The 115472-nt window shown below is 49.4% G+C and overlaps 5 protein-coding genes, 1 long non-coding RNA gene and 1 pseudogene across 25 annotated transcripts; 2 read left to right on the forward strand and 5 right to left on the reverse strand.

The window, feature by feature from the left end:
- Positions 1-48499: 48499 nt before the first annotated feature.
- Positions 48500-51485, reverse strand: ZBTB9 (zinc finger and BTB domain containing 9). The gene is made up of 2 exons (XM_033864415.2): positions 51228-51485; positions 48500-50989 (listed from the first exon to the last, which is right to left on the reverse strand). Exon 2 carries the CDS (start codon positions 50981-50983, stop codon positions 49574-49576), a length of 1410 nt encoding a protein of 469 aa, XP_033720306.1. The 5' UTR covers positions 50984-50989; positions 51228-51485; the 3' UTR covers positions 48500-49573.
- Positions 51486-51638: 153 nt separating this feature from the next.
- Positions 51639-65002, forward strand: LOC117313876 (uncharacterized). The gene is made up of 5 exons (XR_004528452.2): positions 51639-51800; positions 55405-55508; positions 60893-61080; positions 61350-63063; positions 64765-65002. It is a non-coding gene; the product is annotated as an uncharacterized lncRNA (long non-coding RNA).
- LOC101336919 (GTP-binding nuclear protein Ran-like) lies at positions 51979-53002 on the reverse strand (annotated as a pseudogene).
- SYNGAP1 (synaptic Ras GTPase activating protein 1) lies at positions 53303-85033 on the reverse strand. 11 transcript variants are annotated; one of them, XR_012334509.1, is made up of 21 exons: positions 82818-84075; positions 82093-82246; positions 81375-81496; positions 79158-79263; positions 72789-72880; positions 72227-72348; positions 69747-69900; positions 69423-69521; positions 67409-68035; positions 67137-67281; positions 66775-66919; positions 64998-65234; positions 64666-64867; positions 64273-64451; positions 63579-63620; positions 62105-63179; positions 61498-61671; positions 60152-60363; positions 58928-59018; positions 57984-58063; positions 55099-55230 (listed from the first exon to the last, which is right to left on the reverse strand). XR_012334509.1 is itself a non-coding variant. In XM_073810847.1 (20 exons), the coding sequence occupies exons 1-20, from the start codon at positions 82875-82877 to the stop codon at positions 55084-55086; spliced, it is 4185 nt and encodes a 1394-aa protein (XP_073666948.1). In that variant the 5' UTR covers positions 82878-84075; the 3' UTR covers positions 53303-55083. The 11 variants fall into 11 exon arrangements, 7 of the variants coding, with proteins under 7 accessions (XP_073666948.1, XP_033720310.1, XP_073666952.1 ...); XR_012334507.1 differs by having other exon boundaries at positions 55138-55230; positions 55883-58660; XR_012334508.1 differs by having other exon boundaries at positions 55162-55230; positions 57984-58660.
- A 1955-nt stretch (positions 85034-86988) lies between these two features.
- CUTA (cutA divalent cation tolerance homolog) lies at positions 86989-88611 on the forward strand. 3 transcript variants are annotated; one of them, XM_033864432.2, is made up of 6 exons: positions 86989-87115; positions 87517-87725; positions 87885-87944; positions 88054-88099; positions 88223-88272; positions 88390-88611. In XM_033864432.2, the coding sequence occupies exons 2-6, from the start codon at positions 87544-87546 to the stop codon at positions 88514-88516; spliced, it is 465 nt and encodes a 154-aa protein (XP_033720323.1). In that variant the 5' UTR covers positions 86989-87115; positions 87517-87543; the 3' UTR covers positions 88517-88611. The 3 variants fall into 3 exon arrangements, with proteins under 3 accessions (XP_033720323.1, XP_073666956.1, XP_033720321.1); XM_073810855.1 differs by having other exon boundaries at positions 87111-87250; XM_033864430.2 differs by lacking the exon at positions 86989-87115 and adding an exon at positions 87122-87335.
- A 96-nt stretch (positions 88612-88707) lies between these two features.
- PHF1 (PHD finger protein 1) lies at positions 88708-94246 on the reverse strand. Of its 7 annotated transcripts, XM_033864425.2 has the most exons (15): positions 93670-94008; positions 92763-92941; positions 92590-92671; positions 92394-92489; positions 91855-91955; positions 91611-91759; positions 91332-91427; positions 91062-91130; positions 90794-90917; positions 90616-90683; positions 90344-90448; positions 90047-90236; positions 89868-89962; positions 89515-89595; positions 88708-89347 (listed from the first exon to the last, which is right to left on the reverse strand). In XM_033864425.2, the coding sequence occupies exons 2-15, from the start codon at positions 92919-92921 to the stop codon at positions 89059-89061; spliced, it is 1704 nt and encodes a 567-aa protein (XP_033720316.1). In that variant the 5' UTR covers positions 92922-92941; positions 93670-94008; the 3' UTR covers positions 88708-89058. The 7 variants fall into 7 exon arrangements, 5 of the variants coding, with proteins under 5 accessions (XP_033720316.1, XP_033720318.1, XP_073666954.1 ...); XM_033864427.2 differs by lacking the exons at positions 91611-91759; positions 93670-94008 and adding an exon at positions 94040-94246 and having other exon boundaries at positions 92763-92845; XM_073810853.1 differs by lacking the exon at positions 91611-91759 and having other exon boundaries at positions 93670-94010.
- An 879-nt stretch (positions 94247-95125) lies between these two features.
- KIFC1 (kinesin family member C1) lies at positions 95126-109693 on the reverse strand. 2 transcript variants are annotated; one of them, XM_033864424.2, is made up of 11 exons: positions 109529-109693; positions 103210-103347; positions 102975-103068; positions 102395-102448; positions 102232-102282; positions 101623-102023; positions 100169-100948; positions 99075-99365; positions 98900-98973; positions 98697-98772; positions 95126-95254 (listed from the first exon to the last, which is right to left on the reverse strand). In XM_033864424.2, exons 1-11 carry the CDS (start codon positions 109538-109540, stop codon positions 95210-95212), a joined length of 2016 nt encoding a protein of 671 aa, XP_033720315.1. In that variant the 5' UTR covers positions 109541-109693; the 3' UTR covers positions 95126-95209. The 2 variants fall into 2 exon arrangements, with proteins under 2 accessions (XP_033720315.1, XP_033720314.1); XM_033864423.2 differs by having other exon boundaries at positions 103210-103350.
- Between the last annotated feature and the right edge of the window lie 5779 nt (positions 109694-115472).

Here is a 115472-nt window from a genome sequence, read left to right on the forward strand (position 1 = left end):
AAAAATTAAAAAAAAAAAGCAGTCAATCATCTCAAAACCCAACTGTGGGGCTTCCCTGGTGGTTCAGTGGTTTGGAATCTGCCTGTCAATGCAAGGGACACGGGAAGATCCCATATGTTGCAGAGCAACTAAGCCTGTGCGCCATAACTACTGAGCCTGAGCTCTAGAGCCCGCAAGCCACAACTACTGAGCCCACGTGCCACAACTACTGAAGCCTGCGCGCCTAGAGCCCGTGTTCTGCAACAAGAGAAGCCACGACAATGAGAAGCCCGCGCACCGCAATGAAGAGTAGCCCCTGCTCACCGCAACTAGAGAAAGCCCGCGCACAGCAACAAAGACCCAACACAGCCCAAAAATTAATTAATTAATTAATTTTTTAAAAACACAACCCAACTGTGGACAGTGGAGGGATCACAGTAAGGAGAGGTGTGCCTCCCTGGAGAAAGACGTTTTTCTTCCCTTTTACAAAACTGCTTCCCAAATATGCACACGCACCCCTGCCTTGCATTTGGAAAAAGAAGAGACTCTGGAACTTCTCAACATTTATCTGAGTTTTGGGGAAAGGTTGTGACACGAGGAAAGGAGAAAGGAAGAAATGAATATGTGTTGAGGTATTATGCTTATGACAGACATCTAAATTTGGCAGTACAGCTAAGATAGAAATTATTATGCCCGTTTTATGGACGAAGCAAAAAAAGTATAGGTAAAAGAAAAAAGTATACTAAAGAAGGAGAACATGATAGTATCAAGTAATAGTTGCATCATTCACTCTAAAGTATTCATTTTTTCCTTGCATAGATAAATAATATAAAGTAGAAAATATACTTTATTAGTTTTCTTTAAATCTAAGTTTACAGTTAGAAGGTAATTATCTGACCTTTCTCTAGTTGTAGGGGTAAATCAGGAAGATGGTTGTAGAATTGTGGCAAGAAAAATATGAACAGAAAGTATTTTATTCTATCACCTTGGGAAGAAAAATAGAAATGACTAAATAAAAACAACCCATAATGTTACTTCATTTATGCAATGGTTAGGGAAAAGATTTTGGAAGGTTGAGATAGTCTCTGTGTGTTTTTGTTTTTGTTTTTTTCCGTACGCGGGCCTCTCACTGTTGTGGCCTCTCCCGTTGCGGAGCACAGGCTCCGGACGCGCAGGCTCAGCGGCCATGGCTCATGGGCCCAGCCGCTCCGCGGCATGTGGGATCTTCCCAGACCGGGGCACGAACCCATGTCCCCTGCATCGGCAGGCGGACTCTCAACCACTGCGCCACCAGGGAGGCCCATAATTATCTATTTTAAATATAGCAATATGTACATGTCAATCCCAAACTTGCAGTCTATCCCCCCCCACCCTAATCTTGTGATTTCAAACTGAATTGTGTAATTTATTCTAGACTTGTGATTTGAAGCTTGAAAAGTATAAGATAATTTGATTACATTTGTAAATGGTATGGATATCTTGAAGACAACTTGATATGCCACATTTAGAAGCTTGAATTATTAGGTTTAGGAGAGTTATTTACATGCTTAAGATTTTTTTCTTGTTTGACTTGTAAATCTGTCTATGAGGCATTTGAAGTGCTTGAAAAAAAGCAAGTATATTAAATTTGTAAATGTAGTTTAAATATTTAAGAGAATTTAATTAACTAACTTTGTAAATGGCATGAGTAATGTTCAAGCAAATCTAATATGTCAAACCCAAGGGCTAACTGAACATTAATCAAGGAACAAGTTATTGCTCTTATTTTTATACAAAAAATACAAGATTTCTAAACAGAACATTAAAGTTAAGTAAGTTAAACTTAAGAAAATTTGTTTGTAAATTTAAAATTTTAATTGACAATTAAACATAAACAACTGCAAATAGTCCTTTCTCCTCTCAGATGTGTCCCTAGGATACATGCCTCCTTGGCAGCCGACTACCTTCATCTCACAGTGTTGTCCTTCCCCGATCTCTGACAGCCCTCGTTACTGGGAACTCTTTCACTGGGCCCTGTTTTTTATGGTTATTTAACTTTTATAAGAATGCACGGGGCCTTCCCTGGTGGTGCAGTGGTTAGGAATCCGCCGGCTAATGCAGGGGACACGGGTTCGATCTCTGGTCTGGGAAGATCCCATGTGCCGCGGAGCAACTAAGCCCGCGCGCCACAACTACTGAGCCCGTGTGCCACTACTGAAGCCCGCGGCCTAGAGCCTGTGCTCCGCAACAAGAGAAGCCACCGCAATGAGAAGCCCCCGCACGGCAAAGAAGAGTAGCCCCCCGCTCGCCGCAACAAGAAAGAAAAAAAAAAAAGCCCGTGCGCATCAACGAAGACCCAACGCAGCCAACAATACATTTTTTTTAATTTAAAAAAAAAAAAAAGAATTTTGAGAGTAGACTCACGTGAAGGGTTTAGCAAGTACCTGGCATGGAGTAAACCCTCAATGTTGGCTGTCCCTCCCAGCCCCATCATCTCTGTATTCCACAGCATCCACAAGCCTCAAGAAATACTCATTGAATATCCTTTCTCTTGATCCAGTATTTTCTAGGACTTTGGCTTTAAAAAAAATCTAAATAAAAAAAGCACTTTATGGTCAAAAATGCTCATGTGTGACAAAATTTCAAAGAGCTAAATATTAGGACAGTTTATTTCAACAGTAGGGAAATTGTTGAGCAATTTTATTTGTAATTTTATACACCACCTTGTTTCAAAAAAGGATTTAAGATGGTTTACAGAGGCCTAAACCAAAGAACAAGATAAAATACGTTTAAAACAAACAAGAAATATAAGGCAAAGGGATGGAAAACAATGATAGCAAAGTGGGAGGGGGCCAAGAGTAGGGTTAGCAATACAAAAAAATACACATGCTAAAGTCATATATCCTTGACCGGAAAGATTTGCTATAAGCTTTCTAGCAGCCAACACCACTCAAATTCAAAACTCGAAGGGTCCATAGGCCAAAAACTAACAAATTGCTCTCAAAAGTTAAACTCCTCTGGAAAGCGAGATCATATGAAGGTCCTCCTTTGATTAGAGTGGGGCTGTGTAATGAACCAGCACCATCCTCAAGAGCTGTTTGGAGAGAAAACACAAGGACGGGCTTCAGCACTTCCCAGAGGATAGGCAAAGACACAACTCCGCGCCTCCATTCTAAGGAAGGCCGGTATTCCCAGGCACAATCCAGGTGATTTGACATCGAATGAGTAAATAAAGGATGATAATCCAGTTAATGGACTATTACAATGCGCACCACAGTACAGAGGTGGGGAGAGGAGTGCTTCCGTGAAAGAATTAAGTGGAAAAACTGGAGATGACAAAAACACAAAAATATCAAACTATGTGTAGAAAATCATCAGAGTAAAATTCACTAAAATGTTAACTCGTTATTTCCGTATATTAGGAGTACCATTGCTTTTTTTTTCCTATTTATTATTAATTTTTAGATGTCCAATGGGAAATACAGTGGGTAAAAGTATCTTGAAAGATGACTCACATAAAATCTGAAGAGTGATTAGGCTAAGCCTCGAAGCAGCGTCGCCGCGCATCCTAATCCCGGGTCGCATGTTTACGGTAAAAGCCCTGTCCCGGGGTACCCAGGCGTCCCAGGGAGCCGCCCACAGAGACGCAGGGTCCTCCGCACAGCCTAGAGAGGACCGGAAGTCGGCTGGGGGCGGGGTCTGTGGCTCCTTCAGACTCCAGGTCCGCTGGTGGCTCGTCGCTTTGCCGCTAGAAGGGGTTCGGTCGAAATCGTGCTGTGGAGGGCAGACTAGCTGCACTGTATCCACCTGTGTTCCCCGTGACCTCAACTTGCCATGCCACCAGCGCCCGAGGTGACAGTGGGTGCAGGTCCTAAGCCCCTGGCGGGGGTCGACGCCGGCCGTGCATCGCCCCCTGCTTGCGGTCGTCGGAGCTCTGCCCCCGTCGGTGCCCCCCGACCGCCTTTTCTCAGGCCCGTCTATCCCCCACGTCTCTTGGCGAAGCAGGTGATAGGATGACCCCGGGCCATAGTGGACAAACCTTCAGTTCCAAGAGCCGGTGACCTTGGAGGATGTGGACGTGGGCTTTAGATACGAAGAGTTGGAAGCGCCTGGACCCTCCTCGGAAGGCTTTCTACGCGGACGGAATGCTAAAGAATTATGGAACCGTTATCGCACTGAGTAAGGGCTTTCCCGCGACCCACAGTCGGTCTGACTGGAAGGCTTAACTGCACTTTGTTTCTAACTGGGTCTTCCTCTGCACTCCCCGTCTCGTGTGTTGTGAAACGTTTCAGGGACTGGAGAGCTTCCCGAATTTGTCCAAGTAGACCTGTGAGTTCAAGTTTCTTTTTGTTTTTTGGCCGCATATGTACGTAACTTGCGGGATCTTAGTTTCCCGACCAGGGATCGAACCTGTGCCTAAACTCTGTAAGCGCTGAGTCCTAACCCCAGGATCGCCAGGGAAGTCCCCTGAGGTCAAGTTTCTAATTTCTTTGTTTGTATTTGGTTTTGTTTATGGGTTTTTTAGTATTTGTTTTTTTAGTCAGTATTTCTTTATTTTTTCTTTGCATTATTTATTTTTGATGTGGACCATTTTTAACATCTTTATTGAATTTGTTACAATATTGCTTTTTTTATGTTTTGATTTTTTGGCCACGAGGCATGTGGGATCTTAGCTCCCCAACCAGGGATCGAACCCTGAGGGTTCTGCATTGGAAGGCGAAGTCTTAACCACTGGACCACCAGGGAAGTCCCTGCATTATTTATTTTTATGTCAGGCAAAAGGCTTGGAATTTGCCTGTGTCCCTCATTGGTATGGCACTCTTCTGGTGGGTGTGCTGCTGGGTGGAGCCGTGCAGTTCCTGATCCCCCCACCCCCACCCCCCACCCCTCTCATGGACAGAGAGAGAGCCTAGAGGTGCTCCTGGGCCCCGAGGAAAGATATTTCTACTCGTGGACTCATGTTGCCCTATTCTTATCTGTTAAAAGTGGGCAGTTTTTCAGCATTCTCAGTTACTGCCTTTCTCATACCTGGAGTTCTCTATAAGCAGGATCCCAGGCCTGGGACCAACTGGTAGGTTTCTAGGGTGGCTGCCCACTGCTATTGCCTTTCATGTCATCCCAGACACACAAAAAAGATGTGCTCACCAGGACCACACTGCTTTCCAGGCCTCAGAATATTCTGACCCCAGAGACAGCGTATTTCTCCGACTTCCCCAAATATAAGAAATGAGCCTTGGGAATTCCCTGGCGGTCCACTGGTTAGGACTCAGTGCTTCCACTGCAGGAGGCAAGGGATCCCTGGTCCGGGAACTAAGAAACTAAGATCCTGCATGCCACATGGTGCAGCCAAAAAAAAAAGAAAAAAGAAATGAGTCCTTAGTTCCTTTTGTCACTGTAATCATGTAACAGAATGATTTAATTAGATTAAACTGGGGGGACATTAAGGTGGAGGACTCCTTTGCCAGCCCCTCATACTTTGTAGAAAAGGAGTCCCTGGGCTTCCCTGGTGGCACAGTGGTTAAGAATCTGCCTGCCAATGCAGGGGACACAGGTTCGAGCCCTGGTCCAGGAAGATCCCACATGCCACGGAGCAGCTAAGCCTGTGTGCCACAACTACTGAGCCTGCACTCTAGAGCCCGTGAGCCACAACTACTGAAGCCCGCGTGCCTAGAGCCCCTGCTCGGCAACAAGAGAAGCCACTGCAATGAGAAGCCTGCGCACCGCAACGATGAGTAGTCCCCGTAGTACCCGCTCACCGCAACTAGAGAAAGCCCGCGCATAGCAACAAAGACCCAACACAGCCAAAAAGAAAAAAAAGAAAAGGGGTCCCCTACCCCAAGTGCTGGAAAAAGTAAAGAATGGATAGAGTTGAACTCTGTCCTTGATATGAAAGTGGGGTGAAAAGAGATTCCCAGGATAGTATCTAAAAAGGAAAACCGGAAATACAGTGGACCCTTGAACAATATGGGTTTGAACAGGTCCACTTACAAACCGATTCTTTCCCTAAATATGTCCTGCAGTACTCTCTATCCTTAGTTGGTTGAATACACAGATGCGGAACCATGGGTATGGCAGCCCCACTGTAAAGTTATAGGTGGATTTTTGACAACTCAGAGGATTGGCACCCCTAACCCCATGTTCAAGGGTCAACCGTATAGATGAGGCTTTACCTGCCCATTGTGAGGCTTTACCTGCCCATTGTCTGTATTTCCGTAGTGACCAGCAGAAAACCTTTATCTTAGAAGCTTTTTTAGGTGAGAGTGGACTGCAAGAAAGCAGAAACCTGGGAATTCTTCAGCTAGTCCTGGGGAGAAAGGAAAGAAGGAAGGAAATGAGTATCTAGAGCCTGAGGGAAGGAGCCAAGGGGCAGGGACAAAGAGGAGGACAGCTTAACTGGGGCCCCCAGCAGAGTTGCCCTGATACCCTGATTTCTTGAAATGCTGACCCTTTTCCTTGCCCATAAATAGGATTTGCAGTTTATAAACCTGAGGTGCTAAGCCATTTGGAAAAAGGGGAGACCTGTGTATCTGGGCTGGACAAAGAACCAGAGTCAGATGGGTGAGTGCTGGAAGGCCTTGGGGCCACCGACCTGCCCTGCCTTCAACTTGTACTGATAATTACTCATAAGTAATTCCAAAGGCTTGTGAGTTCCATTGTTAAGAATATAGGCTCTTCCTGGTTGATTTTACTGTTGCCAGTGATTATCCAGCCTTTTTCTCTCTGGTCTCGTTCTGGTTCAAGGTTCCTGTGAAGGAAGGCTCAAGATGGTTATCTTTCCACCTTCATCAGGGCCCAATGGACTTAGGATTTCTAAATGAGCAGAGTGTAGCATTTACAGTTTTTATGTGCTCTATTTTTTTTTAAATACATTTATTTTTTGGCTGCGTTGGGTCTTCCTTGCTGTGCACGGGCTTTCTCTAGTTGCAACGAGTGGGGGCTACTCTTTGTTGTGGTGCACGGGCTTCCCATTGCGGTGGCTTCTCTTTGCTCTGGAGCACAGGCTCCAGGCACGCGGGCTGCAGTAGTTGTGGCACGTGGGCTCAGTAGTTGTGGCTCGTGGGCTCTAGAGCGCAGGCTCAGTAGTTGTGGCACACAGGCTTAGTTGCTCCGCAGCATATGGGATCTTCCCAGACCAGGGCTTGAACCTGTGTCCCCTGCATTGGCAGGCGGATTCTTAACCACTGCGCCACCAGGGAAGTCCCATGTGCTCTACTTAGAATTTGCATCTTCATCTTCCTTTGGAAATGGAAGCAGAGTAGAGAACGGGACTTGGATCTAGAACCCCCGAATTCTCAGAACCTTCATGTTCAAATAAGCACCACTCTGAATCCAGTGGCCCCTGTTCTGACATTGGACTGAGAAAAGGTGTCTGGGTGATGGTGCTGAGACCTCCAACCCTCCTCCTCACCTGTGTCCTCTTGGTGAAGCCATAGGTAATTCTCATCCAGGGGAATGGGAAGAGGACTGGAAAGTTCTCTCAACAGGAATGGCTCTTTTGTCCTTTGAAGATGAAGACCTTCCCTGGCTGCTTGGAGGACCAAGAGCCCACACCTGTTCTAGGCTCTCCTGGTTGCTGAGGAATCGGGCCCTGGCCTTAGTGCAGGACTGATGCGCCCCCGACGATCGAGACAGCTTGGTCCTGCCTCTCCACAGGTTTTCTAAAGGCGAAAGGATGACTTCAACCACCAGACATTTAAACAGTTGGAGCTTTATTGCTGATAAGGTTAACCTAAACATTAAACTTAAACTGATTAGACTTCTGTTTAAAAAGTAAATCCAATAAAGTCATTGTTTTTATTCATTTTTGCCTCCATGGTCTTATGAGTAGAAGAGGTTGCTAATATATTTAAATAGTGCTACTAGGACTACAAATTATTAAGTAACCAATCAGAATTAGAGACTTTAAAAGTTAAAGGTCACTTTCCCAAGATGTAGTAACAATCTCTGAAGTCCAGGAGTCTTGAAAGACTCCTTAACAATAGTCTTAGGACTTCCCTGGTGGTGCAGTAGTTAAGAATCCGCCTGCCAATTCAGGGGACACGGGTTCGAGCCCTGGTCCTGGAAGATCCCACATGCCGCGGAGCAACTAAGCCCGTACACCACAACTACTGAAGCCCATGCACCTGGAGCCCATGCTCTGCAACAAGAGAAGCCACCGCGATGAGAAGCCCACGCACCACAAGGAAGAGTAGCCCCCGGTCTTCGCTAGAGAAAGTCCATGCGCAGCAACAAAGACCCAACGCAGCCAAAAATAATAAATAAATTTATTTTTTTAAAAAAGGAAAAGGGCTGAATAAGATAATTATCGAACAGAACATGGGGACGTAATGGAATGCCATTTTCCATCTGTCACATCTGGAGGATTCTTGTTAAGTAGAACACACATCAAATTTAAGTCTCAGCTGATCCCAGCCATTCACGTCTTTAGGCCTGCAATCATAACCTCTTCTGTCACTGATGCACCAGTGGCTTTTGAGCCAGTGGCTGACCCATAACCCCTGGTGTCTAGTGAGGAAAGGGGAGCAGAGGGTGGCTGGTGGGATGGCCCCTGACCCTGCTGAGTCCATGTATAGCTTCTGCTCAGATCCTCCTCCCCTTCCCAGGCTGGTATGTTTTCAGGAATCTCAGGAGGGACCAGGGGGCTAAGAGTCAGAGATCAGCTCATCTCTGCTGCCTTTTGTTTCGTCCAGGATGTCCAGAGAGGAAGACCCCAAACTCTTGTGTAGTCAGCCCTTGAAATAGGTCTTCTGAATTATTTGCTTAGGACACAGTCATTTTGATCTCAGATGGCCTCAGCCTGCAGCGGCTTGAAGCAGGATTTCAGTTCCCAGCCAGAGACTGAAGTCAGGCCACGGCAGTGAGAGCGCTGAATCCTACTCACTAAACTAGTGACCAGTGACAAGGCTCTGGCCCTTCGGCTTTGCAGAAATGAATTCCCACAAAGACGGAAAGTAGTGAAACAAGTAAAGTGTTTATTCGGAGGAAAAAGAGTGCGTGTGGATCGACACACAGGTGGGCTCAGAGAGTCACGCCCTCGTAGTAGTTTGAATCACTTATATGGGGCATTTCTTCCGGATTTCCTTTGGCCATTCATCTTGCTTTGCCTGGTTCTGAGTCCGTATTTGATTTATCTAAGGGTCCTCCCATGTGTGCGCACACGCCTCTTAGCCAAGGTGGATTCCAGTGAAGAGGCCTATGGGTAGCTTGACATCACCTACTATGCGGTGGCGCCCCCTCCCTTTTTGACCTTCAAGGAGCCTTTCTGTGCATGTGTAGTCAGGAAGGTCTCCTTGACCTTGAGAATGAGAAATATGTGCCCAGCCCTGGGCAGGGCTTAGCCCCTCCTCCTCTTCATCTTGGAGTATCTGTCCATAGGGTCAGACTCCAGCTGTTCAGCCTGGGGCCCATTTACCTCCTGCCTCAGTTTGAAGAGATTTCTTCCTGCCACATAAATAGATAATTTTCAGGTGAAGAGCTGGAATTTACCCTAGACCTTAGGGACAACTTCCATTTTAGTAGGTGGCCGTATGTCCCAATTTGCTTGAGGCAATTCCAGTTAAGACTCAATGGCCTGGTGCGATTATTAATAGCATTCTCTTTCACTGTCTGAAGTAAGAAGTATTCCCATTGCAAAAATAAATCATACAGTCCGTAGAATTCTAGGACAGATCACATTTCTCCAGTATCAGTTCCTACTCTAAATTCCCTCCCCAGTCATTCTTTCTGACTGGAACCAGTCAGACTAACTTGCTTCCTGGTCCCCTGAACGTGCAACCCAGGAATCCTTTTTCCCCACAGGTTGGTCATGCAATTGGTTTCTGTTGTTGCTGTGGCCACTGATGTTATGTGAGGATGAAAACTGTTCATTTGCTGTCTGCTTTAACAACAGCTCACTCAAAGGCTGAAAAATATTTGAAACCCAGTTGTAAACACCCTGAAGAAACTGGAGCATTGACTGGCGTGTCCTGTGCAAAAACCTGTAAAGTTCAGACCACTTTAAATTGTTCTTTTTTGTGAATAATGCACAAATTAGGGCAGCTCCAGGGTAGGTGTGGGCTATTAGGCCAGTGCAGGGTTTTAAAATAAGTTGAATTATAACACAACATTGTAAATCAATTATATCTGAATTTAAAAATTAAATAAATAAGTTGAATTGAAGTACTTCTGGGGAGTCCCCCCTCTCCAGGGAGCCATAGCCCCTAACCCTTTTGTCCAATTCCAGCTGCTTCTCTCATGTTTACCTTTCCTACCTGGTGCCAGTTTTGCCAGTTCAAAACTCACAAGACTTGTGAGTTTGTGAACTCAGCTCTAAGTTTCCTTTTCTGTCTTTGTTACCTGTTGTTCACATTGGAACAGGAGGGAAAAGCTGGCCTCTCAGCCTGGCTTGGCAAGTGGGGTCACCACAGGTGAGATAAACCTGGCCCCTTAGGCTCACACCCGTGTTTGCAAAACTATGCTATTTTCATTTCCATGCTAATAGCTGACCTTCACTGAGCAACTCCCACCTGCCTGGGCCTGTTCTGAGGGTTTACCTGTCTTGGTAACCTTAAGGGGGAGGTGCTTTTATCCCTATTTTATAGGTGAAGAAACTGGTACAGAGAGGTTGATTAACTTGCCTAAGGTAATCTGAGTGATAATTTTTTAAAAACTCATGGCTTCTCATTTTCCAATTATAGTAGCAATTATTGTTCATGACAGAAAATGTGGAAAATACAGAAAAATAGAGACGTAAATTTACAAAATTACAAAATAACACAAATCATCTCCAATTGCACCCTGAGACATAATCCCATGTTTAGTAAGGTTCTGCCAGTTTTTTTTTCCCTGAGTATATATATTTTTAAACATAGCTGGAATCATTTAGTACATCTGTTTTATAACCTGATTTTTAAAATGTCCTCAATTGTGAACATTTTCCCATGGCAGTATCTGCTCTTTTACGTCATGTTTTTTAATGCCTGCATCGTCTTCTACATATGTTCTATAATGAATTTTGTTCTTAACTGATTCCCTATTGTTGGACATTTATGTAACTTCCAAGCTGTTATAGTTAACCAGCATGCAGATTTACAACAAGAAATATATCTGGCAAGCCAACAAGACTATTTCTGCAAGTTGGTCACACATCTTTTCCCTCTAAGAAAGTATGTGGAAAATCAAACTATATCACAGAATTCAAAAAAGGGGCTTTGATCTTAATAAGTGGGGTCCGCAAGCTAGGTGGTAGCCTGTTAAAACCTGTTTGGATAAGAATGTCTGCACTGCAGTCTTCCAAGTTACATCAAAGACCACACATGTCAGGGTCTCCTTATCCACACCTATACTGACCAGTACATGGGTTTTTCTTCCTGCCACATAAGTAGATCGTTTTCAGGTGAAGAGCTGGCATTTACCCTAGGATTCTGCATTTCTAACAAAGTATCACACTTCAAAGGCTTTACAGAGCTTTCTGCAAGCTCTGTCCAGTGACTCCTGTTTCCATTTCATTGGCCAGAACTGTATCCTGGAACCAGCTCTGGTGCAGAAAAGGCTGGGAGACATGGTCTTTTTAGCTGAGCACTTTGTCACCCTGAATACAATGTGTCTCTGTTAGTAGGAAAGAAGAGAATGGTGTTAGTAGGTGACTCTGATCACATTGGAAACTTTTTAAAAAATCTGTCCCATTAATAGTTACAGTTCATTTTTGGTAGAAGTGTGATTTCCACAGCCTACCCTGTATAGAAATATTTTCCCAAGGATGTTTTCTGTGAAACCAGAATAACTGTAATATTATGAAGTGATGGACCTTGTCATTCTTCCTGGCTACAAATTCTCTCTCCTATAGTTTCCCATTCTGGTTTGTGAAATAAGTGGGTTTTGGGAAGGGCTGGGATGAGCTCAGAGACACCAGCTCTCCTGCATGCCTTTGCTTATAAAGTACTCACCTTTTGCATTCAGTCTGTGTGCTGTTTTAACTCCAGATACAAAGATCTAATATCCTGTAGATCTATCACTATGTCAAAATAAAGAGCTAAAAAATCTTCAAATGTGGGCTTCCCTGGTGGTGCAGTGGTTGAGAGTCCGCCTGCCGATGCAGGGGACATGGGTTCGTGACCCGGTCCAGGAAGATCCCACGTGCCGCGGAGCGGCTGGGCCCGTGAGCCATGGCCCCTGAGCCTGCGCGTCCGGAGCCTATGCTCCACAACGGAAGAGGCCACAACAGTGAGAGGCCTGCGTACCGCAAAAAAAAAAAAAAAAAAAAAAAAAAAATTCCAAGATCCTGATCCAACTGTATGAAATATTTTTGAGATATTCTGGGTCATCAAGATCTAGCAGGTGAAACAAGAATGGCAGAATGTTTATGGCTGCAGTTTACTCTTTCTACTTTCGTGAATCTTAAAATTTTTCCAGGCAAAAAACTTTCTAAGAAAGTTGTTTTTTTTTTTTTTTTTTTTGCGGTACGCGGGCCTCTCACTGTTGTGGCCTCTCCCGCTGCGGAGCACAGGCTCCGGACGCGCAGGCTCAGCGGCCATGGCTCACAGGACCAGCCGCTCCGCGGCATGTGAGATCTTCCCGGACCGGGGCACGAACTCGTGTCCCCTGCATTGGCAGGCGGACTCTCAACCACTGTGCCACCAGGGAAGCCCTCTAAGAAAGTTTTTAAAAATTGAAAGACATCCAGAACATATAAAGTACTCCTACAATTCAACAACAGTAAAAAAACTCCATTAAAAAATGGGCAAAGGACTTGAATAGACATTTCTCTAAAAGAAGTTACGCAAATAACTAATAAGCACATGAAAAGAAGCTCAACATCACTAATCATTAGGGGAATGCAAATCAAAACCACAATGAGATACCGCTTAACATCCATTAGGATGGCTAGTTATGAAAAAAACAGAAAATAACAAGTGTTGGTGAGGCTATGGAGAAATTGGAACCTTGTGCATTGCTGGTGCAGCTGCTATGAAAAATGTTATGGCAGTTCCTCTAAAAAATTAAAGATAGAACTACCATATGATCCAGCAATTCCACTTCTTGGTATATACCCAAAAGAACTGAAAACTTCAGTAGATATTTACACACCCATATTCATAGCAGCATTATTCACAATGGCCAAAAGGGGGAAGCAACCCAGATATTCAGTGGATGACTGTATAAACAGTGTGGTATATATCGATATATGTATATTGTGATATATAGATATAGATATATAGATATCACATTGTGGGTGTGTGTATATATATATATACACTGTGAGTGTATATATATATATATATATATACTCTATATATATATACACACACAATGGAATGTTACTTGGGCTTAAAATGAAGGAAAGTCTGCCACATGCTACAACATGGATGAACTCTGAGGACATTATGCTCATGAAATAAGACAATCACAAAAGGACAAATCCTGTTTGATTCCACTTATATGAGGTACCTAGAGGAATCAAGTTCTTAGAGACAGAAAGTAGAACGGTGGTTGCCAGGGCCTAGGAGGAAAGAGGGATGAGGAGTTAAGTTTAATGAGTATGGAGTTTCAGTTTGGGAAGATGAAGCAAGTTCTACAAGAGATAGATGGTGGTGATGGTTCCCTAGCAGACTGCATGTACCTAACGCCATGGAACTGTACACTTAAAAATTATTAAAGTGATATATTTTATGTTACACACATTTTGCCACAACCTTTTTAAAAAGAGTGATTGCTGGTTGGGTTCAGCCATGAGAAAGTCTTGTTTGGGATTGTTCTTTTGGCCTGGATGCGTTGGAGCAAAGCCATAGCCAATTACAGCCCTCATGTAACATGAGTGACAAATCAATCTCTGCTATTGTTTAAAAAATGAATACACTTTATGTTTATATTTTACCATAATAAAAATTTTTGAAAGAAAACTTTTTTTGATTATGAAAGTAATACAGGTTCTTTATGTTAAAAAAATGTGGAAAGCGAATACGTCTCTCAATTCTTTCCTTCAAGAGTTTAGAATAGATTTGTCCAGATTTTATGTATGAATATATGTTTTAAAAAGGATCAAGCTGAACTTTGTTCCACTTACAGCAACTTCCTGCATCATGAAGACATCTCCAAGTCTTTCTATATAGATCTACTTTACAGTGCGTGGTATTTCACTATGTACAATAGATATGCCGTATCTTTTTGGCCAATGGAGATTTATCATTTATGATACTTTTGTTCACTTGTTTAGCAGCCCAAGTTAAGATGGTTAGGGTGGACTACCCTGGTGGTCCAGTGGTTAAGATGCCACGCTCTCAATGCAGGGAGGCAATCCCTGGTCAGGCAACTAGATTCCCACATGTCTCAACTAAAGATCCCGTGTGCCGCAACTAAGACCCAGTGCAGCCAAAAAAAAAAAAAAAAAGGTTAGGGTACGTATGGGTAGATTTTAAAATTCTTAAAGTGAAGCCTAGATGGCTTACTCTCCCACTTGAGAGAGGTGGGATGCATTATTACCCTTAGAGTCTGGTTTCTGAAGTGGATTTGGATGCAGGTTCAGAACTGCAGGGCTGTGCACACTCCTCCCTTTGTAAATATTCCTGCCATGTGTGTGTGGTCCCTCCCTGGTCATGGGAGTTGGTCAGGGCACAAAGCAGGGGGACTGCCTGTTTTTTTTTTTTTTTTGGTCCAAATTCAAACTTTTGCTCTAGCTTCTGCCAGTTGTGACCCCAAAGTATCCACCCTCTGGTCATGGCCACTCCAGCCCTAGCACTTGGGTCTGGTAAGCCTGCTTCCGTTTGCTTCTTTCCCAAGACCTTGCCTTGCCACTCAAACAAGGTTTGCATTCCTTCCTGTGGTATAATAAATATATTTGGTATTTGTCCCCATTTCCTGGCACAGAGTTCCCAAAACCCCTGGAATTCCCTGAATGATAGCAGTGTCTTTTGTTAGCCGTAAGGAGCCCCTTTTGAGCACACTGGAGTTTATGCTAATGAGGTGGCTTAGGGTGGGGCCCTAGATGGCCTCAGGATGGGGCTGGACACCAGAAAGACCAAGTGATTGGAGGACTGGAACTTTCAGTCCCACCTTCTAGCCTCTGGGAAGGGGGTGGTGCTGGATTTTAGCCTCTATTAAAAAACTCTTGGACAATGAGATTTGATGAGCTCTTTGGGGCTGGTGAACAAGAAAGCACCCAGGGCTTCCCTGGTGGCACAGTGGTTAAGAATCCGCCTGCCAATGCAGGGGACACAGGTTCACGCCCTGGTCTAGGAAGACCCCCACGTGCCGCGGAGCAACTAAGCCCGTGTGCCACAACTACTGAGCCTGTACTCTAGAGCCTGCGAGCCACAACTACTGAGCCTGCGTGCCACAACTATTGAAGCCCATGCACCTAGAGCCCATGTTCTGCAACAAGAGAAGCCACTGCAATGAGAAACCCGTCGAAGAGTAGCCCCCGCTCGCCGCAACTAGAGAAAGCCCGAGGAACAAAGACCCAAGGCAGCCAAAAATAAATAAATAAATAAATTAAAACAAAAAAAAAAGAATGTGCCCACGTGCCAGGAGGGTGGCACAGCCTAGGTCCACACAGGGCAGAAGCGCTCTTCATCTGGCTGTTTACTCGTATCCTTTAATATCCTTTGTCATAAACTGGCCGGAGTGAGTACACTTTCCTGAGTTCTGAGAGAACCACTCTAGCAAATTAACCCAACCTGAGAGGGGGTCGTGGGAACCTCTGGTTTAAAGCTTGTCAGTCAGACAACCAGATGACAGACAACCTGGACTTGAGATTGTTGTCAGAAGTGGGGGCGGTCTTCTGGGACCGAGGCCTTGACCTGTGGGGTCCGACGCTCCAGGTAGAGAGTGTCTGAAATGAAGTAAATTGTGGGGTGAGAACTGCTTGGTGTAGGAACATCCTACTCCACCCAATCCTCCCCCCCCACGCCCCCTCCCCCACATGCACTTGGTGACTAGAAGTATTGAGAGTAGAGGAGGAAAGTAGAATTTTCCTCTTGCACTTCCTTTGCTCAGACATTTGCTGACCACACAGACATGACCACGCCCTTCCCAGCTGCAGAGTTTCCCTAGACTTGACCCCCGGCCTCTTGTTGGAGAGCTCTTCTTGCTCGTCAGACATAAACACAAGACTCAAAGCCTCCCCCTTACCCTGCTGAATCTGTCCGTGCCCCTCAGGGATTATTCTCCTGATGAGGTAGAAATCACGTGCTTCAGGATCACCTTTGAGGATGAGTGAGGCTGTGACCATACCCTTCACCCATGGGGACAGGCGCTGACCCCTCCGAGAGGAATCTCCATTAGGATGTGATGGGGAATTTGGGGAATGTGATCTGACTCAGTTCATTCCTTGCTAACCAAGTCATTGCTGCCACCCATGTGTTAGTGATGTGGTCTGAAGGTTTCCATTTAGTTAGTTTTAGTTTCTGACTCCTTGCAAACTGTATGGTCCCTTTTGATGAAAAATTGGCTATTTCTGCTTCTCCTTAATATTCAGTTCTCATGTTTTCCTCATTGGAAATGGGCAGCTTTCCTGTGCTCTGAGTCTACCCCCACCTCCCTGGCACCTGGGTCATCTGCCTGTGTATTGAAGGCCCTGCCTGTGGGAGTTTTACTTCTGTCCTGAGATGGTCGTCCTGCCTGTCTGTGCTTCCCAGCAAGCTCTCCAGTTGTGTCTCCAGCCATATCTGGTTCCCACTGACAGGGCTAAGGCTGGTTTTGGTCTATTCTCTCCCCTTTCCTGTTTTTGGTGCTATGAACAGAATTTCACTTTTCCAACCTAATCTGATCATCCTCCTGGAACAAGGGAAGCATCCTGGGTACCACAACTGCAGGCAGATGAGGACAGAAGACTCACTCACAGGTGATGGGGGGAAGTCCACTAGCGCCCCCCCCCCACCCCCGCCTTGTTACACAGCTCCTTCCCTTGTGCCATTTATAATGTTGAAGAATCCGAGGTGGAGTGCTGATTCAGATGAGTCCTCGTCTTCGCTTGGTCCCTAAGCCACTACGTGAGAATCTGATGGACACCCCGACATTAACACCTCGCCATGCATTCCCCTCATCTGGGTGAGCCGCCTGCACAGAGGGGACAGTGGCCCAACGCCTGGTCAGTCTGTGTGTGGTGAAGACGCCAAAGACCTTCGGCCCTCAGCCGTTCCCCTTTACCTGCTGCTTTGTTTTCTCACCCCTTTCCGGCTGGGGCCCTACATCCCTGTTTCTTCCCCAGTGTTTTGTCCTGTCTTCTGTTCCCTCCCTTTTATTCTCCACGTAGCACCAGTACACTCTTTGTCTGCTGGCTCTTGGAAGTTTCTGTTTTGGTCCCCTTCCCGGTCCTTACTGTTCAGGGTTGTGGAGATAAGTGCTGGATGCTGTCATTCTCTCTTTGTTGCACTTGATTATTCTGTTCTTCTCAGGTTAATTTTTTTCCCCCCCTCAGGTTAATTTTTGCTCAGGATGCAGATCAAGTCATGTGTTATTTGTCAGATGGTGAGAGCAGAACCAGGAATCAACTCTATAAGGCAGGGCCTTTCTGAGGACATGAAGTATGGAGGGAAGGCACTGTGAGGACTCCCAAAGGCTAGGCTCCAGAGATCTAATTTTGTAGAATCTCGTGGATCCCAAGAAACCACAAAAGGTCTTAGAAGAAAGGATCCTGCAGGTATAGTGCGTGCAGTAGGGATCCACCAGGAAGTCACAACTTGCTGCCTGGCAGAGAATCCTCACTGGAGAAAGGTTTGCTCTCACCTGTTCCTGCAGCCCGGAGGACTTCCACTGGCAAAGAATCTCGTAGATGTAAAGTGTGTGAGAAAGCGCTGAGAAACAGACACATGTTCTCATACATAAGGGCGCTCACGCCAGAGGGAAACCCCACACTCGCAGCGAGTATGGGGAATTCTTCGAGTCTAGTGCTGTGACCATCCCCTGTGGAGAGAAGGCCCAACAGCGTGAGCAACGTGGCAGAATCATAGCCCTAGTCCCCAGCTTACACCACGCGGGGAGAAGTCTGAGTGCCGAGGGTGTGAAGAAAGGATCAGAATCACCGCTCAAGCTCATCAGTGCTTCATGATAGAGAAAGCTCCATGGGCGTCACAAGCATGGAAGAACTTTCTGAGATGTGAGGCCCTTTCTTCCCATCAATGAGCATACAGAATGGGAAGGAATACATCTGTAAGGAGTGCAGAGAGGCCTTTTCTCAGGAGGCCACTGTTACTGTCTGTTTGTTTTTTTAAAGATTTTTTTGAGTGGACCATTTTTAAAGTCTTTATCGAATGTGTTACAATATTGCTTCTGTTTTATGTTGTTTTTTTTGGCAGTGAGGCATGTGGAATCTTAGCTCCCCGACCAGGGATCAAACCTGCACCGCCTGCATTGGAAGGCGAAGTCTTAACCACTGGACCGCCAGGGAAGTCCCCAGGAGGCCACTGTTATTGTTGGTCAAACAGTCCACACTAGAGAGAAGCTGTATAGAACGTAAAGAATACAGGAGAGATTTCAGAGACGGGTCACACTTCATTACACACCAGAGTTCACATCCCAGGTGGGCCATGTACACACCACAAGTGTGGAAGAGCTGTCGTGTATATCACACTAACCTCTGTTCACTGCAGAGTTCACACCGGAGAGAAGCCCCATGGGTACAAAAGCTCCCAACACTTGGTTCTTCTGAGTAGTCACTCTGGGGAAAGCCTTGCACGTGTGGCGAGTGCAGAAAAGCCTTCAGGCATCGGCCCCATGTCACGGTCCATCAGCGTATTTATTCTGTGAAGAAGGCTTAAGAACGGTGTGGAAAAGCCTTCAGCCAAAAGTGGACTCTCAGGGTCCGTCAAGGAGTCCACCCATGGACTTCCCTGGTGGTGCAGTGGTTAAGAATCCTCCTGCCAATGCAGGGGACACAGGTTCAATCCCTGGTCTGGGAAGATCCCACATGCCGCAGAGCAACTAAGCCCGTGTGCCACAACTACTGAGCCCATGCACCGCAACTACTGAAGGCCATGCACCCTAGAGCCCATGCTCCGCAACAAGAGAAGCCACTGCAATGAGAAGCCTGAGCACCACAATGAAGAGTAGCCCCCGCGAGCCACAACTAGAGAAAGCCCATGCGCAGCAACGAAGACCCAACGCAGCCAAACTTCTTCAACCTGGTGGGGGTTTCAGTATCTGTAAGACAGCTCACAGGATATGGCTCAGAATATTATCTGTAGCCCTTAAGAAGGCACTAAAAGTCCTTGACTATGCTTAATGACTAAACTATTATTATTTGGTCTCCTTTGACAGTTTTCCTTTGTTTCTGCATTGTCTCACTTCTCTGATTAAACTTATTCTTTGGCAAAAGTTTTTCCACGAACAAAAGGCAAGCTGAGGACATGGGGGGCATAGACCATAGGGTCCGGTTCCGTTTCAAGAGCGGAACTCGGAATGGGACACTGGGTTTGTCCAAGGGTGGTGTATTAGTCCCCTGGGGCCACCATGACAAATGACAACCAGCTGGTGGCTTGAAACAACAGGAATTTATCCTCACAATTCTGGAGGCCAGATGTCTAACACCATAGTACCAGCAGGGCTGGGCTCCTTCCAAGGGCTCTAGGGGATCACTCTTTGCCTCCTCCAGCACCTGGAGGCTCCAGATGTTCCTTGGTTTGTGGCTGGAGCACTCCATTCTCTGCCTCCTTCTTCACAAGGCCCTCTATTCTGTCTGTATCTCTCCTTATGTGTCTCTCAGGACACTCACCATTGGATTTAGGGATCGCCCAATAATCCAGGACGATCTCAAGATTCTTAATTACATCTGCAAACACCTTTTTTTCTAAATCAGTTAACTTTCATAGGTTCCTGGGGTTGGGATGTGGACATATCTTTTGCGAGGCACCAATCAACCCACTCACTACAGGTTTAGTCGGTGGAGGGACGGTAAGGAAGCATGTGAGCCCGTTCTGGAGAGAACGGGGGCAGAGGGAGTGCAGACGGCAAGCATGTGTAGAGCTAGAGGGTAAGACTGAGTCACACTTGCCTGATGAAAGCAAGGATCCTGTTATACCCAACTCTCCGTGTCGGATGCAGCGCCCCCACACACACGTTCTCAGGAGGAGGAGATGGAGGAGGTGGGGAAGGAGTTGTATCACAGCATTCCTGTTACACAGCCATGGCCTTTCTGGAATCAGCCACTGCGGTGGGCGTCAGGTCTCTAGATGCCTGGAAGCAACACAAGCAACTGGGGGTTGAGGGGACAGCATTGCCAAAGCAGGTGGGCAGGAGCTAGAAGAGAACACATTTATAATGGCCCGAGCTCCTGTGGGCACCTCTGGAAGCCCTGAAGGTTACGCTGAAGGCTTTCAGAGACCGGGCTACCTTTGGTACTGAGGCAGCCATCCATAAAATAAATTGCATGTCCTCCTGCAGCCATGAGAGACTTGTCCTCACAGACCAAATCCAATCCCCCAGCTTCCAGGAGAAAGAAGCGGTCTACATGCAGGACACCTACATTACGCTTGGCATTAAGGCCAGTGCCCAGATCTCCAATGAATGGCAAAAGTCCGCCCCAGCTCTTTCCCACAGGATTGCTTAGACAGGGACACAAATAGTGGTGTGCTCTGGGGAATGGTAGGGTGAGGCAATCTCAGCCTTGAACAAAAGAGAAGGGGCATTGGCCAGAGTAGGCCAGATTTTGATGTGCAGACAAAAGATGGTGATGCCAGGATGAAATGACTCACTGGAAAGGGATAGCACCTGGAGGAAGATGGCTTGGGGGGCAGGATGTATTTCAGGTTAGTTGAAACATAACTTTTTCAAAAAGGTTTTCCAAGGCACCCTAAAGAAGTTGGGTGCCCTATTCTTTCAACTCACTTGTTCAGGGTCATCAGCTTACAAAGTTAGCTCCACAATGGCAGGGACTAGCTAGCATCCTGTCTAATGCAGCTGATGGAATGAACTGGAGGAGAAGGGGAGGGAGAAATAATCAGCTGTCTCCTGCATCTTCGTTCTGAGCAGTTGCTAGGTGATGTCTAGGAGGACCACTGCTGCTTGCTACCTGCAGGAGCTGTTCCCTGAGCTCTGCCCCCTGCACAGCACTGGGTGGGGGAGGGGTGCAGAGGGAGGGTGCCTGGCCCTTTCCTGGACTCACTGAGGCTGGACTGCATGCAACCCTCCCTCCATAGGTTTGCCTCGCTGGCCTCTATCGTCACCCCAGCAATTGCTCATCACCTCCCAGCTCTTCCCCTTCTCTGTCCTCATCCCCAGACTGAGGAATGCCAAATCGAAGTGTTTCGAAGTGTTGAGTCACCCCCCCCCCAAACCTCGTTTTCCTTTCTGCCTCTTTCAGCCAACCCTAGCTGAAGAAACGCTGCGGGGGCTGGCAGTGTCACCCCCAACACCAGCAGGAGCCCCGTATCTCCTGCCATCCTCCCATTGTCAGATGTACTTCAAACCATACGATGGAAGCAAACATTTCTGCTTGTTTTACATACACTTCTCACTGTGGATAAGATGGGCCGGACACGCAACTGTAATGTTTTCAGGGTTAGGGCTCTGCTCAACTGATCTTCCCATAACATCAATTTCTTTTTTTTTTTTAACATCAATTTCTTTTGGAATTGAATTTGACACACAAAGTCCACATGGTTTGTAAAGCACAGGTTTAAAAAAATTTATAACCTATTTTTGGCTAAAGGAGGGTTGTAGAAAAATAGTTTCTATATAATCAAATAGTCATTTTTAAAAATTAAAGGGACTCCCCTGGTGGCACAGTGGTTAAGAATCCGCTTGCCAATGCAGGGGACACAGGTTCAATCCCTGGTCCAGGAAGATCCCGCATGCTGCGGAGCAACTAAGCCCGTGCGCCACAACTACTGAGACTGTGCGCTAGAGCCCACGAGCCACAACTACTGAGCCCACCTGCCACAACTACTGAAGCCCGCACGCCTAGAGCCCATGCTCTGCAACAAGAGAAGCCACCGCAATGAGAAGCCCGCACTGCAACGAGGAGTAGCCCCTGCTTGCTGCAAGTAGAGAAAGCTCGCGCACAGTAACAAAGACCCAACACAGCCAAAAATTAATTAATTTAAAAAAAAAAGATTATAGGCTAGTTCTAATAGGATTGCTGAAAAGGGTGTATAACCTTGGAACATTTGAGAAGTATCCATTTCATTGCCTACTTATGTACCAATTGTGAAGTTTTTTCTAAGTGATGTTTCTTTGCTAGTTGTGGAGAGAGGGGAACGTCCCACAGTCACTTAGGGACCTGTCTCCACAAGTGGAGTGGACTTCTTTATAACCCAGGGTTTTGCTGGTGCGATGCTGCATTCAGCACGGCCTCAAAGTGATGTCCCAGTATCCTGCTACCCTCTCGACACATGGCACCAAATATGTAATCTGAAAATAAAAACGAGGATGGTTCCTGTTTTATAGACAATTTAAGAGGAAAACCCTTGAAATGGGAAGTCTTTTTTAAAATCAAACTTTGCTTCATCCCTCAAATTGCCTTGATCCTATTCTGTTCCTTACTTTATAAACTCATTACATATTTGGTTTTAAATTTTATTATTAAGATAGGTTAATTTACCCTGTTAGAACCTTCTTAGAGTTTCTCCCCACCACACCTGCTGCTTGATACAGAATTTTTTGAGGGGTGGCATTAAAGGCATAGGACTAGACGGAGCTTTTTGAAAGCAGGGACCAATACTTGATCATTTCCGTATCCTCAGCACTTGACGTGAAGGCCTGACGGAATGAGGATTGAATTGAGCCAGGCCTGCCGTGCTTTCACGTGGCCATAAAGCAGCCAACCAGGTGCCTGCTCCTGGGAGGAGGTGGGCTCCGCAGTCTACCCGTCCCGCCCCTTGGACCCGGGCCCAGAGACGGGGTTACCAGCTGGGCGGCCCCCCAGACTCAGGCGGGCAGATGGCCCCAGCACCCTCGGCCCGAGAACGGCGGGGGCGACGCCAGAATGAGGCGGGGCGATGGGTGAGCGCGCCTCGACCCCCGGCCAAGGAGCCGGGGTGCAAGGAAGAGGAGAATCACCTCGAACCCGGGATGTGAGAAAGCTTACAAGGCTGGGAGGACAGGCAGGGAAAAGGTTTCCTTCCCTCAGAGGGAAAGGAAGGAGAGAGCCTGCTTTTGAAAACAAAACCCTCATCCCCACCCCCACCCAGGTAACCAGATGGGCCCGGGAGGCCGATCTTCGACGGCAGAGGGTGGTATGGGGCCAGCAGATCCGCGCACAAACTGCACACGGCGCCGGCCTCGAGCCGCGGGAGAAGCAGGTTTATGAGCCCTGAAACCCTCTGAGATGAGAGAGGTAATATCTATAAAATCCAGGATTGCTAGAAAGCCACAGACTTTCTTCTCCAAACTGCCGAAAATAAAAAGTTGGAAGTGAAATTAATAGCGCTGGGGATGAGAGAGGAACGAGGCCATGCACGTGTATCTTTAAAGCATCTTCTGGACACATTACATTCCGGGTGCTGACCTAAGCAATTTGCACTTCTTATGTCATTTAATCCTCACAACAACCCAAGGAGATAGGGGTTACAATCTTGTTTAATCAATGAGAAAATTCTCTTAGGTTAACTTGCCCAAAGTCACATCGCTGACTCAACAGGACCAGTTTAATAACTATGCCAGTAACTTTCAAACTTTTTGGATCCACAGTAAGGGATGTATTTTAGATCCAGAGCACATACATATAATATATAACTGAAAGGAAAATTTCATAAAATGTGTACCCTTCTTTCTTTTCTATGCATTCCGTTTTATTTAAAAGGAAATGCTGGTCCCGACCCGCTTAATGCATTTCATAATTCACTAAAGGGACAGCCCCCCACCCCCACCCCCCAGCTGGAGAAACACTGTGTTACTACCTCCCAGCAGCAGAGGGGCTGGAGTGGACCCTGAAGAGGGCTTTGCCAGGCTCCCTTGAATTGCTGGCCTGAAGGGTAAATACCCTCCTCAGATAAACAGTGAGGATGTGAGGACTGTAAGGTCGTCTTGAATCTCCTGGCCCTGATGAATTACATTCCAGCAGAATGAGGGAACTTGCCTTGGAGACCTTTGAGGAAGTGCCACGGAGGAAATTGGCAGTGGATTAGGAACAAATAATAATCAGTTATAAAGGGGCACTGCATGCATTCACAAGGAACAGGTCTCTGTCCTGGTGGGAATACTTCTACTAGTACTGTATACACCTGAACTTCAGCAAAGCGTTGGACTAATTTCCTAACAGCATCATGGAGAACTTGGGAAATGTAGGATGGTTTTTGGTTAAATAAATTTACTCCCAGTTGGCTGCCTATCCCAAACAGGGCTCAAAGGAGATAGTCCATGAGGGAGTTCTTTCTAAAAACAAAAGCAGTGAACAAGTGTTTTAGAATTTATATCATTTTTTTAATGGTTTTATTTTATTTTATTTTTGGCCGCATGGCATGTGAGATCTTTGTTCCCTAACCACGGATCGAACCGCACCCTCTGCATTGGAAACGCAGAGTCTTAACCACTGGGCCACCAGGGAAGTCCCTATATAATATTTAATTGCATCTGTCTCCTCCACTAGAATGTGAACCCTCTGAGGGTGGAGAACTTACTTCATTTGCCACTTCTGTACTCCCAGCGCTTAGCCCAGGCTCAGGCATTTAAATGCTCCTCAGTCACTCTTGGTGGAATGTGATCATTAATTGGTCAATATCTGCCTGAAAGAGACCTGCAGGGACATGGTCCAGGGCTCTGGCCTAAGTCCCCTCATGTTCCACATTCTTACCAGTTACTTGGACATGGGAATGGATGACATATTTATCAAAGTTTCAGGTGGCACAAAACTGGGACAGCCAAAGCACCGGATGACAGAATCAGGCTCCAAAAATAACCTAGCAGCCTGGAATGGTGGGCTGAATCAGGATGAAAAATAATAGAGATCTGTATTCTGCCTGAAGGTCTAAAACTTAACTTCATAAGCGCAGGATGAGGGGGTATCTGGTTTAACAGGAACACATGTGAGGGATTGGGGTTTTTATGGGAAGCTAACAAATGAAGCAGCAATGTGGTGAGGTCGCCGACGCTGCAGACTTAGCCTGTGAAAATGCAAGCTTGAGGCAGCGCCCCTCTACTTGGTGCAGGTCAAAGGAGGCTGGGAGAACTGGCTCTGTCTGAACAACAGTCATGAAGGATGATAATGACACATTGCAAGCCTTCTAGAGGAGGAGAGTACAGTAAATTTGCCCACACCAAAATCCAGGATTTCTGTTAATAAAGGACACCATCAAGGTACTGACAGGATAGAGAGCAGACTAGGAAAAGATATTACATTAAACGAGCAAGGAATTAATACCTACAGTGTTTAAGGAACACGTGCAAATCAACAAGAGAAAGGCAGGAGGCCGTGAGAAAAGAGGGCATTTCACAGAAAAGGAAACTTGAACTGCTTCCAGTGTCAGAAGAGATACTGGGATTCACAACTAATCAAAGAAATGCAGATGAAAACAACAGGACTTCTCTTTCAGGTAATAGCAGGGTAGCTCTCTCCAGCCACCCTCCTGCTGAAAACAACTAAGTAAGCTGGATAAAATGTTGAAAACATCCTCTGTAAAGAACTGACAAGATGGGACAGCATCACTCTGTAGGTCACCAGAACCAAAGAGGGAGGAGCCCAGAGGCTGCTCTCCCGCTAAGGAAGGACCTTTGCCCACTAGGGGAGGGTTGAACTTTCCTTTTGATGGAAGGACCTTTGCCCACTAGGGGAGGGTTGAACTTTCCTTTTGATGGAAGGACCTTTGCCCACTAGGGGAGGGTTGAACTTTCCTTTTGATGGCATCTAGAGATGAATGGGTCTCCATCACAGCCCAGGACCTGCCCTGGTGGGAAGTCAAACAGGAGACGCCTTCCCCCCAATAAGCCAGGATGAGGGTAAACTAGAAGTGGACCAACCTGCCAGAATGACAGCCTGGTTCTGTTTGCCTGGGTTACCCAGGGTATCCCAAGACTTGACTCTGGGTAGCTCAGTACCAACAATGTACCCAGGCTCCTGGAAGAAGCAAAACAAATTCTCTATGGAGGAAATTACCTTCATCCTCGCCCTCAAATTATCCCTACAAATGATTTTTCAAATAGAATGACCAGCATATAGTCAAAGATAACCTTGGGGCACAAGGAAATTAGGCTCCAGCCCACTGCCCTAGAAGCCCAATTTCTGTGGCTGCTAGACTCCAAATCTGACACCTGGTGGCAAGGGTGGCACAGAGTACGTGGCCATCAGCAGCTGTGTGTCCAGCACCCAGGGACTGTGTGAGGGGGTGACAGTGTGGGTGCATGTGTATGCCTCCAGAGTGCTGGAAAGTTCTTTCCCTGACAGAGCTGGTCAGGTTTTCTGATAATCTTCTAATTTTTCCAAAAATATGCTTGAAGAGGGCCACTTTTTCTAATTTGCTTAAAGGTGTCCTATGGCCTAGGGGCAGCCCCATGTAAAGACTTTAGATATTGAAACTATCTGATACAGACTATAAAATAACGAGGTATATGATCTTAAAGAAATAGGTTGAATATATCTGCAGGAAACAGGAAACTAGAAAAAGTAATATGGCAGGTTTGAAAAAGAACCAAATTGAACTTCTAGAAATGATAAATGCAGTAAGTGATGAGAAACTCATGTCAGTGAGATAACCACTCTACCAATCAGAGAGAGAAAAGTTAGAAGGAGGGAAGTACTCAACATTGGGCAGGATTCAGGGAGCTGGGAATCTTGGGCAATGCTTGCGGGTAGGTATAGAGTACTACCTTCTAGAGAGGCACCTATAGTGCTTTTGTGCAGTGGCGTGTGTACCCCCTGTCACCTAACAGTCCTGACCTTAGGGTCAGAGCTCAGAGAAACCCTTGCACAGGCCCGTGCAGAGACAATTATGAGGGCCGCCATCCCAGCCTCGCACGGGCTGCAAGCAGCTGGGATGACGGGCCTCATGCAGCTGGCAGTGGCTTTATTAAGGCAGATGTGGAAAGAAGGTTTTCATTTGGGATAATTCACTCTGTAGCCTGTGGAAATTGAAAAAGGAAGAAGGTTTATCTTTAAGAGGCTCTAACTCAATAGGAAGCCAAGGTGATTTTTTTAGTTGAGACGATTACAAAATTCAGTTTTAAAATATTTTATTTGTATTGCTGTCATAGTATTAAAATCATCTAATTTGTTTTGTTAAAGTCAGTACACATTTGTCATAGAAGAAATAATCCAGATTATATAGCATGGCTGTTTTAGAAAAATAAAATAGTTTTATAATGTCAGTATTTTTTTGTAATGGTGGTTGGTCTTCTCACAGAGTCTGGTAAAAATAAACAGCCAAAATGCAAATCTGACCATTAGTTGGAGAGAGTTAATCTCCCAGTGACTTCAGTTATTTGCATCATCTATTTTTGCTAAGTACATTAACAAAATCATCTTTCCATTTTCTGTGGATACATTTGCAAAGTTGATTAACTTCATTTAGTTAATTATTTAACAGCATTATACTTTTTAAAGTCTGTATAATAAAATGTAACCTACAGCCAAATCTGGGATATGAAGATTATATATTAAATTTATATCAAATGACAAGTATCAACTTTTGGTGGACTGTTGATTAAATCAAGAGACCCAGACCTGTACCTTAAATAAACTCATACCATATATTTTAAATAGTGAATTGAGTCTACCTTATCAAAATCAGATTCCCTAACCCCAAATGCTGGGTGCAATTTATGTTGACAATATTTAAAACAGTTGGTAATTCCTGAACATCCCTGGCTCTTCCCTGGAAGATGACCCTCAGAAGAGCTTGACAGGCAGGAGGGGTGGGCCCAGAACCTAATGTTCCTAGTGGGCCCATCCCATCAGCCTGTCTGGGCCTGGGTAGCAAACACTGAAACTGATTGCTACCAATTGGCTTTAATGCTTCCCGGTTTATTAATGTAAAATTGTCTATGTTGAGGCTACATCTGCAAATTCCTTATTAAGGAATTAAATTTACACTTGTTTGCTTTGTTGGATTTGGAATGCTCAGCTCAGATACATTTTTATTCGATTCTGGGAGCTCTAGGGGTTTCTCATAAGTAAGCTAATTGCCTTTTTTGTACATAAACAAAATCCCAAATTGGAAAAATGAAAACTAAAATTTCTCTGCTTAAAATGCAATTCTTTCATAGTTTTATGCATTCTTTTTCCCTTTTCATTAATTATTTAACACATTTTTATGATCCATGGGGGTAACTGGCCTGAATTAAAATTGAAACTGGGAAAAAATACATATGAAGTCCAAATGATAATTCTTTTTTTCTAATAATAGTTTTGAGGGATAATGGAGTGAATTTGCAAGAGCATGAACTTTACAATCATCCAGACCTGGGTTTTAACTAGGGTTCCCCAATTAGCTATAAATTAATGACCTTGTTGCAGTTTCTGCTCCATAAAATAGGACTATCGCCTTCCTTGCAGTTGTTATGAAGGTTAAAGATAATATGAGTAAAGTGCTTGGCACATGGAAGAAGTTTTTGATATTATTCCCTTGTGTGATTCTTGCCAGGGTTTGATGGCTTAAGCATGTCACTCTGGTGGGTTTTTTGTTTTGTTTGTTTATTTTTACACGGCATGACCTGGTGGATCATTCTGGCCCTTTTATGTATTCTTTTCAATGTGATTTTATTCTCACCTCGTCTTGAGACACACCATCATATGAGTTAATTTATCTGATCTTCACAATAGCCTATGAAGGTCTGTCTCAAGGTCATCAACATGAGCTCACAATCCAAAATCAGAAAACCTACAAGGAAATAATCCACAATGAATGAGAGTTTGCCTACATAACAAACAGCAGAATTAGACCCTCAAGCACTTCAGACAATGGAATTACAAGATTCAAGCTATAAGTATGATTAAAAATGATTAGTCATAAAACACAGAATCATGCTTCCCTGGTGGCACAGTGGTTAAGAATCCACCTGCCAATGCAGGGGACACGGGTTCGAGCCCTGGTCCGGGAAGATCCCACATGCCGTGGAGCAACTAAGCCTGCGAGCTACAGCTACTGAGCCCACACACCACAGGTACTGAAGCCCATGCACCTAGAGCCTGTGCTCCGCAACAAGCCACCGCAATGAGAAGCCCACGCACCGCAACAAAGAGTAGCCCCTGCTCACCACAACTAGAGAAAGCCCGCATGCAGCAATGAAGACCCAGTGCAGCCAAAAATAAAATAAATTTAAAATAAATTAAAAAGAAACAGAAACAAAGAATCAAAAGCATGAAATAAACAGAATGCTATAAAAAAGATTAGCCAGGTATCAATGATTACAAATGACGAATATAAACTCAATGGATTGGTTAAACAGAAGATTAGAAGTAGCTGAAGTTAGAATTGGGCATTGAAAGATAAATCTGACAAAAGTATCTAAAATGTAGACCAGAAAGATAATGAGATGAAAAATGTGTAAAAGAGAGGAAGAGGCATGGTGGATAGAATGAAATGTTCTAACAAATGCCTGAAAAAATTTTGAGCAGGAGAGAATAGAGAGAATGAGGGGGAGTGGAGAAAAAGGCTCATTTATTTACAGATTCATTCAACAACTATTTATAAGCACCTAATGTATGTCAGGCACTATTTTAGGCTCTTAAAACAGATAATGACATGATGAGAACAGATCATGGTTGATCATCATCCAGAACTGATTTTGGACAAGAATTCTCAGTGTCAGGAAATGAGTCCCAAGAGACACTAAATCCTCACCCAGATACATCAGAAAGAAACTGAAGAACTCAGACTGGGGGAATATTTGAAAAGAAAGCAGAAAGAAAACATATGTTTTCCACAAAGCAGCGAAGCCCAGACAAATAGCAAATTTCTCAACAGCAACTACAGAAACCAAAAGACAGTGCACTACTATCTTCATAGGTCTTGGAGGAAATATCTGGCAACTTAGACCATTAGACTAAGCTAAACCATCATTCGACAATGAAGGTGACTTGAACAAACCCCCAGTATACAGTCTACTCCTGTTCAGGTTTACCTAAATTCTTATTGATTTTTTAGACAGTTGGAGAAATATGAATATAGACTTAGTATTAGATGGTGTAAGGAATTATTGTGTTATTAGTGATAGTGATATTGTGGTTAAGTAAGAAATGTCCTTATTTTCATAAGATGAATGAATACTCAAGAATTTAGGGGCAAAATGTCATGATGTGTGTAATAACTTTTAAAAAACCACAATGAGATATTATTTCACATAATGATATTGGCAAAAGTAAAAAAAAAAAAAAATCTGAAAATACCAAGCATTGGGAAAAAGAAATATCTAGCTGCTGCTGGTGGAGGTGTAAATGGGCAAACTGGAGAGTAATTTGGTATCAAGTAATTTGGAAAAGCTGAAGATGAAATTGCCTCCTACCCAGCAGTACTACTCTTTAGATTTATATCCTAGAAAAATTCTCCTACCCGTGCAGAGGCATATTCTATGTGGTCCCAACTCATGCTAGTTAGAAGGGTTTTTATTTATTTATATATTTAGGCTCTGCTGGGTCTTAGTTGCAGCACTTGGGATCTTCATTGTGGCATGTTTTTTCAGTTGCAGCATGCGGACTTCTTAGTTTGGTATGCATGTGGGATCTAGTTCCCCGACCAGGGATAGAACCCGGGCCCCCTGCATTGAGAGTGCCGAGTCTTACCCACTGGACCACCAGGGAAGTCCCTAGTTAGAAGTTAAATGTATATGTCCACCATCTTCAGCATGCGTTTTTCCAACACTCTTCCCACTCTCTTTTTCATTGTATCCTCACTGTAATCTATCAATAGAAGTTCTGTCTAGAAAAAATCTGAAGCAAACTATTAACAAAGGACACAATTTTAGCATATAACTTTGTACAAGAATACTTATATAACAAGTGGATCAGTAAGATATTACTGTCTTCTGATATGAATATTGCATCACCTGTGATGTGATCTAGCCAATAAAGTTTGATTTAAATCTAATCAAGCCTTTGGATCTAACTTGCAGTTTAAAGGAAATCTAGAGGAAAGAGAAACATGCTAAACACCACTACATGGAAGCAATCAGACCAGAACAGAAGGTGGGCTATTTCACAGGAAAACCAGCCTTGTCTATTCAGCTAATCGGTGTCATGAAAAAAACGACTGTTCAAAATTAGAAGGGGCTTAAGGGACACAATAAAGAAACTAATGCAGGGACTTCCCTGGTGGCACAGTGGTTAAGAATCCATGTGCCAATGCAGGGGACGCAGGTTTGACCGCTGGTCCGGGAAGATCCCACATGCTGTGGAGCAACTAAGCCCGTGCGCCCCAACTACTGAGCCTGCACTCTAGAGCCTGCGAGCCACAACTACTGAGCCCACGTGCCACAACTACTGAAGCCCATGTGCCTAGAGTCCATGTTCAGCAACAAAGAGAAGCCACCGCAATGAGAAGCCCGCGCACCACAACAAAGAGTATCGCCCGCGCACCACAACAAAGAGTATCCCCCGCTCACCGCAACTAGAGAAAGATCGCACGCAGCAACGAAGACCCAACGCAGCCAAAAATAAACAAATTTACTAAAAATAAATAAATTTATTAAAAATAAATAAACAAACAAATAATAAAGAGACACAGTCGGACTTCCCTGGTGGTCCAGTGGCTAAGACTCCATGCCCCAATGCAGGGGGCCTGGGTTCAATCCCTGGTCAGGGAACTACATCCCACATGCTGCAACTAACAGTTCACATGCCAAAACTAAAGACCCCACATGCTGCAACTAAAGATCCCGTATGCAACAAAGATCTATGCAACAAAGATCTATTCAACAAAGATCCCGCACATGGCAACGAACACCCCGCATGCCGCAACTAAGACCTGGCACAGCCAAATAAATAAATAAATAAACATTAAAAAAAGAGAGACACACACACACACACAGAAACGTTGAAAATAAATTGACAAAAATTAACCAAAAGAAAAGCATTATTAGAAATGAAGGGGAGGGGCTTCCCTGGTGGCGCAGTGGTTGGGAGTCCGCCTGCCAATGCGGGGGACGCGGGTTCGATCCCTGGTCCGGGAGGATCCCACATGCCGCTGAGCGGCTGAGCCCGTGCGCCACAGCTACTGAGCCCACGTGCCACAACTACTGAGGCCCACGCGCCTAGAGCCCGTGCTCTGCAGCGAGAGGCGCCACCGCGATGAGAGGCCCGTGCACATTGCAACGAGGGGTGGCCCCCGCTCGCTGCAGCTGGAGGGAGCCTGCGTGCAGCGGCGAAGACCCAGCGCAGCCAATAAATAAATAAATAATTAATTTAAAAAAAAAAGAAATGAAGGGGAATCTCTACATAATCACAGATGATAAAATTCATAAGGAGGAATTAATAATTCTTAATTTGTATGCACAAAATCATAGTCTATAGATATAAAAAGCAAAAACTGACAGAATTATAAGGAGACGTTTATAATTTCTAACGACAATGGGAGATTTTTAACATATCTCTCAGAAATTTCTAGATCAAGCAAAGTAAGAAATATATTAGCACACCATAGATTAGCAAACTTGCATACAATTATAGAATTTACATTCCTATCAAGTACACATGGGACATTTACAAAAACGGCAAAAATTCACTATGTATTAGGACACAAAATAAGTCTTAACAAATTGCAAGGTTATTATCATATAAGACCATATGCTTAGACCACAAAGCAACTAAGCTAGAAACCTATTTTTTTAAAGATATTTTTAAAGCTCCATATTTTTATAAATTTGAAATACAGACACACAATTTCTAGATGAGTCACAGGTCCAGTAAAAGATACTACAGTAAAGAGATTATATATGCAGTAATTTATATATGCAGATTATATATGCAGATTATATATGCAGATTATATATACAGATTATATATATTTAAAGAGATTATATATGCAGATTATATATACAGTAAAGAGATTATTATATATATGGTTAACCACCAGATTAAGTTTATGATCGTCCACAATGATTTTTCTAAGATCCACCTGACTTTTGTAGAGGCCAAACTGTGAATTAAGTGGGGAGGGTTAAGAATCACGACCCCTGCATTTCCCCCAGGGATGCAGTATTGCTTCTGGTTCACTATCTTGGTAAGGGATGGAAGTTCCAGAGACTTCCACTTAGCCCTCCCTACCACAGTTGACCCCATAATGATCCCATAGGGCAGAGGCAATGTGGGGATTCATCCAGCTGCCAAATATATCTAATCCAATTATACTTCCAGTAACCAGGGAAATAACCACAGGTCTGGATATTTCTTTTTCCCCAGTGTACAGTCATCTAGTAAATGGCTATAGGTCCCTTCGGGAAATGCTTGGAGGAAGATTAAGGTGTTTATTTGTGGCAGCAGTGCAAGGTCCTTCCTCAAGGGAACCTGGCCTTTTCAAAAGGCTCTGGGTCTGTGAACTGACTTAAGCCTCGGACTGGGCTAGAGGGCATCATTCTCCACTATGGTGACTCAAGTTAAGTTTTTGGGCTACCAGACCTAGAGTTTTTCCTGTTATATAGATCAAGCAATATTCTAGTAGGCTGATTATCTATTTTGTTCCTAGGGACACCATGATCAATTAGGTATCACTAAAGATCTTTGCAGACCAGAATGTTCTGATTACTGAAATACCTGTGATGCCCTTTACAGGTGATGGTTTAGTGCTTACACTTGGCCTCTGCTACAATGGAATATCATCATCTTCATTGAAATCAGGCATCTCCTACATGCATAACTGGCCTACAATGGACAGCAACCACAGAACTTTTCAAGGGTGTAGGTGATCCCCCCACTAATACAGGCATACCTCGGAAATATCGCAGGTTTGGTTCCAGACCACCTCAAAAAAGCGGCTACTGCAATAAAGCAAGTTACACAAACTTTTCGTTTTTCCAGTGCATATAAAAGTTACGTTTACAGGGACTTCCCTGGTCGTCCAGTTTGACTTCACACTCCCAGTGCAGGGGGCATGGGTTTTTTTTTGTTGTTGTTGTTGTTTTTGAGGCAAGGAATACGACTTTATTCAGAAAGCCAGCAGACCAAGAAGATGGCAGACTACAGTCTCGAAATAACCATCTTCGAGGGCACGGGTTTGATCCCTGGTTGGGGAACTAAGGGGCTGCCGCAGGGTGTGGCCAAAAAAAAAAAAAAAAGGAAAAAAAAGTTATGTTTACACTATACTATATAGTCTTTTTTTTTTAACTATATAGTTGATGTTCACTATTACATGTCTTGGGCATACAACATAGTGATTCACAATTTCTTTTAAAAATATTTTATTTATTTATTTACTTATTTGGCTGCTGCCGGGTCTTAGTTGTGGCAGGTGGGATCTTTGTTGCGGGATCCAGGATCTTTTTGTTTTTAGTTGTGGAATGCGGGATCTAGTTCCCTGACCAGGGATGGAACCCGGGCCCCCTGCATTGGGAGCATGGAGTCTTAACCGCTGGACCACCAGGGAAGTCCCTGATTCCCAATTTTTAAAGGTTATATTCCGCTTACAGTTATTATAAAATATTGGCTATATTCCTTGTGTTGTACTATGTATCTTTGTAGCTTATTTATTTTATAAATAGTACTTTGTACCTCTTAATCCCCTACCCCTATCTTGACCCTACCCCCTTCCCTCTCCCCACTGGTAACCACTAGTTTTTTCTCTGTATTTGTGAGTCTGTTTCTTTTTTTGTTATAATCACTAGTTTATTTCTCAGATTCCACATTTAAGTGATATCATACAGTATTTGTCTTTACCATGCTGTAAACAAAAGTGCTGTCATCCAGGCTTTGTAATTCCATTTACAGAGCACAGGCAGAGTAGATTTAGCATAATTCTTAAGGGCCCTAGGGCTTTTGGAAGGGCAGATGAGCACTGGCTTCAACTTAGTCACCAGCTGCGTCAGCCCCTAACAAGAGAGTCAGCCTGTCCTTTGAAGCCAGACATTGACTACTGCTCTCTAGCTATGAAAGTCCTAGATGGCATCTTCTTCCAATGTAAGGCTTTTTCATCTGCATTGAAAATGTGTTGTTTGGCATAGCCACTTTTATGAATTAGCTAGATCTTGTGGCTAACTTCCTGCAGCTTCTACATCAGCACTTCCGCTTCACCTTGCACTTTTGTGTCACGGAGATGGCTTCTTTTCTTAAACTGCATGAACCAACTTCTGCTAGCTTCAAACTTTCTTCTGCAGCTTCCTCATCTCCCTCAGCCTTCACAGAATTGAAGAGAGTTAGGGCCTTGCTGTGGATTAGGCTTTGGTTTAAGGGAATGTTATACCTGGTTTGATCTACTGAGACCACAGAAACTTTATCCACATCAGCAATAAGGTGCATCATGTCCGAAATCATTGGACTTCTAATTCTGCACCAATATGCGATACCCCTGAATCTGTGTATAGTTTAACTCTTACCTTGTGGTATACCTGTGTCTTATGGGAGCATCCAGGGTACTTGCTACTTCCTGCTCCCTGGTCTAAGATGTTTTCAATATAGTGGATCGGTATAATACTCTGGAGACTATCCAGGTAATCAAGGTCATGTTAGCCTATATTGTGACAGAGAGCAAGAGAGGGTGCAAGGGAGTAGCCCTGGGAAAGACCATGACTGTACACTGGTGTCTATTCCGTGTGAATGTGAACTGTTTCTGAACTTCCTTCCTGATAGAGATAGAAAAGAATACAAGTACCAGATCAAAAGCCATATACCAAGAACCAGAGGCTATGTTGGATTATCAAATAGTCCACCACCATCCACCATAAACAATCTGGTTTTTACAGGAGCCACAGTAGTGAAAAAAAAGGAAATATAACAACTGCATTAAGTATTTGAGGATGATATTAATATCTGCCATTCCATGTAGGATGCAAAACTCCTTCTGATTGATCTTGGCTTGGTGGAGGTAGGAGAGACTGTTTTGGGGGTTTTTACTTTTTTTTCCCTACCATTATGGTTCTTACTCCATAGATCAGGGAACTACTAGGAGGGTTCTATCAGAGTCTAAAGAGATCCATTCTTACTATGCTTTTGGGAATTAGGGATATTACCAGAGGATTGTTCCACAGACCCATACGACCTACTGTGAAAAAAACTTGGGTCAGAACTCCATTTATCACCCACCTTCCCTATACCATTTAATAGGAGGGCCATGATGTCGCTTTTTGTATCCTGATACCAGTATCATTCCGGATTCTAAAACCCACATCTCACAAAAGATCTTGTGATTCCTCTTTTTTCCTGTGTACAGTTCCCTTAGTAAAGTACAACAGGGGTCCCTTTAGGATTAGAGGAACTTCTACCGTGCTGTCACAGAGTCCTTCGTCAAGATAATTCAGTCTTCTCTGGGTCTGAGAACTGGCTCTGGTCTAGCAATTGAGTGAGGGATATGATTCTTCTTTTCAGTAGCAAACATCAGCCTTTGGCTCATTCATTCTTTTTTTTTGCGGTGCGCGTGCTTCTCACTGTTGTGGCCTCTCCCGTTGCGGAGCACAGGCTCCGGACGCGCAGGCTCAGCGGCCATGGCTCACGGGCCCAGCTGCTCTGCGGCATGTGGGATCTTCCTGGACCGGGGCACGAACCTGTGTCCCCTGCATCGGCAGGCGGACTCAACCACTGCGCCACCAGGGAAGCCCTGGCTCATTCACTCTTGATCTTTTTTTCTTTTTTGATTATATAGGTTGAGTTGATATCCTACCTGGCTTTCTATCTACCTTGCACTGGGAATACCTTGGCCTACTAGCCATTGCCACAGATCTCCGTCTCCTCCCTCTAGTTGCCATTCTTGCTTTGCTGCCTATTATGGTAATTATGTCCGCCTTGCCCCTGACAAGTAAGTCAGGGCCTCTACTCTTTCAAAATCCTATCATCTCCATTGACACTATGGACTCCAGTTCCATATCAGCCTCCTCTATGATGAATCCTAGCTTTCATAGAACAGCTACTACTGATATTCCCAACAATGTCAGTGCTCATATCTAGCGGATTTCTTATTGTTTTATTGAGGGGAGTGTCCTCTGGCCTCCCAGGGAACACAGTCAACTGACGAGTTTTTGATTTAAAGGTAAATTTATTCTAGCATGTCTACATTTTTTTTTAAAGACAATTCCTTCTATTCCTTTTTTTTTAATTAATTAATTTATTTATTTGGCTGCATTGGGCCTTAGTTGTGGCACACGGAATCTTCATTGCAGCATGCAGGATCTTTAGTTGCGGCATGAGGTACCTTCATTGTGGCATGTGGGATCTTTAGTTGCGGCATGCAGGATCTTTTAGTTGCAGCATGCAGGCTCTTAGTTGCCGCATGTGGGATCTAGTTCCCTAACCAGGGATTGAACCCAGGCCCCCTGCATTGGAAGTGTAGAGTCTTAACCAGGGAAGTCCCTAGCATGTCTACATTTTAACTTTTCCAAGGCAGTTCCAGCACCTCCACCTCTCTCACTATGGGGTATTGTTTTCCCAAGCTTTAAGGAGCTTTCTCAGTGATGTACTAGGATCAGTTCCAGGTGTCTTTGCTAGGATATTAAATCCTATATCACAAAGGAGTGTCCTTATATTATTATGTCTTCCTTATCTGGTCTTATATTCCAATCCCCTTGTTCCAGCCCCCTCAAGATCCCCATCCCCTGGTACATTCTCCCAGTTACTACTGGTACATATTAACTGGATTCTGCAACTCTTTTGGTGAATAATTTATTTTCTCCCAAAGTAGAGTCAGTATTTCCCCAGTTGAGCCATAATAAAAGATCCAAATTATTAGCCTAGAAGTCACGGAGGAATTTGGGGGCAAATCTTGAAGAGGGCAGGTATCACTTACAAGGCATCTGCCGCAGATGTAGGAAGTGCAGGCTAAAAAAGAGTTGTAAATGGCCTGGTTAAGCACTGAAGGAGTTTTCCCAACCCAGAGCCGATCTGGAAAGACCTAGAGAGTAATTTTCCTTTCCTTTTCTTTCTTTTGTTTTTCCCCCCATAATATTCAAGATATCCAGTTTTCAACAAAAAATTATGAAGCATGCAAAGAAACAAGAAAGTATGGCCCATTCATGGAGGAAAAAAGAATATCAATAAAGAGATATAAATGATACAACAAACCAAACAGAAATTCTGGAGTTGAAAAGTACAATAACTGAAATGAAAAATTCACCAGAAGGTTTCTATAGGTGATTTGAGCAGAGGAAAGATGAGTGAACTTGAAAATAGGCCAACTGAAAGTATCCAGTCTGAAGAGCAGGAAAAAAAAAAAAAGGATGAAGAAAAATGAACAGAGCCTAAGAGATCTGTGAGACACCATCAGACATACCAGCATATGCATAATGTGAGTCCCAAGAAGGAGAGGAGAGAGAGGAAGGGGCAGGAAAAATATTTGAAGAATTAATGGCTAACCCCCACCCCCAAACCGATTTGATAAAAGACATGAATATATACATCCAAGAAGCTCAATGAACTTCCAGTAGGAAAAACTCAAAGGGATCCACATTGAGACATATAATCAAACTGCTGAAAGCCAAAAATAAAGAGAATCTTGAAAGCAGCGACAAGTGAATCATAATGTGCAAGAGATTACCAGTAAGTATTAACAACCTATTTTTAATCAGAAACCATGGAGGCCAAAAGGCAGTGGGATGACATAAAGTGCTGGGGTGAAAAAAAAATGGGGGTTCCCTGGTGGTCCAGTGGTTAGGATTCAGTGTTTCAGTGCTGTGGGCCTGGGTTCAATCCCTGGTGGGGGAGCGGTGTGGCCAAATAAATAAATAAAGTGCTGGGGTGGGGGTGGAGGAAACCTGTCAACCAAGAATTCTATATCCAGCAAAACTATCCTTCAAGAATATAGAAGAAATTAAGACATTACCAGATAAACAAAAGCTGACGGAGTTAATTGCTAGAAGACCTGCTCTATAAGAAGTGCTAAGGGAGCCCTTCAGGCTGAAATGAAAGGACATTAGACAATCTACATGCAAAATGATGATTGTGGAGCCTTACCCCACATAATACACAAAAATTAACTCAAAATGGATCAAAGACCTAAAAGTGAAAGCTAAAACTATAAAACCCTTAGAAGCATGTATATTGGGAGTGATAAAGTATATTAAGAGGTGAAAGCATAAAAGGATATATGGCCATTCATACCTTTCCATTTACTATGAATATCCTATTTCCTGTGTGTGAGAAAATAAAGACAAATTATTAAAAATGTTGATTTGGAAAACTTTACCATGTTCCTTCCAAGAAACACATTCAATTGGAAGGAATAATGCTGGAAGGAACTAAGTTGGAGGAAGAAGAGTGTTATGGAATGAATTGTGCCCTCCTCTATTCATATGTTGAAACTCTAATGCTCAATGTGACTGTATTTGGAGATAAAGCCTTTAAAGAAGCAGTTAAGGTTAAATTAGGTCCTAAGGGTGGAGCCCCAATTTAGTATGAGGGGTGTCTTTGCAAGAATAGAGACACCAGGAGTGCATGTGCACAGAGAAAGGTCATGTGAGGACCCAGTGAGAAGGCAGCAGTCTGCAAGCTAAGGAGAGAGGCCTCAGGAGAAACCAAACCTGCGGGCATCTTTTTTTTTTTTTAAATAAATGTATTTATTTTGTTTATTTATTTTTTTTGGCTGCATTGGGTCTTCGTTGCTGTGCGGGCTTTCTCTAGTTGCGGCGAGCGGGGGCTACTCTTCATTGTGGTGCGCGGGCTTCTCACTGTGGTGGCTTCTCTTGTTGCAGAGCATGGGCTCTAGGCATGCAGGCTTCAGTAGTTGAGGCACGGGGGCTCAGTAGTTGTGGCTCGCGGGCTCTAGAGCACAGGCTCAGTAGTTGTGGCGCACGGGCTTAGTTGCTCTGCAGCATGTGGGATCTTCCTGGACCAGGGCTCGAACTCGTGTCCCCTGCGTTGGCAGGCGGATTCTTAACCACTGTGCCACCAGGGAAGCCCCCTGCTGGCATCTAAATCTTGAACTTAGTCTCCAGAACTGTGAGAAAATAAATATCTCTTGTTTAAGCCAACAGCCTGTGGTATTTTGTCATGGCAGTCCTAGAAGACTAATACAAAGAGCCACTAATACTTGACAATAAATCTTTAAAGGAAAGTTTATATCATGTAGACAGAATGGCTGCTATTGATTACAAGAGATCATGATCATGACAAGTGTAGAAAAATCACATTCAAAAATGCAATCTCCAGCACAGTCTAGGGTTATCAGAAGCTGCATAACACAAGCAAAGGGAATGTTAACACCTGTACACTTTGAGTTTCTGGTCATGCTTTGTCAATACTTTCAGAAGCTGATTCACAATCATCCACTTCTGATGACTCCATTGCCAAGGAAAGCAGACTATCCACCAGCTTCTTGGATCTGACATGGATGAACCTCAGACATTTACTGTTTCACTCATTTCTTCCGAAGCTCATTCTTCGTCACCTTCCTCCACCCCTAGACACCAACAGTGACTACAGCCTCCATATCTCCCTTCTCATCTCCAAACCTCACTCAGGAAGCACTGCAATCTTCAGTAATCATGTTTAAAAACTTGCCTTGTTTATTTTATTATTGCTAAGTGTTACCTGCCTTCATTATGTGTCTTTAACATATTATTTCACTGTTCATTTACATTACAGTACACGTTTGTTACAGTTAAAAGGAAAACACGATTTGTACCCTATAGGGTTACTGCACAAATAAAGTCATTAGTGAGTTAATTAAGTGTTAAACAATTAGATAGTGGGTGTTTTAAAGGCTTTATCTTAAGCAGAAAAACCTCATTGATTGTTTTATATATATGTGTGTGTATATATATTTTAGAGTGTTTCAAGTACTGAAAGAAATTGCTTGGGGTTTTTAGACGTGCTGGGAATATATATTTTTTTCTACTTAAAATAATGATGCACAGACTCCCACTACCTAAAAATTCACTGTCCAACATGTTTTTAAGAATGGATTAAATCCTCTGAGGGACGCCTGAATTAGAATATGAGGTACTAGAAAGAATAAAGTCATATCATTATTATATTGTTGTGAATATTACATTTCATTAGAGGACACATATAATCAACCACTAGGGATGCTAAAATTGATGACTCAACTTACAGTTAACACTTTCCCTCTTCAGATTGGAAAGTAATCTGTGTGGTGTTACTTTGGCTCTATATGAATGTTTACAACAATCAATCACCTATTGGTTTTTTTTTTTAATTTTATTTATTTTTGGCTGTGTTGGGTCTTCGTTGCTGCACGTGGGCTTTCTCTAGTTGTAGAGAGCAGGGGCTAGCCTTTATTGTGATGTGTGGGCTTCTCCTTGCGGTGGCTTCTCTTGTGGAGCACCGGTTCTAGGCCGCCAGCTTCAGTAGTTGTGGCTCGCGGGCTTAGTTGCTCCATGGCATGTGGGATCTTCCCGGACCAGGGATCGAACCCATGTTCCCTGCATTGGCAGGCGGATTCTTATCCACTGCGCCACCAGGGAAGTCCCTCAACTATTGGTTTTAACACCAGTTGATAATCCTTGCCTGAATCAATAATTTCATTGGAGTTTGTGAAACTATGTTTTTCTAATTTTGTTTCTTTCACATTGTTTACAAGAATTCTGTGAAGGCTTCTTCATTAACTAGGACTATTTGGTTATCCTAAAATAAATTTTTACCGGAAGAGCAAAATAACGCTTAATATTTTCCCTTTAATTACCAATTTTCAAAGTAAATGTTTTAAAAGTTACCCCAAATGGTAACTTTTGGTAACAAAAGTAACCATTGAGACTTTCTTGATTTACTCTCATTTTGAGTATCATCATAGAATAATGAATTTCACTGAATCAGTGTTAAACTCAATCATTATTCTTTTAGTTGCTAAGGTTGTAACAACTTTGTTCAGTGGGGACACTTTCATATGGGCTCCTGTGTCCTTTTGACATGACATTATCTTCTAAAGCTTTCTTGCTTCTTAACATGAAAAGGTATCCCAGGTGCACTTTGAAAAATGTCTGCTTCTAGACATGGAATCAGCAATTTCTCCAAGAAGCCATGCTTAGTTAGTGGAATTACATAATTCCACTACATACATAAAGGAGTCTTAAAGCACACATAGTCTTGTTTGTGTCCTTAGCTCAACTTCTTTTCCCATTTTTATTGGTTTCTTGTTTATCCCAGTAGTGCTTCTTTTTGCAAACATACTTTTCTTATTTCCTCCCTACTCTTACTGTCTCTCATACAAAACAAAGCATGTTATATATATCGTTCTGCACTTTTGCTTTTTTCACTCAACAATATATGCTGGAGGACTTCCCTGGGTGGCACAGCGGTTAAGAATTTGCCTGCCAATGCAAGGGACACAGGTTTGATCCCTGGTCCTGGAAGATCCCACATGCCGCGGAGCAACTAAGCCCGTGAGTCACAACTACTAAGCCTGTGATCTAGAGGCCGCGAGCCACACTACTGAAGCTCGCGCACCTAGAGCCCTTGCTCCGCAACGAGAAGCCACTGCAATGAGAAGCCCGCACACCGCAACGAAGAGTAGCCTCCGCTCGCCGCAACTAGAGAAAGCCTGAATGCAGCAACGAAGACCCAAGGCAGCCAAAAATAAATAAATTTTAAAAATATATATGCTGGAGAGCTTTCTAAATCAATACAGAGAGCAACTGATTATTTTGTTTTCAAGATTCAAGTAGAAAGTTTTATTAACTTGGACCAGAACACAAACCAGAATGTTTAATATAAAATTTCTGATTAGATGTTCTTACTGTATATAACTATTTCCAAATTTATTTCTCAATCTTTTAAAAAAGTGACTATATATAAATACTCAAATTATAATTAATACAATTCTCTAGAGCTCATATGTGTATTTGGCATTTTTATTCAGTCCACAACTATGCATAAATATATCTATCCATAAATAACCAATGCCATGAAAACACAAGGGCTCCCCCTCTTTTTAAACTTAACTCACAATACCATTATGACAACTAAAATTTTTAACAATATAACAATAACTCCTGATATCATCAGATGTCCAGTCAGTTGTCTCATAAAGGTCATAAAATTAAAAAAAAATCTTTTTAAAAAACTTTATCCAAGTAAGGTCCACGCATTATGATTGGTTAATGTCCTTTAAAATCTTTTAAACTACAGATTACCTTCCATTGCTTTTTTCCCCTTGCAGTTTTTTTTTTGAAGAAAACTGGTTATTTATTCCCCAGAATTTCTTACAGTCTCAGTTTTGCTGATTGCATCACTGTGGTATGTTTTAACATGTTTCCCTGCCTTCTGCATCTTCTGTGAATTGGTAGTTATATATATATATATTTTTTTTTTTTTTTAATTTTTTTTTTTTATTTTTTTGTGGTACGCTGGCCTCTCACTGCTGTGGCCTCTCCCGTTGCGGAGCACAGGCTCCAGACGCGCAGGCTCAGCGGCCCTGGCTCACGGGCCCAGCCGCTCCGCGGCATGTGGGATCCTCCTGGACTGGGGCACGAACCCGTGTCCCCTGCATCGGCAGGCGGACTCTCAACCACTGCGCCACCAGGGAAGCCTGGTAGTTATATCTTGAGGCTTGATCACATTCAAGTTCAGTATTTTTGGCCAGACTAATTAATAGGTGGTGGTGGTGTTTTCCATAAGAAGCACATAAAGTCTGTTTCTTTTTTGTGCTATTAGCAGCCACTGATGCTCAACGCCTAGATCCATTAGCTCATTAGTGGTTCATTTATTTTTTTATTGTGGTTAAATATACATAACAAAATTTATAATTTAAAGCATGTTTTAAACCATTTTTAAGTGTACAGTTCAGTGGCACTAAGTAATTCATGTTGTTGTGCAACCATCACCACCATCCATCTGCAGAACTTTTTTCATCTTTCCACACTGAAACTCTGTACCTATTAAACAATAACTCCCCATTTCCTGCTCTCCCCAGCCCCTAGGCAACCACCATTATACTTTCTGTCTCTATGAACTTGACTGCTCTAAGTCCCTCATATAAGCGGAATCATACAGTATTTTTCCTTTTGTACCTGGATTATTTCACTTAGCATGTCTTCAAGGTTCACCTATGTTGGAGCATGTGTGAGAATTTCCTTCCTTTTTAAGGTTGAGTAACACTCCATTGTATATAAATACCACATTTTGTTCGTCCATACATTGGCCAGTGGACATGCTACAGACATGGTACCGTTTCTTACAAGCCCAAAAATTACAAAGCAAAACAAAGCTTATATGGAAACATACATCGCAGCAAAATCATTAAAGTTGTTTTAATTGCATGTAGAGTCAAGAACAAGAAGCAAGATCTCCATTCCCACACAAATTTGCAACAGATACATATTCTGAGCTCAAACTACAGTTCCAGCAATGTTTTTCAGACCTCAGTGCAAGTGCAAAGGAAATTTCTATATTTCATCTAACTGTGCAATTGTGGCACTTCCACCTAACCTTCAATTGGATGTGCTTGATCTACAATGTAATGATGTGGTAAGAGGCAAGTATGAAGAGAATATAAATTACAGAATTCTATAAATGCCTTTCAAGTGATGAATGTGCTCAGTTAAAATCATATGCTCTTGGGATTGATACCAGTATTTGGCAGTACTATCTGTGTGAAGACATTTTCAAAGATGAAATACATAACATTTTATTATAGATCAGCACTAACAGATGAACATTTGCAATTGATTTTAATGATAGGAAACACTAAGTCTGAACCCCATTTAAGCAACAGACCTGTACTACAAAAATTTGTGCTTAATTATTATAATTTGAATTTTGTCAATAAATTCAAAGGAATCATGGAAATTTGTTTTCCTTAATTTCTATGTACCTACATAATATCCTTGATTTTGCTTCTTAACATGCAAAGCCTAATATTTACTATCTTATCCTTTATAGAATAAGTTTGCCAACCCCTGGTCTAGAAGAACCCTGGTCAATACATGTGTCTGCCCTTGATCCACTCCCAAGTTCTATTCCTGTCTCCCACTCATTAACGGGCCTCCAATTCAACTGCTCAAGCCAAAACTCTAGAAGTCATCCCTGATTTTTTATTTTCCCACAATCTCTATATTAATCTGTTAAAACGTTCTGTCAGTCCTACCTCAAAATATAATAACAGTTTTAATCCATCTCCTTCTCTGCATATCTGCTGCATTTACTCACCTCTTGTCTGCACTAATGAAACAGTCTAATTTGTTTCCCTGCTCCCACTCTTGGCAACCCCCCCTTTTTTTTCTTCCAAGAATCTTGCCCTTTAATGATCCAATATTCGCTCTATAGCTATAGGAATCTCTTTAAAATGTGAAAAGATCGTTACTCCCCTACTTTAAACTCTTTATTGTCTTCTCATTGCAGTTAGAATAAAATCCGCATTCCTCATCACGATGTGCAAGGCTCTATATAGCCCAGCCCACCTCTTCAATCACATCTGCAATGAACTGAATGTTTATGTCCCTCAAAATTATGTTAAAATCCTAATCCCCAATGTGATGTTACTAGGAGGTGGGGCTTTGGGGTGATTAGGTCAGGAAGGTGAAGACCTCATGAATGGGATTAGTGCCCTTATAAAAGAGACTCCAGAGAGCTCCCTTTCTCTTTGCACTATGTGAGGATACAGCAAGATGACTGTCTATGAGCCAGGCAGCAGGTCTTCATGACACTGAATCTTCTGGTGCTTGATCTTGGATTTCCCAGCCTCCAGAACTGTGAGAAATAAACTTCCATTGTTTATAAGCCACCCGGTTTGTGGTATTCTGTTACAGATGCCAGAATGGACTAAGACAACATCTCATTCCTCTCCAGGTCCACTGGTCTCATCAAATATACCTCCCTTTCTCTTCCTTGGCCTTTACATCTGCTGAACACTTTACTAGAACCACTTTCCTTGCCCTGTTTTGCATGTCTGTCTTTCTTTTCCTTTGGAATACTAGATAAATGTGTACAGTATGCCTTCCTTTTCTGTTACTCTCCACCTTATTGCCTGTTTTATTTCCTTTCCCTTTTGATATATCTATGAAATACCTACATAACTGGTTTAAACATCTGTCTCTTAAAGTGACAATCCAGGGCCCAATCCCTGTGATACCTTCTGCTTTTTTCATCAGTGCCTGGTACACAGAAGACACTTATTGCTGAAGGAAGGCAGGAAAGAGGGAAGAAATCTAAGTGGGTCTGGGGGTGAGGAAAACTGGAGATAAAAAACTAAGGGTCATCAGTATTTAAATGCTTTAACTCAGGGGACTTCCCTGGTGGTGCAGTGGTTAAGAATCCACCTGCCAATGCAGGGGACACGGGTTTAAGTCCTGGTCCGGAAAGATCCCACATGTCGCGGAGCAACTAAGCCTGTGTGCCACAACTACTGAGCCTGCGCTCTAGAGCCCACGAGCCACAACTACTGAGCCTGCATGCCACAACTACTGCAGCCCGCATGCCTGGAGCCTGTGCTCCGCAACAAAGAGAAGCCACTGCTCGCTGCAACTAGAGAAAGCCTGTGCACAGCAACGAAGACCCAATACAGCCATAAGTAAGTAAGTAAATAAATAAATAAATAAATGCTTTAACTCAGGAGAGTGGATAAAAATCACCCAAGAGTGTTATCAAGTTAGAAGATGGGGGAAAGGGCTCTGAAAAACTCTAGCATTTATGAGAAAGGTAATAATTAAAACAATAACATCTAATCCTTACTGAGTGCTGTATGCTTCATTTCCCTTTTAGTTGAAAATATTTTCCCTTTATGTATGTGACCCTTCCCTGAGAGAACCGATCCCTGTAAAGGTGTGGGGAATTACTGTTCTCACTCATAATAACAGTTGACATTTATTGAGTTTACTGAGTGCAAGGCACTGTTCTAAGCATTTTACATGTATTAATTCTCACAACCCTATGAACATAATAAATGCTCATGAGAAACTACAGAGACAGAGAGTGAAGATATAGGACAGAAAGGATAATTAAAAGAGCAAAGGCTCTGTGAAGGGGGCTAGCCTTGGACAGGAGAAGGGACATCTCTTCCACTATAAGGAGGAAAGGACAAAAGCAGAGAGGTGCACGTTTGTTTAAACCAAAATCTTTCATCGTGGAACTCAAGTTCCCTATAATCCTAATAACTTGGAAAGAAAACCCAAACTTCTAACATGGTGTCTTAATTTGCTTTACAGAAGTAGTAAAGTGCTATGGGGATTAAGGAGAGGGAGGAAGCAATTCTGCCCTAAGTTTGGACACCTATTAAGTGTCAGGTATACCTGAGGCTTTACGGATCCCAAGATGGGCAACATATGAAGATTGTATGGGTGGGCCTCTGTCCTTGTGGGCTGGCCAGCACCCATTCCCCACTCTTCTGTCCCAGAACTTCAATTTCCCTTGAGGATTCCAGGATTTGTCACCTCAATGGAACATATGATCAAGGTGCTCTGGTCAGAGGATGGCCCTGAGGCCCAGAGTTCTCTCCTGGAAATTTTATCTTGAGATGAGTGACAGAAGAAATAAGATTAACTGGGTCATCATCCCAAAACATATGACTGGAAAAATTCCCCAGTTCCTGTTCCCTCAACCCCTGGAGCTGACCCAGGTCTTGTCCTTCCAAAGGCTGGTCTTTTAGCCCTTCCTTCCATTCCAGGAGCCACCCCACATCCTTCAGATTCCTGTGTTGATAAGGTTAGTCAGAGCCAGTTTCCACCGCTTGAAACCCAAGGATCCTGGCCAACAGATATAGTCAGCTACAGAACATGTGCCAAAAGAATGACAGGTGGATGGGATGGTAGTAGATCCAAGGTTGGCAGCCTCCATCCCTGACCCCTTATCCAATGTGGTCACAGTCGTTACAGTGGGGATGGTATCATGGCAAGGCTCTTTAGAAAGGCTGACAGATTCCAGCTACAACTCACCTTCTCAGCCATAAAGTCATATTTTTTAGCCCCTTTAGGTTCCATACCTATTAACTTTAGAGGAACGTGCTTTGGCAAAGGCTGTCACTCCTGGCTCTATAGTTGTGACTTCAACTCATGTTCACCATTTCCACATCAATTCAGCCGCCCACACCCACTACCACACTCTGGCAATGGAGTTCTTTGTGAAACCTCTGGTGAACCATCATAGGTCTTTACTCAGCTTCCTTTGTGCCACTACAGTAGCTTGTACTGTCTCCCATCATGGACTTACCATACCACATTGTCATTATGTCTAGCTTCGGTAGTAGCTGTGAACTCTCTGAGGGTAGAGTATAAGTCAGGGTCTAGTACAGTGCTTTGCAACAAATGTAGAACAAACCAAACAATAAACATAATACATGAAGTCAGGGAATATTATAGGTAAAAATGTGAACAACCCCTTAAAAAAAAGAAGACAGAGAACGAGTTAGGAGGTACATACCACACCACCAAAAAAAAATTAATAAAAAAATAAACAAAACAGTTCAGACTCTGAAAAATAAGGCAACTTACCAGAAGTTATTCAGGGGCAGGTCAGGGCTGAGAATCTGGCCCACTGACATCCAGGACAGTGTTCTCTGCAGCAGTGTGAGACTATCCGATTCTTCCCCCATCAACATAACCCAGCCGCATAAGGAATATGTCCAAGTCTTTGCAACTCTGTTCTCACATCGTCTCTCCCATATAAATGACTCAATTCAGTCCACTGTCAGCTTAGCTTTCACAGCAAAGTTTATTTGAAGAAATTAAGAAACTTATGACAATCTCCCCATTCCAACATCTATCCTTCTATGTGTCGACCAAGGGGCTGTCAAGTGTGGGTAGGGATGGAAAGGGAGGGGGTGTGGTCCCACTGTGCAGTTATTTCTCTAGTTTTCAGCATGTGCCGTCTCAGCCCTGAGTCCCTCTGACCATAGCCACTTCTTCAGAGCGGTGATTCTACCCTGAGAGTATTTTAGGTCAGTGGCCATCTCCTGAGTTCACTGGTCACATTCCAGTCAGTGTGATCAATATGGATGATCAGTGGTGGTCAAAGGTAGACAAGAGGGACTTCCTGGGCAGTCCAGTGGTTAAGACTCTGTGCTTCCACTGCAGGAGGCGTAGGTTAGATCCCTGGTCCGGGAACTAAGATCCTCTATTAAAGAGGGATCTAAGTGACACATGGAATGCGCAATCTGTTAAAGTGCTCAACTACAACATAAAACAAAAAAGGTGTTGTAAAATTACCTACTAGTGAGAAAGCAATTTATAATCTGAAGGGTTTCTGGAAAATTTTAACAAAAGTATATAAGAAGACCTCTACTCACATAATTTCAGCAATGATGAGGGAGAGTAAAGCTTAGAGCTTAGTCTCCAGATTACCAGAACTCTGAATCAAACATATCTCTAGATGGAGACCAGCTCCCTTAACTACTCACAGAGACTGAATGAAATATTTATCATAATTTTTCTTGCTAACTCGTCTCTCATCATATAAACTTCTAATCTGAATTCCAGTTTCCTGTATGAAAAGAATATCTATTATGGGCAACTGATCGATTTACGTATGGCCTGTAAACCACTTTCCTGTAGGGTAGTTAGCCAAAACCTGGAGTGAGATGAGAAATCAGTTTCCAAATCGGTCAGGTTGAAGCCCACACCCAAAAACAAGAGGTCCATAATATAGCTATCCTCTTGGCATAATTAACAAGATACAGGATTGCAGTGCCATGGTAGTGAGGGGTAAGTACCCAACAGCAGCAGTGGCTCCCTTGTCCTGGAAATTCGTGTATGGCCTCAGTAGTCACTTGTAAGTCCAGTGAGCAGTGGCCCAGCCCTGGCCCTTGCACAGGTCCCGGTGGCGAAGGAAACAGGCATGGACTCGGAACCGGCGGCCACAGTGAGGACAGGCATGCAGGGCTCCAGCGTGAGTCTTCATATGCTCTGTTAGATGGTGCTTCAGCTTGAAGCGCTTGTTACAGATGCCACAGCCAAAGGGTCGAAGGCTGAAGGTCAGCATGATGTGCCGGTCACGCTTTGGCTTCACTGCAAACCGCTTCCCACACAAACAACCAAAGCGTTTTCCATCTGCAGGGGGTGCCCCGCCTAGCTTCACAGGTCCATGCACAGCTTGCCCTGCTCCCCCAGGTCCCCCACCCCCTGACAGGATTTCATTCCCATGAAGATCCACTGGTTTCCAGGATGGACCACCTCCTCCAGATGTTTGCCCTGCTCCTGAGGGCAGCAAGAACCCTAGCTCTCCATTCTCTTCAGTGTTCCCTCCTGGAAACACTTTGGTCTCCTCCTTTGTTCCTCCAGACTGAGTTCCGCCTCCTGATATCTCCTCCTTGGGCTCAAAGGGTTCCTGCTTAATGTAGAAGATTTTGGGAGGCAGTACAGTATGAGGGGCAGGAGGCTCAAGTGGAGCACTCTCGCTCTCTGGAAGCCTGCAAGGAGTAGTGGATGTGGGTAGGGCGTGGGATGCAGGAGAGCGGGGAAAACCCCCTGACCCTCTCTGAGGCTGAGGAGTCTGAGAGGGTACTGTTGACCCCTGGTCCTCCTCATCTTCTTCTTCCTCCTCCTCCTCCTCCTCTTCTTCAACTTGAAGCTGTAACATATCTCCCAGTTCACTCCCCTCCCCTCCAACGCGGCTCTGGGTAGAAGCGGAAGACTGCGCCACAGTCTGGAAAGGGGAAGAGCGGATGCGCCAGTCTCCTGGAGAGGATGTGGTGGAAAGAAGTGTGTGGAAAGGGGTCGCTCCCCGAGTTGAAATCCCACCACCTGAGTTTTCTAGTTCTCTAAGGATCTCTGAGCACTGATCTACCACTTGCCACATCTGGAGACCACTGGCCACAAGGAGGTGGGCAGGGAGAGCATCCAGTGGCAGACGGAGGTGCCCGGAATAAATGAGCTGGAGCAGCCCCTCGAAGGCGTCGGCTTCGATGACGCTGGGCAAGGTGAGACGTGGTGCATCCCCCAGAAGTAGTTTGTCGTGGAAGTAAGGAGAGGCGGCAGCCAACACCGCTTTGTGGGCCCTAAGTTCGCGGCCCTGCACCAGGAGGGACACGTCACAGAACTTTCCCTCCAGCCTGTGGCGGTTCAGGGCCTCCAGGAGTAACGAGCTATGCTGAGGGAACTCGATCTGGATCGTCCGTGGGGCTGGGTTGCAGGCCGGGGAGGGGGCTACGGGAGGCAAAGGCGTCGAGGTATCCATGGCCTCCTGGGGAAGAGAGAAACCCCAGAGGGGTCGAGTACAGGAGGTGAGGGGTGAGGTAGAGCCCGCGCGGGAAGAGGGCTGTGAAGGAAAGGGACGGGGTCACAGAAGCTCTGGATAAGGGGAACCGTGTCTCCTCAAACGCCCGCCTCCCCTGCCCCCCAACGTGTGAAAACTTTTCAGTCGGCAGCTGTTCGGGCAGATCAGTCCCACGCACTCCCCCGCCGAGAAAACGAAAACATACCACAACAAAACACCAACCGAGGCTTGAACTTCCAGGGCCTGTGGAGACTAGGAGGTCCTTCAGCCGCGAGCCGGACCTCGCCGGCCGGGTCGGTTTCTCCCCGCCGCTCCGCTCCCACTCACGTGCCCGCAGAGTCCGGCTCCAGGGGAGGCGCGGCCACCCGGAGACCGCCAGCGCCTGCCGCCCGGCCCTTCCCGCCGCCACGCCCCCGAGACTACACACGCGGCCCGGCGTCCAAAGCGCCTCTGCAGCAACCGTACCGCCCCGGCCGGAAGCCACCGCCTCCCCGCCGGACGCGGATGCCGGGGCGCTGGGCGGTGCCAGAGAGGCAGCCAATCGGGGGACGCCGGCCTACAAGCCTCATGTTGATTGGTTGCGCGGGTGAGAAGGCGGTGCTGGCGAGAAGCCGCTGGCCCCAGCCGGGCCGCAGAAAGGGTGGGCGTGCGCTCCCGTGATTAAACTTAGCCCCCGCCTCTAGTAGGTGCTGAGAAGGCGAGATTAAGCGGGTACTTACTGTATGGGCTACGTATTGACCGCATCACCTTGTATCCCTCGGGCTCCGCCACCAGCGAGGTAGGTGTTTCCATCCCGTTTCCTCGGGGGAAACCGAGGATGGCAAGTGGTGGCCCTGGGGCTGGACCGCACATCGCTGAGGCACCATGTTCTTTCCTCCATTCCGCACGGGAGCATTTAAACTAATTTTTATTTTTCCTCTAGCAATTAAATAAACTTCATTTCTAGGTAATTTTTTTTTAGATATTTAAAATACAACTTTATTCTGATTCTAAACGAAAAGGAATGGGAATGACGGTGACAAACAAGATTCCACCACTGAATATTGTGATGTGACTGTAGCACTCTTATATTTGAAACTCAAGGAGGAAACAACTGTGTTCCAAAACACAAATATGCAGGTCCCAAAAAAAATGTTTTTGTTTTTTTTTTAACTGCCACATTCACTCCGAAGCCCATTCATCTCCTTCAGCATCCCAAAGATTAAGCACATGTTCTGCTTAGCTATATAATAAAGTGGCAAACACCCTGCACCACCGACATCACAGGACAGTTGCCTATAAAACTAGACTTCTGACTCTGGGCTCCAGCTTCACTTTCTCACGGGTCATCATGTTCATCCGGGAGGGCAGTTGTCTGAGCAACCTCTAGATCGTGCTCGTACTGCGCTGCCAACGCTGGATCCATGACCACCTCTGGTGGGGCGAGAGCAGGCATGGCGACGAACTCCAAGTTAGGGTCTCCGATCAGTTTTCTAGCAAGCCAGAGAAGGGCTTTTCAAAGTTGTAGTTACTTTTGGCAGAAATGTCATAGTACTGAAGATTCTTCTTTCGGCTGAAGACAGTTGACTTTGCCTTAACCTTTCTGTCCTTAATATCCACTTTGTTGCCACACAACACGATGGGGATGTTCTCACACACTCGTACCAGATCTGTATGCCACTTACGCACGTTCTTGTAACTCTCGATATTACATCAAACATCATAATGGCACAGAGCTTGGATATAATAGCCATTTCTCAGTCCACCAAGTTTCTCCTGACCAGCTGTATCCCATACATTGAACTTAATAGGTCCTCTGTTGGTATGGAATACAAGGGGATGGACCTCAACACCCAAGGTAGCTACATACTTCTCAAATTCACCAGTCAGATGATGTTTCACAAATGTAGTTTTACCAATTAGGTAATTATTTTTAAGGTACACGTAGATGTATACTTGGAATCTTTTATCAGAGAATGCTGCTGTTCCTTTTTTTTTAAAAAAATGTTTTATTTATTTATTTAATGCTGCTGTTCCTTGACCTCTGTACTCCTTCGGGTTAAGTGGTGCAGTGGTGAGGGGAGAGATAGACGGAGTAAGTTTGGCCAGTGCAAAACCCCTACTCTAACTAAAACAATAAATCTCCTCGCTGGTCGGGACAGCGATATTCTAGGGTGAAGACTACGGCACCACACAAGGATATACAGTTTCTCCTAGGCTGTCAGCTTCCTCTCAAAAAGCAGCTCGTCACCCTGCTGGTCCTCCTGGAGGTCCCAGCCTAGGAAAGTAAGCACAGCGATAAAAGAACAATCTCCGTTTATTAAACATGATTTTTCTGTTTCACCACACACTCCAGAAAAAAAGGAAATGGGGCTGGGAGTGGAGAAAAAGGTACAGTGGCTGGGGATAGAGTAGGCTGGGAGTGGGGTAGGGTGGGGAGGGAGAACGTGAAAACAAAATAAAACAGGTAGGAAGAACATCTCCCTACCCTTAAGGTGGTGGCCGGGGGAGGGAAGCATGAGGGGGAGGGGGCCAGGAAGCTCTGTACAGAGGGGTTGCCCCCAGCCCCCACACACACACCCTGGATATGTACAGTACAAACCCCAGATAATTACAACAGCCAAAGAAGAGAAGAAGAAAGGGAGTCCAGGGGTAGGGTCTGAGGTTGGGAAAGCAAGGAAAGGGCACAGGGATAAAATTTCACATATTTACAACTTTTATATAAGTATAAATTTGGCCCCGGCTGGGTGTATGTGTGTAGTGGGATGGGACTGAAGGGGAACTGTCCATACAAAAGAAAGAAGGGTCGAGTCTGGGAAGAGTCTCAATACCAAACGCAAGAAGGGATGAGGGGGCAAGGCTGGGTAGGGAACAGCAGTCAGGGAAGAGGGGGTGCCAAGGAGGGGCTTCTCCCCTCCTGTGACCTACCCACACCAAACCCCATCCATCCTACCTCCCCTATCCCGCCAGAGAGCTATGTACAGAGAAACACCGAAAAATTGTGGACCTGGCGGGAGGGAGGAAGGTGGAGGGAGATTGGGGAGGGGGGGGAGGATGAGAGGGAAGCCCAGCCCTGTCCTACCTCCCCCGGGGGACAGAGTCATGGAAGGGGGCCCCCAACACCCCTCCTCCAACACAGGTCCCCCCACCCTGGGGGAGAGAGGCATGGCTTTTCCTAGAGTAAGTTCCCCCCTCCCCCTGGGAGTAGAGACCAAGAAAAGAGAGGGGAGGGGCAGCGGGGCTGTGTGTGTCAGGGTAGGGCAGATCAACTAGTCTGTCCTCCCCAACATACACCCGCTCCTAAACCCTAACCCCTCCCCCAAACCTCAATTCCGCCCCACCCAACACACTGGGGGAGGGGGGGGCACAAGCCCCCTCACCCCGCTCTGGGACCAGCCAAGAGCAGATCAGGTATGGGAAGAAGGGGAGACAACTCCCATTCCCCCCTTGCCACCCCCTCCCTGCCCCGGTGGCCCCTCCACCCCATCTGGGTTCTGGGTGGGGAGGGAGTAAATTTAAGAGTGGTAGGAGGAGAAGGAGTTTGTGCGTGCTGAGCCCCCCCAGACGCTCCTGAGAAATCAAGGGGTAATAGGGCCCCCTCACCTGGGGTCCCCTCCCCATAACAAGGGGGACAGGGGAGGCCAAAATGGGGCGGTGGAGGGGAGTTAGATTGTCAGCTCTGGTTACTGCTAAAAAATCACCCTGAAGTTGAAAGTTTGGAGGTGCCGCACCCCCACGGTGGGGTGAGGGTCTGTCCCCCAGTGCTCAGGGGAACGATGAGGCAGAGGATGGGGATAGCACCCCGGAGTGAAGGGGTCTGTGTGGGGTAGGTGGTGTCCTGGGGCAAGGGTTCCTGGGGGTCACAGGGGGAAGCACCCCAACAGGAAGGAAAAGGGAGCAGCTGAGGGTCCCTGCTCTCCCTCCTGGAAATGGTGCAGTGGGGGTGGGGGACTGGTGCCCCCCAGCGAGGCATTCAGGGAGGCAATCCCGCTGTCCCTCGGCGACGTCCAGTCCTGGTGGTTGGTGCCGTTCCAAGGTGGGGTGCACAGGGAGGGAGAAGGAAGTCTGTGATGCAAGGTGCGCTAGTGGTCTGCGGTGTTTCGGAACTCGCCGTTCTCAGTGATCTGCAGCCGGGGTGGGGGAGGTGGGGCTGGGGGGGCCAGGCCGTTCCAAGGTGGGGCCAGCGTCACACGCGGGTTTGTTGGACCCAAGGGGGGAAGCTGCCTCTCCTGCAAGACACCAAAGAGGAGAGCGCGGACTTATTGAGACGCTTCGCGGGGGCCTGGGTGCCAGCTCCCTAGCAGTGGCCTCCCCCAGAGCTGGCCCACTCCACAAACCACATCCCACCCCCTTCCCCCAGGACACCCCCACCCGCATCCTCCTCCTTTGTTTCTCACCTGTAGGAGAAGTTACATCTTCTGGGATCAGGGAGAAGAGAATCTCACCCCTGACTCCTAACAGGGGCCTTCAACCCAGGGAGTCACATCAGGAACCCAGTTCACAAGAAGTAAGTTTCCTATCTCACCCCCAGCCTAACCCTTGCATCTTCCCCTGCCCAGTGCCCCCCCTCCCAGGCCACCCCCAATCAGAGGTGGGAACTTTGTGTAGAGGGAACAAGGGGAAGCAGTACAGCAAAACCTCATTAATCCAAACCCCCATGGATTTGGGATTTTTTTTCATAATTTGAACAAAAACTAGGCTTGAGTTTTCCTTTATCTGTGAAGAAAGGGTGTGCTAAGCAAAATTAATAGTGGAAACGTGTATGTGGGAGGGAATATTTAACCTATACCAGAAAACAGACTTTTCAATCCTATCTACTCATTAACACATGCTCCCTGAGGGCCTCAAGTGGGAAAGCCTCGTTCATTGAGTTCTACTTACTGTATATAGTATGAAGACATGCATTTCATTAAATAGACACTGTCATTCAGTTTTGTCACTTATTCACAGTGGCCAGCTTCTCAAATATAACATTCCAAATTAGAGAGGTTTAACTGTACTGGGGGGAAAGGAAGGTGATTCAGGGAAGTGATGTGGGAAGGAGAAAACACTGTGGGAGGGGCCGCCTCTCGCTCACAATAACGGCAGGAAGGTAAGGACTAGGAGCTTCTGCAGAGACGCAGCATGCCCCGAGCTCTGCATCCCCAGGAAACAGAAGGGCTTCATTCCTTTCCACCCCCACGCTCCTTTCATTCCCTCACCCTGGGCTCCCAGTTAGAGGGTGAGGGGTACCAAACCCTACTCCCACCCCTGGTCCTATTCTACCCCTTCCTACCCCTCCTGGACCAACTCCTGGCTCCTCGCCTCAGCTCTGGCTTCTGTTCCTCTGCTGGGAGAGGAGAAGAAAGCCATGTGTTCTACACTTTGGGTTGCTTGCTTAGGCTTTTAAAAATACAGGCACATAATTAATTTTTATGTTAATGGCTGAGTTGCAGAGGGACCAATACCTGAAAGGGGTTTAGAGAATGTGTCCAAATTATTTCCTGGACCATAGGGCACTGAATCCTGGCAACCTAGCTGTGTCTGACAGAATCTCTAAAAGATATAAAAACACTCCAAGCAGAGGCTCCCAGGTCACCTCTCCTCATCTCTCAAAAGGTCACCCAAACCCAAGATTTAAGCAAAGCCACCCTCTTAGCTTGCCTCTCCCACACTTTCCACAGCCAGCAAGAGAGGAAATCCTGTCTGGTAGGGTATCCTGAGTGTGGCAGGAGAGCAGGGGAAGGAAACCTCAGATTCCCTTCCCTCTGCTTGTCTGCTGGCAACAGCACACAGGCATGCCCCCAACACCCCCATGGACCCAAATTTAGAAAGGAGATAAATTAGGGTGCCATTATTCACTTTACAAAAGAATTCACCACAGGAGTCCTTTAAATGGTGAGGTCCCCTGGTGCCTTGCAGCATCTGTTTTTAACTCACCAACTACTTTGACAGAGAGGCCGGGCAGGCAGAGAGTTAAAATTACAGTGTGAGGAGACACTGCCCACTGCAGATCAATCCCGCAGAAAATAAAGCATCTCAGAAGTGATGTCAGTGGCTGACTGCTTCCCATTTACTGGCTTTTCAGGTAGGATTCTGTGTCCAGCAAGGCCACTGGGTGGCGGGAGAGGGGGAGTGAGTGACATTAGCAGCCCAGGGCTGTAAGCACTGACGAGAGGTTATTTAATCTGCTGGTTCTGGCATCTCTGCCTGGAATCAACATGGCTACAGAGCCCACGATCTTATTTAGGAGGACACCTCCCCCCACTTCCAACTCCCAATGCCACATGCACCAGTCCACATCCTAACATCTGTCAAGGTTCCTTTCTCGCTCCTCCTTGCTCCACTCACCCTTACTGTCCCGACATCTGAACAGCATCCTTTCCCAGCACCCCAAAGTCTCCCTTAATTAATTACCCACTCTTAATTCCCACCCAATGGGGCTGAATAGGAACCCCAGATGCCTTCTACCTCACAGATGTAAGGAAGGAGAAAGAGAGAGAAACAGGTGAGGGGTGGGAGGAAGGAGGGCTCTCTACAGAACCAAGGTGTGGGAGAAGGAAGAGGAAACCCCAGCCTACCTGCTGCAGCCAGCACAGCCCCTTTAGCCAGGGGCCCCCAACCCAGCATCACCACCACCCCTTTAACAAACCCTGACCCCAACATCCCAACCCCCAAGGACGCTTTGGTGAAATGGGGGGTGACAGACATACACTGGAGAGGTAGAGGAGGAGGACTGAGAGTCAGGAGGAGGCCACGGGGAGGTGTGTAGGAAGGGGAGTGTGATCTGGGGGATGTGCGGGCCATCTAGGGTAAGGTGCTTGGTACTGGTCAGGAGTTCTGGGAGGCGGCAGGAAGTGCTCTTGGGACAATGCCTGGGGAGACAGGTCTGTGCAGGAGGTGTCCGGAGGGTCGGGCCTGTAGAGGTCCTCGGGTGTGGGGGGCAGCAGTGAGCAGGGGAGAGGCTCCGGAGAGTCAGAGGGGAGTGGGCTTCACGACCAACCTGCAGTGGTCCGGAGTCACCTCCCCCTGTGTCCTCCGCCCGTGGTCAAAGCGGAACCAGGAGAATTACCTGATGAGGAGCTGCAGGGGGAGAGAGTGGGGTCATGGGGTCAGGAGCCTTGGTGGTGCTGGGGGGGAAGCCTGGAGGTCAGAGCAGAGGAAAGAGGAGCATGGGTGGGAAGTGAGCAGAATTGGGGGAGAACGAGGGGTTAAGGGGGCAGGAGGGAGGTCCTAAAGGTTGGCTGGTGAGAGAGAGGGCGAGCAGCCAGGAGCTGGAGAGGCCAGTCAGGAGTGAGGACCACAGGGAGAGGCAGGCCAAAGAAGGTGGCTAAGCCTTCAACACCGAGGGAAGGAAGGGAGAGCTTACAGGACAGGGGGCTTTCAGGATCTGAGGAGTCGGGAAGAGGAGACCCAGTGGCGGCTGTCAAGGAGTGATGGGGATTGGGGGGCCCAGAGAACAGCGGTGACGAGTACCCCAAGTCCCCAGGGCACCAGCCGGAGCCTGAGGACACTAGCGCTCCTACTGCCCTGGGTTCTGTTCTAGCAAACTGCAGCCTCTGGCCCTCCTGTCCCAAGAGGAGCTCAGAGGAGGCCAAACTCCCTGACTCACACAGGGGTGGGCCCAGCAGGGGCAGGGGTCCAGGAACTTGGTGGGGTCTGAGGTTCTGGTAGAAGGTCCTGAAACGCAAACAGAAGTGGGAAAGGCAGGGTGGGGAGGCACGGCAGGGGAGGGGGGCTGACACTGCTGGGAGTGACAAAGGCACAGACAATGGGATGAAAATGGGGTCGCTTGGGGGCTGCCGGGAGCAGCCAGTGGACAAACGGAGAACAATGGGAGAGACGGATGGCGATGGGGCTGGGGTGGCTGGTGCAGTGACTGCACGAAGGACAGTGGGATGGATGGGGATGGGACACGGAGAAGATAAATGACATTGTAATTTCCACCTGAGCGTCGAGCAGCCTCTTCTTGGGTTCGGGCAGCGGCTCAGCCATGGCGGGGTGCTCCCGGCGCAGCTCCTCCTCCACCAGCATCAGCCTGAAGGGACGGGCTTCAGTGGGGTTAGTGGCGGGCACGGGCGCGGAGCCTGCCTGGGGAGCTCATGATCCCGGGGAACCCCACAGCTCTCTGGAAAAGCCTTGGGCATCCTTCTCCCCCGCGCTTAGAATCCCTCCATTGTTCTGACTCCAAAAGACGCCCTGTCATTCACCTTCCTTTCAGGGACGCTCGCATCTCCCTGCTAAGTACGGGTTTCTGTGCCTCAGAGACCCCCTACCTACCACCAGGCACCCCGGCCCTCTGCGCTCCCACTCAGGACCGTGCCGTCCCTCAGACCCTGTGGCTGAAGACCTGGCTTCTCCATCCCCCACCCCACCTCACCGAAACCAGGCCATCTCCAGGGCAGCCCCTAGACACCCCTCGCCCAAGAGGGGTCTCTACAATCATAATTCCCGGACTCTCCCTGCCTTCTGTGAAGATTCTCAAGGTAACTTCTCATAAAGGATATCAAAGCAGTGGTTTTCAAAAAGGTTTCCAGTCAAACCTTTTTCTTCTAATTAATCTTACTCAAAAATACATTTAGAATGCGTGGAAATGGAGCTGGCTCTGGTTGGAGTGGGGGTCCTACCCAGTTCTCAAGCTAACTGATCCCCTTGTTGAGGCACCTCCTTGGAGCCCAGGGCTTGACAGAGCACAGGCTATAACAAGCATCATTTACTTTCTGATGGAATACCTTTCCACGGCTGCAGAGGAGGGTGGGCCCAGGATGGGACAGTCAGGGGCTACCATGGCCAAGGGACCCCTGCTTAGATTTGGGGTGAACATTACAGGCTGAGTTGAGAATAACCAGTGGGGGAGTCCCAGGCTAGGCCAGGTCCAGACAGAGAGAGATGGTTGGACAGTAAGAGGTACATTTTCCAAGGGCTTCAGAAGTTACTCTACTAGGAGAGAGATCAGGGTTTAGTAAAGGGATATTTAATGCACTAAGCGGGAGGTTTCTCTCCATCTGGTGATGACGGAGTGGGTGACAACCCTGGGAGGAAGGTGGTGGGCTTTCCTCCTGGTGTCCTGCGTTGGGGGATGGGGGATGGTGGTTGGGGGCTGGGGGGAGCTCGCTGGCCCTCTTCAGCCTCAGGCTCTCCCTTGCCACTCCTCCCCGGGCCGCCCCTCACCTGCCAATGATGCTCTTGATCTGTGAGTCCTTCTCTGCCTGCTGCTGCCTTAGCCTCTTCTCGCTCTGTTCCAGCCGGGCCTGATACTGCATCAGGATTTTGCTGGTCTGTTCTTCCTGGGACAGCAGCCTCCGCTCATACTCTTCCAGCTTCCGGTTGGACATGTGCAGCCGCTCCTTCAGTGAGTGGATCTCCTCCTCATACTCCTTCACCTGCCCGCCGGGCACACGACCCCGCACTGTGAGGGGGGCTGTGCCTGACCCCACCACCCAGCCTGTACCCCTGCCTGCCAAGCACAGCCACCATGTGGTGAGGGACACCCCACCAGCCTCCTCCAGCCCTTCTCTGCCTGTTGGTCATACACACACACACAACTGGCCTTTAAGAAGGCCCTTCCGTGGGGCTGAGGCTCCCTCAAGATGGAGCAAAATGGTGGACTCCCCCACCCTAGAGGTACACACATGCCCTCACATGTGCATCTGGACACAGGAGGACCCACACAGGAGCCTGGACAGACTCATGGACACACGTGGAATGCATTTTGGCCTCAGCTTGTTAAATGGTGCTGGAAATAATTTATTATAAGGCCTAAAGATTCTCTTAGCTCAAGTCCATCTACATCAATCCCAACATTTTCCTTTGCTCAGAGACCACTTCTCCCCAAAAGCCTCTCTGCTTCCCCAAGTTGCAGTCATGTATTCTGTATATATAATCTAACCCTGTAGCTACCCTCTTCTTCAGGGTCCTCGCAGCAACGGCTCCCAAGGAACTTTCTGCTAAGTGTGTGAAGGCCAGAGCTCCTGCTGACTTTTGCTCGGGACCACCACCAGCTGAGAGTCTGGACAGTCTTTCCACACGTGGGCCAATACACACCACCCTCCCCCTAACCACCAACCCTCTGTCACCGATGCCCACGGAACAGTGACTGGGTAAGCCATGCATGGGTCCTGGTACGACCACTCTGCCCCTCGCCCAATGTACAGCTCCCACTGCTAGTGAAGTACCTTCCCCTGACTTCTTCCTGAGAAGTCTGAGAAGTCACAGGAGCCAGGGCTTCAACATGTTCTCCCCAGGGAAGAACACAGAGACAGCCTAATATAGAGCATGCTTTTCCCCAGACGGTCTATGATGTGTGTAACCCAAAATAACACAGTTGAAATGGGTTTTTCAATGGACTGTATCTGGCCTCCCCTGACAGAGGGCTTCTCAGGAGAAGACATCGGGTCTTTGTCCTTTCTTTTTCATCGTAACTACCTGACCACAGATGTTGCCCTTGGAAGGGACTAGAAGCCTTCCCTGTGGGTAAAGGGTAAGACGGGGTTTGGGGCAGGGAGAGCCCTGCGTACCCTATCCAGCCGGCTCTCGTCCATGGACTTCGAGTATTCCTTGAGCTTGTACTCTTCCCGTTCGATGTGGGCGCTCTCGATGTCAGCTGACAGATGAGGCATGTTGGAGACCCAGGCCACCGTTCGCTCGGAGGCTGGCATCGTGGGGTTCAGTGTGGATGGCGTCTGAGAATGCTGGGACGGGGCGAGGTGGGGGCAGAAGGAGAGAGGGAAGGTGGGAGGAGGCAGAGTGCTTTTAGAGGGAGGGAGCACTGCCCAAAGAGACGAGAGTCCCCTTCCTGTCCCCCACACTAGATGAGAGTCCCCAGCCTGTCCCCTGCACTAGCACCCATCACCTCGTGAAAGCTATATTAGTTATTCATCATATCTCCCCTCAGGAGCCCCATGAGGGCAGGGAGTTTTGTCTGTCGTTCAATGCCAAGTGCACAGTGCCTAGAACAGCACGTGGCGCCAAAGCAAGCCCTCTATGAACATTTGTTTAATGAATGAAGGGAAGTGAGAAAATTGTAACTTCAAACCACAGTCTCTGTTCTACCACTCCCCCAACCCGTTTCCTTCTTCCCTCCCTGCTCTTCACCCCTCCGGCCTTCCTCCCACCCCCACCTACCTGCTTGGTGATGGAGGGCTTGAGCCCCCCACCCCCTCCGCCGCCGCTGCCCCCGCTGCCCCCAATGCTGCCCTCTTTGCTGAGGCTCTGCTGCCGCGGACGGGCAGGGCCATAACTTGGCTCCGGCGACTGCAACAGGTTCCCGCTGGACGGCCGGGGTTTCTGGGCAGCGCTGACTGTCAACTGCTGAGACTTGCCCCTCTGCAATGGAGGCGGCTGGCCCCCGCCACCCCCGCTGCTGCCCCCACCGCCGCTCCCACCTCCAGGCCCTGGGGGAACGGGCCTCTGGGGACCAATGGTGATCTGGGGAGGAGACAGCATGTGCTGCAGGTTGTCCTGGAGTGAGAGCTGCCGACGGGTGAAGTCAGTGCCAGAGGGTCCAAACTCATCACTGTAGCTGTGGCTGTGGAGGATGGAAGCAGCGGGGGGCTTGGGGACCCCTGAGGAGAGGTCTTCGCTCTTGCTATAGCCATGGAATGGGGCGAAGGTGTCCCCTGGGGGCTCTCCACCTCGGTGGTGGTGATGGTGGTGATGGTGGTGATGGGAGGAGGGTGGACCGTGGCCTCCGCCCCCTCCGTGGCCCCCTGGGGGGCCTGGCCCATCAGCAGCCATGTGGAAGAGAGGATTCTGGAAGGAGAGGGGTATGCGCAGTTGCTGGGCAGGGACACCGTCCGTGGTGACGCCCATCTGGCTGAGACGCATGCCGGCCGCCGTGATGGATGAGCCGCTCCCCTGGGAGAGGCGGCCAGCAGGTGCGGGCCGCAGCCCCAACGCCGCAGTCAGGGAGGCCTGGCTCGAGTGCAGCAGGTCCCCTACGGCTGCCAGGTTGGACACACTGCTGCTGTTGAGGCGGCCACCGGGCCCATCACCCTGCAGGTCCAGCATGGAGACGCTCTTGTTGACACTCAGCATCTTCTGCTCCGGTTCTGTGATGTCCGAGCTGCTCGTGCAGTACGCAGGTGAGGACCGGGCCAGGGGTGGGCGGCTGACATAGAACAGGTCTTTCCCCCCACCAGGCGGCGGTGGGGGGGGCTTTTCCTTGGTTGGGGAGGGGAGGCGAGCCATGTCCATAGAGCTGCAGGAAGGGAAGCGGGCACACGAGTGGGAGGTAAGACCCAGGCTACTAGCAGTAGAGCCTCTGTGGTCCAGCATAGGCCTGGGGTGAAGAGTGGGACCCGCAGGGAAGGGCTGAGAGCTGACGTTTGCAGCTCGGGAGAGGGCAGGCAGGCTGGGGGGATGGGAGGGGATGCGAAGGAAATAGGATGGGACAGGGCCCCTCCGGGAAGGGAGGGAGGCCTGGAGAAGGGGAGATGGGGCAGCAGGAGGAGGCATGAGGGGCAGGTCTGGGCAGATGTGGAGGAGATGAGGGCGCATGGAGGAGAAGAGGAGCGGAGGGAGGTGATGGCCACTGGAGTCGGGGTTGGCGGGGGAGCAGACAGGAGAGGAGAGGGCGGGGGAGGGGAGAGCCCCTCACCTGTTGAGGCCTCGAGCCATGAAGGACTGAAGGTCGATGGAGCTGGAGAGAGATGGGAAGAGGGACGAGCACAGACAGAGAGAAGGAGAGAGGCAGGTGGAAGTTGGGGATGTGTGGAAGGAGAGGCGGGGATGGTGGGATGGGTATGGTATCATGGAGGGAGAGATGCGGGCAGAGGAATGAGCAGGATGGTCATCAAAACAACGAGCGGCAGCTGCGGATCTGTGCGCCTCCCAGCCTGGAGGCTGTGGTGGGGAGGCTCTGCGGGGTGGGGTCCAGGGGCTACTGCTGTAGTGCTGAATCGGGGCAAGGTCTGAGGGGTGCTGGTGGCGGGGCTGGGGATGGTGCTGCTTTACCAACTAATACAGAGCTACCTGAATGTTCTGACACCAGGTGGCTGGTCCAACTGTACAGGCTGAACACCAGCTCTGAGCAGGGAGAGGGACCTCCTAAGCTTATGCCAGGCTGGAGCTGGCGGAATCTCAGCATGTTTTGGGGGGCTCTACATTCCTTGCTCCCTCTGGCTTGCAGCTAACTACTGACTGGACCTGTCTCCTTACCGTTTTCTCTGAGAAAACGCTTCTCTTTCCTTTCTTTCAAGCCCTCGAGAAAGGCACATGGGGCCCAGTGGAGTGTATCCAGGACAGAAGCATAAGGGCGCCTAGGGCACAGGCCTGGGGTCCTGGGTGCTCACCTGTTGAGGTCCCGCATCACGTAGCCCTGCATCTCGGCCGAAGGGCCCCGCAGCACCACAGGCTGAGGCCGGGGCCGCTCGCTCTGACGGCTTGGCTGCCGTTGGATGTTGGGGTTCCTCAGAGCTGTGCTGATGTCGTTGAGGAGCCGGGGCAGTGGGCCCAGCTTCAGGAGGGCTTCCTGGAATGGGGAGGCTATTACCTGGGGGCTAACAGCCCAGCTTTAAGGGAGCCTCAGAGAGTTCAGGTAGAAGGAGTCTGAGCTGGGGAAGTGGCATTGGAAGTGGCAGTGACATGTCTGGGAACAGGAGGGGGGAAGAATCTGCGCAGGGGGTGGTCTCCGGGCCACAGGAGCCTCTGGCGACCTGAGGACGGGCCAAGGGGCCTATGCTCACCTTGCTGAGCTGGGGCAGCACCTCCCAGAGCAGGGCGTGCAGCGTGGAGAGCTCTCGGCCCAGGTCGATGTAACCCTCAAAGCTACTGCTATTGGTCAGTGTGTCCAGGTTGGAGATCTCGTACAGGAACTGCTGCATGGAACCCCACTCCAGCTCCAGAAACTCGTTCATGAAGCCCAGAAAGTCCTCCTTTGAGGTAAACCTGGCCAAAGCATCCAGAAGGTACAGGTCACACCCAGAAAGCCTCCAACCCACGCCTGTCTCTAGGGACTCGGGAGACCCTTCCTGCCCACTCCAGCCCCGTCTGACACCCAGCCTGAGGCTTCCCTCACTTGGAAAAGTTGGCCAGGTTCTGGATGACCTTGGCGATGAGGGTGAGGGTTCGCGAGGTCTGCTCATCTGGGTACTCCTGCATGAGCCCAAAGAGACTGGGTGACATGATGGCCGGGCAGAGGAAGCGCAGGAAGAGCGAGGCGCTGATCAGCCGGTCTGCGATGTCCTCCCGGCCCCTCTCTGCGCAGCGCAGCCGCCAAGACGCAAACACCTCCTTCAGCTCCCTCGGGAACACGCTGAGGGGACGGGGTGGGGAGACAGAGAGAGAGAGAGAGAAAGAGAGAGACCGGGACTGAGCCCCAGAGACCCTCAGCTTCCACGGAACATGCTGAGGGGGGTGGAAGGAGGTGAGGGTGTGGAACCCTCACAGAGGTGAGAGCGACAGGGAGGGAGGGAGGGCGGGAGCGCAGGAGGAGGACAGGAGGCTGCTGGAGAAAGAGGGCTATGGCAGAGGGGACAGAGGGGACAGACAGGGTAGGGAGAGAGAATGCAGGGGAGAGGAGGTGAGGGGAGAGGGACACGCGGGAGAGAGACAGGGGCAAGTGTGAGAGAGACAAGGAGAGGAGGAGAAGAAAGACACCAGGGAGAGACAGAGATGGGAGAGAGATGGAGGGTCACTCGAGGTACAGGGAGCTCGGACCCCCCAACTCTTCTGGATTCCAGGGAAATGGGGATGGAGGTGTCCCAGGCATGATCCCCAGTCCCTGGAATGGCTCAGAGCTCACTCTTCCCACCTCCCTGGTCCTCCTCTTCAATGTCCCATTGACACCTTAAACTCTAACTGGTGTAAAGTGAGCTCAGCATCGCTCCCCACATCTCCAACCTCCACTGGGCTCCCTCTCCTGACTCCCCAGTTCTGTCAGTGAGGCCACCGTGGTCTCCCAACCACCAGCCTCATGGCCTTGGGAGTTGTCCTTGCTCCCCACAGACATGCCCCCTCCTTTCCAATTACCCAATGACTCCTGGTGATCCTTTCCGCAGAGGGTCCTTACAGCAGCCCCTTTCTACTTTTCCTGCTACCATCCTGACTCAGGCTATGATTTCCATGCCTGAACCATTAACAACAATCCCCAACTAGTCTGGACTTCATTGTCCCTACTCCAGCCACCTGCCACACCCACCTCCATTTAAGAATTAACCTTCTCAATCATGATACTGCTTGGCATCCCACGACCTACCAATGAGCTCCAACTCCTTTACCTGGCAGCGGAGGCCTTCAGATTCTAACTCTCCTCGCCCTGTCCAGACACGTCTCCCATCACTCTCCACTGTGAGCCACACACTCCACTAAACTACCTCTGCCTGCTGTCCCAGGACCTCTCACCTTCACGCGTGGGCCTGTTCCACAGCCTTCTCCCGAAACGTCTTCTCAGCCCACCATATCTATACATCAGAACCTGACCTAGTCTTCCAAGCACAGCCGTGGGGGCACCTCCTCCACGAAGCCTTCCCTGCTTATCTCAGTCAAAGATCTGCCTTCTCTGACCTTGTGTTGCATTGCGGAGGTGTGAGGAGGGGGTACCCTCACTTGGAACTTAACACATACTGTACCGTTCTGTGGCTTTCTGTGTATCTAATCTGTCCCTACTCATTCTGGTGCAGGTCCTCTGAGGGCAGGGGCCAAGCCTCATGGCTCTCTGTCTGCTCTACAGCACCAAGTACAATGCTTTGCCCATAACTGGTGCTCAGTCCTCTTTGAAGATGGACAGATGGATGAACAGATGAACACACGACTCCCCCAACCCTGTCCCCCCAACCCAGGGTTCCCAGTCTCACCAATGGGAGTTGACCACCTTGCACAGGGCCAACTCACAGCACATCCGCAGGTTGGCCTGGTGCTCTGCCAGACTGGACGCCGTGCACTTGATGGGGTCCACCTCACAGTTCTCCTCAGATTCATACAGAGCACGGATGAATTCCCCTGTGGAGATGGGGGCACAGCGGAGGGCGGTCACACTTTCGAAGGGCAGGGACAGGGGCTGCCAAGGTTTGGGGAATCTCGGAATCAGGTTGGAGGGGACTCTGGGCCCAGAAGCATCAAGCTGAGGCAGGGTGGACTTGGGGTCTGGAGTAGCTACACTTAGGGCTGGGGTGGGCATCTGGCAGGTTTAGGAAGAACACCTGTGGGTAGGCCATACCGATGGCATCCTTGAGGTATTTCTGACCAATCAGTCTCATGTACTCTTCTATGGCTTTAGTGGCGAGCGTGTTCTCACGGAATATGAGGTGCTCCCGTTCCATGAACCGGTCCACCTCGGACATGGCCATGTCTGAAAGGAAGTCCTGGGGGCCAGGAAAAGCCAAGGGTCAGCCTCTGTCCAACCCAAGCTGATGAAGACAGATGTGCCCTACCCTTACTATCCCGAGTGTGCACTCCCAGGTCACCTTGTCCTGAGGGCCCAGTACTCACCTTGGCCTTGCCCGTACTCTGCAGGATGTGAACCAGCGCGCTGGCGACCTCCTCCTTGCCCTTGACATTCAGGGCGGGTTCCAACACCGCACACAGCATCCGATAATGGTTGGTGACGTACTCTGCAAACTCCTTATACAGCTCCATGGGCAGGATGCTCATTGTCTGGTAACGCGCTTTCAGCCGCACAGCCGGGCAACCTCCTTTGCCCTTGCCCCCTGAGCCACCCCCTGAGCCCCCTCCCCCTCCCGAGCCCCCCATACCCCCGGAGCCCCCACTGCCTGTCGGCAGGGTCACGGGGTACCACTGCTCTGTGAAGTGGCGCCCAGCCAGGGTGGCCACAGGCACAGTCACCAGGCCGACATAGCCCGCCTTGTCCTTCTTGCGCTTTTTGTCTGAGTCACGGTACAGGTGCAGCCGCAGGGCCCGGACGGCTGGCAGGTTGTTGAACTCGAAGTGCTCGCCCCAGAAGACGGTGTCCCCCGAGGCCGAGCGGGGCTTGGAGGTGGTGCGTGCATACAGCATATCATCCAGGCAGAGCTCGCAATAGTACCGCTTCTTGGGGGGCAGTTCCCGTGCCTCTATGATCCACAGCTTCAACACGTTGTCCACCCGGCGGCTGTTGTCCTGCCAGGGTAGGGCGGGTGCGGCAGATGAAGGGGAAGGGACAGAGAGACAGAGACACCAAAAGAGGAGAGACGGTGAAAAAGCCAGATAGTCTCCGACACCAGCAATCACAGGGCTGAGAAGGCATGTGCGGGATTAAACCGTGTCACCCCAGAATTCATATTTCATAGTCACATTAAGTGACTATAGTCACTTAAGACATGGTCGTACTGGATGAGGGTGGACCCTAAATCCAATGACTGGGGTCTATACAGAGAGGGAAATTTGGAGACCAGAGACACAGGAGGGGAGATGACCATATGAAGATGAAGGCAGAAAGTGCACAGATGCAGCAAGAAGTCAAGGGATGCCTGAGACTGCCGGCAACCACCAGAAGATATGAAGGGACAAGGGAGGATTCTTCCTAGAGCTTCTGAGGGAGCAAGGCCCTGCTGACACCTTGATTTTTGACTTCCAATCTCCTGAACTGTCAGAGAATAAATTTCTGTTGTGTTAAGCAATCCAGAGAGTGGTAATTTGTTACAGCAGCCACAGGAAACTGATACAGAGGGAGCTCATACATCAGACGACAGAATTCGTACTGAGAAAAGATTTTGAAAGCTAGAATAATAAACCCAAAATATTAAGGTGGAATTTGAACAGGATAACTGAGGAGTCCTTTAAAGACAATCGGAAGATAATTGCAAAATATGCATAAATGCAGCAGGTGAGACTATACAGTTAGTGTGAAAAGGGCCTGGAGGATGACAATGACCAGTGAGGCTCAGGTGATGCTGCAGTGTGAAAAGAGCCTGGTGTTTATACTCTGCATGGGGCAGATCACATACAGCATCTTGGGTCTAGTTTTTAAGAAGGACATTGACAAACAAGGGTTCCCACAGAGGAGGCCACGAGGACTGTGAGCTCACTGGAAACTGGGAAAAAGAGAACAGCTCACGGAACTGGGAGCATTCCTCCTGGGAAGAACACGAACTCAGAATTTTTGAGCCAAAGGGTCCTTATAGATTATGTAGTTCAACCCCATTCCTACCAGTCATACAGAGAGGAAACCAAGGTCTAAAGACTCATCTACCTGACAAATCTATGTGTCCTGCAGAAACACTGCAAGCTGGGCCCGGGCGCCCACCTGTCAGGGTGTTAGTGGGACATCCCTGCTTGCAGGGAAGATGCACCAGAGGACTTCCAGAGCCCCATCAGTTCTATAAGTCTATGATTTCTATGGTAGGGAAACATCATAAGGTAGAAAGAAAGGAAAAAGAAATGGGGGACTCAGAGGAAAATGGGGGTCCCCTCCTCCTTGGTCCCCTTCTCCCCTAGGCCCCCAGTTTCCCCTGCAGCTTGACCTTTGCCTTGCCCATGCTGTCTGTGTACCCTGTACTCCCAATACCTTGTTGGGTTTTACTGCCCGCTGTAGATTCTCGATCCATTTGTCCCTTTCGGCCGCAGAACGACAGGCAAAACATTTTGTTCCTGATGATGTTGTTACCTAGAGAGGGGTGTGGAGGTCAGTTGGAGCTCTAGAGGGGTGATGATTCCCAAGGACTGAGAGTCCATCACCATCTCTTCCTCCCCGGCCTATCCTCCTTTCTCTCAGCCCCAGAGGCTTCTGTTTCCTTGATGTCCCCACCTCTGCCGCTTTCTCCAGGACTCTCTGCCCTCCCCCTCCATGACCCCTGCCCTTTGGCCCTCCCCAGCCCCCTACACCCAGTACCTCAAAACAGAACTCCTGGCCCAGGATGGAGCTGTGCACTGGCTTGATAATGGAATCTTCATCCAGGTTGAGCTCCAAGGCCTCGGCCGCACTGCTAGGACTCAGCAAGGACTCGTGAGAGTGCGACTCCTTAAAGCTCTGCATCAGCCGGGCCCTAGCAGGCGGGGGTCCAGGAGGGAGAATCAGGGCCCCACTCTGCTTACACACTCACAGGCTTGCATCGCCAACCTGACTCTAGGATGGAGACCTGGGGAAAGGGGCTCCTAAACCCACTTCCCACATGGACACAGACACAGACAGAAAGAAACCCAGCCTATCCCCGGGGAAGGACATGAAGGATGTGAGAGAAATGAGAACACTTTAAGAAATCCCCTCCCCTCAGCCCACCACCTAAGGGGTTGTGAGGACTGGGGACACCTAGAAATATCTCAACCCAGAAAGGGACCATGGGAGAAAAAAAAAAAGAACAGGTGGGCCTTGGACACTTCTAGGTGGGACTTCTATGTGACACCTCCCCCGCCAAAACCACAGCTTCAGTATAAGGGGAAAAAGGTGGGAGTAAAGAACCAGAAGTACAGGGGCTTCCCTGGTGGTGCAGTGGTTAAGAATCCGCCTGCCAATGCAGGGGACACGGGTTCAAGCCCTGGTCCGGGAAGATCCCACATGCTGCGGAGCAACTAAGCCTGTGTGCCACAACTACTGAGCCTGCACTCTAGAGCCCGTGAGCCACAACTACTGAGTCCATGTGCCACAACTACTGAGCCTGCGCTCTAGAGCCTGTGCTCCGCAACAAGAGAAGCCACCGCAATGAGAAGCTGGCACACCGCAATGAAGAGCAGCCCCCACTCTCCCCAACTAGAGAAAGCCCGCGCACTGCAACGGGGATCCAATGCAGCCAAAAATAAATAAATAAAATAAATAATTTTAAAAAGAAAGAAGCAGAAGTTCAAAGATGCTGGTCTGGGCCTTGGCACACAGGTAGTGCCTAAAAACCACTTAATAAATCCAAAAATGAACGAGCTAAGAGGACAAGTTTTAGCAGAATCATGGGAAAGAGTGAGGGAAAATCATAAAAAATAGAAGAAGGATTTTGGGCAGAAGAGTGACAACGGAGATAAGGGACTGAAAATGGGGACTGGGGAAGAACAGATAAGGCGAGAAGGAGAAAAGGAGGAGGGAAAGGTGTGCGCAGAAAGACAGGATGGGAGAAGATGAGGAGAGGCCACTGGAGAGCTGGATGTGGGAACAGAGGTGGGGGACGGGGTGGGGGGGGGACGAACTTGGGAAAATTAGTGCAGGAGGGCAGAGGTGAAAGGCACTGAGGGGAGTGGAGGCCGGGACCACAGGGAAGGCAGAAGGTGAAAGGCACTGAGGGGAGTGGAGGCCAGGACCACAGGGAAGGCAGAAGGTGAAAGGAACTGAGGGGAGTGGAGGCCGGGACCACAGGACAGTTTGCTCGGAGCCGGCTAGGGGGTGAAGAGTAGAGAGCAGTAGGGAAGCGGGAGGGGGAGCTCGGGTGTGGGAGCCTCCATGGAGCTATTTATAGCAGCCCCGTCATCTTGGGCTCTGTTGCCGTCAGCACAACGCTCCCCCGGCCCCCCGCCCCCGCGGCCAGGAATACCAGGCCCTCACACCCCCCCTCCCCAAATCCAGCTCCGGTGACATGGGAAGGGGGAGGGGAAGGTGTGACTCACCTATCCCAACCTCCCCTACCTGCCCCATCCCGGGGGCGGCCAGACACGGGGGGAAAGGAAGGACAGGGTTCTCCCTGGGGCGGGGGGGGGGGGTGGACTGGGTGAGGGGGAAACCCAAAGAGGGACCCCAAAGAGCAGACCACAGGAGCAAACAAGATTTCCTTCAAGCCCAGCCTCGGAGACAGTGCCCTCTGGACTTCTCTGCGGGCTTCTTCCTCAGGCTTCAGTCCATGGATTAACCCTCCAACCTCCCCTCCCCAGTCTGTTGACCTGCATACCCGTGCCACCTCCCCTTCTCTGTCACGCTCTACGCTGCACCTTCTCTCCTCCATAATACCTGCCAGCCCCACCCCACCCTACCACCCTTTCCTCATACCCTCTACCTGGATCACACTCTCCCCTCCTACCAACCAGCCCACCGCCCCTTCCCTGGATTCCTTAAATGTTCCTCCCAGGCTCCGTCACTCCTTCTCCGTCCTTCTGTACAGCTCCTTCCATCCTGGGCTGGAGCCCATCCTTCTGACGGTCAGAAGAGTCCATCCCTCCTTGGCTTCACCTTCACCCCCTTTCCTGCCCCGCTGCTCACCCTCTCTGGGCACCCTGCACCAAGCCCCTCTCCTGCTGCTCCTCTGTTCTGACCCCTGTCCCACCACACCTCTCAATCAATCTGAAGCCGTCAAGCTCTACACTCTGAGAACCCCCACCCCTCCAGCCTCACTCTGGAGGCCCCTACACTGCATCCAACTCATCCCACCACGCTCTAGCCCACCGCTCCAAGCCCTGTACCGGTCATGGTCAGCACTTCGGAAGCGAGGCAGGATCTGGCGAAAGCTGCTGGTCCGGTCAAGTTTGGGTTGTGACTTCGTACGTTTGATGGAGCTTTTTAGCCTCCGGCTCAGAAAGCCTTGCTGGGTGGGGGGGAAATGGGGATAGGTGTGTTTTGGGGTAGGGTCAGTTCTACCTCCTCACCGCTCAGCTGGTAAAGAGTCCCTGGATGAAGGTGGGATGGGGGGAAAAGGGAAATCTCTAGAGGCTAGGAAAGGGGGATAGGAGCCCTGCTACCAGTTTGTCTTCCTGTGCTCTCATGGATGCGAGTGCGCACACACACACACACACACACACACACACACACACACACACACACACACACCAGCCTGGAGAAGGTGGGAGGGCTGGTCTGAGAAGCAGGGGGGCAGAGCCAAGAAGGGGGAAACCAAAGAGGTGGGGGCACACACACACATACTCTCTCTCTCCCCTCCTTCCTCCTTTCTCATAATCCTCAGGCTCCCGCTGGGGCTGGAGGGGAGGGGACCCAGCTGAGCCACATCTGGCAGGCGCCTTCACTCACCGAGGGCCGAAAGGGTGCAGCGGGGGCGGCCTCCATGCTGTACTGCTTCCCCCCTGGGACGCTCTTCCTCCTCGAGCGACCCAAGTGGTATTCTGGAGGGGAGAAGAGGGCCGGAACAGAAGTTGGGGAGGGGGTTGCCGTTAGCCCAGGTTTCCACCCCTGGCCCCAGCACACTCGCCCACCTCCCTCTGCCCCTTAGCTCCAGCCTCACCTACCCCCCGGAAAGCAGCAGGAAGAGCAGCGGCGGCTGAGAAGCTGGCGGCGGGAAGGAGGGGGCAAGGAACCCGAGCCGGAGCCCCCGGAGGGGGACGGGGTGGGAGGCCTTAGGCCCATGACTGGGGCTGGGCCTGGCAGTCAGCAAAGGGGCATGGCTGAGAGGGTCAGTAAAACTCCAGGAATAAAGGACACCGAAGATCCACAGAACCTAGGTCCTTGGTGCCCACCCCCCCAGGAAGGGGCGAGCTGGTGGGGAAAGTCGGGTTAAAGGTCATTGACCAGAGGCAGGCCTTCCTCCTCCCTCAGCTGGGTACAACTTCCACCTGGCCCCTACTCCTGAAACCCCTCTCTGTCTGGAGGGCCAGAGCTACCTCCCATGACCCCCTCCCTGGACTGGAGGGGTAAGTCTTGGAAGGGACCTGTGAGGAGTGGAAGCGGAAAAAGCCTGGGGACAGAAAATTCAAGGAAGGGATGGGGGGGAGGGGAGAAGGGGCTGGTTCCACGTGCACTGCAGTGGCAGGGACTCAGAAGTGAAGGGGGAAAGGGGAAAAGAGAAAAATGCAGGGGAACGGGCAGGGAGTGGGGAAGATGGGCAATGGGGACTCGGGGTACTCCCAAGTGAGGGCAGGGAGAGGAGGAGGAGGGGAGATGAATGCCGATGAAGCTCAGACTGCTCAGAGTCAAGAAGGGTGGCAGCTGGGAGGAGGGAAGCTGAGGCTCTGCTGCCAGGGAATTTAGAGGGGCCAAGTGGCTAGAGGAGAATGAAAGTGGGGGGATGCCAAGCTCGGGCTCCAGCTCCAGAATGGCTGCCCAGGCCTGGGCTCCCCCCTCAGCCCCACAGTCACCACTGCAGCCAATGGGGGGGCAGGTGCTGCATCAGGGGCGGGGCTACTATCTCCATGGCAACAAGAAGCTACATGCTGGGGGGGGTGGACCGGAAGAGCTGCCTGTTAACCCTCTAGTTTCCAAAACAAGGGAGGGCCACAGCTACACGTTCACTGTCGGCTTCCTGAATTGCAAATCGCCTGCAAATTGCCCTAGAATCAGTCTCCAGCTTCCCTAGGCCTTTAAAACCTGGGTGTTAGGAGATGTGCACACAAAAATGTGGCTCCCATGACACAGGAACCCTTGTTAGTCCCTCAGGAACACATGTGTAAAGCACAAAAACATACACCGAGCTGTGGGGGGTACGTGCACATAAGACCCATGATACAAAAAATAAAAAAGGGATCTAGGTGCTTATGAGACATACAGGCAACTGTGAGAATGGGGGGGGGGGTGCCACGGGTCCACATTCTGAGACCCTGGGGCCCAGATACCCCACAGTATACATGCTTAGACATATGTGAGCACTGCAACAGGGGAGTACATACTTGGACCCAGACACTCACATGAGAGCTGCTAGTGTGGATGTGGGGCCCGAGTCCCTCGGGCAGTCATGTGGGCAGCACGTTACAGAAGGGGACATTTAACCCAGAGACACACACAGGGCCCCCACACAGGGGGAGCCACTTTAACCTCTAAAACACATGTTTGAGTATACCATGATCCTGACCACATCAAGGTATCCCTGTATCCCCAAAGCACAAACATCCTTCATTCACATGAGAAGTACAACCACAACCACTGTCTCAGGACAACCCCTTCTTCTCCCCCAGCCTTTCCCTGACTCCAACACATGAATCCGTGGTTGCTACCAGAATACAGACAGACCAAGGAGCAAACGTGTTAATTACCCTTCTGTAACACACTCAACAATGCATCTAAGGGTTCAGAATATCTCCTTCCTAGTCTTTGCCTTTCTCAGGTCTAGCTGCCTGTCTCATGCCATGGAATGTAGCTCAGCCACTATTTCCATTGGCAAGCTCCTGTAATAAAGGCAGAAAGTCTAACTTCAAATCCACTAAAATTACATTTTGGAACTAAAGAATTAACAGAAGGAGAACGGATTTGCTAATTGGTTTGCTTGGTTCTTGAAGTAATATAACGTTATACGTACAACCAAGCACTAAGATCCAAGAACTCCCATATAAGTCAGAGGTACACGGAGGCCACATACACATACACTTACAAAGACCCTCACTGCCACAGTGAAAAACAGAGCAGAAACACAGAGGGAAAAGGGGCGGAGTGACAGAATCACAGGACATCCTGTTATTAGTGCTGCATGCAGTGACATGTGCAGAAAACAGGCACACGCCCATGTCCACACACAGAGCAAACCTGATAAGCATACACCACGATCCTGGGTCTCCATGTCCCATCCCTGCACGATGTATACACGCATGCACACGCATAACAGCCACCTACACAGACCCGTAACACAGGCATTGTGCACACACCCACACATGTACACACCCTGTATACACACACAATTGGACTCACACACACACACACACACACACACACACACAGCGAGGGCTTAGACTCCCGCCTCTCCAATCTCTCTAATCTTGCCATCACCCACAGAATCTCCCCTTGCCCTCCAATCCCCCAAATCCCTAACCTTCCCTTTGGCCTTTCTTCCCTGTCACACCCAGCTGGCAGCTCTCAAGGGGAGCCACAAAGGGAGGCTGCCAAAGCAGGTGGAGGAACAGAGTTGGACAGAGAGCAGAGAAATGAGGGGCAAACTCTGTGCTGGAAACAGGAACCTCTAACAGCAGTTCCTGCCATGCCAGGCCTCACTGTGAGCCAGCCTCTATGATGGCCTCCCCTGATCCAACCAAGCCTGATCCTACACGGCCTACACAAATCCCAACCCCATCTTGCCCTTTCTCCTCTGAGATCACTTTACCGAAGGCCTGACTCTCTCTGCCCCACAAGCTGCCTCCCCAGCTTCCAGGCCCCTTCTCCGCTGTCTCCAACCAGTTCCCCATCTTAAAACCTCTTCTCTCTCTTCTAAATCTGGCTCCACTATCTCCCACCTTCCCAGCTATTCTCCAGCTATTCTCTCTCCTGAGCTCTCTCTCCTCTGCAAGCCTCTCTCATTCCTCCTCTCCCCCAACTCCCCACTTTTCCTCTTTACCCCGCTCTTTCCCTTTTCAGCTTTTCTGTCCCCACTCCCTAACCGAGCAGGGGCTCACACCTGCTAGCCCAAAGGTGTTTCATACATGGTAGGATTCCAAGGAACACGCTCACACACTTACTCTCTCCCCCCACTTGCACACCACCCACATCCAGACACGCCCTGGACACCCATGCTGGGATTGACACAGATACCCAGGCCAATGATGGAACACACATGCAAAGACACACACTTGCCACCAGGGACACAGAAAATCCTTCTCATGCAGCCACACATCCCCACACACAGGAGACTGATAGGAGGTGAGCCCCAGCAAGGAACATGCGTTCTCAGGGTCAGAGGTGACAGGTACCAGTAAGGCCAAAAGCTGCCCCACAAGCCAGTGGTCAGCCCAGCAGCCCCCTAGGCAGGAAGCCGGCAGAGGCAAGATACGACAGGACAGACTTGAAAACCGCTGGCTGCACATGTGTGCACGAGGAACTGGGCCCCCGTGTGCACATGGCACCGACACACAGGGGACACGAGCTTGGACAGCGACACACACGCGGACACCCGGGCTGCCACCTCCACCAAGGGTCTCCAAGACCACCCCACACCGGCCGCCCCCGCGCGCTCGAGACCCTGCCCCCACGAGGCCTGTCCCCGACCCCCCGACCTCCGCTGTCCCCCTCCAGTTACCATAACTCCCCCCACTCGGAAGATGCAGCGAGAACATGCGGAGGGAGCAGCTGCCGCCGCCGCCGCCGCCGCCGCCGCGGCCTCCCCACCCCCCTCCCGGCGCCCACGCACACACGCGCCCCCGCCCCCAAGAGCGCGGCGCCCCCCCACGCGCGCGCTCCTCGTCCGCCCGGCCCCGCCCTTACCTCGCACCGCCCCCAGGAGGGGTCGGGGGGGATGTCCCCGGTGGGGGAGGGGCCCCGCCCCTGCGCGGGGGAGGGGCGGGGTGCAGCGGTAGAGGGGGCGGCGCGGCCCGGCTCGCGCCGCCCGGCGCGGTGGGGGCGGCGGCGGGGCCCGGGACGGCCGGGACAGCCGAGCGGTGACGGCCGCGGGAACGGCTCCCTCCGCCGCCGCTCCCGCCGCTGCCGCCGTTGCCCGGGCCCCGCCGCCGTTGCTAGGCGACCGCTGCTGCCGTGGCCGCCTCTGTCACGAGCCCCGTCGCCCGGAGACAGCGCAATAGAGACACGGGAGGGGGACGAGGGGACCCCCAAAACCAACCGGGCCTCCCACCATCCTCCTGAGCAGGACCCCCCATCAAAACCTCGGAGGGAACGAGGGGCTGCGGCTCCACCCAGCAGAGGAGGAGCCCTGGATGCCAATGCCCCTCAAAGGTCCGGCGACCTCTCCTGGGCTCGAGAGTCCACAGCCTTTGCACAGACCTTCTCAGACCCAGGTCCCCAGGGCCCCAAAGACTCCTATGTTCCCTGCAGCACATCCTCCATGCCCTTTACACATTCCACGTCCACCTGAGAACCCCAAACGTTCACCAGCTATCAACTCTTTCGCTAAACCCTCCCCCTAAATATATATACCCCTGGACCCCCTCCCGACCCCTATTGAACCTCCAACACAAACACCTCCACATACCGTCCTCCAACTCCAAACACACATGGGTGCCCTCCCCCTAAACACACAGGAGACCCACACCAGAGACCCCAGACCCTGAGGACTGAGGGTAAGGAGAAAGAAGGCGAATATGTGGGCTGAGACGCCAACCACCGTATATATGATAAACATGCTCCACAAGCATGTGACCATTCTGGCCTCGAAACACAGGTATGCACACATGTACACAAACCTTTCCCAGACATGGACATGACTGACTCCCTCTCTCTCTGTCTCTCTCACACACACAGATGTGACAGACATCACACACATTCTCTGTACACACTCCACCACCACCACCTGGCTTTGCCTCACAGAGATGTGCTACCCACACACCCCCATGGTCAGAAGTTTCCATGACAATGACACACACCCCTGGCCACCCATCCACCGAGGGTCCCAGAGCTGGCCCCCAAGGGCAGTAAGGCCTGGGCCTATGAGAAGAGGGCTGAAGGGAGCCAAGGGATGGAGACAGGCCACTGGCTCTCTCCAAGGAAGAGAAACTGGAAGCCTGGATCCCTGAGGGGAGGGGTAGCTGGTGGAAGAAAGGGGTCACAAGGGGTTGAGGGGATGAAGGACCTGGACCCTTGGTCCTGGAAGGGGAACAGAGTGGTAGGGGGCAGTAACAAGGGGGTTTCCGGGGGGCTGAGGGCGTCTCTCTGCACCTTGGCTGCAGATCTCTGTTCTCTGCCTTCATCTCCCCTCACTGTTCCCATGGAAACCTTTTAAGCGAACTTCTCAGGAAGACAAAAATCTTTTTTTAAATGACTAAAGAGGGGGGTGGAGGGGGGGCAGAAAGAGGGAGGGAGGGGAAGAGACAGATGGAGAGAGGGAGAGTTGGAGAGACAGACTGAGCACATAGCTCCACAGACAGGCAGAAAGGAGATGAGATGGGGGTCTGATGGAGATCCACCGGGAGCAGAGGGGAGAGGCAGAGGAATCAAGAGGGATAGAGAAAATAAAGAAATCGGGGAGGAAAGAGAAAGAAGGTGATAGAATTGCAGAAAACAGAAAGAGCTGATAAGAAGAGGGGAAAAGGGTAAAGAAAATAGGGAGGGTCCACAGGCCATAAGGTCTGGAAGAAGAATCAGGAGCGTGGGGGTGGGGCTGAGGTCTGGGGGCAGGGCAGGAACTAGGTCATTCTTTCCAAGATCCCAGACCTGGGGCTGGGAGGGGCACGGGCAACTACAATCGGACAGGAAGCTAAAGATCTAAGGAGACTATTTTTGCAAGCACCGGGGAAAGAGTCAAACTTCGCTGCTGGAGAGGAAAAAGGGAGCGAAACAGCAAGGACCGCTGGGGCCTCTCACCCACAGCCTCCGTCCCGCTCAGATCCCAGAGGAGGGCGCCTGCTCCGCCCAGGTTCCCACTCGCAGAATTCGAGACTTTGTCTCCGCCTCCTCCCGGCCCCTGACAGCTCCTCGGTTCCCGGACTCCCCCTCCCATGCAACCCTGTCCACCTTCAGCCCTCTCCCCGCGACTGTCCGGGGCACGAGAGCCTGCTCGAGCCTGCTCGGCCGCCGTACCATGCTCGCCGTGGGGCCGCCCCTCCACCGGCACGGAGACTGTGCGTCTCAGCAGTTTGTTGCGACTGGACTCGCTCCTCCGGTCCCGGATCAGAAGGGGGTGTATCTAGGGGATGCGGGGGGGGGGGGTGTCAGACCTCGCTGGCCCAGGCCGTCCCTCCTCTTTCCCTCCCCCACCAAGGAAGGATGAGCCTGCCTTTCCACCAGGCCTGACCACCTTCTGCCCCCGCCCCTCTATACTCTTTTAAGTGTCTCGGGGTGAGTGGATTTCTCTATTTCTTGTTCCCTTCTCCCTCCGAGTCTGTCTCCTTCATTCCCTTCCGTCCCACCCTCCTCTTTTCTTCCACCATTTCTTTTGAAACACCCTCCAGGGAATTCCCACAACCCCTCTGGCCTTCGCTGCTCCCTGAATCCACTTTCCCCTTGACCTTCAGTTCCTCCATTCTCCCTGTTTTCCTCCCAACCTCCCACCTCCCTCACCCCCTTCCCTCCCTCCGTGGCTGTCACGGGGGTAGCAGAAGCTGCATTTATAATCAGGATCCACAGCTTGTCTCCCTCCCACGGCCAGGCTTGCGGCCAGAATGGGACCCAACCTCCCCACCCCCCAGAGGGCTTGGTCACCTCCCCCCACCCTTCATCTCCTTCCATCGCCCCTCTCACTTCCCTTTAGCCATCACCTCTCCCTAAGCCTCATCCCCAACTCGCCCTTGCCACCTCCTTCCTAACCTCCACCCCTCCAAGAACCACCCACCCCACTAGTCCCCAGCCTGGGCTCCACAACTCAGCCAATTCCAGCTCCCTGTGGTCCTATACTCTGTCATTTCCCACTCCCTCCCTCCGCACCCTTCCTATTTCAGTCTCTGGCTACTGGTCCCCTGGACCTGTCTGTCCCCAGCTCTGTCATTCGTTCATCCCCCCACCCACTGTCCTCCCTCTTCATCCTCACACAGTCTCCAGTTTCCCCAATTCATCCTACAGACCTCAAACCCTTGGTCAAGACCGGTGACCACTAATGAATCACTCAAATGCCCCCCAGTGCCTAAAACTTGACTCCCCAAACCACCTCTCCCTTGAGTCACCGTGTCCTCCCCTGGACACTTGGACTTGACTCTGTGCCTTGGAAGCTCTCTACCCAGCCATCTCTCCACACTCACTTGCCCCCCAGATCCCTTGAAACCCTGGTTAACCTCAACTCCAGTTCTAACCCTGCCTCGCTACACCCTCCCTGACAGCTTTCGAGGCGCATCTCTCACCACCCCTCTGGTCTTGCAGGCTGCCCTATCACTCTCTAAAGCTGATCCCCAAATCACCCCCACTCCCAATCACGCCTCTGGGCGTCCACCCTTCATATTCACATCTTGTTTCCTCTGATGGATCCTCCACTGCTGACCCAGCTCCAAAGTCAGAACCCACACTCTAATCACCCTGCATCGCCGCCACCTCCCACAAGGATGCTCTGTTCATTTCACGTCTTTCACTCTGGCTAGTCCCTGCCCCTATCCCACTCTTACTCCTTTAGACAACTTCCCATACTCCCAGTTCCCCTCACCCCCAGGCATCTCTTCCCTTATATTCCTTCCCCATGTCCCTGGCGAAAGCCCTCCCAGTGTCTCTCTAAACCCTGATCTCAGCCTTCTCCATCTTCACTGCCAACCACACCCAGACCTACTGACCTCTGTTATCTTTCCTGGTACCCTGCAGCCCCTTCCCAGTTTCCCCACTCAGAGACCCCACTCTCTGAGTCCTGTACTCTGCCCCATGCCAGGGAAAGGACAGGGAGTGGACAGTGATGGGGCTTACTGAGTGGGGGGAGAGGAGAGGGTCCTGACAATTGCTTTGGAGACAATCCCTCCAAAGTGATCCCCATGTCTTTACCCCTCCTCCAAGCCCCTTAGTTTCCCTTCCCTAGCCTAACCTATCCCACAATATGAGCAGGGCGAAAACAGGAGGCACCCACAAATCTTTAGAACCATATCTCCTCCCCATCACTGTACATGGCCCTCAAAGACCCCCTGGCCAAGGGGAGAGAACACCTGCCCCTTCTGACATCCCAACCCCAATCTCAGTGGCCACCCTCCTCCCACCACTTGCCAGTGTTTCTCTCTTTGCCTTCTTTGTGTCTCGTGTCCCTTCGCTAATGAGGATTCTCCCCAGCCTTCTCTCCACATTTTCCCACACTACCCAGAGGTCTTTTCCCAGCCTTCCCACCCTGCTCACCTCGTCCTCATCCAGCATGAGAAGCTGGTTCCCCGAGATGATGCAGAACCGAGGGTTCCAACCAGGACGATCATATGGGGAATGAACGTATTGGGTTCGGTGCATAGGGGGTCCCCGTACATCTAGGGGGCAGAGACACACAGAAACGGTAAGGGAGGCTCTATGTATCTGGGAGACAGAGGTGTCTAAAATGGCAAGAAGAGAGTCCATAAAGGGGCAGAAGGGGAACCCACCCACCTTGAGGAGATCACAGATGGGGGTGAGGCCCCCAGTAACTTTACAGGAACAGAAGATAAGCTGCTCTATCTGGGGAAAAAGAGGTGAGGGGAATCACATCACAGGGGACTCTGGAGACTTGGCAGAAGAAATACAGAGGAGTGGTTCAGAGAGGGGAATTATATCATGACAGAGAAGGTACAAGTTGAGGCAGAGAAAGGTGAAGGAGCTCTCCAACCACTTCAGAAAAATAAAAAGGTGGAGGGTGCAGCAAAACTGGCAGAAGAAAAACACAGGGAGGTTGGTGGCAAGTGTCTGGGAAGAGGGAGGTCATCCAGATAGCTGCAGAAGACAAGGATTTGGACGTGGCACCACCCATCTGCAAGAGAGTAAGAGGAAGACTACAGAGCTGTGGGAAAGAAGGATGGGGATGCAGGGACATTTGGGTCATGAGACTCTAAGAGCTAAACATCTGGAAAAGAGAGGGAGTGAGGGAACTTACCTGTTCCCAGAGTCAGAGTCATGAGAGGGCCTCCCCTCCTGCCGCTCCTCTTTCCTCCACTCCCTCCTCCCCTAGCCCAACCCTGCTCGTCCTTTGGGGGAAGATCTGGTTCTGCTAGTGGTGGCGGGGAGAATGGGTCTTTGTAGGCATCTGGCTGTGGAGGGGATGGGGAGTGAGGAGGTAGGAAATATGCTGTTTGAATGAATACTGAATTGATGTCTTCCCCTACTCCATGCCCGGAGGTCGGAGGAAGATTCAATACTGCCCCCTACACCACCCCCTCCCCGTCCTATCGCGTCTACACAGACAGGATGGGAGCCAACTCTGCAAGTCAGGAACCTCCCCAAGGCTCGGTGAGGAGCTTGAGGAAGAAAGAGGGGAGGGAAGAATGGAAGATCCAGGCATGTGACATAAAGCGGGTCTCCCAAGACTAAAGCTGGGGTTGGGGACAAAACTTCTAAAAAAGAAGAACAGTAGACTAAGGGTCACCCCTGCTCAGAGACCCACCCCCACCCAGGGTCCTTCTTCCCCAACTTTGCTGTTCTTCTTCCCATGCCCCCATCCTTGCAAACTGCTTCCCCTTTAAACCCCAATGCCACACACCATCACAGGGACGTAGGAGACAGGCCCTATAGAAGACAGAAATCAAATTGGTGACATCAAAGTGATAGAAGATAGGCTTAAGGAATCAGAGTCAGAGTTTAGAGGAAGAAAAATCCTGTTACCTTTACAGGATAATTAATCATGGGTATATTGCAGGAAAAGAACTGTTCTTTGAACTTCATTCCAACTGAAAGCTCTGAATAGGAGTTTTGAAAAATCTAACCCCTTTCTGTCTATAAACATGTTTCAAATTTACCCAATCTGCAGGTCAGAGTCAGAGATGAACCCCCAGAATACAGGTATCTAGAAACCCCAATACTTTGAAACTCTCACTATCTCAATGCCACCTCAGAGATTCTAACCAATACCCTCTAGATACAGAGATTACCAAAACCCAGGCTCTGGGACTGCAGACACTGCAGGAAACATGTCCACTGCAATCAGACCCTGAGGACCCCCAGAGGAGACATCTGTTGATACATATCATCATCATGGGAGGGACTGGTTCAGGCTGCAGCCACAGGGAGGCAGGTAAGACTTCAGGGGACACCTTCCGGGAGCGGGGAAGGACATGGGGAACTTAGCTTAGGAGCAACTCTGGAAATATACACACACAAATATTGTCTGGACTTAAGTAAGGATGATTCTGGGAAGCAGATGCAAGAGACAGAGAAACACAGTTGAGAAAGGGGAAAGATTTACTAGGATGAGCAATTCCACAAGGCTCAGATGGGGATCTCTTGTAGGTCCTGTTCCAACCACCAAAACCTGTGTCGTTGCTCCCCAAATCTCCAACACCCCAGGAAGTAGAGGGGCCAAGAAAAGAGGAATGGGTGATAAGAGCTGGGGAAAGTGAGTAGGCACAGACTAGTGGTGATAAGATGGGGAATGGGGTGGGGAAGAGAGGATGGGGTGGAGAAGAAATAACAAGGATGGATCTAAGAGAAAAGGAGACAGGAATGATGGTAAATCTTTAGGGACAAGGGAATATACCAGAAGGGCTCAAATGGACATGGGGCAGAGAAAATGAGGTGGACCTCATAGGTACTAGGACAAGGGGGTCAAGAAGGAGGGGGCAAAGAGGTGGTAGAGATATAAGGGAGCTACCAGATAGAAGTGAGGAAGAGAATGGACACCAGAGAAGGGACTGATATAGGGGAAGGACAAAAGGGGGACTCATATAAGGAACGGACACCATATGGGGGGAAAGATATAGGTGATGGACACCAGAGGAGGGAGGGGGAATGGAAATAAGGATTGGAGGTGGGGGAGGGGGATAAAAGTGGTGAAGTGAAGGAAGTGGATAAGACCCCAGGGATTACATTTCAATGGTCAAGGGCCTTGATGAGGGTCAGAGTGTGGGGCAGGGTCCTAACCCGCCCCCTACTCCCATCACTCAGTCTTACTTGTATTGCCCCCTCCACCCCCCCAACAAACACACACTGAATTTGGCCCTCCCCCTGCCCTGGTCTCTCCTCCCCCAACCCATTCCCCATTCTCTTTCTCCTCTCTTCCCTCCATCTGGACCCTCCATTCCTCTTCCCCCCTCCCCCCACTGCCTCCCTCTCTCTCCATCTGGCCCCTTCTTCTCTCCCTCCATCTCCTGTCTTTTTCTACCCCCTACCATACTCTGAGCCCCCGACCATATTCTTCCCCCCATCTTCTTGGCTTCTCTTTTCACCCCTATGTTTTCATTTTCTTCATTTTCCCCTCCTAGCCCCTCTCCTAAAACTCTGTCCTTCTATTTCCTTGATATTTTCCTCATCTCTCAGCTCCCACCTCCAAATTATTTCTGCAGCTCTTCCCCCAACCCTGTCCTTCTATCTTCCCACCCTTTCTGGCGATCTCTTTCCCCTTCATCATTTTCCCCTCAGCCCCCCTTCAAGGCCTGTTTCTTGGCTCCTCCGGCCCCTATCTACCCCTATTCTCTGACCTCCAATCCCTCCTTCCCCATTGCTCCCATCCCCGCCTTCCCGGTCCTCCTCTCCCCTTCTATTTCAGCTGCTCCCCTCCCTGGCCCCAGCTCTGCCCAGCCCCCCCGCCCCTCCCCCCTTCTCCCCCCCCAACTGGCCCTCCCCCTCCCCTCACCACCGTACCTCTGAAGGGGGCATAGGACATCGCGGGGATGCTCCCCCGATGGATGGAGGCGCGAGACCTGCTCATCAGGCCTGGGGGGGAGGGGGCGGGGGGGCCGGGGGAGAAAGAGAGGAGAGAAAGAGGGGGAGAGAGAGGGGGAGAAGGAGGAGGAGGTGGAGGAGGAGGAGGAGAGAGGAGCGGAGAGGAGCAGAGAGGAGCAGAGAGGAGGAGAGAGGAGGAGGAGGAGGAGAATAGGAGCCAACGGCAGCAGCGGCAGCAGGGAGAGAGAGAGAGAGAGAGAGAGAGAGAGGGGGGCGGGGGAGCGAGCGCGAGAGGAAAGAGCAGGAGGAGGAGGAGGAGGAGAGAGTCTCTGCAGCCCCCACCCCTACTCAGTGAGAACCAGAGAGGGAGAGACCCCTGACTCAAAAACACACCAGAGACGGAGCAGTTCTAAAGATGCAGACCCCAGACCCTGTGATGGGGAGACCCCAGACCCACAGAGAAAGATACCTTGCCACCCGGGGTGGTGGGAGGGCGGGGGATAATCTGAGGCACAAACCCAAAGTCTAGAGGAAAAGAGACCCAAGTCTCAGAAAAAAAGACCCCAGACCCCCCCGCCCCCCACTCTGAGAGATGGGTCAAAGGTCAAAACCTGACCATTCTGTCTCAAAAAGGTTCTCCATAGCCACAGATACCTTAGACTCAAGACTCAGACGTGATCAGGGACTGAGACCTAAGAACTAGACTCAAAGAAATAGATGAGACCCAGATTCAGAAAGAACCCAGACCTAGAATTAGGTCTTTGAGAACTCAGACCCAGAGAGAGATATGAGACCCCAGACTTAGATCTCAGAGAAAAGAAACTGCAGACTCGGAGACTGACAACTCGAGAGACAGATACTCCAGACCCTGGGGGCAGTGGGGGCGGGGCCAGGAGACACTCAGCTAGCCCGGAGATGCAGAACTCAAGAGACCCCAGACTCATAAAGAAGAGTTTCTAAGATCTCTGAGAGAGGGTGATCGCGGACCCAGAAACCCCCTAAACAAAAAACAATGAAACTCAGTCCTGAGAAAGATGCCAATGCAAATACTGAAAGACCCCACAGAGATCTCAGAGAAAAACTCCAAACCCAAAGACAGAGATCTCAAGGAGACCCCAGCCCCAGAGAGGCAGGTATGAAAGAACTCAGCCTGGGAAATGCCCAGTCATACCCACAGAGCAGACCAGAGACCCCAGACCTAGGAGGAAGGGGGAATACTGGGTAGGGGGTGACGCAAGAGCGTTTTTCTCCCTGCCTCCTCCCACCTATTTCTCCTCTCATTGGCCCCTGTCTCCATTTTTGGGTCACAGGATGTGCTTGGGCCCCAGAGAGTTTATGTAGGACAGGTCCTGGCTCCTAGGGGGATGGGTTAAGGGAAGGAGACCCAAGAGTGAGAGGTAGACCTGTCCCGGAGAGTGAAACAGCAAGGGGATAAGGGACAAAAGGACCATCACTACTTCCTGGTGTCCTCTCCATATCCCCAACCTGCAGCCCTTCCCCCACACCCCATACCGATTCATCAGTCTGTCTCCAGCTTTGGGGTTTCAGTTAAGAGTGCTGAGCGCCCTCAGCCCCATTTTAATCATCTTCTATCCCATTTACAGGGTCTCACTCTGTCCTCTTTTTAAAATGCATCTTTCCTCACCTAGGCATGGTCTTGCCATGCCGTGTCTGCCTAATCACTCCCCCCTACCCAGGGACAGCTGGTTCCTCAGGTTATACTTGTGCATCCCCAATTCAGGCATCTGTCACTCCTAACCAAAATGGCAGGGGGCGTTCTCTCCACCCCCTGAGGTTCAATCTCCTAAGACCCTCCCACTCCTTAAGGCCTCGGGAACAGTGTAGGGGCTGTTACTAAGCACATTCTGGGGTTTAAGGATGACTCCCCACTCCACAACCTGACGCATCGACTCTGCGGGGTCTCCAAACCCCCTTTCCTTGCGCCAGGTCTCTCATCACGTGGCCTGCGAGGCTGTCCCGCGATTGGTCTCTTCGCGTAGCTCATTGAGGTACCGCCGCCTGAGGGGACCGGCCCCCTCACGTGACAGTGGAACGCCGCTGCGGCTCTCCTCAGCCTGCAATAGGCCGTTTCCGGTTTACACGGAAACGGGTGTCCCATTTCCGTGCACGGCTGCAGACCCGGCTGTTGATTGGTTGGATCCCTCTTCGCCCCGCCCTCACTGGGAGGCGGGACAAACTGGGCCACGTGAGGGCAAGGATTGGCTGGCTGTGGGGGTTAGGGTGGTCCGGCTTCTACTGTCACGTGGTCAGCGCTGTTTTCTTATCACGTGGCTGCTGCCCAGGTAAGAAGAGGCCGCTCTTCCTAGCTTTGGGGCCCTTCCTCGGCGTAACGTGTGGCCTTTGATGTTCAACTCTCCTCTACCAGCAGAGGCTGCATGAGGGGGGGGCGGGCTCCCGCATTCCTGCTCGGCGGAGGGGTGAGTGACCGGCCCCGCCTCTTCCGGTCCTCGAAGCTTCGACCACCACCCGCATCCCAAATCCCAGAGGTTGGCCCGGGAGGAGGTAGTGAAAACCGAGTCTTTGTCTTAATTTTCCAAGTTTCTCTCTCAGCTTCAGGGACCTCTTCCTTTGGGGTGCAGAAGAGGGAAGGCAGAGCCTGAGTGTCTATCCAAGCAAAGGGTTCCCGGGGTGCAATTTCCTGGGGTATTTATGGGGAGACACAGAATTCACTTCCTGCTCTCAGGCCGCTCTGTTCCTGTCGCTTCTTTGGATGCCGGCCCTGCTGCCTGTAGTCTCTCGCCTTCTGTTGCTACCCCGAGCCCTGCTGTCCATGGCTTCAGGAAGCCCCCCGTCCCAGCCCTCGCCGGCCTCGGGCTCCGCCTACGCTGCCGGCTCGGTCTCTGCAGCCTTTGTCACCTGCCCCAACGAGAAGGTCGCCAAGGAGATCGCCAGGTGGGGACCTCAGTGTGGAGCGAGGAAGGATGCTTAGGAAGGGAGAGTTGGAGGTGGGGGAGAAGAGTGCCCTCCCGCTGCTTCCTGCCTGTCTCTGGGCTGCCAGTGCAAAAATCCGGGTCACGGGGTTTCTAAATGGGGCTGTCTTTTCACCTTCAGGGCTGTGGTGGAGAAGCACCTGGCAGCCTGCGTCAACCTCATTCCTCAGATTACATCCATGTGAGTCATAGAAGTTGGGGGGTTAACCTACCTCTCGGGTCTGACTGGCAGTCTTTTTTCCTTGGGGGAAATCTTTGCTGCCACAACGCTCTCTTCCTGACCTTTTCAGCTATGAGTGGAAAGGAAAGATTGAGGAGGACAGTGAAGTGCTGATGGTGAGAAACGTTCCCTCACCCAACAAAAACTTAATTCCCTGACCACTTACTTTGATCCCTGTCCCTCGTCTGAGATCCTGAAATCAATTTCACCTTTTGATTCAACTGTCTTCCCCCCCTTAGATGATTAAAACCCAAAGTTCCTTGGTTCCAGCTTTGACAGATTTTGTTCGGTGAGAACTTTATGGGTACAGGTGAGGGTGTGTCCTGTGGGGTGAGACTTGCTGGGCAGTCTAAGGGGGTGGGCGCCTTCGGGTAAATCTCTGAGTGATCCCCCATCTTTTTCCCAGTTCTGTGCACCCTTACGAAGTGGCCGAGGTGATTGCATTGCCTGTGGAACAGGGGAACTCCCCGTACCTGCATTGGGTGTGCCAGGTTACAGGGTCAGTTCCTGAGTCCGGCACAGCCCCACCGTGATGAGCCTTTGTTTTTGCCACGTTCCCTTCATATACTTCAATGCCCCCTGCCTTCCAGGTGATGACTGGACCCTTAATAAAGCTTTAGTTCTGTCATTTTCCTTTTTCCTTGTCAAAAAGTGAATTTGGTTGGGAAGATCAGAAGTGCTTCTAGTCCCTTTGTTCTCATCTTTCAGAATGACTCAGAGCTGCTAAGTTTATTTATCTTTATTTCAACGATACAGAGCCCAGGATCCTTTATCATCCTCCCCTCCTCAGTCTCCGTCCCCAGGGGTTAAATAATTTTTAAAAATATTTAAAAAGCTGTAACAAAATAACATCAAAGGAAATGGGAAGAGGAATGGGGGAAGGGTCAGGAATCATGAAGGGAGTAGAGAAGAGAGAGCCTCTTCCCCAACCCCCCACCTGGATTCCAGCCTGGGCAGTAGGGCGAAGTACCCCCTACCGCCGCAGGTACATCCCAGCTGTAGGTGAGGTCAGAGGTCAGGGTATGAAAGTGCCGGTGTATGTGAATGGGGAAGTAAGTGGGCAGAGGCAGGCTGTTCAGAAGATGCCCCCTCCTCCCCACTCAACCAGGTACTGCACAGAGCCATCAGGCCGTACTCTCCGAGCAAGGACCCGGACGGGGTCCCCTCGGGACAGGTAGCCGACCCCACCTCGAACTCCTCCCCCAGTTCCAGGAGACAAACTACGGCACAGGGGAGAAGGGGGTGCTGAGCGTCTAGGAAGACCTGGGGAGGGGGCTGGGACTGAGGAAGATGAGGCAGTCATCGAGTGGGGGGCACTTTTAGGGAGGTCTGTGGGGAAACCAATGTGAAGTTCCAGGGGTGACCTAGGGAGAGAAGGCAATTGTCAGTCCAGATGGAGATTAAGGACTGACCAGAAATGGACGCCATGTGTGGATTAGAGAAACAAAAAAAAACGGTTAGAGACCAAGGAACTTAAGAGCACAGAGGTGAAGAGGACAGAGGTATCACAGGTAAAGGAGTAGAATCTCACCTGTCTGGGGGTTCACCATCCCCAGAGGTCCCTGCGGTGCTGGCAGAGGGGTGGAAGGAAGCGAACATCCGGATGGGACTGCTGGGGTTGGGGGAGGGGGAAAGTCAGGACCCGAAGCAGGGGAACAGGACCCTCTCCCCTGAGAAGGGCAGAGCTCAAACACTACCCTCAAGGAACCCCTGTCCCCAGAATACTGGGAAGCAGACATTGGCTCTAAGTGTCTCTAGGAAAAGAAGTGGGCAGCCAAGGGAGAGAGGGGAAAGAATTCTGGGTGAGAAAGTCCAGAAGATGTAGACAACTGGAAAAGAGGTTCCAAGGGAGTACACCTGGCTGGAGGCAGGAGGTGCACTGACCTGGGCAGGCAGCGGGCATCTGTGGGCCGGAAGTTGTAGCCGCTGCTGCCCTGGTAACTCTGGTTAGGGCTGGAGGGTGGTGGAGACACTGAGGCCTAGAAGGAGCAAAGGACTGAGAGATAATCCTTGATTTCTTCCCACACCACCATTTGCCCCACGGGGTGCCCCTGCCCTTGTACCTGCAGTGCCCTCTGCAGACGAGCCCGCTCCCTCTGCTCCTGGGGCTCGGGCTGGTTGCGCACTGCTGAGGGTGGCCCCAGCTCCTCCATTTTCCCCTTCTGCCTCCTCCTCAGGGGCTCTGGCTCCGGCCTCCGGCGCTTCCCCAGGGGACGTGAGACCCCTCCCCCAGGGCCCTGCCCTGAAGGGAAGCTGTAAGAGGCCTCCTTATCCCCCCAGCCCCCTCCCGGACACCCCAAGACCTCCCCGACTCCATACATACACCCTGAGAACTTCCCCATCCCCCCTGGACCAGTGACCTGGTGGGGGCTCCATCTCCAGTAGGGGCCTCCACAGGGGGAGGGATCCGAGCATGGAGACCAAACAAGCATTTTCTCTTCTTAATCTCCCTCCCTGAAATGAAACTGGGGTAAGGGGAGAAATAATATAAGGTCAGTGCCGTAGAAAAGGGACCCTCCTATGCCATTACTCAGTCCTTTAGAGAGGTGATCTTCCAGGTGGGCTGCAGCCCCTCCCCTCCCAGGCTGCCATACCATATCTCCATCCCTTTCTGAGCCTCCCTCCAACTCACCGGTCCTTGTGGCTATTAAGAGCAGAGAGGAGCCTGGAAGAACGTTCTCCCTTGGGGGTGTCTGAGAGCTGGGGGAGGGGAAGGAAAATGGGGTCAGGGGAGCAGTGATTCCCTCCCTCCCCCTTTTCTCCACATCTCCTTGGTCCACCCTGACCCCCAGAGCTGCACTACCCCTTACCTCCCCAAGGAGCAAACTGTCCCAATTCTCAGAGGTGAAGGGGAGGATCTCACGGTCAAAATCAAAGTATTTTTTCTTACAGCAAACGCTGAGGTGGTAGAGGACAAGATGAGCCACGTCCACCCTGGAGAAACATTAACTTGTCAAGGTGGTAGAAGGGTTACAAAACCCAGGGGGTGTCGCAAGGCGGGGGGCTGGGGCCTGTAAGGTGAAAAACTGGGGGTGTTGAGGGAGGAGTTACGCTGAGGTCGTGCCCCATCCAGCTCACCAGCGAAGCTGTAGCCTCCGGACCTTCTCAGGGCCCCCCCGACACACACAGCATTCAAACTCATAGAACCTGGACATGGGCAAGAGGGAGAAAAATACTTTTTACAGGAAAACTACACCATGCTGTGGCGGGGCGGGGCGGACTCCCAAGCAAGGACCGGGCCAACAGGTAAGCAAAGCTGCAGAGGTTGGGAAGAGACCAGGTCTGGGATGGGAGGGTGGGGGATGGAGGTGATGGAGCAGAGCTCTTGGAGAGCCCAGCCAGGCTCACCTGTCCCCGTAGAGGAGGGGCTTGCTCAGACACTGGGTGCAGGCCTCATGGAACCACTGTAGGCAGCTCCTGCACTGCAGCATCTTCAGGTTCCACCTGAGGGGAAACACAGGACCAGTGACCCCCAAATACCCCTCCTTAACTGCCCCAAACCCAGCTCACCACCTTCTCCCACACCTTCAACACTCCAGCCAGCCACCCTGTTCTTTCTCCCTCGTTCCTTGCATCCACCACCGCCCCCCACAGCTTATTCCCTAACCCCCGCCCCTCACTACTCACTCCCCAGGGCCACCACAGTAACAGTAGCTCTGCTGCCGGTTGCTCAGATGCCCGGCGTCCCAGTCCAACCCCTTTAGTCCGTACGGCAGGGACAGCTTCATGCCCAGCATGGCCCGGGCATAGGGGCCCTTCTTCAGCGCACCTCCCCTCTGCAGGTGGAACAGGCAAGTGGCCTCAGGGGTGGGGGAAGAAAGGACTCGGGAGAGGCTGGGGGTGGGAGGCTCCCACAGGAAGGTGCCTTTACCTTGGTAGCGATGGCAAAGACACACTGGCGGCAGACCCAGGATGTGCCCTCTCCCTCTCCGGGGGCTGGGGCCCTTGGAACGTGGCAGTCCTGATGATAAGCTGAATAACGATAATATTGATAGACCACTCATTGCGTTGCATACCTGTCTGCACTAGGTGTTGGGACAGGAGGAGTCTTACCCATCTCACTTCATTCTTGACCATGGTCCTGCTGGGGTGGGCGTGTTACCTTTATTTTAATAGCAGGTGAGGCAGCTGTGGCTCTTAAAAGTTTAGGGACTTGCCCAAGGTCACATGGGTAGAAAAGGGTGTATTTGAACTACTTTCTGCCTGCAGAGCTCACATGTCCCATCCCATGTTTGCCGCTCCCTGTGCTGGAAGGGAGTGAGGTTACAGGGTTGAGGAGATGGGCCAGAGCAGTGACTTGGGGACTCAGGCCAGGACAGGTGGTATAAAGACCAGTGCTAGAGGGAAGGGTGAGAGGCAGCCTGGAAAGCCCAGGGCAAGCTGGACCATTCAGGTGTCCCGCTCTCTCACCGTGGCGACACTTCTCACAGCTGACCAGCCGGTTCCCAGGGACCACAGTCTCAGAGCGACATACACAGCAGAGGAGTTCCTCCCCAGGGAGGGCAGCTGTGAAGAGTACAGTGTCAGAAGGCCTGTCCTTAAGCCCCTTCTGCCCCCCACACCAGGTTTCTGTTTTCCACGGGATGCACACCCTCAGGCCTCTCACCAGGGCTGATGTCTTTCCATAGAACCAGAAACTGGGAATCATCCTCAAACTGGACCAGACACACCTCCCGAGCACTGTCCACCTGGAATGGGTGGGCACAGAAGATCAAATGGAAGTCAGAACTAGATAAGGGAAATGAGAAAAGGTGACAAGTCAGAGATCAAAGGTCTTACCTTTTTGATGGTCCCCAAGTATAGCAGCCCATCTGTCCATCTGGCCAGCACATCTTGACCCTCCCAAAGTCGAGGCCTGGAGCCTGAGGTGGGAGCAGGGGAAGCTGGGTCCCAAAGTGGGGGGGCACCAGAGCGGCTCAGCCGGGGGGGCTGTGCCATTGCATCCTGGGGGGGCCTAGCTAGAAGTGGGATGGGAGGAGAAAGTTATGAATATTGAGGAACTGGTCCCCATTTTCTTTGCCTATTTTTCTGTCAAGAACTCAAGCAGGTGTGCCCCCAGTCTCCATTTCCCTGAGACACCTGGATGGGAAACCACTGGGCCCCCCTCCCGAGCTTCTTGACTCCAACTCTCCCAACACAGTCACCACTGGCTCTCTTCTCCCTACCCCCCCTACCAACCTAGTTCTCTAGTTTCCCAGCTTCCAGAGCTCCCCTGGGATGTTATATGCTGGCCTTGAGATTTTAGCAGAAACGATGGTTGCAGAGGCAAAGGTTACCACTCAATTTCTACTACCACCTTCTATTGCTGTTTAGAGGGATCATAATTGGGGTACTGTTTCCCAGAGATGTGTTTTAGGAGCTTTTTCTGGAGACGTTTTCCAGAGTGGAAACGGTTGCCTCCCGGGCCCGCGTGTCTCATTCAGAACAATCATCTTGATGCCAGGTTATGTCAGGTTACCCTTAAATTCGGGGCTCCCGCCCCCGGGTTAGATAACTTCCCTGAGTGCCCCGGGAGGGGGGCGTGTCCCAGTCTCGGTCTCTACTCCCCATGACGGCGAGTCCGAGAGGGGACTTGAGTCGGCCCGACCCGACCCGATGCCCGGGCGACGCGGCTCTCCCGCCCGCGCCCTGCGCGCCGACCCCCGGCTCCCTGCCCCCCCACGGGCGCCTCCCGCCGCCTCCTTACCAGTGACAGCTGGGGCCGCCGGGAGCCGGGCAGAGGCAGACGTGGGAGACCGAGGCGAACCCCCCGCGCGGGGAGGGCACGTCTGGGCGTCGGGGGGCGTGCAGGCAGAGACCGGGGGGTCCCCAGGCCCAGCCCCTCCGTCCCGGCGGCTCTGGGGCGTATGACGCAGCAGCCAAAGCAGCGGCAGCGGCAGGAGGAGGAGGCGGCGGGGGGAAGGAGGGGAGGGGAGGGGAGGAGAGGGGAGGAAAGGGAAGGGAAGGGGAGGGGAGGGACAAACCGGCTCGGGGGGAGGATGGTGGGAGGGGAGGACTGGGGGGAAGGAGGAGCCGGGGGTAGGGGGGCGGGCCCCACCTCACCCCACCTCCCTCACCTCCAACAGGCCTGGAGGGTGCAGAGCAAGCGGCGCCTTCTCCGCGGATGGGGCGTGCGGACTGTCGGACCCGGCGAGAGAGGGAATCCCCGCAGCCCCATCCTCCAAAGGGGGACCTGCCCTCGGGGCAGGAGGAAATACCCCCTCCCGGCCGCCGGTCTGCGGCCGGGCCCTCACCCCATGCCACATCCGTTAACTGCCCCCCCAACCTTCAGTGTCATTCCAAGTCCCACCCCCCAGCCCCAGTTCACGACCCCGCCCTCCACCCACCCTCTCACTGCCCCCGCCACGCCCTCCTCCCTCGAGTGCCCCACCCTCCCCCGCCTTTGCCCCGGCCCCGCCCTCGCTGTGCCTAGCTGCCCCCCCGCCCACCGTCGCCGTGCTTCTGCGCACGCGTGACCCCTCCCGCGCGCGCGGCACCTGGGAGGACCCAGCCCCTCCTTTACGGGGCGGTGGCCCTCGGCAGTTGGCGCGAGGGAGTCGGGGCTTGCGTCCCGCCCCGCACTTCTAAGGCGGGTCCACGGACCGGGAGGGCTAGTACCGAGGCGGTGACGCCGCCGAGAGCCAGCCAATGGGCAGCGGGCGGGGCCAGCCCCAGCGGTTCGAACGGGAAGGCAGGGAAAGAGCGGGAGGAAAGAGCCAGCAGTTTGTGGGAGGGAGCGCCAGCCGCGCCCCTGGGCTCGGGTTCCTACCTTCCCACACTCGCCAGAGGAGTTCCTGCCCCGGGCTGGGGTGGCCTGTGGCAAAGGGGAAACAGAACTAGTGACTGTGGACACCTAGTGCCCACCTAGTGGGCAACTCCTAGACGCGGACGACGGGGGCAGGGTATGGGAGCTAGAGGCCACCCGACTCCGGGGATGGTCTGTTAGGGAGAAAAGCCGAAGCCCCTAACCCCGTGAAACACACACAAATGCTTGGCAGAATGGAAGATCCACAGTTCCCATCTTTACAGGCATGAAAAATATCTCCCTTATTGGGCAACAGCTAATAAAACCTTTATTTAAAAAAAAACACACAAAAACCCTCTTCTTTATTTGATAGGTCCAGGTATCACAGTGCCCCCCCCAATAAAGCACCCCCCACCGCCCCCCCTTCCCCGTCGGTCACACACACACACACACACACACACACACACACACACACACACACACACACAATCTAGATCCGTCTTCATTTCCTATTGGCCTGGGCAGTACCAATAACACACTGGTTCACCTGCGGGCAGGGGGTTTAGACAAACAAAATAAAAAACGTTTTCAGAGTAACCAAAAGAACAGTTTTCTCCAAATCACCTCCCAACCCCCAATATTAGGGCTGCCCTCAGAGAATCCTAAAATAAGGGCTCTGAAAGGAAGTTCAGGCTGGTCTCAGTTCTCCCATGCCCACTAGGTATTCTACGTCTGGAAGAGAAGGAAAGGCCTGAGAAGGAACAAAAGCCCCACAAAGGAGCAGGGAGAGGAGCTTCTGTTTCTAGCAGTACCTCGGACTAGACACCCCCAAAACCCTCCCAACACTAATGCTTAATAAGCTAGATAAAACAAGAACGACACAAATTTAGGAACCAAGGCTATTTGGAAAATTAATGATTCCAAGCCTAGGGGAGGAAATGTACAAGATGGATCTGGAGTAAAGACTACTGGGGACCTATCTAAAGGACACAGGAGCCAAGCTGGAGCTTCTACTGGCCAAAGATGGGCGATTTGAGCATCAGAATGAATAATGACCGCAAAGGATATATACCAAAAGTACAAGTAAGTATCTGTAAGATGTTACCTCCTGGATAAAAACTCAGTGTTCACCTTTGAAAGTTGCCAGGATACCAACTTATAATACTGAAAATTGATAAAGAATCTAGCATTTATCCCATCTTACCTATATGGACTGAATTTCAGAATAACCAAATAGATGGCAAAGGGGAGTTATTTATAGAAGAATTGTGATTAATAAATGTAGAACTGAGAAAATTAGAAAATCACCATTTAAAAAAAATCACCATTTAAAAACTCCCTAATAATAGATCTAGATAGCATTACTGATAAAATCACTAGGGGAAAAAGCTGATAGGGAGTTTTTAAATGGATAGATCAGGCTGACAATACCCTAATCCAATGATCAATTTTTTTTTTTTTTTTTTTTGCGTTACACGGGCCTCTCACTGTTGTGGCCTCTCCCGCTGCAGAGCACAGGCTCCGGACGCGCAGGCTCAGCGGCCATGGCTCACGGGCCCAGCCGCTCCGCAGCATGTTGGATCCTCCCGGACCGGGGCACGAACCCGCGTCCCCTGCATCGGCAGGCGGACTCTCAACCACTGTGCCACCAGGGAAGCCCCCAATGATCAATTTTTATATCATTAAAAGTGGAACAATTAGGGGGAGGGGGAAAAAAAGTGGAACAACTAGATACTAGGTGCCTCCTGATATGATGCAATAGAAAGTGTATCACACCATCGAAGTTTTTTTCCCCAAGAAATTTAAACCTGATTCAAATCAAGCCTCTAAATCTACAAAAATTGTGAAGGAAAGAGGAAGCAACCAGCCAAAATCTAGAATGTGGTATATTCTATAGGACAAGTGACCCTACTTCTTCAACAAATAAATGCTATAAAAGGGGATGAGATTATTATAGATTAAAAGAAACTCGGACTTCCTTGGTGGCGCAGTGGTTAAGAATCCGCCTACCAACGCAGGGCACACGGGTTCAAGCCCTACTCCCCGGGAAGATCCCACGTGCTGTGGAGCAACTAAGCCCATGTGCCACAACTACTGAAGTCCGCACACCTAGATCCCATGCTCCGCAACAAGAGAAGCCACCACAGTGAGAAGCCCACACACCAGAATGAAGAGTAGCCCCGCTCGCCACAGCTAGAGAAAGCCTGCACACAGCAATGAAGACCCAATGCAGCCATAAATAAATAAATAAAAATTTTAAAAGAAACTCGAGACAATTTCAACCATATGAAATGGGCGGCCCTTGCTTTGATCCTGAACAGAGCAAACCTAATGTATAAAAAGCATTTCTGAGACAATAGGGAAATTCAACATCTACTGGGTATTAGAGGATATTAAAGAGTTCATGTTGTTGGGTGTTAATGATGTTGCTAGAACTTTACTTGGGGACTTCCCTGGTGGCGCAGAGATTAAGAATCTGCCTGCCAACGCAGGGGACACGGGTTTGAGGCCTGGTCCGGGCAGATCCCACTTGCCGCAAAGCAACTAAGCCCCTGCACCACAACTACTGAAGCCTGTGTGCCTAGAGCCTGCGAGCCACAACTACTGAAGCCCGTGCGCCTAGAGCCCATGCTCCCACAACGAGAAGCCGCCGCAATAAGAAACCTGAGCAGCCCCCGCTCGCCGCAACCAGAAAAAGCCCACGTGCAGCAATGAAGACCCAAAGCAGCCAAAAATAAATAAACTAAAAAAAAAAAAAAAAAAAAAAAGAACTTTACCTGAACTTGCAAGATTGCAAGGGAAATCCTGATTAAAGTAGACCAGGGCAGGGTGCTAAGGTGGCTGACTACTACCATGGCAGCAAGAGTACAGAAGGGCACACAAGATCAGAGACCCTGAATAAAGCCAGAACACATCGTAGGACTATACCCTCAGGAAAACAAGTAACCAGAGGGAAAAATTGCCCTCTGGAGGCAGACAGTAAAGAAACATCCTGATTTAACTCTAGTAGAGGGAGCTTAAATCTCCTAGAGAATTCATGGCCATGGACACAGCTGATCTTCGTGGGGATTGGAGCCTGAATTCACACTATTTGGAACAGTCTGAAAAACCTGTACGTCTTTGATCCAGTAATTCCATTTCAAGGAATCTCTCCCTAGATAGTTAGATGTAACTAAACAAATATAAAATGATAATGTACAAGGTTAGCCAACATGGCTTTGTATGTAATAGTAAAAGGGTGGAAATAATCCAAGTGTCCAGTAGAGGGAACTGGTGGATAAACTTTGGTGCATCTACACAGTGGAGTCCTAGGCAGATGTAAAAATAATGGGGGCGCTCCCCGGGGCTCCCCTGGTGGCGCAGTGGTTGAGAGTCCGCCTGTCATTGCAGGGGGCGCAGGTTCGTGCCCCGGACCGGGAGGATCCCACGTGCCGTGGAGCGGCTGGGCCCGTGAGCCATGGCTGCTGGGCCTGCGCGTCCAGAGCCTGTGCTCCGCAGCGGGAGAGGCCACAACAGTGAGAGGCCCGCGTATCGCAAAAAAAAAAAAAAAAAGCACGGGACAACATAATATATGAGAGGGGGAGAAGAGACGTCTTATATAAGGAGGGAAATCCCATGCATGTTGCTTGTATTTGCAAAAAGAAACATTGGAAGGATAAGTAAAATGATAAATGATGAAAATGATTACTAGGGCAAGTGGAGAGAATGGGGACAGGAGCAGTGGTTAAATCTCACTTGTTGTATATAGCTTTCTATTGATATAGTTTTGACCTTTCAACTACCTATTTTTAAAAACTTAATTAAAAACCCCCAAACGTCAATAGTTAAAAAAAAAAAAGGATCCAGGTAGGTAGTGCCCCAGATGCCTGGCAAATGTACATCCATTCTGGATGAACCATGCCCCCTGGCCTGAAGGACAGTAGGGTAGGGGTGGAGAAGGCTATAAACCCCAGGAGGTCTGACAGGGATGGGACTGATAGTGACCGCACCTTGGAGGCAAAACGTAGGGAGTTGAGGGACTCGGAGACATTCTCTTCTAGGGGAGAAATGTTCACAAACATGAGCCTGTGGAGAGAGAGGGGGCCAAGCCCCAGCATCAGTGGCTGGGCAGAGCCTGGACCAGGTCTTCACGGTGTTGCCTCCCCAACCCTGACCCCAATGTTGTGGTTCCCAGCCCACCCCTTCCCCTCACATCTTAGCGCTGCCGCCCAGAGAGTTCTGCAGCAGGTAGGTCAGCTTGCTGTTCCGGTAAGGCACGTGGGACTCCTAGAGGGTTGGGGGGGACAGGTGGTTAGGACAGGGCTGGGTTCAGCATGGTCAGCCCCAACCTCTCCCTGGGGTCCGCCTGCCCCCACCCCCATTACTACCTTGTTGCTCAAGGCCATGATGACCAGCCCCAGCGTGGACAGGCTGCTGTTAATGGCCTGCGTTTCCCGAAGGCGTTCCCGCTCTCCAGGACCGAGGGCCAAGCCGGGGTCTAGCCGCTCACTCCCAGCCAGGTCCACAAGGCTGAGGGGGGCCACACACTGCAGGCCTCGGCCAGCATGCTCCCCAGAGATCTGCAGCTGGAACACACTGTGACTTCGTGACGATCGCTCATTCTGGGCTGTGCGGGCCACAGCCCGGTTCTGGCGGGCCAGATGGAGCAGGGCCTCCACCTGGGGATGGACAGCAGCAAGAGGCAAAGGCAGGTAGAAGTCGGTACATAGCTAGGTCAGGTAAGGCGATGAGTAAGACTCAGCACCTGCCCTCCTGATGCTTTCTTTCTAGCCAGCAAAAGAATAAGTAAAATACACAGTGTGTCTGAGAGTACTAAGGAGTAAAATAAAACAGAAAAGTAGTGCGTGAGGGTGAGGGTTGCAATTTTAGAAAGGATGGCCAGCGGGAATTCCCTGGTGGTCTAGTGCTTAGGACTCTGTGCTTTCACTGCCGGGGTCCGGGTTCAATCCCTGGTTGGGGAACTAAGATCTCACAAGCTGTGCAGTGCGGCCAAGTTAGGGAAAAAAAAAAAAAAAAGAATGGTCAGGGATGGCCTCAATGCCTTAAAATCTTAAGCGAGGGAGCAAGCTCTTCCAGGAGAGGAGCAGGAATGTTCAGGCAAAGGAGACAGCACGTGCAAAGGCCCTGATCTGAGGGTGTGACGAGCAGGCTGAGGAACAGGCGGGAGGCCAGCATGGATGTCATGAACTGAGCAAGAAGAGTGGGCAGAGGTGAGACCTGAGATTGACAGGCAGGGCCCAGTGGCACCCGCTTCAGCAGGCCCATCACTTCTCTCCACTCCTTGGTTCCACAAAGGCGGATGCACCTCATAGCCCACCAGCCAAAACTGAATATGCAACCTACCCCTCACCACTCACCCTTCCTCATCCTCAGCGTTCTCCTCCCCCTGCTCATCCACCTCCATCCTTGTCACCCTGCCCATGCCTCCCCAGTGTCCAGGCTAGTGGCCCTCAGCACTTACCTCTCTCTCACAGGAGACAGGAACATATCGGGCGTTGGTGACAGTAAGCTCCTCGCTCCCCGGCCCTGCCCGGCGAATCTCACACTCACCCCCATGGCCCTTCCGGGTCCCAGTGGCCAGCAGGTCTCGGACAGTCTCGTTGTAGATCTCTACGTAACTTGCCACAAAGCTGTAGGTCCAGCCCTGGCCACTTAGCTCCTGGGCCACAGAAAAGAGGTGCCGCAGGGCCCGAGGGATCAGCCCCTCCACCTGGGGGTCTCCCCCAGGCCCACCCTCCATGGTGAAGGTCTTGCCACTGCCTGTCTGGCCGTAGGCAAAGATGCATACTGGGTAGCCATCCAGGGCTGACTGGACAAGCATGGAAATCTCTTCAAACACTTCGTCCTGTCCACTCCCTGGTGGGAATACCCGGTCAAAGGAGAAGTCATGGCGGGTGGGGGCAGCTGGCGCCCCACTCAGGGTCCCACGCCGCTCGTCAGACCGGGAGAGGCTGAGTCGGGTTGGAGGGTCGGAGGGCCCGCTGGGGCCGGAGGGAAATAGCAGAAAGCCAGGGGGTGGGGTGGACTCCCCTGGAAGGACGGGGCGGACCCGGCAGAAGACACGGACATTGCCTTTGAGTTCCTGCAGCTGGTTGTGTAGCCGCCGGCGCTCCATCTCAAGCCCATGGAGACGTTCTTCCCGGTTAGCCAGTAAGTCCGCCTGGGCTGCAGCCTCCTGGCGCAGGGATGCCACCTCTGCTTGGCTGCCCGACAGAGCAGCTTCTGATGCCTGTAGCCTCCTCTGTCCAGAACAGAGCAGACACAGAGGGTGAGATGCAACCAAGAACAAGAACAAGTCATGATGGGATGTGGGGGTGGGAGGTGGGCTGGGCCCTGCCCCCAAGGACTTCATAGACTGGTAAAGAAAGAGATAAGGAAATAGGAATCATAGTACTAGAATGGGGAGTGCTATGGGAGCATCCAGAAGGGGCACAAGGAGAATGATATCTAGGCTGACACCCAAAAAGTATGGGAGTGGACCAAGGGAAGGATGGAGTGCAGAAAGAATATTCCACAAAGAGGGACGTGTATATGCAAAATGCCCTGAATTGAGAATCGAGTCATTTGAGAGACTACAAGTAATGCAATCTAGTTGGTGCTCGCCAAGGAGTCAAATGGATGAGAAGGAGAGAGAATGCGTGGGAATTTTTATCAGGAAAACAGAGAAAGAAGAAAGGGGGCAGAGAAGTAGAGGCAATACAGACCCGAGGAAGATACGGAAACAGAGTCAGGATAGGGTGAAGTGGGGCAGAAAGCAAGACAGAGTCAGGAGTGGGCGGGGGTGGGGGCGACGGGGGAGCAGGGTAGGGGACAGAGGTGTACTGCCAGAGAGAGGTGGTCAGGGATTCAAAGCCCAAAGTGACTTCCGGGCAACCTAGAAGAAGGGTCAGCATTTGGCGAGAAGCTGGCCCTTACCTCCTGCTCCTCCAGCTGGGCAGCCAGCCCCCTCCGCTCCTCCTGCAGTTCCAGCTGTTCTTTCTGGAGCTCTTGCACTAAGCCCTCCTGCGTGCCCAGCCGCTCTTCCAGCTCTAGGACCAGAGTGCTCAGGTTCCCCAGCTCCTGTTGGCCCTGCTCAGCCTGGGCCCGCACCCTGGCCAACTCCTCTTCCAGTGTCCTGCGCTCTGTCCCCAGGGCCGTGGCCTGTTGCTGGGCCTCCCTGAGCTGGTTCCGCAGCTGTTGGTTCTCCTGGTCCAACATCTGGGTCCTCTCACGGCAGCATTTCAGCTCTGCGTTTAGGTCACATAACTGACCCTTTAAGTCCCAGGCTGGACGTTTGCTGGGTTTCTTCCTTCCCACCACAGGAGGAGCAGCTGTTGCTAAGATGGGCACAGAAAAGACAAAGGTCAGGGAACTCTTGGCTCTGTCTCGCTCTCTCCTCCCTCCTAGCCTTTAGCGCCTCCACACCTGACCCTCCATCTCCTTCTTCTTCAGACAGGGAAGAGACCAAAAGGATTTTTCTAGGTACTCACCACCTCCTCTTCCCTATCCCAGCCTCTCACCCAAGGATTATATTTGGTCACCTACTGCCAGGCTTCTGGGCAGGAACAGCAGGGCCTGGCTTCTGATTCTTCAGCACTAGAGAATTGGGGAGGTGACATAAGGAATTATAGCATCAGGGTCCCTCCACCTCCATCCTTCTCCCTTTACCCCCAATCCCTTCTCAGCCCCAGGTCTTAAGCACTGTTACCTGTGGCGATAGCTGTGGAACATGGGGGTCCTGTCTTCCTGGGAACTTTCGGCACTGTCGGGAAATTGGACAGAAGAAAAGCAGAGTCATGATTCTCAGGGTGGCATGTACTCTGACTGGGCCGAAGGCAGAGGAGCTGCTTTTTCAGAGGATTAGAAGAAATAAGATAACTTCCTTCTTCCCTTAAATCTGACCAACTCCTAGAGATATCCTTCCTAGGACCAACAAGCCAAGAAACAAGTTGGACCAAGACAAGCAAAAAGAGCAAGGGGGCAGAACCAGGTGTATGTAAAGTACGCTAGCATGTGTGTAAAACATGTTGGGGAACATGCCCATATTTGCTTGCAAACCCACAGAACATCCCTGGAAGGACTCACAGTTGCCCCTGGTTGGGGGACTGGGTGCCTGGGGAACATGGGCAGGAGGGAGATTTTTCACTGTATAACAACTTTCGTGCCTTCGGAATTTTGAAACAAGTAAAACATATTACCTATTCAAAATAAGCTAAGATTGAAAGAAAAGAAAAAGAAAAAGAAAGAAGTGAGTTGAAGAGAACTGGACTTTGTGCCCTGGAGCCCACCTGCGGTCTGGCCTTGTGTCTGTGGCACAGTGGTGAGGGCCGTTGCTCTGGGGCGGGACGTGGCCACTTTGGTGCCCAGGCCTCGTGTCCTTTTCTGGGGAAAGACAAGGATGGGGGGTGGAGTCCATGATTACCCTCTGATGGTTTTATACACACACACACACACACACACACACACACACACACACACACACACACACACACACACGTACATGGATTTCCAAACCCAGCTCACCTTCTCAGGCTCCAAGTCCTCCTCCATCTGGTCGGGACCCCTCTTCAGCCTGCTTCCCGGGAGGGGGAGCCGGGAAGGGGCCTTGGCCAGGGCTCTCTTCAGCTCTATGTTCCCCTTCACTTCCAACAAGGGGGACCTCTGCTGGGAAGAGAGAGACCCTTCAGACAATACCCTGTGGCCCAAATGTCCCAAGAACTCCCGTTTATGGCCCCCCAGCCTAATTCTCATCACCACCAACAAGCATTATATGAGCACCCCTTGTGCCAAAAACTGCAGCTCGCAGATGATGTGCCGTCTAAAAACCATGGAGAGAGGTGGGACGTGACACAAACCCTAAGGGAATAGCTGGACAGATGCTGAATTTCAGCTAAGTTTAAGGGCAGTACTTAAAAAAGCAGGGAAAAGGAACACTCCTTTCGGAAGGCAAAACCTTAAGCTTGCACGTGGTACAGCTGGGAAACCACTACGCCCTTTTAGGGAAAGCTGAGATTATAAACAAGGGAGAGAGTTGGGAGAATAAGTTTGAAGACTGGGTAGGAGGAGCAGGTAACATTTATTGGGAACTGTTTCAAATGCTTTATTTGTATCAACTGACTTAAACCTCCCAGCCCACTGAGGAGGAGCTATTATTAGCCTCATTTTGCAGATGAGGGAAGGAAGGCTGAGAGGTAAACTAGCTGGTCTAAAGTCATCAGTGAATAAAAAGCAAAGCCAGGGTTAGAATCTAGACAGTCTGGTTCTGGAGGCCATGTTTGTAACCACTTGATCACACTGTCTCATAGGGCATTGATGCTAAGCTAAGGAATTTAGGCTTTAGCCCTGCATATATGGAGAGCCAGATACAGTTTCTGATCAGGCATGTGAAAAACATACAAAAGAGCCTATTATAAATAATAATAGGGACTTCCCTGGTGGCACACCGGTTAAGAATCCATCTGCCAATGCAGGGGACACGGGTTCGAGCCCTGGTCCAGGAAGACCCCACATGCAGCGGAACAACTAAGTCCATGAGCCACAACTACTGAGCCTGTGCTCTAGAGCCCACGAGTCACAACTACTGAAGCCTGCGCACCTAGAGACTGTGCTCTGCAACAAGAGAAACCACTGCAATGAGAAGCCCGCGCACAGCAACAAAGAGTAGCCCCCGGTCACTACAACTAGAGAAAGCCCATGTGCTGCAAAGAAGACCCAATGCAGCCAAAAATAAATAAATAAACAAACAAACAAACAAATAAATAAATAATAATGAGGTGTAAGTAGGCTGACTTGCATGAGGAAGACGAGGAAGCAGGGGCATGACCAGTCTGGAGACCACCGAAGTACAGGTATGAGGTAGGGCCGTGGGAAAGAAAGATCCTCTCCTCTAAGCAGCCCAGTTCAGTACCTGGGGATCATGCCCACCCTATGGTTACTCCTACGTAGGATGACCAACTATTCTGGTTTGCCAAGAACTGAGAGGTTTCTTGGGACACAGCATTTCAGTGCTAAAACCAGGTAATTCCTATGCAAACCAGGACAAGTGGTCACCCTACTCCTATCCCACCATCAGGAAAGTACCATGTATAGATCAACTTCTGATTTTCACTATAGGTAACTATTAATTCCAAGGCCAATCTCTCTCTGCCCTTCAGTTTACTTCATTCATTCAATATTTACAAAGTGCCTATTACATGCCAGGAAATGATCTGGATTCTGGAGTAACAGACGTGGTCCCTGCCCTCAAGATTGTGACAGGACAGTAGGCAAGCGAAGCATTTAAAGAGATGATTAAATCTTTACCAAGTGCTATCATAAAAGGATCCCAAAGGAGGGGGTGGGCATCTAGTTTAGATGGGGAGAGTGTCAGACACAATTCTACAAAGTATTTTCAGGCCAAGCCTTGAAGATGAGGAAGAGTTGGCTTGATGGGCTTGGGCCAAGGAGGAGCATTCCAAGCAGAAAGCAAGGAGAGGGACTTGTAAGGAATGACAAATCATTCTATTCAAGTGAACACAGGGATGTACATAGAAAGTGGGGAGAGGAAAAGAGAGGTAGAAGGGAAAGACCGTGGTATGCCGTGATAAGGAATCCGGGGTCTACTGAAGACAAGAGGGACACTGATGATTTTTAAACATGAGAATAGTATGACTCGATCTTTACTGAAAAAGTGAACTGTGCGCAATGCAAAGAATGAACGGAAATAGAAGATGAGGGTTATCACAGCAGAGGGATGGCGTCATTCCTTCATTCATCCATTCAACAAGGATTTGTTGCACTAGATTTGTTGAATGACTGCTCTTCTAGGCTCTGGTGTGAGAGGAATGAATGTAAAGTCCCTGCCTGCCCAGAGCTTACTTTCTAGGGCAGCCTTTCCAAACTGGGGTACAAGAGAATTAAGCTCTACAGAAAACGATGTGTTTTCTCAATTCTCCCAAGAATATAAAAAACAGCTCTTACCATTCTAGGTGCCTCAGAGAGAAGTTAATGCATTAGACACAAAGGATGCCTTAGGGCATCAGATCTTAATTCTCATGGAACTCAGTTGAGAGGGGATGTTCTAAGAGTTTGATGGCTAAGCAGAGCTGGCGTGGGGGTGGGGGGGAGTAGCTAGAGGTCAGGCAGTGAAGGAGATGGAGTCCAGGCTGACTCCAAGAAGCCTGCCCTGGTTCCCAAGATCACAGAAGGAAAATCTGGGTTTGTTTGTTTTTTAATTAAACTTCTCATTTTAAAACCACTGTAGATTCACATGCAGTTGTAAGAAATAACATGGAGAGATCTGAGAGTGCCTGAAGGGCTAATTTTTAAGAGATGCTAAGTTCAACTTTGGGAAAGTGAGGTTAAGGATGTTCACAGAACATCACTAAAGAGAAAACTCTGAAACAATTTGATATCCTGGTTTTTAAATTATTGGTTTATTGTCTTTCCTAACATTAGACTGTGAGCATCACAAAAACATGCCTGTTTTGTTCACAACTATAGAACCAGAGTGCCCAGTACAATATCTGCTACACGGTAGGACTCAATACTTTTTTTTTTTAATTTTTGGCAGTGTCGAACAGTCTGTGGGATCTTAGTTCCCCGACCAGGGATCAAACCTGCACCCTTGGCAATGAAAGCATGGAGTCCTAACCATCGGACTGCCAGGGAATTCCCTCAATACATTTTTCAAGGAATGAAATTAGATGTCCACCAGCAGGGAAATGCTCAAATAAACTGCAATGCATCCAAACCATTGGCTCCTATACAAATAAAAAGGGAAAAAAAAGGAGGTGGTGTTCTCTTTTCCTGCCACCTGCAGAAAATGTGCACAAAGAATGCTGATTTTAATTCACTTTAATCAAATGTAGTATGAAAACTAAATTTTTCTTTTAAGTATTTCAAGGTCAAACACTGAATTTTTTTAATTACCTGTGCCTTCGTTCTCCCTACACTATGATAGTGGATCAACTAAAGGCCTACCTCCCAGGAATTTGTGTGGGTTCAGAAAATGTGTTCAAAGGTTTGTTTATACAGGACAACTCCTAAGAGTACAGTATTTATTTTTCTCCCATCTATAAAGCTAGACAAGATGACTCCCAACTTTCCACAATAAGCATATGCACTTAACCTTCTATAAAAACAGATTTTCATGGAACCCCTCCTATACCCACTTCCCAGGATCAGAGATGGATACCCTGCTGCTAAGGAATCTCCTGCACGTGAGCCTCTGCTCCCACCCTCACCCACACAGGAATAGTGCTCCAGCAAGCCTTCCTTCTCTCCTCTGCACCATCATTTTCACTCTCTCCTGGATCATTCCAATCAGTATATAATACATGTTATTATTACTTCCAACCAAAAAGAGTTTTTCTCTCCTAACCGTGTCCCAGTCAGGCTTTCACTCCCACCATTCCACCAAAACTGCCCTCAAGGTCACAAGTCTGCTTGTGTTGCTAAACCAATTCTTCATCTTTTTGTTTCTTGACCCATCAGCTGCGTGTAATACAACTGATCACTCTCTCTTCCTTAATACACTCGCTTCATTTAGCTCCTGGGAGACCATCCTCTCCTGGTTTTCCTACCTCGCTGGTAGATCCTCTTCATATACCCAAACTTTAACAGTGGTCTTTCTATTCTCTATCTACACTCTAGGCCACTCCTATGGCTTTAAACACCATTCATATGCTGACAACTCCCAAACTATTGTCTCCAGCCCAGACTTTGAAATCTTAACCTCCTGACGTCTAACCCTCCTTCAACCTTGCTCTCTTGCAGCTTCCTCCATTTCAGTTGATATAAATCCATCTTTCAGCTGCTCAAGCAAATACACCCAAAGTCCTCTCATTCTCTTACGTACCACAAAGTCTAACATCAGCAAACGTGGCCAACTCTATCTTCCAAATAGATCCAGAATCGGACCACTTGTAACCACCTCCCCTGCTACTACCATGATCCAAGTTACCATCATCTGTCACCTGGATTATCACACTCTACTGGTTCTCAACTAGGGATGGTTCTCAACTAGGGATGACTTTACTCCCCAGGGGACGTTTGACAATGTCTGGAGACACTTTGTCATGATTAGGTGGAGGTTGCTACTGTCATCTAGTGGGTAGAAGCCAGGAATGCTGCTAAACAACAGACAACTTATAGGACAATCCCCCCCGCCCCTCATAAGAAGTCAATATGTGAAAGCTGAGAAAACCTGCCCCATTCCTAAAAGCTCTCCTTGTTTCTATCCTTTCTTCCTTACAGTCTAATCTCAATGCAGCTGCTAGAGTGGTCATCTTTTTTTTTTTTTTTTTTGCGGTACGCGCGCCTCTCACCGTGTGGCCTCTCCCATTGCGGAGCACAGGCTCCGGACGCGCAGGCTCAGCGGCCATGGCTCACAGGCCCAGCCGCGGCATGTGGGATCTTCCCGGACCGGGGCACGAACCTGTGTCCCCTGCATCGGCAGGCGGACTCTCAACGACTGCGCCACCAGGGAAGCCCCTAGAGTGGTCCTCTTAAATTGTAGGACAGATCTTGTCTCTCTTTGCTTAAAACCATCCAGTGATTCCCCATCTCACTCAGAGAAAAAAAAATCAAAGTCTTCAAAACGGCCCCTGCGAGGAGCAATGCATTCAACAGCCCCCTCTGCTACCTGACATCCCTTCCCACAAACTTCCCCGTTGCTCATTCCATTTCGAGTTTGCTACACAACTCTAGTGGCTTTGCTCTAGCGGATTCCCTCTGCCTGGAATGATCTTAATAACTACTTGCCTGTTTCCCTCACCTCTTTCAAGTCTTTATTCAACTCTCACCTTCTTAACGGAGCTTACTATGACAACCCAATTTAACAGTCTATCTTGTCAGCTGGCCTCCCCTCCCTCTCTTAATCTGCTCAAAATTTTCCTTTTCTCCATAGCCCTTATCACCTTCTTAACAGCATTATATAATTTACTTATCACATATTGCCTGTCTCCCATGGAATGGCAGCTCCATGATGACAGGGATCTCTGCTTGCTCACTGCCGCATCCCAAGCACATAATAGGTGCTCAGTAAATATGTGATGAATAAATATGAGAAGCCTTCTATTTTTTTTCACTGTCACATCACACTGCTCTGCTCTCTGGCTGGCAGGATACAAAGAGTATCTCTTCAAGTTGAAACCTGACTTTGGGTAAATCTGAATGTGAAATACTAGTAAACAGAGGATTCAGGCAGGAGGCCTTTTCTGGCACCAGAAGTCAACCCACTCTCACTGTCACAAACACACCTCTCTCCACTGGAGAGGGGAGGTTGCAGGTGGTTGTGAGGTGCAGCAGGGCACTGATGAGAGAAGAAATTAAGCTAACCAGTCCCACTGAGCAGAGATCTCTGCAAAACCTGGGGAAGGAGAGATAATGAGGAGTCCTTCAGTTCACAGTACTCCATTCCCCTTCTCCCCTTCCTACACCCCGAAGAGGCCGCAAAGAGGAGAGAGGACACGAAAGGACATCAGCAGGGATTTGGCCTCAGACACCACTTCCCTAGAGCTAGTGGTCATCTCAGAACACACACTGCAATAGTGAGTAGGAATGGACAGGTGGGAACGTGTTCAGACAAGCCTGAGAATTCGAAATGGGAAATCCTGGAAACATGAAAGTGAGCAAGGGCGTGGGGGACTCCCTGAAGCTGCGGGAAGGCAGGCAGGCAGACTCCCCCCACCCCCACTCCTGGGGCTGCTCCCTGCCTTCTCCACTCTCCACCCCTCATCCCTTTCCACTGTGCGGGGGCGCACGACCTTGGCCCTGCAGGCAGGCAGAACTGAGGCCGCCGGCACGTCAGCACAGCGGGGTGGGGCGACCAGCTGTCGTCCCCGCGCCGACCCCTACTCACCTGCGGCTCCATGTCCAGCTCCGTGCCACACACGGCAGGGAAGCGCAATGGAAGAGGACAGGGCGCCGGGGCTCCCGGGACCCGCGTTCTCTCGCGCGCTCGCGACACAGAACACGCACGTCCCGGACTCCGGCGCTGCCAGCCCGGCGCCACACCCGCCACTTTTGAATTTCAACGGCCGCCACCCTGCTCACCTCGCTCCGCACTCAGGGGCCAATCGTCGCCGCCGCCACTGCCGAGGGCCAATCGCAGCGTCGTCCACCTCCCGAGGCCACACCCCACTAGGCCACCGCCTTCCCGTTCCTGCTTCCCATGCCCTGGGAGGCTGGCGGGTTAGTCACACTTCCGGCCTCAGTATTTCTTTTCTCACCCCACCCCTCCTCCAGCGGGAGTCGCGCTGGACTTCCGCTCGGCTCCCGGCCGCCGCTCGCTGCGTCAGAAATTGCAGGGAACACGCCGCCCTAACGTAACTCGTGTAGGGGCGGGGACGCTGGAGGAAAGGAATCACGCGTGCGCAAACAGAACCCTTGCGGGGCGCGACCAGTGCTCCCTAGCGGCGGCAGTAGGAAGCGCACTCGTTAGCCCCGACTGGATCGATGTGTTTGCGGATGGTGCGCGACGTCTCCCAGAAGCTTAGAACTGATCCCGGAAGTTGATGCTGGATCCCTTATGCGGATGTCAGAGTGGCTGAGGCTGCCCATTCCCCGGTCTCTTTGGCATTTATCACCAAACTTAATGACCTTGAGTACAGCTTGGCGCTCCATGGAAGCCCGACGGTGGGAATTCGAGGCCCAGGAGAGGAAGATTTTTCTCTCCAGTCAGCCTCCTCGCCTTACCTCCTACGTACCTGGGCGCTGCTACTGGTGCTAGAGAACTGGCTTGAGGCTTTCCGAGCCTAGAGCCCATGGAGGCCTTACTGCTTACGTTTATGGAATATTTTTTATGCTTTTCAGACTAACTGTACCCGTGCGTTATCCCTTTTAATGATCCCTCGATTCACTGGGCTCTTACTATGTGTCAAGTGCTTTGCATTTCTTATTTGCAAGCTAGGTGAAGGAGCCAGGTTCAGAAAGGTGAAGTTAACAAGTACAAAGTCACACTGCTGATTGGGAGTGGATCTAGATTCCACTAGTTTCGAAATACAAGCTATGGGCCTTCCCTGGCGGCCCAGTGGTTAGGACTCTGCGCTTCCACTGTAGGGGGAACGGGTTCGATTCCTAGTTGGAGAACAAAGATCCTACATGCTGCAAGGCGTGGCCAAACAAAACAAAACAAAACAAAAGACCCCACCAAGCTATATCGGTTATCTCACACTACTTCTAATAACCTTAGTAACAAAAACAACAGCCTCTTACCTGTGAATAATTTGCAGAGTTGTTCTGCTACTCTTAGTTACCAAACATCCTGGAGGTAGGCAGGGCAGGGATTTTATTTATGAGACTGAAAGGCAGGAGACTTAAGGGATTTGTCTTGGTGCATAATTGGAGATTGACCGAGATTGGAACTCAAGCCACATATCTTCTAATCCAGTGCTTTGACTTGAATTCAAACGTGCTTGTGGTGGGGAGCAGACTGTGGGGAGACACAGCGTCTAAAAACCCTGCCATCATCCCCCAACCTTTGAAATCCTAGGAAAGTACACGGAGCAGGAGCTTGAAGAGTGAGTAGTGATGGAGGAAACTGGAAAAGACCAACCCTGGATGGGTAAAGAGAACTGAGAAGGGAAACAGAAGAAATGTATATCAAAAGACATTTATCTGGGGCTTCCCTGGTGGCGCAGCGGTTGAGAGTCCACTTGCCGATGCAGGGTACACGGATTTGTGCCCCGGTCCGGGAGGATTCCACATGCCACGGAGCGGCTGGGTCCGTGAGCCATGGAGCGGCTGGGTCCGTGAGCCATGGCCGCTGAGCCTGCGCGTCCGGAGCCTGTGCTCTGCAACGGGAGAGGCTGCAGCAGTGAGAGGCCCGCGTACTGCAAAAGAAAAAAAAAAAAAAAAAAAGACATTTATCAAAGTTAAAAAACAGATGTTAAACTAGGAGAAATATGGACATTAAAGAGGAAAAAGTTTATTCATCTTAATCGATGCAGAAAAACTACTCAAAATATTCAACATCCATTGATATTGAAGAAAAATGAACATAACCTGTTAAAGGACATATTCAAAAATCCAACAGCACACATCACAATAATGGTGAAGTGTTGAAAGCCTTCCTCTTTTTATTTATTGCAGTGCGTGGGCTTTTCATTGCGGTGGCTTCTCTTGTCACGGAGCACAGGCTGTAGGTGCACGGGCTTCAGTAGTTGTGGCTCGCAGTCTCTAGAGTGCAGGCTCAGTAGTTGTGGCACACGGGCTTAGTTGCTCCGTGGCATGTGGGATCTTCCTGGACCAGGGCTCGAACCCGTGTTCCCTGCACTGGCAGGCAAATTCTCAGCCACTGCGCCACCAGGGAAGCCCAAAAGCCTTCTTCCTAAGATGAGACACAAGGCAAGGAAACCTGCTCTCAGTAATCCTAGTCAATACAATAATGGAAGTTTTAGCCAGTCCAATAAACAACAACAGCAAATATATAGACGTTGGAAAGAAACAAGAATTTCAGTATTTACAGATGAAATATACAGTATTTGCATGTGTAGCAACCCTAAAAGAAAATTCAAGTGGAATTAATAAGTGAGTTTAGTAAAGTTGCTAGGTGGGAAATCAATATAGAAAAAAAATCAATTGCATTTCTATCATCAGCAACCATCAGTCAGAAAGTGTAACTTTTAAAATGTACCATTTGGTTACATAACTATATACGTATATAAAAGTCAAGCTATGCACTTGATTTTTGCACTTTATGTTATACTGCAATACAATTTTTAATTAAAAAATACCATTTGCAATAGCAATAAAAATACAAATTACTTAGGAATAAATTTAACAACTGGAATGTAAACACTTTGTGGAGAAAATGATAAAACTTATTGGAAGATGTTCAAGAAAATCTAAATTAATGAAAAGATATACTATGTACTTGCAGAGAAAGACTTGATGTTGTAAAGATGTAGTTCTCTCCAAGGCCTTGGTGTTGGGCTAAGGGGGATGATAGAGTCCATGATGCCTGGTCCTGCTAGAGTCTCTTTCATCTGCCTATCTCAGGAGCAGGATGAGTGAGACTGCCCTTGGTGGTCCTTTCCCCCTCGCCAGAGATCCCTCCTGCAAGCTGAGGAGGATTTCTTACCTTGGAAATCACATTCCTGAAACCCGTGTCCCCTCTTCCACTGCTTCTCTTCCTTGTTTCTCTGGCGGATTCCCTTCTCCCTGCCCAGCCCTTTGTAGGCCTCTCCGCAGACGACAAACTGTGCAGTAAAGTTACCTTATGATTATCAAAGGGGAAAGGTCGGGGGGGAAGGATAAGTTAGGAATTTGGGAGTAACATATACACACTACTATATATAAAATAGCTAAACAACAAGGTCCTACTGTATAGCATAGGCAGCTATATATTCAATATCCTATGATAAACCATAATGGAAAAGAATATATAAAAAATGTATACACATGTATAACTGAATCACTTTGCTGTATAGCAGTAATTAAAACATTGTAAATCAACTATACTTAAGTAAAAAAAAATTTTTAAAGAAAAATGGAAATATTTAAAGGAAAACAAATCCATCATTCTGCTAGCCACAGAAACCACTGTTCGTATTGTTATACTGCCTTGCAGCCTTTTTTCCATACATGTTGTTGCCTAGTTGAAATTCCAAAGATAAAAACCAAACAGAGAAACAAACCAAAAAATGTGAGACTCTTTAGATAAACAAAATTTAGTATATCCATAAAATGGACTATTATGCAACCATAAAAAGAAAGTACTCATACATGCTACAACATGGATGAACCTTGAAAACATTATGCTGAATGAAAGAAGCCAGACACAAAAGGCCACATATTGTGTGATTCCATTTATCTGAAATGTCCAGAATAGGCAAATCCATAGAGACAGAAAGTAAATTAATGGTTCCAGGGACCAGGGGAGGGAGGAATGGTGATTGGCTAATGGGTACAGGTTTCTTTTTGGATTGATAAAAAGTGTTCCAAAATTAGATAGTGGTGATGGTTGACCAACTCTGTGAATATACTAAAAGCCAATGAATTGTACATTTTAAAAGAATGAATTGTATTTCTCAAAATTGTTATAAAAATGTCACTCAGTTTTCAAGTACAATTCATCATTTCTTAAGTGCCCACTCTGTCATGCATTGTGCGAGGCTCTTGGGCTACACTGATGGAGATAAACATCTCTTTCCTCCCAGAGCTTCCAGTTTGGGAGTGAAGGGGACACAGACAATAAAATGTTACCATATGGCAGAAGGAAGACAGGTGCTAGAGTCAGATCACCTTGCTCAGAGGTGAGGAGTGGGAGAAATATTTCCAGAGGAAGTTCTCATCTCAGCTGGGAGCAGCAAGATAAGTAAAAGTAAAGAGAAAAAGCAGCTTCCATTTCACAGGGGTGGAGACATGTGGGTGCAGGACAGGAGCTGAGGTCCCCAGCCAGAGGTGGTTGATTTCCCCCAAGTTGTTCTCCCTGTATCCCAGAGTTCCATTTGAAAACACAACCAAGGCATAGGTAGATACCACTCCTGTGAGAGAGAGACCCACTCGTTGCCATAGACAGTCCCGGGGAGGAGTGGGCCTTGTGATTTATTCTGGAGAGGAAGGCTTCCGGCTCATCCCAGAATATTCCAACGCTGCAGCTAAGGTTATATTTATTATATGAAGTTACATTTGTATAGCGACCTTATATTGATAACCCATTGTCTATCCCATTGTTAACCCAGCCAGGAACTTGCTGATTTTGTTATAATTAATCATATCTGTGTATTATCTTGCCAAGTTAGATTCCAAATGTCGAGTTTCTCTCCTTGTGGGCTGTATAAGTTAAAAAAAAAAAAAAGATCTCATAACACATTTGCTTTCAAAACACACATCACTATATATTTTTTTAACATCTTTATTGGAGTATAATTGCTTTACAATGGTGTGTTAGTTTCTGCTGTATAACAAAGTGAATCAGCTATACATATACATACATCCCCATATCTCCTCCCTCTTGTGTCTCCCTCCCACCCTCCCTATTCCACCCCTCTAGGTGGACACAAAGCACCGAGCTGATCTCCCTGTGCTATGCGGCTGCTTCCCACTAGCTATCTATTTTACATTTGGTGGTGTATATATGTCCATGCCATGCCACTCTTTCACTTTGTCCCAGCTACACTTCCACTTCCCTGTGTCCTCAAGTCCATTCTCTATGTCTGCGTCTTTATTCCTGTCCTGCCCCTAGGTTCTTCAGAACCTTTTTTTTTTTTAAGATTCCATATATATGTGTTAGCATACAGTATTTGTTTTTCTCGTTCTGACTTACTTCACTCTGTATGACAGTCTCTAGGTCCATCCACCGCCTTACAAATAACTCAATTTCGTTTCTTTTTATGGCTGAGTAATATTCCATTATTTATATGTTCCACATCTTCTTTATCCATTCGTCTGTCAATGGACACTTAGGTTGCTTCCATGTCCTGGCTATTGTAAATAGAGCTGCAATGAACATTGTGGTACATGACTCTTTTTGCGGTACGTGGGTCTCTCACTGCTGTGGCCTCTCCTGTTGCGGAGCACAGGCTCTGGACGCGCAGGCTCAGCGGCCATGGCTCACGGGCCCAGCCGCTCCGCGGCATGTGGGATCTTCCCAGACCGGGGCACGAACCCGTGTCCCCTGCATTGGCAGGCGGACTCTCAACCACTGCGCCACCAGGGAAGCCCTGTTTCTAGATTTTTTGATGATGGCCATTCTGACTGGTGTGAGACGATACCTCATTGTAGTTTTGATTTGCATTTCTCTAATGATTAGTGATGTTGAGCATCCTTTCATGTGTTTACTGGCAATCTGTATATCTTCT

The sequence above is a fragment of the Tursiops truncatus genome, chromosome 10, assembly GCF_011762595.2.
Source record: "Tursiops truncatus isolate mTurTru1 chromosome 10, mTurTru1.mat.Y, whole genome shotgun sequence".
In the NCBI taxonomy this organism is placed as follows: Eukaryota; Metazoa; Chordata; class Mammalia; order Artiodactyla; family Delphinidae; genus Tursiops; species Tursiops truncatus.

Excerpts from the sequence above, each read along its gene's own strand:
- ZBTB9 (XM_033864415.2), bottom strand. The coding sequence starts at position 50,983 with ATGGATACCTCGACGCCTTTGCCTCCCGTAGCCCCCTCCCCGGCCTGC.
- SYNGAP1 (XM_073810847.1), bottom strand. The coding sequence starts at position 82,877 with ATGAAGTTCAAAGAACAGTTCTTTTCCTGCAATATACCCATGATTAAT. Across the intron at positions 64,452-64,665 it reads TGCTGCCCCAGCTCAGCAAG|GAAGCCCTCCTGAAGCTGGG; the intron begins GTGAGCATAGGC and ends TCCCCATTCCAG. Across the intron at positions 63,180-63,578 it reads ATGGCTCGAGGCCTCAACAG|CTCTATGGACATGGCTCGCC; the intron begins GTGAGGGGCTCT and ends CCCTTCCTGCAG.
- PHF1 (XM_033864425.2), bottom strand. The coding sequence starts at position 92,921 with ATGGCACAGCCCCCCCGGCTGAGCCGCTCTGGTGCCCCCCCACTTTGG. Across the intron at positions 90,684-90,793 it reads ACAGTTTGCTCCTTGGGGAG|CTCTCAGACACCCCCAAGGG; the intron begins GTAAGGGGTAGT and ends CCCCTCCCCCAG. Across the intron at positions 90,449-90,615 it reads CTTAATAGCCACAAGGACCG|TTTCATTTCAGGGAGGGAGA; the intron begins GTGAGTTGGAGG and ends CCCTTACCCCAG.
- KIFC1 (XM_033864423.2), bottom strand. Across the intron at positions 102,449-102,974 it reads GACACAAGGCCAGACCGCAG|TGCCGAAAGTTCCCAGGAAG; the intron begins GTGGGCTCCAGG and ends ATTTCCCGACAG. Across the intron at positions 95,255-98,696 it reads CCCTACGTTTTGCCTCCAAG|GTGAACCAGTGTGTTATTGG; the intron begins GTGCGGTCACTA and ends CCCTGCCCGCAG.
- CUTA (XM_073810855.1), top strand. The coding sequence starts at position 87,209 with ATGAGGGGGGGGCGGGCTCCCGCATTCCTGCTCGGCGGAGGG. Across the intron at positions 87,945-88,053 it reads ATTCCTCAGATTACATCCAT|CTATGAGTGGAAAGGAAAGA; the intron begins GTGAGTCATAGA and ends TGACCTTTTCAG. Across the intron at positions 88,100-88,222 it reads AGGACAGTGAAGTGCTGATG|ATGATTAAAACCCAAAGTTC; the intron begins GTGAGAAACGTT and ends TCCCCCCCTTAG.